The sequence below is a fragment of the Cricetulus griseus genome (assembly GCF_003668045.3).
Source record: "Cricetulus griseus strain 17A/GY chromosome 1 unlocalized genomic scaffold, alternate assembly CriGri-PICRH-1.0 chr1_1, whole genome shotgun sequence".
Taxonomy (NCBI): Eukaryota; Metazoa; Chordata; class Mammalia; order Rodentia; family Cricetidae; genus Cricetulus; species Cricetulus griseus.
The window spans coordinates 268042112-268186290 of NW_023276807.1; the positions used below are offsets into that span (position 1 = coordinate 268042112).

Sequence of the window (144179 nt, forward strand, 5' to 3'; positions counted from 1 at the left end):
GAACTCGGTTCAAAAGCCAAGCGCCGAGCTGCCTTTATTCTCTCGGGCTTGCCAAGCCACGGGGCCTGGTGGGGTTCGGGGGGAAGGCTGGGAGAAGCCATCATTAGGGGGATTATAACTAGAGAAATCCTCTTTGTTAGCACATGACCCTAAGTGCACAATGAAGCTGATAGTGTCTGGCTTTGTGTCAGGAGGGCAAAACCAGTCTCTTTATTGGACTCATGTGTCCCAGCCAAGCTTGTGACCTCAGCCTTCCCAGTGCGTCAATAGCTGCAGTGAGCGTTCTGTCAAAGGACCTTTACAGACGACAGTGCATCGCTAAGCACCTCTCCCTCATGACTGCGTACTGACATGGGAGAAAGCCCGCCACAGGAGATCATGCAGCCCCTGAAATAAAGGAGCGTTTATTTAAGGCAGTGTACAAGGAAATGCTTTGTTGCACGATTAGGAATCCTCTGGCCTCCAGATAATAGCCTCCTCTTCTCCTGCTTAGCACACCCATACAACAGACTTGTTTTCACTCACGTGGAAGGATGTGCTGCCAATGGCTCACAACTGTCATCGCCTTCCTGTGTGGAAGGCAATGGGACAGGCTGGAGTGAGGTTTGCAAGGAAAGCTTTGATGGCATTAAAGTTTGCCATGACAGAGCCTTAACGCAGGAAGCAATGACCCTGTGTGCCTCTTCTGGGTGCAACACAGGAGTGTGCAGATGGGCAATGGTGGCCATTTGTCAGAGCTTGTGTTCCCTCATGGTGGAAACGGGACTGTCTTGGTGCTGTGAGGACTACACAAATTGCTTCCGCTGGAGTCTAAGAATGCCTTATACATGGACATAAAGTACCTAGTATTAAATTTCAAAGGAATTGTTAAGGTTGAGAAAAGTGTTCGGGGCCAGAGTGTAGTGACCCATGAGTTTAATTCCAGCATTCAGGAGGCAGAGACAGGTGGATCTGTGTGAGTTTAAGGCCAGCCTGGTCTACACAGTGAGTTTCAGGACAGCCAGGGCTTTGCAGATAGACACTGGCTGAAGAAGAAGGAGAAGGAGGAGGAGGGAGGGAGGGAGGGGAAGAAGAAGAGGAGGAGGGGGAGGGGGAAGAAGAAGAAGAAGAAGACAGAGACGAGAGGAAGGAACAGTACACAGGTTTCCCTATGCATGTGTTCTGCTCTACCCTGTGATGTCAAACTGTGACTAACTCAACGGCAGTTTGTACCTCTGTGTCCTGGACATTGAGTCAGACTCTTGAGGATATCAGAGGGCATCAGCAGTTTCAGGATGTGTGTGCATGCAGGCATGCGCCCTTACAGTAGACATGCTTTGGAAGCCATGCATGTGTACATGATTGTATGAACAAGTGAGGCCAAAGATTAACATAAAATGTTTCTCCCAACCACTGTCCTCTTAGTTTTTTGAGAAACAGTCCTCACATAAGAGTAGCTGACCAGAAAGCCTCGGGGATCCGCCTCTTTGTGCCTCCCCGGCACTGGTGTGTGTGTGTGTGTGTGTGTGTGTGTGTGTGTGTGTGGTGTATGTGTGTGTGTGAGTGTGTGTGTGTGTGTGTGTGTGGTGTGTGTGTGTGTGTGTGTGTGTGTGTGTGTGTGTGTATTGCAGGGGTGTGCCACCATTCCTGGGATCTAAACTCGGGCCAGCATGCTTACACAGCAGGCAGGTTACTGACTAAGCCGTCTTCCCAGACTCACATCAGCACTGTTTAAACTTTTTTCCTGATTCTACTACACGGTCAGAGCTGCAAGCCACGGTGTGAGAATGAAATGCAGCTCCGGATGAAGCTCGCGGTAGTGTTGGCTAAGAGACCAGGCTTATTCCTTTCCGATGCCATTGTAGGCAGTTTCCACAAGCTGGGAAGCTTGCACAAGAGATGTTTGTTCTCTCACAGTTCTGGGGACCCAAGGTCTGAAATCCAGGCGTTGACAAGGATAGCATGTGTCAGCAATCCACAATCCTATGATAATCCTGTCCCTTCCGGGTTCTGGTAGCTGCGGACAGGGCTTGGCATCTGTCCCTGACCTGAGTGCACCACACTGCCACTCCTGCCCTATACCAAGCATGTCCCTTCTTCATTTCTCTTTCTGTCCTGAGGACACCAGTCATGGGATTATGAGCCAACTGGGATAGTCCAGGGCTCCCAGCTTCAGATAATTACATCCACAAAAGGGGTTTCTTTTTCCAACTGAGCCATATTTGCAGAAATACGTATCTTTTGGAGGGTGATAAGTCAACCCCCGGACACCATTGTCAGAAACAAAACAAAACAAAACAAAACAAACAAACAAAAAACTTAGCTATACTAGAATCATAAACTTAAGCGTCGGAAAGGCTTACAGGCTTTTTGAACCCCATCTGTCTGTCTACTGACTTCCACGTCACGCCACCATTGTGAAGCCCGGGATTTTAGTTTATGTGCTGTGCGGTGGTGATGCTCTGTGGATGTCAGAGGCAAATTTCTAGGAATCTGAAAGTGATGGACTTTCAACATTTCTCCTACCCGAATTGCCTGTTTCATCTGAAGCCTTACATGACGGTTGTCATGACAACCCAGAATCACTTCCCTGGCCCTGCTCTGAATTGTGAACCTCAGACCCATATCCAGTTTCCTCCCAGACCAGTCCTCTCAAAGATCTAGACCCCTTCAAAGCAAAACTTTTCTGTCTCATCACATGTGTCCTCTCTCCTCTAGTCCTGGGACCAGACCCTGCCACAGACCTTGAATCTTTGATTCCTCTTTCTTTCTTCCCCATCAATGCTTCCTGAAGGACTCAGCCTGAAATCAAACATCTCTCCGGGTGCTACTCACATAGAGTCAGCGGGTCACAACCCATGTGTACCTGGCCTGCATTAGGATGAATACAATAAGGACAGAAAGCGGGACCCAGTGTTTAGAGGCTTGGCATTGCTACACACTCAAGCTTGTGATCAGTCAGGTGGAACAGTGGAGGGTTGTTTGCACAGTCCATGTGCGTTTTGATCTCATGTTGACCTTAAAAGTGTTTTTCAGAACTTCCAAACCATAGACAGCTTGGGAAGAACTGGACTAGAAGATGCTGCTGGGCCTGTCCCTGCTGCCTCTCTCCCTCCGCTGAGGTAGAACAGTGCAGCATTCTTTCTCATTTTGGCCATTGTACTGCTGGTTTTTCTGCCCGAATTGCTCCCTGCTGGCTTCCTGTCACTGTAGTGCCAATGCCCGAGAGGAGCCGTCCTCTGTCACTTTAGCCCTTGTCAACCTGGACATCTTACTCTCACGGTGCATGGGTGCATGGTTTCATTTTCTTCCTAGAACTCATCTGCGCACCCATTATTATTCAAGGTTACAGAAGAGGACATGGGAGGCTGTGAGGCCGCAATTAACAAGGCAGCAGGAAAACCGTGTTTCCTGGATTCAAGATCCGGGTCCTCTTGATATGCCGAGTTACTGCATTTATACCTTCCCTGAGGAGTTTGTGGCATTATCTCAGAACAAGGAAAAGAAGGAAACATATTTGTTTTTAATATTCATATATATATATATATATTTGTGTGTGTGTGTGTGTGTGTGTGTGTGTGTGTGTGTGTGTGTGTGTGAGCCTCTGTGAATGTTATGCAGGAGCCCATGGAGGCAGGGGAGGACATCAGACCCCCTAGGACTGGAGTTGCAGGTGGTTGGCAGTTACCCCGTTGATACTGGGACATGAATCCATGTAGCACACGATCTTAACCGTCTTCCCAACCTCATGAAGAACTTAGATTTCTTAATCTCCTACTCTCTGCCAGGTAGGGAACTAAGCTTGCTTCTTTACCTTCCCCTATTTCATTTAAACCACATAGCGGGACTTGGGGTGTAGTTCTGTTAGCAGAGAGCTTGCCTGGCATGTGAGAAGCCCTGGGTACAATGCCCAGCACCTCCTAACCCAGGTGTGGCGGTGCACACCACCCAGCACGTGGGGTGTGGAGGTAGCAGAACTCACAGTATCCTCAGCTGCAGAGGAAGTAAAATGCAAAGGAACTCGCCTTTGAAATGTGTTCCTAGTAGAAGTTAATGGTTTTGACATTGCTACCCCCATGGAGGCGGCTGATTGCAATTGAGAAGAAGAGGTCGTGCCAGTTATGGCGGCACACACCGTGGGTTTTGCTGAAGGAGGCAGCAGCAGGAGGAGCACGAGGTTGACAATAAGGAATCGGTCGCTCCGGCTTGGCATAAACTCAGTTACCCTAGTCATCACAATGTCAGCCTGCACTAAGTGTGTTACAATGCAGGAGCACGGATACACGTCTCATTGGAGGAGCTTCTCTGCCAGCCGAGTAAACAGAAAAGTTGTGCTTCCTCCTAGGTACCAGCTTGTCCTGAAGTTTCCAGCCTTGTGAATCTCTGTAGCTTTCTTTGCCTTGGCCTGGGACGATAGTTCCAAACCTTTAGACCTCACAATGCACAGCCGAGTCAGGCAGAATCTAGCCCATTACTCTGAGATTCTTCTTGTGGATGGGGGAGCAGTTTGAGACTCTTTGAGAAATGAGACAGAAAGATAAGCTGTACACACACACACACACACACACACACACACACTCACACACAGAGACACACACACATACATACACATGTAGATGTCTGTGTAATAAACACACTGATAAACACACTAATGCATACAGGGTTGCATACAGTGTTCTACCTGCATGTATACCTGCATGCCAAAAGAGGGCACCAGATCTCATTCTAGATGGTTGTGAGCTACCATGTAGTTGCTGGGAATTGAACTCAGGACCTCTGGAAGAGCAGCCAGTGTGAGACAAAATCTAGGCAGGAAAGAATTCAGAAAGGTCACTGAGGTGAACGGAGGTGATCTCACATTACAGATGTAAGACAAAAGAATCTTCTTTTATATAATTTTGTATTTAAATTAGAAACAATCTTATTTTACACATAGTTCTCTCTCCTTCCCATCCTCCCCTGTCCCCCACCAACCCCCCATCCTACCCCCAACCACTCCCCAGGGAGGGTGAGGCCTTCCAAGAGGGATCGTCAGAGTCTGCCACATCATTTGGGCAGGGCCTAAGCCTCCCCTCCCTCTCCCCCCCGTGTGTCTAGACTGAGAGATAATCCCTCCATGGGGAATGGGCTCCCAAAGTCCATTCATGCACTAGGGATAAATACAAGACAAAAGCATCTAAGAGCACAGGTGCGATTGCACTTAACAACTCCACAACATTACAAAAGGGAAGGTCTGCAGGGCATCGAATGGCAGAATCCAGGAGAACATAGCACGGGCTATATGGAAACTATTTGCTGCCAATAAGAACTACAAAGATTCCTGTAAAGAGTGCTCTAAAACCCAGTGAAACTTGCCACTGTTTGAACACGGGTTTCTCTTGTGCTTTTGGTTATATTTTCATCTGGAAGCTTTTGGGCAAATTCTGTCATCTCCAGATTTAAAAAAATGTTTAAGAAAGAAAATAAAGAAACCCTGTGAAGAGAGGCCACTGTGTATCACAGAGCCAAGTAATCTTAGAGTAGGATTCTTTTCTAGAAAGGCATTCTGTTGGCTGTATCTTCTTTTCACAGTAGAGGCAGGAGTGCATTTAAAAGACATTCCGTGGACATTCCTTTTGCTGCCAGCACTTAACACCACAATGCCGTCAAAGGAGGAGAGCTAAAATGATGAGAATATTTGAACACAGATGGTTCAGGGTCGGGTGCAAACCTTTGGCAACTAGGATGACAGTGTATGCCTTCACATTTAAAACAGGGAAAGATAGCTTGAAGCTGGGTGCGCCATTGAACAGGACAGCAGTAAATGTCGTAGAGTTTTGCTAAGATGAATACAGAGAAAACATATGCGTCTTTCTTCTGGCTGTCAGCAAGCTGCCTGACCTTTCTCAAAGGCCTCTCTCTGAACGTGCAAATCCTTCCCATTTTTAGCCCCCTGCTGGACTTCTCTGTCTGGTGTCTTTTCATCTGTTCTTTACCCCACACCATGGGGATGTGAGATTAGATTATTTTGCCTGCTGTACCCAATTGTCTTCTAAATACTGAGCATTTGTCCTCACGGGGTTTTGCTTTCTCTGTCTAAGCTCTTCTCTTTTCCTGGTGGTGTGAGGTGGTTTTGTTTCCAGAAGAATTAAGGGTTAGGAATGGGCTGTGTGGTTTATGTTAAGTAAATTTTTCCCATGTAATTTTGATAGTCTATCCTGAGGCTATGCTAAAGATCAAAAACCTTCTAGTTTCAAATTTTGCACTACCTCAGAACCTCAAGCATTGGTCCACCCTCCTGAGACCCCCAGTATTCATTTTGTCATGTGCTTTGATCCTTCCCCTGGCCCGTGAGTATTTGGTTGGGGGTCTCTTACAAGCACCTCCACAATTTAGTGGGTGATTTGGATGAGCAATTGAATGACTTCTGCTTCGAAACACTGACCTGTGGGAGGGAGCGATAACACCCCTTTTGGTCCACTCCACAATAAACCTGGTGTGCATGCCCAATGCACTTGCAGGAGGCTCTACACTGTTCAGGACAGCGTTAGTCCTGGCTTATTACTTAAGAACATGTCACTGAGACTCCATGGGAAAGGCTCAGGAGATGACTGAGTGAGTGAGTGGTGTGAAAGCAAGTAGACCTGAGAGTGTGAATCCCCAGCAGCCATGTGAAAAGCCAGACGTGTAAACCAGGTGGCCAACACAGATGGCTCAGGGCTGGCCAGTTTAGATAAAACAGTAAGCATCTTCTACCCCAGTGAGAACTCCCCCCCCCAAGGAAACGAGGTGAATATATATAGAGGAAGATGTCTGAATACCTACTCCAGCCTCCACGTGTGCGCGTGCACACACACACACATACACACACACACAGATACACACACACACACACACACACAAACACACATACACACAAACGCATGCACACATGCACACACACAGACACATACACATACACACACGCACACATGCACACATGCACACACACACACACACACACAGACACAGACACACAGATACACACACATGCACACATGTGTGTGTGTGTGTGTGTGTGTGTGTGCATGTGTGTGTGTACACACACAGATGTGACACACACACACCAATGTGTGTGTCTGTATGTGTGTATGTCCTGTGTGTGTGTGTGTGTGTGTGTGTGTGTGTGTGTGTGTGTGTGTGTGTGTGTGTATGTGTGTGTGTGTGTGTGTGTGTGTGTGTGTGTGTGTGTATGTGTGTTGTCAGGAAAAATAGCAACAGGGACACTGTGCTTATTCTAATATCTACTTGTAAAAGGACGTGGCCTGGAAGTGCACCTCTCTCTGTCCTCTCTTTGTCCATCTGCTTCTGCCTTTCCAGAATTTTAATGCATAGCAAGAAGCAGGTGATGTGGCTGTCACTGGGAAGAGAGCTTGTGTGGGCTGTGAAACAAGAAAGGAGAAGCCACACGCTTCACTCCATGCTCCGGTGCATGCTGATTTTGAACTGTGGGTGTGAAAACTTGATTGAAAATTCATGTTCATTAATAAAGTTGGAAATTTTGTAATGATGAATATTTATGAGGGTGCATGATATAGCTGGGGGCGTTCTGTAAGTAGTGAGTGTCAAATCCCCACGTTATTTTGTGCATAAGGACAAACGGGTTCTAAAGTTTGTGGGAGCCAGGTGTGCTTGCAAACACCTTTAATTCCAGCATTCAGGAGGCAGAGGTAGGCAGATCTCTGTGTTTGAGGTCAGTCTGCTCTGGTCTACAGAGCGAGTTTCAGGACAGTCAGGACTACACAAAGAAACCCTGTTTCAAAAAGAAAAATGAGCTGTAGATAGCAGTCTGGTTATCCTTTGCCTTATATCTAGTACCCACTTACGAGTGAGTACATACGGTATTTGTCTTTCTGGGTCTGGGTTACCTCACTCAGGATGGTTTTTTATTTATTTTTTTCTTTTTTTTGTTCCATGCATTTGCAAATTTCATGATGCCATTGTTTTTTACAGCTGAGCAATACTCCCTTGTGTTAATGTACCACGTTTTCCTTATTCGTTCTTTGGTTGAGGAGGATCTAGTTTGTTTCCAGGTACTGGCTGTTATGAATAATGCTGTTATGAACATCGTTGAGCAAATGTCCTTGTGTTATGAATGTGCATCCTTTGGGTGGTATTGCTGGGTCCTGAGATAGATTGATTCCCAATTTTCTGAGAAACTGCCATACTGATTTCCAAAGTGACTGTACAAGTTTGCACTCCCACCAGCAGTGGAGGAGTGATCCCCTTACTCTGCATTCTCTCCAGCATAAGTTGTGCTGTCATCGGTGTTTTTGATCTTAGCCATTCTGACAGGAGTAAGATGGTATCTCAGAGTTGTTTTGATCTGCATTTCCCTGATGACTAACAATGCAGAGCTACACAGAAACTAGGTAACAAGGAGGACCCTAAGAGGGATGCATGCATCACCCTGGGAGGGAGAAATAGATGAGATGTCTTGGGTAAAACAGGGGGAGGGGGACAGTAAAGGAGAAAGGAGGAGGTGAGAACATGGGGGAATGGGATGGTTCAGTTGGGGAAGGGACAGGATGGGAGAACAAGGAAAGAGATATCTCAGTAGAGGGAGCCATTGCGGGGCTAGGGAGAAACCTGGTGCTAAGGAAATTCCTAGGAATCCACAAGGAAGACCCCCGGCTAAGACTCTAAGCCACAGTAGAGAGGGTGCCTGTATTGGCTTTCCTCTGTAATCAGATTGGTGAATACCCCAACTGCCATCATAGAGCCTTCATCCAGTAACTAATGGAACCAAATACAGAGATTCACCCAAACACCAGGCTGAGCTATGGGAGTCCAGTCAAAGAGGGGGGAGGGATTATATGAATGGGGGAAGGTTAAGATCATGATGGGGAAACCCACAGAGACAGTTGACCTGAACTTGCAGGAGCTCACAGACTCTAGACTGACATCTGGGGAGAGTGCATGGGACCAAGCCAGGCCCTTTGCATGTGGGAGACACTTTTGTAGTCTGGGATCTGTTTGTGGGACCCCTGGCAATGAGACCAAGATCTATCCCTAGTGCATGAGCTGACTTTTTGAAGACCATTCCATATGGTGGGGTGCCTTGCTCAGCCTTGATGCAAGGGAGGGTTGGGCTTGGTCTTGTCTCAGCTGAATGCGCCAAGCTTTGTTGACTCTCCATGGAGGCCTTACCCTTTCTGAGGAGTGGATGGGGGTGAGTTGGGGGGAGAGAGAACTGTGGTTTGTATGTAAAATGAATTTTTAAAAAGGAAATAAAGAAACAATGAAATAGTTTATGGGGAAAGACAAAGAATTTACTATTTTGATGACCATGGACAAATGTTTTTTTTAATATTTATTATAATTTTATGTGCATGAGTATTGCCTTCATGTGTTTGTGTGTGTGTGTGTGTGTGTGTGTGTGTGTGTGTGTGCCACATGCTCCTGGTGCCCATGGAGTCCAGAAGAGGGTGTTGGGTCCCCTGAAACTGGAGTGACAGGTTACTGTGAGGTGACACACAAGTGCTGGAGACTAAACCTTGCTCCTCTGACAGAGCAGCAAGCACTCTTTACCTCTGAGCCATCTCTCCATTGGTCTTAGCTTTCGGTTATGTAAACCCTGGAGCATAGTATGGGTTTCATACAGTCTTATGCTAGGGATTAAATACCAACTATATACATAGAGCCTGGCACAGAAGAACAAATGTCAGCCTCCAACAAACAGTGGCTACAATTACTGTGTCTGGAAAATGCTCAGCTGGAACCATATCCCCCTTGATCCTATAACTTGAAAAACCACTGATCATTATGCCATTGCTATTTTTAGGAAGAAATAGCCAAATAATCAAACACTGTTTTTATTATATTTAAATTGACTACTATGAATGGTCGGAAATCCCACTAGAATACTAAACATTCCCACTGAGAAAAATCTTGAGTCCAGAAACTATCAACTTCTTCTTTTCTCTTCTCTTCTCTCTCTCTCTCTCTCTCTCTCTCTCTCTCTCTCTCTCTCTCTCTCTCTCTGCTCTCTCTGACAATCACACACATACATATACATCTAACCCTAAATTCTAATTATAAATACTTTTTCTAACATTTTCCTCCCGGCAACCAAATCAGCATTTTTAACTGTAACATATGAAAAATATTTTTGTCCACAGTGCATTATTTCTAACCAGAAAAAGAAGCAACTATTGTTTCTTAGATTCCACTGAATTAAATGCTATTTTCAAATACACTATGATCAGCCTGGAACTTCAGACGCCCCCCCCCCCATCATTCATTGTAACAACTACATATGAGGGCAAACTTTAATAAACACAGAGGCATGGGGATAAGCTAGCTGTGAGAAATAACTTCTAGAACTGAAACAAATGAACGCAGTAATTAAAAACAAGAAAAAATAGTGTTCAAAAAATCTTAACCCAAATCTGATCTCCATACAGACTCATAAGTTGTAACTGCTTTTGGAAAGTCTCAAACCATAGTGTGTGTCTAACACTCCCTCTTCAAATGGCTCCTGTTCATCTCATTGCATCTGTACTAGCACAGCTAATCTTACTGGATCAAGCACACACATGCATGTGCGCACACACACACACACACACACACACACACACACAGAGAGAGAGAGAGAGAGAGAGAGAGAGAGAGTGTGTAATTCTTAAGCATTAAATTCATTTGATAAGCTATAAAAAAAAAGAACTGTTTCTTTTTTTAATTTATTTATTCTGCAAAAGGAGTTCTGCCAGAAGGGGGAACCAGATCTCATTACAGATGGTTGTGAGCCACCATGTGGTTGCTGGGAATTGAACTCGGGACCTCTGGAAGAGCAGCCAGTGCTCTTAACCTTTGAGCCATCTCTTCCAGCCCATGAACTGTGTTCTTATGAATCATGACAGATAACTGCACAGAATGCACCAATTTTACTGCCTTTCATCTCTACTCCTTCACTCTCTGCCTCCCCACCCCTCTCCCCTCCCCACCCCTCTCCCTTCCCCTCCCCTCCCCTCTCTCTCTTCTCCTCTCCTCTCCTCTCCTCTCCTCTCCTCTCCTCTCCTCTCCTCTCCTCTCCTCTCACTCTGCTGCCTCTCCTTCTCTGCCTCACTTTCTGTCTTCTGCCTCTGCTTCTTCTCACAGCCAAATTCTGGACATTTATAAGTTACATTTTCAGACCTGACCCATACTCAGAACCCGTGATAAGTCACATAGTTTCTCTCAGACTGGGAATGTCATGGTCAGTGAGCAAGTGGCCTTGCATGTCGCTCTAAGTTGGTGAGGTTCCCAGGCAGTAAGTAAACAGCTGAACCTTGAGGTTGGGGAGAATGTGCAGACTGAAGTCGCTTCAAACTCTGGCGTGGAATTAACAAAACAGTGCCTTTGAAAATGACCTCATGTATTTGTCTCTAGGGGCAACCAGCCTGCTTTGGATTCGCTCTGAAGTCTAAAGTTAGCTGTCTAAAGTTAGCTGGGAAATGTAAAACATCCTGGTACTTCTATTAATCAGAATTATACAGATAGTAGAAATCATCCTTCTGATCTTCCATAGGTATATTTGTGCCCGGTTAGTTTAAAACACGACACCATAGGGCCATGGAAAGAGTCCCACAGCCGTTCTTATTAGGGAGGCATGGCAGTGGTACCTGAGAAAGTTATGGGAACAGCTAGTCATTCAGTCAATAACCCCTCAGCTTTACCAAGTGGGGGTCTCCAATAACATTTACCTTTAATTTATAAGATATGTTCATTCTGGTTGGATGTCAGGACATAGCTATAAAACCCAATCTGGTCAGTGTGCCCCGAATCCGGATGTGGCCTTCTGCCTTGCTTTCAGGCTTCCCCAGATATAATCTATATAGTATGTGCCAGGCATTTATGTTTGAATTGGTCTATCCTGAGAAAGTTCTGGGAAACAGCTACTCCATCGATGTTTACTATGTGCTTACTGGTTGTTTATTTACACCAGTAAATAAACATTTTTTTCTGATCATGATTTTCTGAACTCAAACAACCTTCCTGAGATCAGCGTTTTCTTTGCTACATTCATGTAAACTGAAACAGAAGTAAGTTTGTCTGCAGCACTGAACTGTAGTGTGCCCCATTCTTTCAGGTCCTTAGATACCAGGTCCAGCAGACAAGATCTGCACAGGTCATCGAAAGTCAATACCAGATAGATCTTAGCACAATTTACGCCATGATGGAAGTACCACTTGGACCTTGAAACCCAGAGCACAGGCAGCACCACCTGAAAAAAGGAGAACAAAGATCTAATCCATCAAAGTCCGCAGTTCTGGGAAAGCCCCTAAATATACTAACCTTGCTTTTGGTTTCTGTAGCTCTGATTCAAATTAACTGTTCTTGCTAACATGTGAGAAAACAATACAGATTTAAGGTGATTGCACTCAACCCTTTAAGACAACACTTAAATAAGTTTGCACTCTAAAGAAAAGCATATTTGGAGACAGGCCTTTATTAAAGTGTGAGAGAAAGAAAGAGGCAGTGTGACAGAAACCTTCCAGAAAAGAACAGCTGCCTGTGACATGTGAAGGACAGTTCAGAGCTCAGACAATCACCTCTTTGTCTTTCTCCATATTCAATTCCATAGAATACGTGGGGTGATCTTGTTTTTTGTAGCCAATATCTAAAACTAACAACAGAACAATGAGTGTATGATGTCAGAGCAGTGAATAAGAGAACAAGCAATGAGCAGAGCTGCATCCGGTTCAGGTTAGTTGGAGATGGGAACTTAAACCCCAGGAATTGCTTATTTCTTCCCATCCAAACCTAAGTTTTATTGTTTAAAATTTGTATTTACATGTGTGTTCGTGTGTCTGTGTTTATATGGCAAGTGTGTGAGTGCCCACTGGGGCCAGAAGAGAGCATTAGATCCGCTGGAGCTGGAGTTGCAGGCGGCTCAGGATGCTGGGAACTGAACTCAGGTACTCTAGAAGACCAGCAACTGTGGAGCCATCTCTCCAGACAGCTGAAATGTATGACCTAAATTAATTCCTTTTGTATTGGTTCTAATAGTGATACATAACCATCTCAGAAAGTCTGAAAATCTAGGCTAAAGAGATAGCTCAGTGAGTAAAGGCTTCGAATGCATGAGGACTTGAGTTAGATTCTAAGGACTCATGTAGAGCTGGGTGTTGGTGAACAATTCCAACTCCATGACATTCTGGAAAGGTCAGAACTATGCGAACAGTAAAGAAATTAGTGGTTGCCAAGAGATCTGAGTAAGAAGTGAAGGATAAAGGGGTGGCCCCCGGGACATTTTTACAGCAGCGAAGCTATTCTACACCAGACTGTAACAGCAGATAAATATTACATCATTGTCAAAACCTACAGACTCTACAACATGAAGGATATACACAAATGTAAGACTTGTGGCTAGTGTGTGCATGTGTGTGCAAGCATGTGTGTGCATGTGTGTGTAAACATGTGTGTGTAAACATGTGTGTGTATGCATGTGTGTGTGTGTGTGTGTGTGTGTGTGTGTGTGTATGCATGTGGTGTGTGTGTGTGTGTTCTGGGCCTCAGTGTCCACCTAGTTCTTGAAATCTCATAGATTGGACACTGTCTCCACTTCAGGTGTAATAGGCAAATTCTAGCTTTAGGCCAGCCTGGGTTATGTGGCAAGGAACAAGATAAAGGAGAAAAGGAAAAATGAAGGAGGGAAAGAGGAAGGGGAGGAGGGAGGAGGAGGGGAGGAGGGAGGGAGGGAGGAAAGGGGAGGAGGGAGGGAGGGAGGAAAGGGGAGGAGGGAAGGAGGGAAGGGGAGGAGGGAGGGAGGGAGGCACTGTTCCTCAAATGCTGGAGGAAAAAAATCTCGCACAATTTCTTACATTTGTAAGAACTCAAAGGCTAAAAGGGAGTCAGAGGCCCTTAATGACATCTAAAGGAAAGAACCTCCCTCAGCTGCCTGGAGGACACTCTAACTGCAATCTATCAAGAAGAAAAACGGTGTCCTCTCCACCGCCCTAGCCCCATTCAATTTAAACAGTCTTCATCTTCCCCAGTGGTAAATTTTCTAGATACACCCCAAGTCCTGGAGAGGAAGCTCCCACTCAGAGGTACTCTATCTTAAGATACTGGAAATAATCTAACTCTTATCCCCGTCATCTTGTCAATGGTAAGCATGGTTTTCATAGCTGAAGTTCCGAGATGAAGAAGGCACATGTGAGTCCATTCTTGTCAGGAGTGGTCAGACATATGTGTGACTGACAGCAGACATGCCCCAGCATCACCTTGCTGCGCAGCACATAGCCAGAGTCCGCCTTCTCTCCACCCCTCCACTCCAGCTTGAGTGATTGAAGGATTCAGGCCTAGAGGACTGCTGAGAGGCACAGAAGTGAAGCATTAATTAATCTTTAATCAATAAAAAATCGGCAGTCAAATCTTGGGGTAAGGACGTGGAAGACCAGAGAACCAAGAGCCCTGGGTAGTTGCTTCCTCCCTCCCTCCTTCCTGCTTCCAAAATGGACCAAGGGCCTCTCTTGGCCCCGCCGTATCATTTCCTTTCTCTCTGTACCATCCTCCAGACATCTATGGCTAACTAGTGGCTAGCTCCACCCTCTGACTCCAAGTAAGCTTTATTTGTTAGAACACACACACAAACCAGGGATTGCCTGCATCCCTGGTTTCTTTCTTTGCTCTTAAATGATACCTGATCCCCACACCATCATCCTGTTCCTACCGTCTCCATTCCTTCCCCAGGCCAGAGCACAGATTTACACCCTAGCTCCTGAGACTGGCCTTTGTTGAGGAATTCAGCATTTTCCCATGTTTTCTCTTCTTCATCTTTATTGAGAAATGCTGCTTTATCCCTCTTTCCCCTCAGCTCTCTTGTTAGCCATCACTATCCAACACTTTGATGGCAGTTCATCGATGTGTCACCAGAAGTCATGTGGGTTGAACTTGCCTCTTGTCTGAGGGAAGAGTCTAACTTGCCTCTTGTCTGAGGGAAGAGTCTAACTTGCCTCTTGTCTGAGGGAAGAGTCTAACTTGCCTCTTGTCTAAGGGAAGAATCTAACTTGACTCTTGTCTGAGGGAAGAGTCTAACTTGCCTCTTGTCTGAGGGAAGAGTCTAACTGACTCTCAGCTGTAGAACCACATTCATTTCCCCTTTACCAGTGTGGACAATGACCATAAGGCCATGGCCCCTGCCTTTCTGACGTCCCCTTCACTTACTATGTTTTCAGTTCAGGTCTAGCTAGATAAGACCAAGTGGCCATGTTGACTCGTGGGCTCTTGTGACTGTCTCCCTCACCATGCTCCCATAGGACCATTTGACAGCCCTCCCCACTCTCCCACTGCTCCACGGATTCTGCCTCTTCCTCTCTTGCCCATGAAGTTCTCTGCTCGCTCTAGTGTGGGTGCAGAAGGAGCAGGAGTTGACTCTCTCTCTGCTTCAGTCGTATTCCCAGCACACTGCCCCGTCAGGCCTTGAAAACCTCCGTATGCTTTCCCATTCACTCCATCACCTACCTCCTCCAGCTTCAAGCTTCCTGGCCAACACTTAGCCACGAGAGCTGACAGATGCAAAGGACTCAGGGCAGTAGTTTGACACCTTGTGCTTTTCGGCTCCACCCCCTTCACTTTCTAAACTCACCCTCCTCTCTGCTGTAAAGCTCCCGGTCGTCTTCATCATTCATATTCCTCCTCCAGCCTTCAGCTGTGTATCTGGCCTCTCCTCTCCTTGGCTTGTTCTCCTAAAGTCTCTGTCACCAGCCCTTTTCTGTCTTGTGAACAAATTCTCCAATTTCCAGCTCATGTGAACAGTCCCAAACAGTGCCAAACAGTCTCCAATTTCCAGCTCATGTGAACAGTCCCAAACAGTGCCAACAGTCCCAAAGTGCAGGTTTCAAAAGTCCCTGCCGAATAGATCCACTAAAATCCTAAGACCCAATGTCTGTGAGTGTGACTGCAGAGTGGCTGTTTCCTTCATGTTGCTCATGAAGCAAAGCAGCTGTGGGGAACCCTGGGAGAGCCTTACAAGGAGAGAAAGCCTATTACCATTCTCTTGTGGAGGGAGAGAGAGGGTGCCCAGACTCTCCAGGCCTTCAAGGCTCTTTCTCTTCCTCAGATATCACTATAGCCATAATCAACAACTGACTGGATGATTAGTCCTCAGTGACAGAGCTGCCTGCGAATCACCCAAGCTCCTGTAACCCCAATGTACTCATCGTTTACAGAACTGGACTTTGAAGGGCTGGAGAGATGGCTCAGAGGTTAAGAGCACTGAGTGCTCTTCCAGAGGTTCTGAGTTCAATTCTCAGCAACCACATGGTGGCTCACAACCATCTGTAATAAGATCTGGTGCCTTCTGGTGTGCAGTGATACATGCAGACAGAACACTGTATGCATAATAAATAAATCTTTAAAAAAAAAAAAAAAGACAGAGTGAGTGCCAGAATAGGCTCCAAAACAATACAGAGAAACCCTGTCTCAAAAAACCAGAAGAAGAAGAAGAAGAAGAAGAAGAAGAAGAAGAAGAAGAAGAAGAAGAAGAAGAAGAAGAAGAAGAAGAAGAAGAAGAAGAACTTGAATTGGGCCCCTCTCTATCATGGATGAATAAATATCGCTTTATGTCTCTCCAGAAAGCTATGCATGTCACCTTATTTGGAAACAGGGTCATTGCCCTTGCAGTTCAGGGTTTCATAACGATACAATCCTAGATGTGAGGTATGCCTGAGGCTGGTGGCTGGCATCTCTATAAAAGAAAAGGCACAAGTGAATACAGTGGTGCCTGCACACCTTTAACCCCAATCTGGAGGCAGAGGCAGATCGATGTCTATGAGTTCAAGGTCAGCCTGATCTACATATCGGCTTCCAAGGCTACAGTGAGATCCTGTCTAAAAGGAAAAAGGAAAGAGAAGAGGAGTTGAGAGGAGAGGAGAGGAGAGGAGAGGAGAGGAGAGGAGAGAAGAGAAAAAGAGAGCACACAAGAAAACAGAAAGGAAAGCGAGGGGAAAGGCGGTGTAAAGATGGTGGCAGAGACAGCAGCGATGCTGTCATGAGCTGAAGAAAATCTGGAGGCACCAGAAACCAGAGAGGAGAAGGGAGCCTCTCCTATAGCCTCAGAAGCAGCAGAACTGTGGGAGAATACATTTTTACTGTTTAAAGCCACCCAGTATATGGTACTTTGTTACCTAGGATACAGATCCTGCCCATATTCCCTTTAGAGAGGTATCAACTGATGACTGTGGCTTCCATAATATTAAAGTCTTATAAACATCGTGTTCATTGTTAACCTGTAAAGCGAATAGCATCAATTGGCATTAATGAGGTAACAATGTTTCTCTCGTTTATGCTATTACATGGTGACCTCATTCATCAAAATCAAGGAAAAGGATAAATATTGCATCCCCAATCCTAAGGTGTGGAATTAATGAGGTGCAGCTGTCGCATGGCACAGTACTGGCATTTTACAAAATGCAGTGGAGGCGCTGGGCATATTGAAAAATGCAATTAGTCGTCTGCTAAAATCATCTGCATCAGACGATTTTACCACTTCCTAATGCTTGGGAAGAAGGTTGCACTCCTCCTTGATTCTCATGCTGAGTGCAGCCCTCAGGCTGCAGGGAGAGTCTTGCTGTATGTGAACCTCAGTGTTGCTTCTCAACCCAGAGAGCACAGCCTCGGCCATGCTGGCCCCTCGCTTTTGATCCAGGGGGTACTTGCTCCTGGCATTCAGTGAGCATGAGCCAACAGTGTTCTGCTCCAAATGTCTATAAACACCATTGTGATCAATACTGCTAATGTCTTATCTTGAAATGTTCATGCCATTTGCCATTGAGTTAGAAAAAAATTTAAACTGATTTATTGGGCCAGGAAGATAGCTCAGTGGGCCAAGGCTCCTGCCACCAAGCCTGAAGACCTGAGGTCAATCCCTGGTGCCCATAGGTGGAGCGAGGACTCCCAAGGTGTCCTCTGACTTTTCCACTGTAGCTCCCATACACCCCAAACAAACACATACACACAACATGCACACAAAATAAGTTAAAATATAATCTCTTTCAAAGTGATTTGCACTTACATTCTTTATATACTCGAGGTGCCTGACGAGCAGCTCTCTTGGATCTTGATATCTGGGCTGCATTGCTTCTCATGTCTGTCATTCTGTAGTCTCTATGTTACATTGGGATAGTGGGACACATTACCCACCGGTGTATCTCAGCGTCAGAGTGCTTGCTCAGGCACATTTGATGAGAAAAAAAAAAAAAAAACAAAAAAAAAACAAAACAAAAAAAAACCCTACAGCCTGTTGTGCTTGTTGTATCAAAGAGTCTGGGAAACCTTGCTATAGGAATGCTGTTTACTGTCCTGTGGGTTCTGGTCTGGTCTCTAGGAAGAGCATAGGTTTGAGGGTTTTGACATGTGAATTTCACCATTATCTTTTACTATGTCCTGATTTTTTCACCTGACAAGGATGGGGCATTAAGGCTTTCTTTGCATTATTAAACTGTCTTGAAAGTCAATGCCTTCTGTTCCTTGTTGCATAAACTTCTGGCACTGGGTGGTGGTGGCACACGCCTTTAATCCCATCAGATATCTGTGAGTTTTAGGCCAGCCTGGTCTAGAGTCAGGTTCAGGACAGTCAGAGCTACACTGAGAAACCCTATCTCTAAAAAACAAAAACAAAACAAAACAAAAACAACAAACAAAACAATAAAACGTGTATCTGGCCACCTAATGTACAGATTTTTTTTCCTTTTTTAAAGTTTTATTTTATGTGTGTGTATATGTGCGGACATCTGCGTGTGTTTACGTGCACTGCATGCATGTGGCTAGTGCCCATGGAAGCAAAAAGAGTGCTGGGTCACCTGAAACTGAAGGAAGACAAATGTGTAGTGCTGGGAGCCAAATGTGGGTCCTCTGCAAAAGTAGCAAGTGCTCTTAATCACTGAGCCATCCTGCAGCCCTTGGGTCTTCAGTTCTAGATATTATTCACCATCAAAATAAACTACAGCAGTTGAAGAAATGGTTGATTTCCAGATCAGCTGATTGGAGGGGGAACAGGATGGAAATATCTTGTTTCAGAAGATAAGGACAGAAACTCATGGGGCAACTCAAATGAGCACAGGAGCAATGTGAAGAGGGCTCTGGGGCCAAATCCTAAACAATATGAGCAATAAAATAAGTAGTAATAGTAATGGATTAGAAACCAGACGACAAAACAAATACTCAAGAAATTGTAGATAAGCATGGAGGGAAGGCTGCAGAACTTAATTAATAGAGAAACTGCTGGACTAATTCTGCAGTAATCATAGTTGCACAATGACAAGTTACAGTTACTTAGGTTCAAAATATCTTCTTAGAAGACACTTGTCCATTAGAAGGGAAAAGACAATTTTTTAAGAGTGTGTGGGGGGGGACTATCAAACACTACTTGTTTAATCACTTAAACAAGTGATTAAATTTTGTTGTTGTTGTTTTTGAGACAGGGTTTCTCTATGTAGCTTTGGAGTCTATCCTGGGAATAGCTCTTGTAGACCAGGCTGGTCTCGAACTCACAGAGATCACCCTGCCTCTGCCTCCCAAGTGATGGGACTAAAGGTGTACACCACCACTGCCCAGTACAAGTAATTAAATTTAGCATAACCAATAATAGAATTTAATGTTGTAATATCATATATAACCTGATACCATGCACTAAGAGAGCACAATGCCACACTATGTCTTTAGTTAAAAATACTCAATATCCATTAATTTGTGAGAAAGTACTGGTCTGATACACTGAGAATTTTACTGCTATCATACTTCCAAGTGCTCTTGAAGCATCTTTTATCTGGTCGATAGAGGATTGGAATGGTCAGTATCCTTCAATGGTATCAGCGTCAAAGAAAACAATAAAAGACTACAGGCTACAAAAATGACAGGGAATTCAGAGCAATCTAACAACTCAGTGCTATCTGGAAGAGACACTAAAAGAAAAGCTGGTGGGTTCGAACAAGATCCCTGGGTAAGCTGTATCTTTGTGTCAATCTTAATTCTAAGTTTTGATAGTAATACCATGGTTATATAAAATATTGACATAATTGGGGAACTGGGGTTGAAAAGTAGACAAGAATTCTTTCTACATTTTATTTCTTCCTTTTGGGGAACAAGTCTAAAGTTATTTCAAACTTTAAAGTTTAGAAATGAAAACCAGTATTCCAAGAATGGAGCCCCAATGGCTTTTGAGCCTTACACCTGACCTTTGATGTAAGCTACAAAAGAGTATCTCCTTAGTAGATTTCTGTCAACCCATATCAAAGGGGGCAGTGCTTTTGAACAACAGTAGAGTTTGCATCTCTGCTGTATTGACTTTTTTAATGTGAAACTCCTAGAAGCCATCAGCTCAGCTTTAATTCATCCCTTCCTCATCGGAAGAGTCGAGAGTCTACAAGTTTTAGTCTCTGTCCTTCACACCATGATGGACAGAACAAAGTGCTCGCCTGAATCGTCAGCAGAGGGGGAAAGGCCATGTTAAGGGCTCTTCCCTTTCGTGCTACTTAGTCATGTTTTCACATAGCACACATGTCTGCAAATATGCCTGGAACACACATAGCATGCTGTACTCTGGAACATTAAGAAGACGTAAATACTACAGACCACTGTGTATTCTGGTGCTAGAAGCTGCTGTTGCCCTAACATCTGTCATAGTGACGAATAGCCTGTTCCAACATATCAGACACAGAACAGACCATTGTATGAATTTTTATTCCTTCACTGCTCCTATAAGCTCAGGGCAGTGAAGTCAACACACGTTCACTGGCTTCAGAGGAAGAGCAGGTGATAAGCTGAACCCTAGGAAGTTCTGTGCTGGACAAGTGACCAAACGTCCCCTTTGACAAAGCATTCATTGCTTCAATCCCTTCTATTTACATATTTTAATTTAGCTTATTTGGTTTGTTTGGTTTAATTCAGTTGGCATTCTTGCTACTTATATACAAGATAGAGGACAGCATAGTGAAGGGGGAAATGGAGGAACATGGCAGCAGAGAAGGCTTGGCAGTTAGGAGACTTTAAGTACATACTGTTCTTGTAGAGGACCCAAGCTGGATCCACCATCACATCAGGTGGCTCACAACTGACTGTAACTCTGACTCTTGGAAGACCCAACAACTCTGGCTTCTACAGGCACCTGCACTGCACAAACACAAAACACACACACACACACACACACACACACACACATGCATACACACACACACATGCACACACACACACATGCACACACACACACACACACTTGAAAGTGGAAATAAATTTTAAAAAGAAAGGGGCTAGAGAGATGGCTCAGTGGTTAAAAGCACTGGCTCCTCTTTCAGAGGTCCTGAGTTCAATTCCCAGCACCCACATGGCAGCTCACACCTACCTGTAACTCCAGTTCCAGGGGATCTGAAACCCTCACACTAATGTCCATAAAATAAAATTAAAAAGAAATGCCTCAATTTTTATGGGATCATCAGTTTGGCATGCTTTAAATTAAGGGCATTCCAACATGGAGGAGAAATTATCACAAGGAATGTGGAAACCTGTTTGAAAACACAAAGGGCTATTTGAAACATGTGTTGTTCTGTAAGGGGAGAACAGAGCCACTGAGTAAAAGTTCACAGTCTAGCCAGGTAGGCCCATTAAGGTGGCTGCCTAAGGACATGGGGAACTTGTGGTCCAACCAGTGCTAAAGAGAATAGACCATCAACTCTTTAGGAATGATAAAGGCTGAGGATAAGAACAGTAGTCTGAAGGACCTTTTCGGCTTCTGCTTTGCCCTCGCTCAGACCTGTACACAGATCACATACAGACCTTCCTCCCTGGTGCCACAGTCACAGGCTGCTTAGAATGTAGATAAGCAAATCTGATGGCTATTTGGGATGAGAGGGTGACTCACACACCGGCTGTTAGATTGTTGTCAATATCCTTCAAAGCCAGTAGAGATCCACGTGAGATATGAAATATAGAAGGTACGGTACCCACAGAGGCCTGTGCCTTCCCCGGAATCTCAGTGTTGTAGAAGCAGACACAGGTAGACACGGAGCTCGCTGGCCAGTCCGCCTTACTTAGTCAATAAAACCCAGGTTCAGCAATAAACCTTGTCTCAAAACCTAAAGTGGAGGGGCTGGAGAGATGGCCCATTGGTTACAAGCTCTTGCTGCTCTTGGAGAGGACATATAATTATTCACAATTGTCTATAACTCCAGTTCCAGTGGATCCCATGCCCTCTTCTGACCCCCACTGTCATTGTACTCACATGGTAAAACACTGAGACATGTAACATACAAATAGATTTACAACAAAATTTGCTAGTTTTTGCAAAGGTGTGGAAGGGTCTAATGGTCATCTTGTTTTATATACCCAAGGAAATGCAATTGTCTGAAAGCCAACCACATTGCATAAGAACCTAGTAAAGGTCCCCTGACAATAGAGAGGGCTGTTGAGATGGTTTGGTGAGTAGAGGTAATTGCATCTGTGTCTGATAACCTGAATATTTCCCAGAACACGAATGTTGGAAGGAGAGAACTGATGACCATGAGGTGATCTCAGACGGCCACATGCATGCCATGGCATGTGCATGCCCACACTCACACACACAGTATAATGAGATGAGTATCTAAGCAATCTCAAATGGAAATTGTTCTTTGAGTCATAGCCACTGCTGTGTGAAGTTTGCATCACCTGGAGGTAGCTAGGAGCTGAAACCCAACTCTGCTCAGCTTTTATAGCTTCAAATCTACGAGGACTGCATGGGCTGAAAGATGTCCCTTTGCTAGTTTTTGCAAAGGTGTGGAAGGGTCTAATGGTCACCTTGTTTTATATACCCAAGGAAATGCAATTGTCTGAAAGCCAACCACATTGCATAAGAACCTAGTAAAGGCCCCCTGACAAACTCCATTATCGACTAGACAAAAAGTGAACAGTTAGCGGTGAAAGAAAGGGGTCTAGATACATAGAGAGCTGCGAGACACAATGAAGGACATCTGGTAGAATCTTTAAGTGGTTCCTCTCTGACTTTATGATGTCTCACGGAGGTCAGAAAGGGTCCAAAGGAGACTTAACACACAAATCTTTCTTTTTAACTTTCCCAATCATCTCCTTGTTAACCCCTCAACAGCTTTCAGATATTGTGCCATTTGCTGCAAAATTATAATTAGAATCAATACAATGAATACTCACTGTGCAAAGCAATTCAGGCCTCTTTCAGCATGAAGTTCCATTTAAATTGGGGGAATGAAAAGAACAGACAACCCTTTGTTCTGTTCATTTCACAACCCTGCAAATGGCCTCTTAGCCAAAATAGCTCTTCTAATCTTTAAGTTTTAATTAGCTGCCCACAATTCATAAACTATCAAGAATTAAAATGCTGATACCTCATTCTCCTGAGAAATGGCACACAATTAACCTCTTTTTTCTGGTCAAAGGCAGAAATTGAGAAAGGGTAATGATAAAATTAATCTATTCTGGCGGCAAGGCCTGCCATAGGGTGGGCCACAGCATCAGCTCCTGCATCAAAGGGGTCAGCAATGGCTAGTGTGTCGGAAAGCACACATTTCTTCTCCCTTTTATACCCCTGACAAGTAATATCACAAACATTGGGCCCCTGCTATCTAATAAAAGTGTTTAATGAGACCCTACACTAAATCACCTAACAGGGCTTTCTTTTCTCTCTGAGAGCAGGCACATTGGGCTCTGGGCTGCATTAAAGAGCTCACTTTCTGGAAATGTGTGTGGTAGAGAAAGGAAAGGATGAGAAACCCACACCTTCTCGGTACAAGCTCCAGAGCAAAAGTGGTGCTGGCTGTGAAGCCAGACGGAGTTGATGGTGCCAACTTTGTGCCTGTCTCTGATAATCATTCTCCAAGAAAGACAGACCCTGACTTTTTAATTCTTCAGGACAAATTAAAGGATAAATATTTAAAAAGAATTAGCCATGTCCATTTAAACTTAGTTGAAAACTCACAGGGCAGAATCAAGCCCATCTTTTCGAAGGCGAAGCCATTTCAAGACAGGTTGTCAGGGCAGTCATTCTGAGATAATGTTAGATAATGAAGTCGTCTATCTGGTTTCAAACCTCCCCGACAAGGAGGGGCAATTCCCTGGCTGTGTGCTACAGGGAAAGGTCCTGAGCCTCTCTGGGCTTCTATGTGACTCTAAAATGGGCAAGAGCCTGTGCTGTGAGGACAAAGCAGAAACTGGTTCAGCACCTGGTTCTTCGAGAGCACCTGATAAGATCAGCTAATTCTATCACTTAAATTTCCACCCCCTAAGCATGTGCTGGAGCAGCCCCCAGTACAACAATATTGGGAGGTGACACCTAAGGGGAGGTGTTAGGTCATGAGGCTCCCCTCTCATCTATGGATTCGTGTAGACTAAAGGGGGCTCAAGGGCACATGATCAGGCTCTTGCTGTCTCTCACCGTTCTTCTCTCAATCATGAGCTGCCCTTCTACCATGGGATGATGCCGCCAGAGGACCCTCGCTAGTCACTGTGAGACAACCCCCAGAAATTTGACAGGTCCCATGAGATCAAGCAGATGAGGAACCCTGACAGACCAGAAGTTCTCAGTAAATGCTGGCCCCAAAGCCAGAGATCTCTTCAATTATTTCCAGCAAGTTGAACCATCTACTCCCTCAGTCCCCTAAAGTGTGTAAGCACTACTGATATGTTAGTATTTTAAAAGGCACAGCATGGCCTACATTGCTGTGGGCCATGCAGTTGGGAAGGCAGTGTAGAAACAGTGCACTCCTGGACGCTATGAAGGTGATCCTAATGAAGACTTCTAGTAATAGGTAACATAGAGAATCAACTGGCCATCTCTTGTAGCCCAGAAAGGCTTCCAGTGGCAGGACTGGGTTTCATGCAACTTAGTTGTTGGGGAGGGGGGCCACAGCTCCTGTCACTGCCACAGAGGCTATGTGGACAAGCTAAAGTCAATCCAACTTTTCATTGCAATGTCAAGGAGCCGTTAGTTGGAAATATCTCACAGTTTGTCTGTGCTTCGAAAATAGTCCTAAGAACCAGCTCTGAGGGCTGCCACTAGGCCATGGTGACATCCAAGCCCAAGCTGCAGTCTGAGGGCCATGTCTGTGTTGGTGACCTTACCAAAACAGCCAGGATCTGTGTTGATGTTACCATCAAAAGCCATGAGGAAGCCAGGGATCTGGACAGCCATCTGGGGTCATGGTGGCATATGGGCCCAGGCTACTGCTGAGAGCCGTATCTGGGTCCATGGTTCTCCCTCAACTTGGATCTATGTTGATATCTGTGGCCCATGGTGTCACCAAAGGCCAGACAGATGCCTCATGTCTGGGCCTTTACCTGAGGCCATGTTGGTATCCAAGGGCCATGCCACTCCCGAGGCCATGTCAAACTAAGTGGCCTGTACTGACACCCCGGCTGTGGTGTAATTGGGGCCCAAGTTCCTGCCAAGGGCCATGTCTAGGTCTGTGTCCCTACATCAGCTAGGTCTGAGTTGATATCCATGGCTCTGGTTACCACCAAAGGCTGTACATATACCTGAGGTCTTGGCTGCCACCTGAGACTGTCATGTTGGTATCAGAGGACCATTCTGCTGCCATGGCAATACTGATCTGGGTAACCTGTGCTGTCATCAGGTCCATGGTGATGTCTGGGCCCAAGCTGCTGCTAAGGGCCATGTCTGGGTCCATGGTCCAGCTGCTGTTGGGGTCTGTGTTTATCTCTGTGGCCCATGTTACTGCAGGGGGTCATAGGAGCAATGCTTGCTGAAATCCTAGAGCCATGCTGTTGGCCCTGCCCCTTGGTGGCCTCTGCAGCAAAAGAGCCGATCCTGCACCTCACAGGAGAGCTGCCACCATGTCTCCATGTTCAATGGCTTGAGTGGGTGTTGTCCTCATCAACAGGGCCCCAACATCAGTTTGCAGAGAGTAACCCATTGTTTTAGCAACACCCAGGGTTTTGGGGGGATTTTCGTGGGACTCCTTGGCCAACAACTAAGTTGCATGAAACCCAGTCCTGCCACTGGAAGCCTTTCTGGGCTACAAGAGATGGCCAGTTGATACTCTATGTTACCTATTACTAGAAGTCTTCATTAGGATCACCTTCATAGCGTCCAGGAATTTTTTACTGCACTGTTTCTACACCACCTTCCCAACTGCAACCCCCCCATTCCAGACATCTCTCTCTGCAATCTCCTCCATCTCATCTCCTCCCCACCTGATCCCTCCTACTTCTATCCCCACCTACCCCCATCCCACCCACAAAATCTATTCTATTTCCCCTCTCTGGGAAGATCCATGCATCTCCCTAGACCCCTTCTCTTTACCTAACCTCTTGGGATCTATCAATTGTAGCTTGGTTATCATTTAATTAATGGCTAATATATACTTATATAGATAGAAGTTTCTGTCTAGCCTGGTCCCACTGCCCCTAAGCCCAAATAAACATACAGAGGCTTATATTAATTATAAACTGTTAGACCGATGGCTCCGGCTTCTTATTGTCTCTCTCTCTCTCTCTCTCTCTCTCTCTCTCTCTCTCTCTCTTATTTATTAACCCATTTCTATTCATCTGTGTATCTCCTTGTGGTCTTGGCTTACCAGAGAATGTCTAGGCATGCTACCTCCCTGGTGGCTACATGGCTTCTCTCCCCAGCGACTGCTCTTTGCCTTCCCTCTTCCCAGAATTCTCCTCGTCTGGTAGCCCTGCCTATACTTCCTGCCTGGCTACATCCTGCCTGTCCATTGGCCAAAACAGCTTTACCATCATCTCCTCTTTTCTGCCTAAATAAAAAGGAATAAATAACTTTAACATAGTAAAATTATATATATCATGACAGTTGTTAAGTAAGAATTATAGTTATAATATTTTCTCTTAAACCTATGGATAATTGGAGAATTAGGTACAATGTTGCCATATAGCCATGTTTCTCTTTGTGTTGGACTGTCAGATTTTTGATTCCTTGAACCCAAAACTTTTATTTAGTCCTTGATCTCTCAGATACATCTGAAAGCTTTTCTTAAATTTATCTAGAAAGTTCTATGAACTTTACATTTTAAAACAATGATCCAAAACATGGTAAGTATCTTGGAAGATGGAGATAATTCTCCTGTTCCTGGATATGTCTTGATTAGTCACCCTGCCATGTGTTGCTATAATCCTGGTTCACAGGTTTATGACCTATATTAGCCAGAGTCAGTATCCAGGCAGCTAGATCCCCAAAAGGCCTCAACTTCCATTAGATCAGGACAAGCCCATGTGCTATTTTTTTTCTGGCACTAACAAGGAGTTTAGCACTACTGTTTGCCACCTGCAACATTGAAGAAAGTACAGAGCTTTTTTTTTTTTACTCCTCCTTGTTATTGGGCAAATGGACAAAGGTGATGCAGATATACACAAAGAGAGAAAATACTGAAACTCTTTCACAACATTAAATGTCCATGCAGCGTTGTAGTTCTGAAAAGAGATGCTTGTCAGCAGACAGCAGCTCTGACGGTGTGTGATACAAGTTAGTTGACACAAGACACAGGAAAGACTGGGACCCTCAACTCTGATTCTGGGGAAGTTTTGTTCTCTTGTTGGGAATACAATAACACAACTCCGGCAAAGGAATGCCACCCTGAGCAGATACATCTTTACTGACAATCACACACTCAGGATTGCATCTACGTTTTCTGGTCTGCACACAGCTCTTGATCTTCAGGGGATAACAGTGACCAGTCAAAAGAACAACCAGTAAAATACCTAGACCTGTAAGCACAAGCATGACTATATCCAACAGCTCTCCTGTACTACAGAAAATACATGACAACTAACTTTTACAGAAAAGGTTTGTCCTGCCGTACGCTTTGAAGGTTCCAGATATGATCTGGTGGATCTCTTCCTTTGAGGGTCCTGGTGCTGGGTGTCAGCCTCAGGGATGTGTGGCAGAGAGAGCAGTTTAAATCATAGCCAGGAAGGTGAAGAAGAGGAAGAAACATCCAGATACTCATAAGCCCCACCAGGAGAATGGCTTCTTTCAGCTAAGGTGGTTATGCCCCATCTCGAAGGTTCTACCATCTCCCAATAGAACTCTCCTGGGTACCAAGATCTTAACACATGGGCCTTTGGGGGATGGTCAACATCCAAACCATAGCAGAGGCACAATGGGAGATGAAAAGTGGGGACGTGCTAATGATGGAAGAAGTGTTGAGGAAAGTTCTTCCTGAGCAGGTAATGCTTGCCCGGGGCTACCTGCTAAGTGCCTTTATGGGAGTTTCTCATTTATTTTTCCCTACTTCACAAATGAAAAATGCAGGGACAAGGAGTTCTAGCTCTTAAGGAAACTGTGCAGGCAATAAGTGAAGGCTGAGCTCGGGTCTAGGTTACCTGCCTGTAGAGTCTCTTGCTCTTGACCACTCCTCATGCCACACGTGTGTACACAGCTGTGGCATGTTGTCTTTAGCCTGTCTTCTGCCTCTTCAGGACTACATCTCCCTGACATCAGCTTCAGGGAAAAAAGTAAATGGTGTTGGTTCATCAGCATCTTTACTGCAACATGCGAGTCCAGGGAATATTAGATAACTAGATGATAGATAATTGATGATAGATAGATAGATAGATGATACATAGATGATAGATACATAGATAGATGATACATAGACAGACAGACAAACAGATAGATAGGTAGATGACAGGTATATTATGGGTAGATGAATGACAGACAGCTCGGAAGAGAGACAGATGATGATAGGTAGATGGGTGATAGATGCTTAGATATACATAGACAACTGCTGCAAGCTAAGAACAAATATGTCATCCACAAAACAGGTGAAAGGAAATACTTAGGTCACTGCAACTGTAATTCAGGGCCATTTTTCTGGGGAGACAGAGACAGACCTGGCCAGAGCCCATCCTCCTGGTGAGTATTTAATTAAAGTTTACTGCAAATTTGGTTTTAACTTGAGGTAGTGGTCTTAGTCTCAACCAGCAGGATTAACAATGTCTCTGGGGACAAAGCAGCCAGTGATTTTTGTCTCACATGACAAAGAACCCCTTAAAACATGAGGGAAGCAACTTCTTTCAAAATGCTGTTCTCACGACTAGTGGAAAATTACTGGACCCTGCTCAAGGCTATCTAGCTTGTAAGAGGGTCACTCCTATCTTTGCTGTGGGGCAGGCTAATCCCTCTCTGTCAGTGCTGTCTCCTTTGTTCACACTCTCCCTCTCTTCTTGAAAAACAGCCTTCCATTAAAGCTAAATCGCTGGCATGGGTGTCCTTTTCTCTGTCTCAGTTTTTAATTCTCTCATTACCGGAAGTTGCAGTGTGTCCCCTCTACTGCCAACCTTTGGAAGACGAGCTTAAACACAAAACAAAAACAGAAAAAAATCCCTGAAATAAAAGCAACACACAGACGAGGAAGGGTTGTCAAGTTCATGGTTGGCTTTTGGAGGGGAAAAGGGCAATTTTTGTGTTGGCATCTTTATCTCCAGTATTATCTGTTGGAGACCTGTTTCCTTGGGGTTCAGGTCCCAAAGATGTGTGGAGTGAGTCCAGGATGGGGTGGGGTGGGTTGTGGGGGGTGTAGAAAGAGACTTGCAATGGTTACCCTCGAATTTACTGAAAAAAGAATACACATTTTATACTCTATAATTGCACATAGGGTTAAATGGGAGAAAGCGGCACGTGAGCTGGGGTGTGGTTAGAGGTCAGGGGCGAGGAAGCAGGCATTGACCTTGACAAGTTAACGGGCACCGGTCCCATGTTAATGAAAGGGCTACAGGTTCCTTTCACCAGAGATAAGAATTTCTCCTTTTCCAGCAAGCAGGAACTTTCTACAAGCCCCTGAGGGAATGGGGACTTTTGTCTAAATGCCTGACCTTGGGAAAAGGACTTTCGTGGGGGATCAGACATTGCATTATAGAATATTGCAGTCTTTTGTATGGTTTAGTTTATCCAGATAGCTAAAACTTAAAGTGTACAAAGATGAAGCTAGACAAATATTACTGTGAGCCTGAGTAGTCTGTGGGAATTTGTTAATCCTGATTCTCAAATATACCTTAATTATCATGCATATATTACTCACCTAAACTTCCTAGCAGATTGGTGTTAACTTGTATGGGAATATGCAGAATTACCACGCTATATGGTTCCACGGTGGCAGGGAGTTTTTTTTTTTAACAGAATTATTTTGTTTAAAGAGGCTGCCTGGGCTGGAGAGATGGCTCAGAGGTTAAGAGCACTGGCTGCTCTTCCAGAAGGTCCTGAGTTCAATTCCCAGCAACCACATGGTGGCTCACAACTATCTGTAATGAGATCTGGTGCCCTCTTCTGGCCTGCAGGTAGACCACTTTTCTTTTGCTTAAATTAGAAATTCGAGAGATGGACATGGACTATAGGGAGCACATTAGCCAGTTTATTGTAGGGCAGAAGAGCGAGAGCGAGAAGGGGGAGAGAGAGAAATGGAAGAACAGAGCAGGGCAGAGAGAGAGAGAGAGAGAGAGAGAGAGAGAGAGAGAGAGAGAGAGAGAGAGAGAGAGAGAGAGAGAGAGAGAGAGAGAGAGAGAGGAGAATAATGCTGCGGGTTTAAAAGGGGAGCTCGTGCATGCGCACTGAGTCCCTACGCAGCCCTGTAATGAGAGACGATGTAGCCATGACGTGACCACACAACACAGGGCCCTTTGAGCTGCCTAGGTGTCTGCCTGAACGTTTCACACTGTATGCATAATCAATAAACAAATCTTTAAAAAATAAAACGGAGGCTACTATTGTGCGCATTTCCGTGCTTCAGCAAAGCCCACACAAAATACCCCCAAAGGAAAGGCACAATAGTGAGAACCATTAAAAATGAGAATGAAAACATGCTGGAGAAGCGTGATTGCAAAGTTGAACTTTGTCAAGCAGCAATGGTCACCGTGTGGTCCATACCAGGTATTATCTATCTTCAGACGTCAAACATGGACATAGATAAAAATTGTCTGGTTTCCCCTACTATAGAGACTAACCACACACAGTGGCCCTGTGGAGAGTCCTTTTGATTTACATCAGGAGGTGTGTGTGTGTGTGTGTGTGTGTGTGTGTGTGTACTACTGGAATATAATTGTGATGCCCATGCTAACGCATCATAATGGCAACAGGCAGCAAAAGATGTTGGCTTTGCTTCTAGATGTTCTGATATGGGTGACTTAATGTCCCTAAGTAACAAGACCACTCAGTTCCTACCTCTAGGTTCCTGCCTTAAGTTGCTGCATTGATTTCCCTTGGTGATGGACTATAACTTGTGATCCAAATAAACACATTCCTCTCCACATTGTTTGGTCAGTGTCTTATGAAATTAGCAGAGCAGCACATGGTGGTACTTAGCATTAAGACCCAATGCAATCAGAAGCATCATTCCAGTGAGCTGATACCACTCCCACTCAGTCTTCACACAACCTGCTACTCCAGCCCTTCCTTCCAGAAACATCAGTACCAAAGACCATAAAGAGATCAAACTTAAATATTTAAAAAGTGCTAGAAGATAGTTAGCAGTCCTGTTAAATATAATCACATTTATTCAATCATAATTTTCTACTCAACTTTAGACAAATCTTCTATGAAAAAAACCAGGTCATCTACTTCATACCCATTCACTGTGACACTTTAAAATGAATCTCCTCAGGGTGAGGAGGACAGGAGGGAGCAGGAAGGTTGAGTCAGGGGAAGAATAGATGAAAGCAAGATAAGAGATACTGTAATAAAGGGAGACATAGATTTAAAGAGAAATCAGGCACTAGGGAAATGTCTGGAGATCTACAAAGATGGCACGAACTAACAATCTAAGCAACAGAGGAGGAGCTTCCTTCAATGCCCTCCCCTAATAATGAGATTGATGACTGACTTATATGCCATCCTATAGCCTTCATCCAGCAGCTGGTGGAAGTAGAAACAGACACCCACAACTAATCACTGAACTGAACTGGAATCCAGATGCAGAGAAGGAGGAGTGATGAGCAAAGGGGTCAAGACCAGGCTGGTGAAACCCACAGAAACAGCTGACCTGAACAAGGGGGAACTCTTGGTCCCCAGACTGATAGCTGGAATACCAGCATAGGACTGATCCAGACCTTATGAACATGGGTGTCAGTGAGGAGACCTCAGAAATCTATGGGGCCTCTTGTAGTAGATCAGTACTTATTCCTAGCATAGGTGTGGAATTTGGGAGTCCATCCAACATGGAGGAATACTCCCTGAGCCTAGACACATGGGGGAGGACCTAGGCCCTATCCCAAAGACTATGACAGACTCTGAAGACCTCCCCCCAATGGAAGGCCTCACCCTCCCTGGGGAGCAGAAAGGGTATGGGATAGGTAGGGTGTTAGTTGGGAGGGGGAGAGAGCAGGGAGAGAGGGACCTGGGACTGACATGTAAAACAATCTTGTTTCTAATTCAAATAAAAAATGGAGAAAAACTAAAATAAATAAAATGAATCTCCTCCTCTTTAGCCTGTATGTCCTCTTTAGGCTGATGAGGTGGTTGGACCCCATAGCCTTATGCATTTAAATGCTTGACCCATAAGAAGTGGCAGGACTAGGAGGTGTGGCCTTGTTAGAGTGGGTGTGGCCTTGTTGGAGGAAGTATGTCACTGTAGGGGTGACTTTGATGTCTCCTGTGCTCAAGCTATGCCCAGTGTGTCCCACAGTCTCCTGCGGCTGCCTGCAGGCCAAGATGTAGAACTCCCAGCTCCTTCTCCAGCACCGTGTCCACCTGTGCTCCTCCGAGTTTCTCATCATGATGATAATGGACTGAACCTTTGAAACTGTAAGCCAGCCCCAATTAAATGTTTCCTTTTCTAAGAGTTGATGTAGTCCTGGTGTCTCTTCTCAGCAATAACATCCTACTAAGACAGCTAAGTTGGTCAAACCTGCATAAAATCCCCTATGTGATAAAAATGCCCATTTATGGGTGAACAGACCACACAGACACTTATTCTCTGCCCTGGGACCAATTATGTGTTTCTGCATTAACCACCATCCAGTACCCAAAGAAGCTTCTCTGGTGGGGACTGAGAGCTGCACTAATCTGTGGTTACAGAGATGCGAATTTAGAAGGCAGCTGGACACTATGTTCATTTAGCAAAATAATAGCAGTGTCATGCCAAGTTTGTGAGACCCCAAAAAGTCCACGAAAGTTTAGTGTTAAGTTACAAGCCTCGGCAGGGACCCTGTCCAGCAAACTGGCACAGCAGCTGCAGGAGAAGGGTGCCTGGCCTCAATTGTAAGGAGTTTTTAAAGGGGCAAAAAAAAAAAAAAAAAAAAAAAAAAAAAAACTGCAAGCATAGTGATAACGTGCTTGGCTGTTCAGGATTGTGGTAAGAGTAGATGACCTTTGGATTCATTGACGTGGGGGCTAGGGGAATTTCAAAATTGTTACTAACAGTTGCCCACAAGGACAGTTGTAATGAGAAGGTGTTATTTACCAAAATTAGTCATTGCCTGACCACTTGGATGGGGTCATTTTGACAGGGGTGGGCACAGTTTGGGTGTTCCTTGGAACTGTTTATGGTTCCCTGGCTGGAGCTGAATCAGTCTTGTGTCATGCAGGGAATTTCTCAGGGTGGCTTTTTCTGAGGATGGAGTTAACTCCATCCTCTCCAGTTTACCTTGCTCTTACATTACTAGGTCCAGGCCAGGGCTGCCAGGCTCCGTGGTCCTGGGTGTTTGATCAAACTTCTCTACCACTGGGCATGTGTTTCCCCCCTGTGAGGCAGGCATTCGATCTAATCAGAAAACAGTTGGTTCCCCACCACATGTGCCCATGTATGTCTTGCCAGATTGGTCCTTCCTGTAGCTCCAAGGCTTCATCACAGGGAAGCCAAACACCCCATTCTCACAAGACTCAGGAAACGCTGTGGGAGAAGGTGTAGAAAGATTGCAAGAACCAGCAGTTGGGGTGGTGTTCCAAAGGTGATAGGACCAACGAACTCGTACGGTTACAGCACCTGCAGTTACCTGCTCATGATCAAGCCGGCCAGCATTCCTGAGTGGTGCGGGGATGGGTTTATGAGCTGCCATCCCTAGCTGAGGGCTATTAACAGTTGATGGCTGCCAGGAAAGGGAGAGTCCACTGTGTTTGTGGCTGTGGTCCCTGGTTGATCAACCATGCTTCAGTCATACATGTAGGGACAACACAGACCGGATTTAGGGGGTTATTAAGAAAAACAGGATGGTCTTGCTTCCAGTTTCAGTGAGTCAGTCCATTATCATCATGGCACAGGGCAGAAAGCATGGCACCAAGTGTGGCACTGAAACAGTAGCAGAGAGCGCTACATCCTGATCCACAAGCAGAGAGAGATAGACAGACAGACAGATAGATACAGAGAGAGAGAGAGAGAGAGAGAGAGAGAGAGAGAGAGAGAGAACCCACTCCAGCAGCACAGGCCACACCTATTTCAACGAGACCGTACCTGCCAGTCAATCTCATCTTCTCAATCCACTCCCTTATAATGCGACTCCCTAAGCATTCAAGTCTATGAGCCTATGGGCTCCATTTTCATTCAAACCACCTATATGAAATGTCTGAATAATAAAACAATATATTGTTTAATTCTCTAGGGAAGTGAGGGGGGAGCAAAACTATGTAAACGCGGCATTTATGTGTGACATTCTCAAAAAGAAATGTAATTTACTAACGTTCTCATTGCAGATCCCTGGTGTATGCAATAGAAGCATTCCTTTATGTGCACGACTCAGGCTGGTGTCTCATGCTGGCTCTTCCCAAGAGCAAGCATAACATATGTAACATGAGTTTGTTTACCTATGTTATCAACTTGGAAGGACTATCGACCAGCAAGATAGTGTTTGAATGTGTGGAAATAAGAGAGGACCCTAAAACTGGAGACTATGGTTATCCTTGGCGCTCTCAGCTTGGGACATGTTGGGATGGGATCGCTCACTGTGCTGTGTACAGTATATCTGGGCCTACGAACCATGCTTTAGACTGGTCACTGCAACATTGGAATGTGTGGTACGAATTTGGTCGGATCCCAGCCCGGCCCTTTCTTAGCAATCTGATGTCACTCCCTGGGCCACCTGCTGGCCTTTTTCCAAATGACAGTCTCCAAGAGCTCTCTGCAGTTGCTGGTTAGAGACCCTCCAGTGAGGGACGCATAAGTAGGGCAGTCTGAGGTCACACTGTCACAACATGTATTAAGGGTAATTGTGAGAGATCCATATCAACTTAGAAATCGAGACAAATTCAAGTAACTGTACTTCTGGTCAAGTCTAAACCATCAAACAAATTGAGATATGATATTATAGCATAAACTTTTGAAAAGGTGAAAGTGTGGCCCAGGGCTAATAAAAGGGTCATGATACATGTCCATACTCATTCATGGAAGACCCTAATTAAATATTCAGTGCTCATCTACTTTTACTACGTGTAACGGTTGTAATAACTTCTTTTTTTTTTTTCTTAATCATAGTTCTGGCCTCAAATGTCTAGAGTATACAGAACAATTACGAAAGAAATATTTACTCCGGGGTATATTTATCTGTGGCCTTGGACATCTATAGCTGATTCAGCTTTCTCTCCCAAGTTTTCTGAGGAGCTCTGAGGAGGCTCCCCCTTGCTCTCATCAACGGCAGAAGGACGGGACCAGCACCTACTCCAACGAATATTTGATGATGGTGTACATCCCTGTGAAACCGTGTCTTCTCTAAAGTAAGGGCCTATAGTCTTCCAGTCTCCTTAGTCACTGAGCGCCGTGGCAAGCCGTCTGCGGGCTTCCAGGAAAACATTCCACTTCTGGATGTTTGACACCTCACAGTTTGACATCCACGAGAGGACGCAGCCCCTCGGGGAAAAACAGCAAAAGTTATCAGGCTGCAGCTTTATGGAAAAATGCGTACGGCGAGATTGAAGTTGGGAGCGGGCGATGGTCAGACCGTATATAGCATGAGACTCCAAAGCGCGCGCGTGTCCAGCCCAGGGGAGCCCAAAAGTGAGCCACCGGGGACCCCCCTGGGAGGGCGGGTGATGGATCGTTCGCCTCGTGCTGGGCCCCACTGAGCAGCCTGGTGTAGTGATGCTGAGAGGCTGGGCTCCTGGTCCCCAGAGCACACTTTGAGACCGCCCTTAGTTAAACGTTAGGCGCTCTAAGGCCACCACGCCTTTAGCGTGAAGCCAGGAGACCTGCCTGCGCCACCCCCGCGCCCGCTCTCTTGCAGCTCCAGCAAACCTTGGTGACAGTGCGGGGGCCGGGTGACATGTGGACGTGCTTTCTTTCTCTCGCCAGGGATCCCCGACGTCCTGCGCGCCCCGACTCCCCACTTCCCAGTCTGGTGCGCCAGGCACTGAGTCCCGCGTCGCTCGCTCGGCAGCGCCTCCGACGACACCCGGGAGCAGCTCGCTGTGCCCGCCGCCGCTGGTGGCCGAGAACAGCTGCACGTGTTTCCCTAGGACCCCAGGTCTGCGAGCTTGAGACGAACCCGCGGGAAGCCCTTGGATGGGAGGATATTAGTAAATTCGACTCTCATCTCAGATTAAAACTAAAAACCAACTGCCGAAACCCGGGATCGAACCAGGGACCTTTAGATCTTCAGTCTAACGCTCTCCCAACTGAGCTATTTCGGCGCTGTGTCCGCTTCCTCTCGGGTGTCCTATCCCTGAGCACTTCACGTCCAATCGTCCCGCCTCTCTGAGGTCAATAACTAACCTCAGTTCTGCATTCTTTTCTTTGCCCTGTTTAAGTAACGATTCTTCCGTCTGACTTTCCCCGGTCCTGGTCCCTTCCAGAGTCCAGCTCGGCGCGCAGCCCGCGCACAGGGACAAGCGGGGGTGCGGGTTCCCGCCATCCAGGATTGGGGTCCCCTAGGTAAACGCGTTACACATTTGCACTGTGGTCAGATGTTTGCCCCCGAGCTGTGGGTGACCCAGTGGCTGGGCCCGGAACGGCCCCAAGTGCGGCGTTTGCAGAGTCCCTGCGACCCACGTCCCGGAAAGGCCACACCTGGGTTACAAAGCCTGCGTCCCGGAAAGGCCACACCTGGGTTACAAAGCCTGCGTGGAACCTGTTTGGCAAACGCTTGAGCGGTTCATGAAAGATGATTCAAGGTTCCTAAGCGAGTCACGCTGGTTTCTGAAGCACCCACTACGTGCGTTCTGCAACGCCAGCCATCTTACTGAAATTCTGTTTTCTTTTTCTCTCCAATTAGTACTAATCTCAAGGCAATTGGCTTTCTCTTGCCTCCCACTTACGAGACCGTTTTACTGGGAGCATCGCAATTAGTCTGGATGATGGAAGGATTAAAATGCGAAAGAAAAAAGAAAAGAAAAGAAAAATAAGGAGTGTTTGCAACCTTCATTGGGTCCCCGAAGACTGCATTCTACAAATAAATGTCTGAGCTCGCTGGTTGTATAAACCAATAAACAGAGATCAACCAAATCCAGGCAACTAAAAAGATGGAGAATTAAGAGGTCGGAGGATAAGGAGGAGAGAGGAATCGGGAGATGAGCTTGGTCAGCTTAGAATGGAGGGGGAGAGGAAAAGACATTTCCAGCCACCTTTCACCTTCTTCCCTAATCACTCCCGCAAAGACTTGTTTTCTGTGACTCCTTGGCAACCAGTCACTGTTGTTTTCGGTGACTGCCTGCCTCCCTTCCTGCCTCGCCTCAATCTCTGGCGCTTCCTGTCTTTCAAGGCCTTCTTCCTTGATGGTCCCCAAGACTTGGGGACAGTTTGAATGAGAAATGTCCCCTATAGTCTCGAACATTTGAACATGTAGACCCCAGTGGTACCGTTTAGGGAGGTTTAGAAGGGCAGCCGTTTTGGAGTAAGCATGCGACTCGGGATTCTTAGCGCTTCCCCCGTGTTTGGGTGGCCAGCCTCCCCTGCTAGACGTTTTACATCCCAGAGCTCTGCTGTCTTCACCTTAGCAAGTCACTGAAGGTGCTGTGAGCACAGGAAGCTGAGCATAGGGATAAGCTGTTGCTGTGTTTGAGAGAAAATTGTGGTTCATTGGCAAGGCTGCAGAGGCCGGACGACCCTTCATAGCAAACAGGGAGAGTCAGGAGACAGAGAAGTTGCGATTCTAGCCTAAAAAGAAACTTTTTGTAGGCCACGCTCCTGCCTCCCCAGTCAGCCAGAAGATTTTGACTAACTCCAATCTAATTGCTTATGATAACTATGAAATCTGAGAACCAGCCAGCCAAGCTAAGAATAATGCAACTAAAGAAAATGTTTTGTATATATATCTGATAAACTTTGGAACTGCTGTCAGTTGGCTATCTGTTCATAACTTTGTTTCTGGGACCCTATAGCATATACAAACAATACTCCAGCAACACTTTATTTCCCTCTTATTTTAGTATTTATCCTAGGAAAGATTTGTTTTGGTTTGGTTCTTTTTTTTTTCTTTAAATGATGGCAGTATGTAAAAAGGATATAGGAACAGTTTGAAAGGGCTTATATTGGCCCTATCAGGACAACATGAGCATCACGGATAAGTAAAACACACACAAAGTCCTGAGTGCAATAGTTAGGCGTTATGGTAAGGGCAGGGTGAAGACGCCTTCATCAAGCTGAATGAATTGTGCCATGGGTTAACTGTGGTGGACCTGGAAATTACCAATCACCAAGCATCATAGTAAAGCCTCATTCAGTGAGTGAGTGGCTGGTGATGTAGCTCAGTGATTAACAGTGCTTGCCTAAGGTAGATCTCTGTGAGTTCGAGACCAGCCTGGTCTACAAGAGCTAGTTCCAGCCTCCAAAGCCACAGAGGAACCCTATCTCAGAAATAAAGAACAAAAAGAAAAAGAGTACTTGCTTAACCACGCATACCACCCTGGGTTTGAGTCCCAGCATTGCATGAAGCTGTGTGTGCTGGTACATCCTTGCATCTACACTCAGGAGGCAGAGGCAGGAGGATCAGGAGGCCAAGGTCATCCTCAGTGAAATGTGAAGTTCAAGGCCAGCCTGGGGGACATGAGTCTCTGTTTCAGAAAAAAAGAAGGAAGGAACAAAAAGATGATGACAAAAGGGGAAAAAAGGAGTTTTCTGTGGATGTCAAGCCTATGTGTGGGTAATGAGACCACAAATACACAGCTTCAGAGGTCCCCTCAATAGTCATGCAATGGTTGCAAGGCTCAAAAAAAAAAAAAAAAAAAAAAGCTATACCGTTGAAGAAATCTGCCATAATGAAGAGCATTTGGGGGTCGTGTAGCCCAGGACCCACACACTTGCATAAAATCAAGCCAGTCATGAGTATGTTGGGTTGTACCATGAGCAGCAACGAACAATTCCCAAGCAAAGCCATTCTAGAAGATACCAGAAAAAAAAGAAAAGAAAAGAAAAGAAAAGAAAAAAGCCAAGGACCTCACACACACATACCATCACCACTATGTAAGGACATTAAAGAATCATGACATCTCAGTGCAACTTGGCACTGAGAACCAGCTCTCACACAGGTGGAGAAGATAGTGGTTGGGGCATCTGATGAAACAGGCTGTTGACTTTCCCAAGATTGGCAGTCACAGTTAAGTGACCATTGATCCTTGTTATTAGGAAATGCACAGGACCATATTTAGGACAATTAACTGTCGAATGGTTCAAAAAAATAAACAAAAGAATGTATTTCCTATGTATGAATGTATATATATATATATATATATATATATATATATATATGTGTGTGTGTGTGTGTGTGTGTGTGTGTGTGTGTGTGTATTATATATATACACATGTAGACATGAAAAGTTGAAAAAATACTAAAAATTGGTGTATCTGGGTAAAGTGTATACAACTTCTTTGGCTAATTTATAATTTTCCCAAGAACTTGAAACTAAGATTAAGTTTTTCTTTTGGTTATTTTCTAGAGGGAGACAGATTCAGCTAGAGTCATTAATGCTGGAACTGAAGGATGACCTGCTTTATCTAACCCAATCCACGAGCTTTGTGTGTCAAAAAGCTGAGGCCCAGAAACACACATAACATGCTTAACCTTGCTGTATTACTCTGCTTGAGCAGCCTCAACAAAACATAGATTGTGTGGCTTACAAAAGAGAAATTACTTTTCTCCCAGGTTGGGACTGGAAATCTTAAGACCAGGACACCAGTTCACTGGTTCCTGTTAACAGATGTCTTTCTTCTCCAGGAGCTGCCTGGTCCCCTGCCCCATGCATATGTGTGTACACAGAGAGAGCTACAGAGAGAAATACTTCCTATGGGTTATGACTACATTCTTAGGGCCTCCTTAGCCTTAATTACCTCCTAAAAGCTTTCTTTCCAAGTAGAACCACACTCAGGGGTAGGACATTGGTATATGAACTGACAAACATCCGTAATTCAGCCCACACCAGTCAGATGGTTTGGTACAAATGGACAGCTGATCCCCCAAGGGTGTTCTGCACCTCGAATCAAACACTTTTAGTTTGTAAACTTCATTTATTTATATTTATGGTGTTTGGGGTTTGAATCCATGGCTTACAGCACTAGGCAAGTGTTTGCCATCAAGATATAACTCTACTCCTTAGTTTTTTGAGACAGTTTCTTCCACGTTAGCTCAAACGGGCCTTGAAGTTGGATGCAGCCCAGGCTGTCGTTACTCCATCCTTCGCCTCAGCTTCTCCTGTGTTGAGATTATAAACACATTCCACCACACCCAGTCACTTTTCATTCTTTTAAAAGACCTTATTTTAATTAAAAACTGTGAAAAAGTCTCATTTTAAAACCAGAATCCGGGACTATGCCCCAAGCTTGCAGTTAGATGCTTTCTTTATGTGTATGACTATGCATTTTGAAGTTTTCTGTGTGTAGAAAGTAATACCTTCACTTGATGAATGCAAAATGATTTCTCCAAAGTTATATGTTAAAGTTGTAACTGAGGGGAGAAACGCTAAGAAGTTAATAGATTGCAAATATCATCAGCGTGCTGAATCGATCCAGAAGAAGTTAATTTATTTAAAGCCATTAAACCACGGGTCGATGAAGACCTTATTGTTTTTTTGTTTTTGTTCAGTCACACACATCAATATAAACCCTTTGGGTATACTTACCAGGCTAGAAGTGATGAAGTAAATTACACTCAAGAACAACCTACCAAGCTGGTTGTATGTTCTAATCCAACCCCCACCCCCACATCCATCTGACAAGATATAACTCACCTTAGAAGGTTTTGCAGAATGCCCCAAAGGCCAGAAAACTTGGATTCCAGAACGTGAGTGCTATGGGCTTGGGTACTCTTAAGTACTTCTTATCTTAATTGCCTGTGGGTCTGTTTTGATGAAGTGGCCAGTCTTCCAACTGTTTCCATGTCCCCATCTCCCCATCTGCCCACCTCTACAATCCAGAGGAAAGGATAAAGCCCGACTTTTCACCCAAAGACATAAAATAGTATAAACTTAACACAGGAAATTTCTAAATTTCATGTTAAAAAAAAAAAAAAAAAAAGACTGGGAGAAGCAAGGCTGAAGGAAGTCTCAGTGGTTAAGAGCTTGAAGAGGTCAGGGGTTTGGTTCCCAGAACTGAAATCTGTTTACTTTTCACCTTTTTAGGTGCTCCACGTCACTGGGATTCCGGGCTATAACATGAGGCTAAGATGAGAACAGCAGTTCTTGAGTGTCCCTATCTGCACGAGCCCCTTGCCAGGGAGCATTAAGGACACTTGGCACTTGGACAAAGACACTGCACAGACACGCTCACAGGTCCTCTCACCTTCCTCTTGCTCTTTTTAAAGCCATTCCTCTCCCTTTCTGACCCTCTATTAAATTAGCACGTCACTCTTTATCCCTAGCCACCCAGCCAGCCGGGTCAGAGTAAGGGCAGGCAGGTTTTATCAGTTCAAGCACCAAAGAGTCCCCGCTCAGGGAGTGGTGCAGGGAGGGAGCCGGACACCCACATCAGCAGACTGACAGACTTATTTGACCCTGGAATACCGCATTTTTGTTTTGCTTGTCACCTTGACAGAAGCTAGGGTCACCCGAACGAGGGAACCTCGGTTGATGAGTGCCTCCATCAGATAGGCTGTCGGCGAGTCTGCAGAGGTCTTTCTTGGTTAATGATTGACGTGGGAGGACTGTGCCCATTATAGGTGGGGCCATCCCTGAGCACGTGGTCCTGGGGTGTTTAAGAAAGCAGGCTGAGCAAACCATGGAGAGGAATCCAGTGACCCGCACCCCTCAGGGGGATTCTGCTTCAGTTCTTGCCTCCGGTTCCCGCCATGGCTTCCTTTCCTCTCTACGTTTCTTTGGGCCGTGGTCTTTACCATAGAAATAGGAGGCGAACTGAGACATCTGTGTATGAAATTGTCAAAGCATAAAATGATAAATACGTATTGACATTCGCTCTCATCGGTGTGCAATATTAAAGAACTTCAAGGACGTGTAGGGCAGCTCGCGGAAGGCCTTCCTCTCAGTGTCAATCCGTGAGAGCCCAAAGAGGTCCTGAGCCCCAGGGTCGCACATTTTGCAACAAAAGTGGGCCTAGAACTTGGTTTCAGGTCCCCAGTCAGAACTGCCACACTGTACCTTTCTTATCCCTAATTTAGATGAACTCTGAGCACAAACAAGTGTGCTGTAATATATGATCCATAAACTGTTGGAGACAGGGACCACAGGGTTCTCCCATTGTGGATTGAAAATGTTTGTAAAACTCCAAACTCTCATCTCTACTGGTCATATAGAAAGCTTTTGTCATTATTCCCTAATGATACTGAACAGTAATAAATTTACATTTATTTATTTATTTATCAGATATTCTGAAGCAAGCTGAAGAGGTCTTAAAGTATAGCAGAGGATGGACAAAGGTTATAGGTAAACACTTTGTAACTTAGTAACATGGATTTGAGCATCTATCTGGCTTTGAGTCTCACTCAGTTTCCAGGAATATCCAGGAGCAGTCACGTAACCTTTTGAGACAAATGGCCTTCATCACCTTAGTCAATGACAAATCTTGCTACCTACACAAAACTAGAATACTTGGATCACACACACACAAAAGAAAAAATTTATAGAAGCTTAGCAGAGAGTCTTTAGGATTGTCACTAACTAAAAATCTGGACCCTAGGCAGAATAGTTGGCTCAGCATTTATGAGTTCTGACTCCCCTTACACTGCCCAGGTACCTTACCACCCTCTGTAACTCCAGGTCCAAGGGATCCAATGCCCAATTCTGGCTTCTGCAGGCACTAGATACATAAGTACATAAGTGGTATACAGACATGTATGCAGGCAAAACATCCACATACATAAATTTTAAAAATAAATCTAGATCCATCATGGACCCCACTGCTTCCTAAAGCTTTAGGTGTGGCTAATGGCTAAGGAGGGACTCTCTCTCTCTCTCTCTCTCTCTCCCTCTCTCTCTCTCTCTAAATAGAAGGGGCCTAGTTTGGAAGAAGAGAGGTATTAGCAGAAGTGAGAGAACAAGAGAGGGTGCAAGGTAACTGAATTTGTGAATGTATTTGAAATACTATAATGCCAGAATGAAATAATTAAGCATAATTAATATACCCCAAATTTAAAAAGACTTAAAAATATGGGCCTAGAAAACAGCCTACTAGGAATCATTTATACTTTAGTTTGAGTAGAAGTTAATTGATGGGTCTCCTGACAAGGTGATGTCACATGCACAGGACAACCTAGTGGCATGGCTTGACTCTCTAGTGTTGCCTAATTGTCCCTGCGTTAAAGCCTAGGCAGAGTTTTCCCGTGCCAGCAGATACTCCCAAATAACCAATCAGAAACTTAATATTAATCGTAAATGCTCGATCAATGGCTCAGACTTGCTACTAGCTAACTCTTACATTTTAAACTAACCCATATTTTTTTAAATCTGCCTCTGCCATGTGACTCATGGCTTGTAATCTGATTTTCCTAGGTGTTTCCTCTGTGTCAGCTGGCATCTCCTTCGACTCTGCTCTTCTTCATCCCAGCATCCTTTGGTTGTCTTGCCCATACTTCCTGCCTCGATACCAGTCAGTCGTCAGCTTTTTATTAACCCAATTCAAATGACAAATCTTTACAGTGTACAAAAAGATTATTCCACAACATTTCCCCCTTCTGTCTAATTAAAAAAGATGTTAATTTTAACAGAGTAAACAACCAAAACAGTTATTAAGTAAGAATCACAGTTACAGTATCCAGCGTATTCCTATTTGACAAAATTAGAGAAAACAGTCCATTATCTATCCTATCTTGGTGATTCCAAAGTATTGTACCTAATTCACTTTCTATCCTATCTTGTATCAGCAACCCAAAACTATCTTTTTATGTCTCTCAACCTTGTGCGCTTTACACCTCTTTTTGTGAGTTTCTTTTTCGAATTTGGTAACAAGGAAAACTATAACTAGTCTTCAACTCCATCAGAGACATGAGAAGGATATAATATTATCAGAGTAAACAGAAGTGCAGAGAAAATAATCCAATGTCCTTCAGCAACTATTGTTTGCTCATCAGCAATCAAAAAATTTAAAGGCAATACAAGACCATGCAGGATCCAGACCCCTGTGTCTCCCATCTCCACATGGCTTCTGTTATTATTCTTATTAATTCACTTCTCTCTTTAAAGACTTTATTTTATTGTTTTTAAACTATGCTTAGGACTGTCTATACTCTTTTTCTTTTTTTCTGTAAGCCCACATGCATTGCTAAACACCCATAACCTGTTTAGAGGGTTTTCTTGTTTTGTTTCGATCTGAACCTGCTTTATGATTTAACCTTTTCTGTCTGCATGAGCAAAACCTTAAACAGACACACAGCTGAGCCCGGACGCATCTGTGTGCCATGGGTCAGCATGAGAAACTGCAGGACTAAGAGGCCGTGTTTTCACAGGCCTTATGTGGATATTCAAGCCTCCATGTTGGATGCCATTTCTCTGTCCCTCCAGCCAGCTCCCAAATAAGCCACACAGAGACTGCTTATTAATTGTGAAAGTCCAGCCGGCAGCTTAGGCTTGTCCCTAACTAACTCTTATAACTTAAATTAACCCATGTCTATTAATCTATGTGCTGCCACGAGGCTCCCGGCTTCTTACCTCGTATCCCACAAGTCACACTGACCCTGAGTTTGGCAGGTGACTCCGCTTCTTCCCAGCATGCCCTCTGCCCTGAAAATCCTGTCTGACTATTGGGCATTTAGCTTTTAATTAAGCCCGTCACGGTGACAGATCTTCACATGGTGTGAAGGAATATTCGCAGCATCATCTCTATTGAAAAATAACACAACTAAATGAAACTGTGCTGCTTTAAAAATTAGAAACAAACACAGAATTTCCAGGTCTTGTAGTCAACTCCAATATAATATACAGCAAAACCTTTCTTTGTTAACTTTACAAGGTCAACTCAATAAAGTATGGTGACACATAGTAGGGGGTGAAATGTCTTCATTCCCTTTTATTCTTAACTTTTAATTTCCTCTCTGAATCAAGCTTTCGGTTTCGACCTTCACAATTACTAAGGAAAACCAGATTGTGGTGATTGGAATACTACAGCAGCTGAGGCCGTTTCATTAGTGCCGTGGCTTAAGCAACCACGGTCACAACTCCCGAGAATTCGAAACGGATTTAATTTTAGCTACATGGTGCATTATGCTTTTTTGATAGCTGGAATATTTGCAGAGCAGGTTGGAGGTTGCGTGTGTATTTGGAATGTGGCGCAGGCAATGGAAACACCTGAAACAGCAGATTAACGTAAGGGGATGTGCATTCCATAAGCATTGAAACTATCAGATCTACTTTCCTTTGGCAGGTAATATGAAAATAGTTAAAATGGGCATTTTTCTTTTGTTTGTTTTTGTTTTTTGCAAAGTAAATTTGCTTCATATTTTCAACTCTGTTCAGTTCTGTGTGTGTGTGTGTGTGTGTAAGGCAAAATTACTACCAGGGTCATTAATTAACATGTTACACTATTTTTGTGGAAACAGAAAGATGCTTCTCAAAGGTTTATTCAACCTAATTTTCTGGACAGGAAGACAGCAATGGTTTCCCTCCACATCACAGTCAGCAGATGGGCATCAGGAAAGTACACAATGTTATTAGTTGTTGAATAGGGAGGGGGCTTCGGGGGTCCAAGGGAACACATGAGATCTAGAATAGCTTCTTTGACTTCTGAACACCGACTTAACCAAAGGGAAATGATGACAGGGCCTTCCCAGGTTCTGAATTTAGAATAGAGATGTCACATTGATAAAACAGTATTTTACACCACTGTAAACAGTTATTTTAAGTGTGTCAATTAGAACATGGCACGTTATAATCTCAACTGTCAACCTGATAAGGAGTCAATATGTTGTTAGTCTGGTTTTGATTTTTGTTTTAAATATTCATTTGGGGGCCACTGAGGGGGGGTGGGGGGGAGGGATGGACTGGGAGGTGCTTGGAATTGGGGTGCATGATATGAAACTTCCAAAGATTCAAAGAAATTGTGTTAAACATAAAAAAATAATAAAATCAGTATGTCTTTGGATGTGTGTGAAGGTGTCTCAAGGAAAGTTTAATTAGTCCAGGAAGAGCTGCCAGCATTTGTCTCTATTTCTTGACTGCAGATGTGATGTGACCAGTACCACATGCTCTGTTCCCAAGCTCAGCAGGGGCTCCGGCCTGGATCTCGGATTAGGCTCAAACCACACCAAAAACCCTGTTTTCACAGAGAGAATTTTTATTAAGTGGGGAAGAAAAGCTAAAGTGGCTGCTTTCTGACCCTCATGTCCCTGTTGCCTGCCTGTAACAAAGGGCTTTGCTGTCTGTATTTGTTGTGTGGCAAACGTACTGTGGGGAAGGGATGAAGAGTTTTCTACAGAAATCTTTGAGTTTTACAAAGGAAGAAGTTGCTTTACTGAACCCAGAACAGCACTCAAAAACACACAGAGGTTACCAACCTACATCTAAATGCTGCTTCCGACATTACAGGATTTTTTTTAGGGGGGGGTATTTATTTGGCCATGGGCTGGACCCTCCCCACTGACCACTAATGGAGGAAATGTCTTATAACTACATGTTATGGAGGCATTTTCTCTACTATGCCTACTTCCTTTTTAATAACTTTTGTGATGAGTTCACAAAAACCAGTGAATAAAACCGACCCTTTGTCAACTAGACATGAAAACATCACTGTTAGGACACAACCCTTCTTTTCTTATTCATTCTGAAGATCTTGGGATATTTGTTTTCTAAGGTTGTTTTCAATCTGTTGGCTACTTTCAGCAAATGATTATCGAAATACACATACATACACTTTCCTGGGTCAGTGACATGGAAGAATACTTAATTTAAGATTAAAGCTATGTACTTAGCTTAGATTCTAACAGCCCATCACATGGGGAAAGTAAGGCACAGTAACATTGGTCCCATTGTTCTCTTAGAGTCAGCTTAACTTAAACAGGCTAAGTACATGGCAAATTGACAGTAGACTGAACACAGTTTTAGATGATCTCAAGGAAGATTATTAGCTTGGTTGCAAGGTCTGTTGAAAAGACTGTCTCTTTGAAGGCAGGAGTTATTTCTCAGAAAAAGACACTGTGACATACTGGTCCAGGAATTCAGAGATGATTCTGCTGCCAGGTGTTACAAATCCAGTAGGAAGAATAAACTATAAGCAAATGAATTTGTTGGTATGAAAAAGATAGAACCTCTATATATGCAGGTAAGGCCATACTAGTCTGTTTTCTATTGCTATGACATAGACTACCTACGGTTAGATAACTTACACAAAGGTCTAAATACCCAAGACTGGTGACCTCATCATTTGGGCTTTTGGTGAGGCCCTTGTAAGTGGTCTTTCTTTGGACCATCAGCTCCCAGATAAAATATGAAAGCTGGACCTTGTAGGGGGAAATGCTGATCATGCCTGTTTGGGGCTGGACACAGGTAACCGGCTGACCATGCCCTTTTGGGCGTGGTCAGAGTCATGTAGCAAGGGTTTGAATATCCGAGACATGGACCTCTTTTTCCCTCTCCCGCCTGGTTGAGTACACAAGCAGGCATCCAGTGTAAACCTGGTCACTGGCTCCATTGTGTGAGTACTTTCTTAATAAACTATCTGTGATCAATCTAGATCTGACTCCATGTTCAGCTTTACGACCTTAACTTAGGCTTATTCCTATCTAGCTCTTAAAACCCTAATCCTAAGGTACATTTTGCCATGTGGCTTGTTACCTTTTCTCCATATTGCATGTGCCATTGCCTCTGTGTCCCAGAGTTCCTATCTCTTTCCTGAAGTCCTGCCTATCCTCTCCGGACTAGCTATTGGTCATCCAGCTCTTTATAAACCAATTAGAAGGCTCCTTGGCAGAGACACATCCTCACAGTGTACAAAAAGATTATTCCATCACAGGCCTCATGAGAGATGTCATCAAAACACAAGTATGGAGTTGGTGAGATGGCTCAGTAGGTAATAGAACTTGTCACCAAGCCTGGTGACCCAAATTCAGTTCCTGGAACTTTCCGAGGAGAGAACCACACCTGTGGCACGCCTCAAGCGTGCATACACACACACACACACACACACACACACACACACACACACACTAAATAAATCTGAAAACCATGGGTAAGAGTGTGTGGAATAGATCTCATAGTGAAGACAGGAAGCCATAAAAGAGGTGGGGGCAGGGCTGTTCCCTTTATTGCTTCCTAACAATTCATTCTCCTGGGAAATCACCAGGCTTCTGAGAAAGTTACATTAGTCCTACCAAAGGTGGCATCCATTGATCTGATTACCTTCTACTGGGCCTTAGCTCTTAAAGGTCCCATCACCACCAGATCCCACTCTCAGGCGTTCACAGCCATTTAGCCCCCAAATATGTTTCTCCAGATCTTGAGCCCACCAACTTGATCTTCACGTTTGTATATGTGACTGTTTTTGAGTTAAAGACCTGACTCCTAAACTCAGCATTCCAGTCCAACATTCAACACCTTAAAATGCCACCCAAGTCAAGCAACAGCTTTTCCACGCATCATACATTTTTCAGTCTGAAAGTTCTCCAGTCTGTCATCGGCTCTACCCATTTGCAGGGTGTGCACACTTGAGGCCTTCATATCAGCAGCTGATTTACTGCAGCTGCTTTTTAAGCTGGGTGCCTTTGGGAACCCAATTTTGTCATCCTTAAACTCACATTCCATACTGTCTCCGGAATAAGCTATCAAACATAATTCTACAGTCAATAAAAATGGCAAAAGATCCCATATCATACAAAAGTGAAATGAAGATTCCATGAAATACTGTCGGTGGAAAAGAAGCAAGCTCCAAATACTGTGCACATGATAATCCCACATTGGGTTTTAAAAATTGTGTGTAGGAAACAAGGAGGATCCTAAGACAGACATACATGGTCCCTGGAGAAGGGGAAAGGAACAAGATCTCCTGAGCTAATGGGGAGCATGGGGGAGGGGAGAGGGAATTAGAAGAAAGAAAAGGGGAGAACAGGAGGGGAGAGGAGGACATGAGGGAGCAGGAAGATTAAGTGGGGGGGGGGAGAATAGAAGAGAGCAAGAAAAAGAGATACCATTGTTAGACCCCCGAAAACTCAAGTATCCGGGGTCCCAGGGCACGTTCGCGGTCACCCCAATCACCAGGCGGATTCGAGAGCTTGCTGCAAACTGCACGAGGCTTTATTGTAATTTAACGAGCTAACCCCATGTTAGCTCGGGTCTTTCACCCACCCGCCATGGTGGATGGCTAGCAAAGACGGCTCCTACGGGCTCCCAAAAGATCTTATAGGGCAGCGTAAGGGGAGTGTCTAGGGGTATGCAGAGGCTCAGGATTGGTGTGCCTCCAGGCTTGGAGGGCTTTCCCTGTGTTGGTCAACTGGTTGTTATGGCCCATAGGCCCTCCCAGGGTGGTTGCTATGCTTTGTGCGTCATTGCTGTGCGCTTGTCCGTAAAGCACACCCAGGGTCGTAAAGCATAGCGCCACCAGCTAACTTCCGATTGGTTCCTTGTCACGAGGCAGGCATCTGACTTTCTAGTGACTAACTTCTGATGGGTTCCTTGTCACGAGACAGGCATCTGACCTCTAAGTGACCAAGGCAGGTTTATGGCAAGCATGTGTTTGGCTGTTATGGCTGCCGAAAGGGAAGCTGGTTCCTTCACCATAATAGAGGGAGCCATTATAGGTTTAAAGAAAACCTATCTTGCACTATTGAAATGTCCAGAGATCTACAAGGATGGCACCAAATAACAATCTAAGCAATAGTGGAGAGGCCTATTCCTTAAATGCCCGTCTCTGATGATGAGATTGATGGCTACCTTATATGCCATACTAGAGCCTTCATCCAGCAGCTGATGGGAGCAGAGGCTCCACTAGGTTAAGGCACTTGCCTTCAATCTGCCCTGAGTTCAGCCCCAGGACCCACGTGACAGGAAATTTCCAGCTGTCCTCTGACCTCCACACATGCACCCCACAAAGTAAATCAATGTAATTAAAAATATACAAAGGGAATCAAAGGACAGTATTAGCACAGTGTCTTGCCTTGGGAATGGCGTACTCAAGTCACGGGCAGAAAGCTAGCTACCTGTGCCTCAATGACAGAGTACCGACCCCGGTATCTTCGTTAATGTTCACTAGGAGGCAAGCACTATGGGAGAGTTGTTGAATCTAGAAGGCAAAATGACTTGCTTTTAGCTTTGTGTAAGAGGCATAAATTAGAGAAGGAACCTACTCCTGGGACACACAACACAGATCCTCACTTCCCATGTAGTTAACATCCAGTCTTCAGGATCAGACACAAACACGGAGCTCCCAGTACAGTGCTATTCAAGCAGATCTGTTACTCGGTGGCAAGCTGGCCTGAGTGACACTGCTTTTCCTCCGAGGCTGCCTTCCTGCCTACAGAGCCCTAGCCAGCACCACTGTCTGTCTGTCCCCTCTCATCTGCACTGGCATCACTCTGGCTCCTCACCTGCTCTTTTAGGATTCCAGCTCCCTTTTCTCTACAGATAGGGAAAGGAGAGGAACTGAGGGAAAAGGCACACACAGGAACCTCCCGACATGGGGGAGGTTGTCTATAACAGTATTAAATACTTCCTAGCTGAGGGTCAAATAAGTCATTTTTTTGTTAGTTTTGTTACAAAGCACATCTCACAATGCAGTCAGGCTGCCCCAGCTCTTAAACAGAGGGACTGCAGCTGTGAGCGTCCAGACACAGCACTGTCTTCCATTTGTTTAGTTTTGAGGCTGTTGCATGTAGGTTATGGTGTGTGTGGAGGTCAGAAGACGCCAGCTCATGAGATCAGTTCTGGGGATCAGGCCCGGGTTGTTAGGTGAAGTGGCGACTGGTATGACCTGCTGGGCCATCTCTGATCCTGTCTCTCTGAGACAGGTTCTCACTGGTCAGTGCCTAGGAATCTGTATTCGCAACAGAGCAACCTCTACCTGTGTCTACCCAATATCAGCTCCGTTACTTTCTAAGTCACCTTGGAAACTTGAGGGCAAAGAGATTAACGAATGCATGATCTTTTTAAAAAATTTACCACAAAATAAAAATATATCATAAGAAAGCCACAATCTGTATTTAATATATTAAAATATATTGACACTTTTATAAATAAAACCATTGTAAACAGTAGAGACATGATGAAATTTCTGAAACAGGTTTTATATAAATTAACTGATTTAAAAAATGTGTGAGATTTACATCTTACCTTTAAAAATCATCTAACTTAATTTTGCAAAATTATCAAAATGAAAAAGTGTTCAATATGCTTCCATTTTGTTCCACTTTCACATCATCAGACCTTAAAATTAGTCAGGACATAAAACCTGAGACCGTCAGTGCTGCGGAGCCGACAGAGTGCACCAATGCCAGCTCTGCCTGGGTTCTCAGGACCAGGGCCTCATCCTGCCCACATCCCGCACTTCTGCTGCTGAGGGGCTCTCCACACGGAATCCTGGGCCAATGCTGGAACTCCTGGAGACTCTACATCCGAACCCAGTCCTGGAAGCATCCTCACACTGGGGTGAGAGCTGGCTCTTCACTTAGGCACTGGAGTTCGCACCACTCCTGAGGAAGGATAATGTCCTCTTCTCTACAACTGGCGACTATATAAACGGTGGCTGGACAGGAAAGGGCTCTAATGCCTTTTCTGCATTCTTCCAGTTGTGGAAATTCTCTCGGTACCACTCAACTGGTAGGAAAATCAAAAGACAGTGAAAAGGTAAAAAATACGCATCAATTAAACTCGCTTCCTGAGTCTCACCTTTAAGCTGACTAGTAGGGACTGGTCTCCTGAAAAGCCCTGGAAATGGCATGAGCTACTGTGTTCTGTCCACTGCAAGGGCAGTCCCTGAAGCACTGACCTGAGGGAATGCTGAGGACATTTGGATTTCAGAAATCTCAGGTGGGGAAAGCCATTTATGCTACCTTTAAAGCTATTTTACAGAAAAAAAGAATACCTATCCATCTAAACAGGGAGAATAGGGCTTTGCACTGGGAAGCACAAGTCTAAAGAGGAATGGAAGCTACATTTGCTTTTGGCTTTTAATATTTGCACAAAATATTTTGTATTTAAAGTTTTGAAACAAGTCCTTTTTTGTATTTTTGAGTAGATCCTTTCCTAAGAATACAATTCCAAATATAGTTTTTGTTGCTGTTTTGTTCTGTTTTTTGAGACAAGGTTTCATTATGCAGCCCTAGCAAGCCTGAAAGTTGTTATGTAAACCCGCTAGCCTCAAACTCAAAGATCCTCCTTCCTCCAGATCCTGAATGCTGAGACTAAAGGTGTGTGCCACCACAAAGGGTTGCGACAGCTTTAACACACACACACACACACACACACACACACACACACACACACACACAGACACCACACCACACACACCACATCACACACACACATCACACACACACACACACACACACACACACACACACACACACACCACACACACACACACATCACACACACACACACACACACACACACACACACACACACACCACACACACACAGACACACACACACACACACACACACCACACACACACACACACACACACACACACACACACACACACCACACACACACACAGACACACACACACCACACACACACAGACACACACACACACACACACACACACACACCACACACACACACACACACACACACACACACACACACACACACACACACACACACACACACACACACACACACCACACACACACACACACACACACACACACACACACACACAGACACACACACACACCACACACACACAGTTTCTTATTTTACTAGCTTTTCTGTACATTTTGAATTTACAGAAATTTTCTTCAAAGCTAAGACCCCACTGATGGTAACATGGACACCACTTTACAGACCATTAAGAAGGAAGAAAGGTGTACGAGAAGGCATGAGTGATCACAAAACCAGCCTTTCAAGAACACAAGGAAATGAAGAATTGGGCACTGAGAGTCAGAACGAAGCAAGCAACTGCTGAACTGAGCAGATTCAGGAGGGACAGTGAGAAGTTAGGTCCATTAAACTCAAGATGCTCAGCAAACAGCTTCTAGAAACAAACCAGAGCAGCCGGGGTGCAGTGGGTCCGCACACAGCCTGCAAATCCCTGGAGTGCTGAAATGAACTGCCTCCCTTCCCTTCAGACGATCTATTTATTACGTACCTGTTTTCTTTATTCCTTCTTCCCAAGGCACTTTGGGCTTCCACCCTAAACTGTGGATCTTTTCAGACTTCATTGGATATCTCATGTCATTGTGAGGTCTTGGAAAGCAAAGATTTAAGATATTGTAAACAGAAATCATGCTCGGGACACGCTTATTGTGGACAAATGTTACAAAAATATATAAAACCCATAATTACCAATGCCTCACATTCTTCACAGTCTATACTTTCAATAACTTAATTATTTCAGCCATAATTTAGGTACAAATGAAGTGCCAGGCATACGGAAGAAAATTAACAAATGTCTGATGAATGAATAAATAAATCACCCAGGTACAAGTGAGTGAGGACTCCTGAGTGCCAAGCCTGGGACAAGATGCATTGTCTACATTACAAGGAACGCTTAGGAAACTTTTGTGAGAAGACAACGTCCCAATTTCACACTGGAGAAAAAGAGTCAACAACTTCCTTTAAGCCCGTGGCTAATAACAGTGCCATCTTTAATCTCTGTAGCACTGTCAGAAAACGCGTGAGCTCAACCACCTTTCCAGTGAAGTTTGTATGTACAGCTCTGGTTTCATTAGCACCTAAAACTTTACATCCTCCCCAGAAGTTCCAACCTGTTACTCACCTGTCATTAACGTAGTCCACCCACCTTTCCGTTTCAGACTCTGAACTGGTCTCTTTGATCTGTCAAAAATCAGCAAACGTCTGAGCCACATTTACACAAGACCACAGAGCAAGAACTGTATTTTTGTTTTGTTTTGTTTTGTTTTTGTTTTTTCAAGACAGGGTTTCTCTGTGGCTTTGGAGGCTGTCCTGGAACTCGCTCTTGTAGACCAGGCTGGTCTTGAACTCACAGAGATCCGCCTGCCTCTGCCTCCCGAGTGCTGGGATTAAAGGCGTGCACCACCAACGCCCGGCTAAGAACTGTATTTAAAGCTGATAGAAGCAGACGAGAAAGACAACTGCCTCCCAGTGGGAAGGAGAGGGAGGAGGAGCAGCAACAGCATGGGCACTTACCACCCTGCACAGCTCGGCTGCATCCAGAGCTCATGAAGAGTATGTTCCACATAAACCCCAGGGTCCACGCTAACGCCTAAGACGCAGTGCACGCCGGATCCTCACAGCTCTGCTGTGCCTCCCTGTTCTTTGGCTCTGACAACAGAGCTCCTATTTCTGAAGTGGGAATACTTCACGGTGTGTCTTCAAAATGACTTTTTGGTATAAAGTTAACAGATGTGTCTTAGGGAGGCATGTACACTAACATTCCTCCCTGAAGAACTAATGCCATTTCACACAAAGACACACCGTATACATAATTATGATTTGATTTTCCCACCTGTTCATTTTTAAGTTGAGTAAATGGGAAACTATTAATCAGTGGGAGTCTGCACGAGAAATTTCCGCTACAGGCTGGTGTTTTGGGTTCTTGGTTCTCCGTGGGTGGTAATGCTTGCGGATGCTTCAAACTTCAGGAAGTGGGGGCCTTGCTAAAGACAGCACACCACTGGGGCCGGGCTTTGAGGTGTGCCAGCCTCACCCCACTGCCTGCTCTAGCCTCCAAGCCCCGTCACTGGCCCCCCTCTTGCACCATTATGGGCACTGGCCCTCAAGAACTCTAAGCCGAAATTAACTCTTTTTCCTTAGCACGCTTTGTGGTCATGGTGTTACATCACAGCAGCAGGAGAGTAGCTAATACACATGGTGACTAAATTCTTCATTATTGACACTGACTTGGTGACGACTTCATAAAGACCCTTAGAGCAGACACGTACGTACCAGCTGTATTAGCTCCTTCGCAAGCTGGACAACCGACATTTCAAAGCTGGTCCCAATGTTATAAATCTCCCCTGGCTCTCCCTTTTGGAGGACAGTGAGGAATGCTTCCACCACATCAGCAGCGTAAAGGAAGTTTCTTCTTTGAAGCCCTGATCCATGAATACAGCTGAACGGATAAAATAAAGCAGAATTATAAAGTACAGAAAACACGCTCACAAGCCAGATATAAGCAGGGGCCAGTGTGACTCCTGAGAAGCCAATTTCCAGAGGCCCTAGAAATCTGTGATGGAAAAAAAAACAGTTCCCTTAAAATTTCTTCCTCATTTCTTAAAAGATGCCCAAACTTCTTGAGAATCCTTAATTTAAAAAGTGGAAAACATGCCTCCCTAAAACACATCTGTTAATTTTATACCAAAAAGTCATTTTGAAGAAACACCTAAGTTGCTGGGGTTATACAGAACTGTAACTGTGGCCACTTGGGGAACTGAATCAAGAGGATTCCATGTTCAAGATTGGCCCAAGCAATTTCAAAAAGGAAAAAAAAAAAATCAACAATAATGAAATCACAGGGCTGGGGATGCAACTGGGGCTACAGCTTAGAACCAGCAAGGCCCGTTTCCAAGCCCTAGAACCTAAAAGTCATGGGAAAATTAAAATGAAAATCCACATCTCTACATTAAATTAACCGTTTGGAAATATAAAATTATATATAGATGTCAAAATTTTGTTTTGCAACTCTAAGTTCCATGGTAGATAATTTCAGAATTTACCTTAGCAAATTATGAAGATGAAGTTTAGTTATTGAAAAACGATCACATTAAATGAAGAAAGCATTCCTACATGGCAGGATGCTCAACTCCATGGTCTCTTTAACACTTTATGGCTTTCAAAGATTGCTACTGAATACTACTGACATAGCCGAGAGCATATGAGTGCAAAAATAAAAAGCAACGTACCATTTCCTGTCGTGTTGGAGCAAAGATATAAATTTTGGAATAACCTAGAAGAATATTTAAATGTCATTTCAGACTTGGAAAATGACATTGATATGAATGTAAACTCCTAAGATTAAAAATGGTTACTAAAATATATATGTGTAGAAACAGTCTGATTCTTTTAAACTAAATTCATGACATTTGGTAAATAAGAGAACGCTAAGGTAGTCTGTGATTTCATAAAAACCCGATGATGAAAAGATAGGTACAGTGGAAGTCAGAGGAACCGCCATGGACAGTTTGCAGCCAACACACGCACGCCGCCTCTCTGGAGAGTTCTTACATGAAGGCAGGCACCACATACAACTTATCACTTACATATAAGCACCCAAAGCACCCACTCAGTCAGTCCAAGCTCTCCACATCTCCCTGACTAGCTTTTAACTTCTGTACACCCCGACACAACTGCAGACCAGTCTTCCGCGCTGCAGCGGGCAATGCTGGGAGTGCTTTAGCGTGCAAGGAAGACAATGCATGCCCGTGCACATCCTAAATGCCGTCATTTCATTATACCCCCCAACTCAAAGACAACGGTCAGAGGACCCAAAGGCACGGCAGCTGGAATGCGTCAAGCGGAAACTCGGAGTGAAATCTTCAAACTGAGTCTGATGAACTCTTGGGCAATCCCCACAGAGAACTTAGTTACTTCAGACAAATAACTGCTGGGGTTATTTTAGAGGAAGCCACTCACTAAGAATTTAGAAATGAAGTTTACCTTTTCGGGATACTGGTGTGGTCCATAAACATTACTGCTTCTGGTGATGACAACTGGAAACTTAGAGCGGACACTCAACATTAGTGGGAGGGAAGGACCCAACAATCAGTCCTAACCGACACACTGTCAGCACACAGTGAGGAGCCTGTCTGAGAAGTTTTATAAAGACAGGCTCACATCTGTAATCCTGACGCTCGTGAGGCTAACACAGGAGGATTTCTAGTCTAAGACCAGTCTGAGCTATGCAGTGGGACTCAAGTTTTTGTTTTTTTTTTTTTTTTTTTTAAGTCAGTCCTGGTGGTGTATGCTTTAATATGAGAAGTCAGGAGGCAGAGGCAGGGGGATCTCTGAATTTGAGGCCAGCCTGGTTTACATGGTAAACTCTAGGCCATCCAGGGCCACAAAATAAGATCATATTCAAAAAAAAAAAAAAGACAGGAGAGGACAGGGCTCAGATAAAAGCCACAGTCCAATAGGAAGAACAGGATCCTTCTCATGTGGAGACAATGGGAAGATGGATATAGAGAGAGGCACAGAGTCAGGTTAAACACTGAGGCCTTCCACACCATCATTTCCCAGATGGCTCCAGCAGTCCACAGCCAATGAGACGGTAACAGGGTAGACATCAACTCGACTCTCCCCACTGGATCAACCCTACGAGTAAAAAGATCACCACAAAAAGCAAGGGGACACCAAGGAACTTCTGAGCTTGCGTTTCTGACTCAGCCCCTAATAACCAATAAGGCCACTGGGAAGCCAAATATGTGGCATTGGAGCTGCTAATACTTGTTCTGATTAAACTCTGTCACTGTCAGAGCCACCGACGTAAGCCTTCAAGTCTACCTCACATGGAGGAGTCAAGGCAGCTGAATCACACAGAGACAAGCAACTTTGGGAAAGGAACCTGTCATCCCTCCACCTGCAGGATTTCCATGGAGCTTCTCTCTAGACCTGTAATGTTCTAATAGTGCAATAGGAACGAACTTGTTTCAGGTTTGTGCTTTGAAGAGGAACTGAACACGAGGTTCATGTAATGTAAGGTTTCAATACTTATAAGCCCTACTGCCTAAGTCTTTAAACCAAGTCTTCTATACCAGAGCTGACTTAGAATGCTAAAACTTAAGTCCACAGTAAATGGCTCGAGTTTCAGGCCTGGTGAGATGGTAAGAGAGTACTTGCTACCAAGCCTGATGACCTAGCTCAACGCCTGAACGCACATGGTGGAAGGAAGACAGTGGCTTCCATAAGTTGTCCTCTGACCACCACACTCATTATAGAACACAATACATACATTCACTCACATGCACAATAAATAAATAAATAAATAAATAAATAAATAAATAAATAAAAAACATTAACAAAGAGTCACAAAAATCAGCTTTTACCTTGTATCGCTCCCAATAAGACTGTACAAAACACTCAGCAGCGGCTTTAGATGAAGCATATGGGTTTGTAGGTTGTTTGGGTGATGATTCATCAAACTCCTAGTTTTAAAAGGAATTATACATACTCTCTAAGTAGAAAACATATTACAAGGTCTATGTGCATGATTTAACAGTAGTCTGTGTCAAATTCAAGAGGACCTGGGTTCAATCCCAGCACACACATACATGAGTGCACATTCACACACACACACACACACACACACACACACACACACACACACACACACACTCAAACAAAATTGAAAACCAACCATACTACTAGTTTGAAATGTCAATCACTACATCTAAGAAACCATTTCTTGCTCTGGTGGTACACACCTGTGATCCCAGCACTTGGGAGGTGGAGGAATGGAATTGGAACCCTGTCTCAAAAAAGACAAACAAGAACCAAACCAACACAAGAACCTCTTGAATTCCAGCCAAGGAAAGAGGGTTTTTTTCTTCTTTTTTCTTCTTTTTTTTTTCTTTTTTTTTTATTTTTGTAGACAGGGTCTCTCTGTGTAGCTTTGGAGCCTATCCTGGCACTCACTCTGGATACCAGGTTGGCCTCGAACTCACAGAGATCCGCCTGCCTCTGCCTCCTGAGTGCTGGGATTAAAGACGTGCGCCACCAACACCAGGTGGAAAGAGGGTCTTAAAAAGTGTGTGTGTGTGTGTGTGTGTGTCGGGGAGAGGAGACAGAAAATGAAGTTACTGAGTGGGTGGGAGGGCATATTATATCACATCTATGTTGGCAACTATTTAAAATACTCTTAAAGATTTTGTATTATTTTTGTATGTATATGTGTGTGTGTGTGAGAGAGATTATGTGCAGCACATATACGCAGGAACCCATGGAAATCACAGCTCTCTGGGAACTGGAGTTACACATGATTATAAGTAACCCCATGGATGCTAGGAGCCACGGTAGGGTCCTCTGTACCAGCAATAAAGACATCTTTTCAGCCTTGTATTTATTAATTTGAGGCAAAGTATCACTAGGTTACCCAGGGTAGCTTTTAACTTGGGCTCCTTCTGAGCTCAGATGATGGACCCATGCCACCAGGCCTGATTAAAATTTCTTTACAACCACCTTGGGTGAATAAGCACCGTCTTAGGAAATCTTGGTATAGCTGTTGGCAGTTACTGTTGTAACATTCCAGAGCTCACCACTGAAACAAATTCATGTAGTTATTTAGTTATAAAGATGACTGTCAGAATAACCTACATGATAGAGCTAAAAAGAACTGGTACCAGGCAAAATGATAGGTGGGAATGAAGTTTGTGTATCATCCCTTGTTTTGTGCAGTCAATAAATCACTAATGCTCGTGGTGGAGCGACAGTTGCATGGACTTGGGATTGGGAGGTCAGGGTCTTTTCTATGCACCACGCAGACACTGTTGAGTGCTTTCTCTCAGAACACAGTTCTGAAGATCCTCCAGAGAGCAGAAACCGATGGCGATGGTGGCACACGCCTTTAATCCCAGCACTCGGGAGGCAGAGGCAGGCGGATCTCTGTGAGTTCGAGACCAGCCTGGACTACAAGAGCGAGTTCCAGGACAGCCTCCAAAGCCACAGAGAAACCCAGTCTTCAAAAACAAAACAAACAAACAGAGAGCAGAAACCAGCTGCTGGCTAATACCACACCAAATGTCCACACATGGGAAGTGCTGGGAACCCTTTCCAAAAACAACACACACCAACACACATTTTAATTCTCACAAACATATACTTATATAAGGAAATCTACAGTTTTACCGGGTAAGAGTTGGGTGCTTATATGCCAACCACGGTAGTGATCTGAAGACTAAAACTTCAGAAATATGAGAAAGCATACCCTTCTCTACCTCATTTAACTTTTGACTGGTATTATTCTTTCAGTCTGTACAAGATCCCACAACTGCAATAAAGGGTTAACTGTGTAGAGATTATCTTAACCATTAATAACTTTTAGAAGTAAGCATCCAGTACCTGTTATATGCACACAGATTTATTCTGAGGCTTCTCTCTGGTACCCTCTTAATTTCAGGCCCATTGTACCTAGCAGTACAGATACTTTTTAAAATTTATCTTTATTTTGTATGCATTGGTATTTTGCCTACATATATGTCTGTGTAAAGGTGTCAGGTTCCCTAGACCTGAAGTTATAGACAGTTGTAAGCTGCCATGTGGGTGCTGGGAACTGAACCCATGTCCTGTGGAAGAGCAGTGATGCTCTTAATCACCGAGCCATCTCAGCCCTGCAGTATAGGTATTTGTTTATTCTGAGGTTTTTGTTTTCATATCCTGGCTAGGATCAAGCACAGGACACACTGAGAAAGTACTCAACATGGAGCCAGACCCTAGTTTGTTACTGATTTCCCATCTACACTGATCTAGACCCTAGCCTGTTACTGACTCCCAAAAGAGCATGTCTTTAAAAGAAAGGACCACGGAAAGGAAACTGTGGACTGAAGAATGGTTCAACTCTATACGGGCACACTGTAAGCAGAATAGAAAAGCCAGGTGAACTTCAGTGAAACAGACTCTATCCAGGCACACTGTAGGTGGAATCCATTTTCTAAGCTTACCTGATCGAGACTGCCTCCATACACTTCATCTGTGCTGACGTAGATAAATTTCTCCACTCTGGCTTCATAAGCAGTATTTACCAAAACATGAGTGCCATAAACATTGACATATGTGAACTCAAAGGCACGGACAAACGAGAGATCTAAAAAGGACGAGAGAAGCTACAATGATTCTGTTCATGGAACAAAACAAATACCAAAAGCCTGACGCAGGGCTAAGAATGCTTACTTTCCATTCTTCACACAACTGCAACAGGGTTAAGAAATAACTCAATGCAGTTGACTCATGTTTGGCTTCATGTGCTCCAAGCCGGCCTCGAACTTACTGTGTAGCTAGGCATGACACTGAACTTCTATTTTTAATTAATTACTATGTGTGAGTGCATGTGTGCACGAGCCCGTGCGTGTGCGTGTGCGTGTGCGTGTGTGGGTGTGTGTGCGTGTGTGTGTGTGTGTGTGTGTGTTACAATTTAAGGGTGGAGCCATCCCCTCCACCACGTGGACTCCGGGGATCAGATTCAGGTTATCAGGCTTGCACAGGAAGAGCCTTTACCCACTGAGCCATCTCACTGACCTAATCTTGAACTTGTGATCTTCCCGTCTCTCACTCCCAAGTGCTGAAAAGAGAGGTAAAGATAAAGAGCAGATAAGCAGCCTGGGGCCTTCTTTAATTTTGGTCACATGGCCCCCTCCTCTTTTAATCCTGCACTTGACACCTGGCAACCTCAACCCCCCTCCGACTCCTACCGCACTGGGCTGCACAGCTTCTGACTACATGTGCACCCTCCCTAAACTGTAGTACAAGTTTCTCTACCCCTAAAATTAACCAAATACAGACATTCCTGTATCTGAGTATAAGACAGAAAGGCCATTCCGGCCTGAACTGGTTTGTGGTGCATGTATAGTAAGGCAAAGCGCACCCTCCTAGTGAACCTTTAGGGTCAACTGTCTATTTACTATCTATGTCTGCTGTGGTAGTTTGAATGTATTTGGCCACCATAATCTCCTAAGGAGTGGCACTGTTGGAGGTGTAGCTTTGCTGACGTGGGGATGGACTTGTTAGACAAAAGTGTGTCACCGTGGGGACAGGCTTTGGGGTTTCCTATGCTCATGGTTCCGCCTAGTGTCTCAGTTGACTTCCTGTCGCCAACAAGATGTAGGTCTTTGAGCTCCAGCACCTAGTCTGCCTGCACTTGGCTCCAATGCTGCTGCCTTCATCATGACAATGGACTGAACATCTGAAACTGTCAGCGAGCCACCCCAATTAAATGTTTTCATTTACATGAGTTGTCATGGTGTCTCATCACAACACTAAAAACCCTACCTATGCATAATTGGGTTCCCTTGATTAAAATCAGATGCAGCTTGGGAAGAGACATGCCTATGAGGAGAGATGACTATCTGACCTCATCTATCCGTCAGGACAGACAACCGGCAGAGCAACGCCCCTCAGTCACCAGCTCCTCTCTTCACCCTCTATCAAAACAGTCTAAGTACCTTTCTTCACAGGCCCCACTGGCAAACACAACAGGACATGTGGGCAGGCCGGGCTAATAAATAGGTACAAGAGTGCTTGCCTAGTGTGTGTGATGCTAGTCCCCAGTGAAACCAGTACAGTGGTGGGGAGAAGCTGAAAACAAAACAAAAAACCTAAACCAGAAACAACAACAACAAAAAAAATGCACAAGGTAGGAAAAACTACCTGAACTTAATGGAGATAAACAGTCCATATCAACAATTTATAAAATAATTTATAAAGCCGGGCGTTGGTGGCGCACGCCTTTAATCCCAGTACTCGGGAGGCAGAGGCAGGTGGATCTCTGTGAGTTCAAGACCAGCCTGGTCTCCAGAGCGACTGCCAGGATAGGCTCCAAAGCCACAGGGAAACCCTGTCTCGAGGGGGGAAAAGTGTATATATATATATATGGTCTCTAAGGGGGAAAAGTGTATATATATATATATATATGGTCTCTAAGGGGGGAAAAGTGTATATATATATATATGGTCTCTAAGGGGGAAAAGTTTATATATATATATATATGGTCTCTAAGGGGGAAAAGTGTATATATATATATATGGTCTCTAAGGGGGAAAAGTGTATATATATATATATGGTCTCTAAGGGGGAAAAGTGTATATATATATATATGGTCTCTAAGGGGGAAAAGTGTATATATATATATATGGTCTCTAAGGGGGAAAGTGTATATATATATATATGGTCTCTAAGGGGGAAAAGCGTATATATATATATATATGGTCTCTAAGGGGGAAAAGTGTATATATATATATATATGGTCTCTAAGGGGGAAAAGTGTATATATATATATATGGTCTCTAAGGGGGAAAAGTGTATATATATATATATGGTCTCTAAGGGGGAAAAGTGTATATATATATATATGGTCTCTAAGGGGGAAAAGTGTATATATATATATATGGTCTCTAAGGGGGAAAAGTGTATATATATATATATATGGTCTCTAAGGGGGAAAAGTGTATATATATATATATATGGTCTCTAAGGGGGAAAAGTGTATATATATATATATGGTCTCTAAGGGGGAAAAGTGTATATATATATATATGGTCTCTAAGGGGGAAAAGTGTATATATATATATATGGTCTCTAAGGGGGGAAAAGTGTATATATATATATATATGGTCTCTAAGGGGGAAAAGTGTATATATATATATATGGTCTCTAAGGGGGAAAAGTGTATATATATATATATGGTCTCTAAGGGGGAAAAGTGTATATATATATATATGGTCTCTAAGGGGGAAAAGTGTATATATATATATATGGTCTCTAAGGGGGGAAAAGTGTATATATATATATGAACAGCAGTTTAAATAAATAATGGACTTTATGGTGTTCAACTTCACTTATATGAAGAAAATTCAAATTTAAATCTTTTATTTATTAGACAAGCAAAAAATAAAAAAAAAATTGACAAGAGTGGCTATAGATGGCTGGGTGGCTAAGAACGCTTGTGTTGGATTCCCAGCACCCACATGGCAGCTAAAAACCATGTGACCTCCAGTTCTAGGGGCTCTGGTGCCTGTTGTGACTTCCACAGGCTCCTGCACACATGTGGTACGCGGCTGGAAGACCAGCTGCCTAAGGCGCAGTTAACCGCGTCCCGACAGCGCTGAGCTCCGGTGAGATGGAGGCTCCTCTGCAGCAGGGCTCCCTCTCTACCCCATCTGGACACTGTCTCTAGACCCGGATGTGTGATCTTATCTAAAGCTGCCCCGGAGCTTGGGTGCCTGACCTTATCTAAAATGTGACTCTGACACGGTTCCTTGCAAACGCTCTCCCCCTGCCTCCCATATGGTAACTTGGTGTTGTGTTCTAGCTGTATGGTAGGACCATGCTGCCAAACTCAAATTAGGAGATGCCCCAGCTGCTGTCCCCATCCTGTGTTCCCCGATCCTGAAATAAAGTTGAGCTGTCTCACTGGGGCTGACTTAGGAAAGGCATTTCCATTGTACTCACAGGCTGTACAAAGCCCTGCATGCCACCTCTACTCCCTTTGTCCTCAAGGCCACCAGTCCATGAGGACAAGGGAGGCCCCAGTACACATGCATACACACGGGAGCATACACTTACAACATAACAAAGGGCATTTTGTAGGTGAGGCTAAGCGGACGGAGAAACACCCTTCTGCACACTAGGGGTGAGTGAGTCTACAGCAGTGTTCTCCACCCTCCCAACGCTGTGACCCTTTAGTCTAAGTCCTCACGGTGTCGGTGTGGTGACCCCCCAATCACAAAATTATTTTCCCTGCTACTTCATAACTGTAATTTTGCTACTGTTATGAATCATTATGTAAATATCTGCTATGCGGGGGGTGGGGGGGTATCTGATCTGTGACCCCTGTGAAAGGGTCACCTGACACATGAAGGGTTCACAACCCGCAGGCTAAGAACCGCTGGTCTAAACGATGTACTCAAACCCAGAGGGAGGAAATCTGGAGATGTGTAGCCAAACTGATTTGCACTTATCGCTTAGTCCCGACCTATGAGCTGACTTCCCCCCTAAAATCTATGCTGATGCCTACTCCCACCGTACAATGGAGCGTGATTACGCCTGGAGATAGGTTTTCCAGAGGCGATTCAGTCAAAATGAACCCCTGAAGGTAAACACTAATCCAGATGTGTGGCCTTACAAGAATAAAATCTGGACCCAAAACAGATTCGAGGGCAGGAACACAGAGAAGTCGTGTGAGGCCGTGGAAAAGCAGAGCATGCTGGGAAACCCCGAAGCTAAGCACGGACCATCTGTTTCACCAGGTGAGGACAGTGCCAAGGGCTACGAGGTTATGCCAAAGAGGACTCAAGAAGCAACCAGAAGTGGCTTCCAGTGGCTACTGGAAGGCTGAGTGCTGACAACACACCACAACTGACTAAAGCAAGCAAGAAATGAAAGTCACGTTAAAATCCATGAATCCGTAATGATACTATACAGAAAAAGAAGTAACCAAGTCATTACCACAGAACTCTGCACAGGTAAAAAGAATAAGGCAGCTAAGGGGGCTGCCACCATCAGCTGAATCTCAAGAACTGATACAAAGAGCCTGCCCTTAAATTCCGATTTAACATATGAATGGGGAAAAAAGGACAATGAGAAAATCATCATTGCCAAAGCTCAAACGCACCCAAATCTTAACTGCGCAAAACAGTGATGTGTGCCTGAAAAAAAAAAAAATTAAACACAACAGACTTGAAAGCCTATCTGAAAACAAGGCTGGGCATAAACAAAGCTAGAGGGCGTGATCTGGGCAGAGGGCAGAGGTTTCCGGACTTTACACTCTGAAAGCTGATTACATTATGTAAGGTGACTACACAGACTGTTCTTTCCAAATGAGCAGTGGGAAAGGAAAAGAAAACAATTCCACAGCTGAGTCTTTAAGAGATAGCAAACAGGGAAATATGGATGGCCACACAGATTTTTCAGAAGAAGTGAGATGTAGGCTGAGGAGCCTGCCTAGCATGCACAAGCTAAATCACGAAGGCAGACAAGTGCCGGAGATAAATTATAGGAAGACATCCTGAGACGACACGGCCACACCCATGCCAACTAACAGGCTTTCAAGGCAATCCATACCACCAAGCAAGACCACTTCAGAACTGGGGCGATGGCTCAGTGGGTACGAGTGCTTCCTGTTCAAGTGAAGGGACCCGAGTTCAGACCCCACACCACACACTGGGCATGTCTGCAGTCCCGAGCTGGGGAGTGGAGACGCAGATCCCAGGAGCTGGCTGGCTGCCCAGTGAGTCCAGATAGTGGGTTCCAGGCTCAGAAAGAGGCTCTGCCTCAGGAGTAAGGCAGAGTCCACCATGGGAAGACACTTGATGTCCTCCTCTGGCTTCTGCATGTGCCCTCATGCAGAACACCTACCTGCACACACACACACACACACACACACACACACACACTCACACACACACATGAAACATGATAACATAATGGTTCAGCTAGCCAGGAACATACAAGAGATCACTACTTCTCATCCTTATTCCTGGACTTTGGATTTCTTCACGAGGGAAAGAAGAGGCCAGTCATAGCTATAGCGTAAAACAGTGCTTACCTACATGTGTCTGGGCAGCAAAATGGAGTACTATGTCTATTTTCTCCATTTCAAACAGCAGCTTCACAAAGTGGGAGTCACAAATGTCGCCCTGCATGGAACGGCAAACGGACGGGTGGGGTTTCTTGAGTGCTTGCATTCGTAATAACCGGTTTTACTTTACCACCCCTCCATTTCTACCCCCCCCCCCCCCCGCCCGAGTTCAACAGAAAATGTCTTGAAGTCAGTCAAGCAGCCAGCCAAGTAAAATGCAATGTGGCTCTTCAACATCTTAGAACATGTGCATTTAATTCAGAATATTTTTGCAAATGTTTCAAGCAATATTTTTGCTGAGCACCAACTTCTTCTAAATTTTGTACTGCTGTCTATCACATATTTGCAAAGTTAAGATATCAGGAATTTTTTTTAGCATTAAGAAAAATAAATCTTTGCTGGGTATTGGTGGCGCACGCCTTTAATCCCAGCACTCAGGAGGCAGAGGCAGGAGGAACTCTGTGAGTTTGAGCGCCAGCCTGGTCACAGACGGTGCAATGCCCAGGATTAGGCTCACCAAAGCTACACAGAGAAGGCCTGTCTTGAAAAATCAAAAAAAAAAAAAAAAAAAAAAAAAAAACAAAAAAAAAAAAAAAAAAAAAAAAAGAAAAAAAAGAAATCTTTTAGAGAGTTATACTAAAATACATTTAAAACAAGTGTAGCATGTATGTTTAATTCACATATTATGTCAACTATCATACATTTGCCAAGTTAACAAAACGCCTAGTCTATGCAGCTTTTATGTGATAATCTAAAAGCAGAACTCTCTACAGCATGTACTATTCTGGGAAATATCTGGTCCTTAACATGTTTGCAACATAAAAAAGTTTATGATTTCTGATGACTAAAGAGGCACTGTCAGCCAAGCTTCCATACCTGTATAAATTTGTAGTTCTGCTTGTTAGAAACGGGTTCAAGATTCTTCAAGCTTGCACAGTAATCCAGCTTGATGAAGAGAATGTTTTGGGGAGGAAACAACACACAAAGATCAGCTCCTCCGATGACAAGTCAATTTAGTTTGAGGGTCACATATGCTAAACCCTGATACAAGAACACATCTTCTAAAAATGCTTCCTGCATTTTACACTTTTAAAGCCTCCGGCATCCTCAGAGTAAAAGCAGGTCATTGTTAATTTTCAAAGGAATAAACCAAGAGAAATGCTGTTACAAATCTCTCTTTAAAACTGTTCCTGCTCAAGCTCCCTCATCACTGGTGGCTAAAACTAAAATTGTTTAGTTCTTGACAGAAAAGGAACTGGCGACTGAAGATTTAAAAACACCTGCTTCATACGTATATAACTCATCACACCTCCTCTAACATGGACGTCAGTGCATATCTAGTTAGGGCTGGAGAGATAGCTCCGAGGTTAAGAGCACCAGTGGTTATTACAGAGGACCTGGGTTTGGTTCCTACCACCTACACCTGGCGGCTCACAACTGTCTGTAACTCCTGTTCTGATCCAACACCTCTGGGCGTTGAGGGCCACTGAACTCATGTGCACATACCCATATGTAGACACACACACACACACCTACTCATAATTTATTATTATTATTTTGTATTTTCATTTATGTATTTTGAGACAGTGCTTAACTGTGTACCCCTGGCTGTCCTGGAACTCCCTACATAGACCAGGCTGGCCTTGAACCCACAGGGATCCGCTCTGCTGGTTGTGGTATCACACACTAGGAGGATGTGCTGCAGGAGCAGTGTGGGAGAGTCAGAAGTTTGAGGGCAGCCTGAGCCCTTCCTTTAGAGCAGGCCGGACGGCTTTGTGGGTGAAGACACTTGCCACCAAGCCTGGTCCTGGGAGCCACACAGTGAAGGAAAGAACTCACACCCACAAGGGGTCTTATGGCCTCTCTACATGCAGGCTGTAGTTCATGTATGCCCCTGCCTCCAAATAAATAAAATGGTATGAAAAAGAATTCTTTCCACCACCTGTTTATAACATTAGGACAGAAAAAAATATGCCAACAGTTAATGGTTGTTATCTCCCTGTACATCTTACCATTGGGTTTTATGAAAAAAAGACATTTGCATGTTTTGCTTAAACTAAAAAAAAAAAAAATCATATTCTTCAGGGAGACTTCAACCATGAGTATAAAGCTGTCAAAACTAAATTAATTTCACCGCCTTTTGTTTGTTTATTTGTTGCTTGTAGATGGGATCTCATGTGTTCCTAGGCTGGCCTGGAACTTGCTATGTAATTCAAGGATGACCCTGAAGTTTTAATTCTTCAGCCCCTACCTCCCTACTGCTCAGAGAATAGGCAAGTGCCACTGCAACTGGTTTTAATTATATCCTAGTGTTAAAATATATATACTTTATAAAATATATCATGTTATGTACGTGTACACACACACATATGAATAGACAGACACACACAGATGTTTCTGGGAGGTGGCAACTATAAAACCAAACAGCCAATTTTAAAAAGCCAAAATAGTAATCACAAAATTACAGTATATATTGAATTTTAAGAAGGGTAAAGCATTTCTTTTGCTAAAAATGCTGAACTGAGAACCTTGGGTTTATAGGCTAGCAAAATAATTTTAAAAGTTTGACCTACGATTAAACACAGCATGAACACATGACAGCCCCCGAGGAGCTGAATAAATTAAAAACTAAATAAAAACCAGGAGAGGAGGAGACCACCTTACCACTTAGCACTCCTCAGTTCTCTGGCACTACTCCTTAACAGTTCCCTGGGACTTTTCAATGATGCGGCCAAAGGAGGTCTAATTCCAGTACATGAAGCTCATTGTTTTATAATACTTACCTTGTCTAGATTTATGACCATGTAGTTGGGATAATCTTCCACTAAGGAGGCAATCACATGGGATGCACTACGAGGAGAAAAGGAACTTTGTGAGTGACAGACATTGACCTCCTAGATTATTAAAGAGTTTCCCTAAGCTTCAGAGTAGTAGGAAAATATTAAGAGGTAACATCACACTTTTCCAAGACAAAGGAAAGATGTAACACACCACACATACACACACACTTTTAACCCACCTTCTCAACAGAACCTATAAACAAACTCATATCCTCCGTGTGCCATGCATAACTTTCTGGCCTGGAGAATAAAGAAAAAGCCAGTTTAACCAAACGATGCTGCCCATGCTTGCTCTGAGTGTGACCATGAAAAATATAAGATCTAGTCCTAGCAAGTACGCTGAGAGACGAATACGCCTTTTCAGGAGCTGCAATGTAATTCCACAGATATCACTGACTTCTGCAACTGAGCTCTCTTGGTACTAAAGTTGGCTGTGTATGCCTGAAATCTCAGGGGGGTCCTGGACTGAACAGGTTTCCTCGGCTAATAATAGCACCTCGAGTTTGGGACTGACAGTGCTTCCTGGGTATCAATGGACCCTGAAAAGGCACTACCTCAGTAAAATGAGGTGCCAGATATTTTCAAACACACACACTTTGGGTTCTTGGGAGTAATGGCAAGCACCGACCAACTGTGAAGATGACGTTTATACTTGGCAGCCCTTTTGCGCACTTTCTAGGGCGTTCTTGTCCTAGAAAGGAGTGCAAGCACTTTCCCACATCCACAAGCCTGTCCATTAAGAGAAACAAGGTGTTCTGGTACCCTCAGCAAAGCGACTTTAAAAGGTCCACTGCATGTCAATGCAGTAGACAAGAATCTCTGCATCGTTATGCCGGAGACACTTTTCCACGAGGGTAGAAGAGGTTCCTGTTCATTATCCACACACTCGGCCACTCCACGATTACTGAAGACCTCCAGAATAACGGACCAGAGCTTGCTTTCTGCAGGTGCCTCATGTACACCAGCCTTCACAGAGTTTATACTCCAGAAGGGGGATAAGGCCATAAACAAGTAAACACAAATAATGCAATTTCAGGTCGTTATCAGTCATAATTTCAGTTATCTAGGGTGGTCCGGTAAGGACTCGGAAGTTGGTATGTGGTTAAATTAACACCTGTGCTGAACAATGCCAATGTCTCAAGTCAGGAAGGGGCATTAGCGTCCCGGGCTCCAAGAACCCTGAGAGGGTTGTGGCGAGTACAGAAAAGAGAGAATGGGTTGGAAAGCAGGGCTTGGCACTAGAGTCTTCTAGATCAGACAAAGATGCTAAACTTTATTAGAAGTCTCACAGAAACCACAAGTATAAAATTTCAAGTGGCTGCCGCATCTCACTTCCTTAAAAACCATGACTTCTGTATGAGGAACATGCTTTACGGAGTCTAAAGAAGACGCAGGGAGCTCCACCAGGGGAGGTGCAGCAGCCGTGTTCCAAGCAAAAGAAGGCAGTGCCAGGCCTAAGGCGGTCGGGACAGAGGTGAGAGGTCAGATTAAGGACAACCTCTCACTCCAGGAAGTAGGGCGGGCTCACTTGGGATGCGCGCACGAGCCCTAGAGGGTCTGCAAACGTGTTCTTAAAGAAAACAGAGAGAGTCCCAGCACGAAGCCCGCCCGCATCGTGTCGAGATGTGCTGGACGTGCGGGCGGGAGGCTAGGCAGAGAGAGCCACAGGGAGAGTTCAACGTGTGCGCCCCACCAAGGGACGGGTGGCAGGCAAACGCCCCGGGCGGGGAGGGGACCTGCGGGCCAGGTGCCGCAGGCGCACGGGATCCTCGCGGTTGGAGGCCCCGGAGCGCGGGAGGAGGGCGCACGGCCCGACCCTGCACCCTCAGCACCCTCCCTCCCGCCGGGACCCTCCGCGCGCGCACCCCGCGCCGAGAGCGGGCGAGCCGCGGGCAAAGGCCAGGGCTGTGCGGAGCGACTCGGCCACCAGCAGCGCTACCTACATGAAGCCGGCGCCCCCGGTCACCAGGACCCGCTTCGCGTAGCTGCCGGGAGGCCCGCAGGGCTGCCCCCGGCCCGCCGCCGACATCTCTGCGCTCAGCCGCGACAGCGACAGCGCCGCAGAGCGCCGCAGCTGAACCACAGGGAAGTGCCGGCCACCGCGACGTTTTGCGACGTTTCCCCCCCCCCCCCCCCCCCCGGCCCGGCCCGACACGTGAAAAGGAAGTCTGCAGCGGCTTCCGGCTTCTCCGAGGGGCGGGGCCGGCCGTGGCACTGCGCAGGCTCGATACCTGTGCCAACCTGCTGGGAGAAGTTGGGGGTCACTGGGGAGCTAAGGTCTGCAACGTTTTCTAGACGAAGTGCAACCCGCCTGTTCGGAGTTAATGAATGGATGTCTTCATTCTTCATTTAAATGTATTTATTTATGTGCATTAGTGTTTTGGCATGTATCCAGTCCCCTGGAACTGGGATTACAGACAGTTGTGAGCTGCCACGTGGGTGCTGGGTATTGAACCCAGGTCCTCTGGAACGGCAGTCAGTGCTCTTAACCACTGAGCCACCTCTCCAGCCCTGGATGTCTTCATTCTTGCACTTCAGTTATGTCGGTAGAAACCTCAGAAATGTACGCAGTGTGGAAATGGGAAGTTGTATTGCAAAATTATGTTTTACTGTTGATATTATCAAGACCGAAGGCTACTTGAAATCATGATGATGACGTTTCGTGGATTGCCCTAGGAGAGCTTATTCGCCTCTTTTGCTCTCTCTGCCCCATCCTGGTCCACCTCTGCATCAACGGGCTGGTCCTACCCTGCCCTCCATGTCCTTTCATGGAATGTCAGCTAGTGTTTACCCATGCTCCTTCACTTTCCCAGTTTGAGTGCCAGCCTACTGGAGTCTTTCCGTGATCCAATTAAAACAACAACCGATACCCTAACAGTACAGACCACTTATTTTTCTCTTTCTTAGTGTTCATTCATCAACTTGAAGGCCAATGATATAATTTGCTCACTGTCTCTGCCCCATGGAGGTAAGGTCTTTCATTTCTCTGGGAACAGATCTATCAGAACAAACATTTGTCCACAAGTGGGTTCATGACTAATTGCTCATTGTCCCTGCTGTGTTAGAACTGTTCCAATGTAGTCTGCTTGATCTTCATGAATTCTGAGGCTCTCCCAATTGGAATGGCTGGCAGCCATGTTATTTCAAATGGACAGAGGCATCAAAAGTCTATCCCTTGGTGTAAGAACAGCATTACTGATCAAGAAAAAAAACAAAACAAAACAAAAAAGACGACAGGCAAGTGCTGACAGTGGTCAAACCCGGTGCTCTGCTTTTCTTTTAGGAACACCCCCACCCCTGTTCTTGGCATATCAACCATTAAAAGTTTAGACAAGCTAAACTTACTAGAGTTGGGTTTTTTAGCAAACAATGAAAACCAAAGCAACGCTCAAGAAGAAATAAACGGTCAGAGAGCCACCAAGCAACATAGGCAGTCGGTATATACAGAAAAAGGGGGTGGGGGGTATGGCCTAGGGGTTCACAGCCTTCTCTGCTCTCCCAGCAGAGCCAGGTTGGATTCCCAGCACCAACATGATGGCTAACAACCACCTGTAAAGTCCAGCTCCAGGGTATTGGAAGCCTGTTCTGGCCTCCATGGGTACTGTATCCTCATGGTACATAAACATCATGTAAACACAATTCCTGTACACAGGTGAATACATCTTTTTCTTTAAAGGTAATGTTTTGGAAAGCCTTAACAGGTTATTGATCTAATTGTGCCTTCTCAAAGGGCACCCTGAATCATACAATGCATCTTCTGCATATAGGCATAATTTATTAGTTGGGAGTCTGTTGACTAGCCGGAACTCACTAAGTGAGGTTGCATTTCGTATGCAGGCATTCAAAATACTGGGGGCAGTCTCTGGGTAAATTTAGTCTAATACCACATATAGTTGCGGGGGCTTATCTGAAAAGATCCACCTGAAAATACTAACAAAGGCTACCTTTCAGTGTTGGGTATGGCAAGGAAATTAGGAAGTCAGACCTTAGAATGTTGCTCTAATCACTTGAGAATGAACTTTTGCTAAGCTGCACGAAAATTACTTTTATATTTAAAATGAACTAGGGTAAACGTCTCAAAATATTAATACCCTTATTCTCCTGGGAAGCCAGGAGTCTGATCTTCTGCAACTTTCAACAGAGTGAGAAAGTCAGAAGAACCGGAAGTAATTCACAGAGCCGTGTAGCACGCGATCTGACAGGGGAAGTGAGGTATTCTGGTTCCACTGAAATCCAACTCAGAATCAGGAAAGCTTCTTTAAGTATGGTAGGAAAAAGGAAACAAAGTGAAGCCAAGGAGTTGGTTGAGTAAGAAGTACTGCAGCCAGAGGAATTTGCAAATCTCATCCCCAAAGAGCCTTGGAGTGTTTTTATGGAACTGATGGTGGTGGGAAGGGCATTAGTTGAGAGATGGGCGTTTGAAGTATTTGCACCCATATTCTAAAGAGCGAGGGTTGTGTACTAAACGCGGTGAAGGAAAGTGATGCTGGGAAAAGGTGTATTTTTTTTTTAAGCATTCTGTAACTTTACAGTCAGAGGTGGACTGTGGCTAAGTAGAATTATCACTGGAGGGAGGTCAGTTGCCACAAGCCAGTTAAGTACAGTGGCTGCTCCTTCTTATCGCCACCAGAAGAAAGGCGATCAGACGCGTAATGAAGGTGACCTTTGTAATTCTCAGCCGTGTGGCCCGATGGAGGATGATATAATTCAGCCAGACCGGGAACCCTATTCATGGAAGGAAAAATCGGTTTGGTGCCAAGAGAAGTTAGGCTTTTCAGTTTGGGCACGTGAAGTGTCCTTTCAGCATGAAAGTGGGCATAGACGCGGGAGAGAGAAAAAACAAACAGCATTTTCCAACTTAGAGGGAGTTTTCCTGGCCGCAGTAGCAGGGCCACGTATTTCTCAGTTCTTTTCCTGGAAAGCCTCAGACGTCAGTGACAGCGAGCGCGCGAGCGCGCGAGTGCGCAGTGGAGTAGCGCGCAAGGGCTCCTAGGGACGATTGTTTCCAGCATCCCAAAGCAGCATCCCCGGAGGGCTCGGTTTGAAACAGGCGCCAACTAGCCGCCCGGCTGGGGAGCATCGGGACCGCAGGGCTGCACGTCCCGCCCACCACGACCGATGATTGGCTACCGTCTTCGGTTCGCGGCGGCGATCCCGCGCCTCGTTGGCCGTCACGCCCGGGCTCCACGCCCCCTCGGCCCCGCCCCCGCCCCGCCTCCGCTGCCGACGTGGGCTGCAGGCCCCAGGCGGTTGCCAGGCGCGCGTGCGAGCGGGCTGCGGGCATGGGCGGCCTGCGGCTGCTGGCTGTCGCCCTCACGTGCAGCTGCTGGTGGCCGCAGGGCGGCCAGGGCAAGACCCTGCGGGGCAGCTTCAGCAGCGCCGCGGCCCGGGACGCCCAGGGCCAGAGCATCGGCCACTTCGAGTTCCACGGTAGGTCCGGGGCGGGCCGAGGGATGGAGGCGCGCGGCCTCCCACAGGCCCCGGGTCGGTAGGCGGCGGCCGCGGCGCCTCCCTCCCGCCACGTCTTCCCGGCCTCACCTGGAGCCCCGCGTCCCCCGCCGCGGCCCTTGCGCCTTCACCAGGCCGCAGCCTGATGCACCTGACAGCGGTTTCCGTTTCCCCGACGCTCCCGGTGCAAGCAGGACCGCCCTGCTGCATCCTCCTGGAGCTGTCCCCCGACTCCGCACTTGGCCTCCTTGTGTGCACTTGGGCCCTGCGGTTGTGAGTGAATGTCAGCGCAGGAACCTAGCCTTCCTGTCGTCTGTAACACCCGTTGCAGGAAACCTACTTGGGGCGCATTTGGAATGTGTCATTGCCTCGGCAGTTTGGTTACCGCGCTACCGTGCAACAGATTTCCTATGTGCCTAAAGTTCAGTTGGTGGAAATGCGTTTTAAGTGTTTAGAAAGTTTTCCTGATTGATAACTCCGGCCTGTCTGGAAGGGCTGCATTTCATTCTTTCTTCCTGGTATCCCCCAGGAAAATCAGTAACTCTGCTGGTTGGTAAATTTGCGATTCATTCTATTAGTTTCGCCCCAATTTATTTGCCCTCTTAGTTTCAGTGTTTTCTTGGCACTTTGACATTACTGCATTCCCAGTGAGTAATTCCCCTAGTGAAGCTCAGCTTTTATATGATGGAGTTGCATTAGAGATACGGCTGTGGACATCAGTGTGCCTGCCCACTTAGGCCTCTTAGGAGAAAATAACAGAAATGAGAAGAAGCTACGTTGCTGTGGGAAAGAATGTCAAGTCCTGGAAACTTGCAGAATTGATGGTGTAAAAGGATGCTTTAAAAGCACAGGAATCGAAGGTTTTACAATATCAGAAAAACATGCCAATTTTCCAAAATCTGAATACACGTGGATGAAGGAAGAAGAGACCCCCCCCCCCAGTAAACCATTTTGTTGTGTTTTTGGTCATATTTTCAGTCTCTCAACCTCCTTGTAGCAGTCCTTTGAGAACTGACAGTGCTGTCTCATCTGTGATCTGGATAGTGCTGGTAAATCAATCTATGGACGCTGTGATTTGTGCTGTTCACGCCCCACAGAGATACACATAACCCTGATCATGACTACCTTGTGAACACAGAGGAGAACCGTGAAGTGAATCTAGTTTCTCTCTTTTATACGAACACACAATTCTCTTATACATAGTTCTTGCCAGGCTTTGGTCAGTTGCAATTTAATGCAATAAAGCTGTGCTGAGCTACTGTAGCTTAACGACCATTTAAAGTGTTAGCAATACTTTAGAGTCACTTTGTAAAACTTGATATAGCATACCAACTTATGTCACAAAGACTTATTCTTTATGTACACTGTACATTTTAACTTATAGAACTTAGGAACCAAAAGAAGAGAAAATTGTAAAATTTTAAGAAGTCTACTGCTTCTCTCTTTCCTGTACTCTACAGGAAACTACTTTTTTATATTTATAGACTAATTTTTAAATTGTTTTTGTTTACATGTGCATTCCTTCATAGGTTTATGCATGTCACTTTCATGCAGGTGCCCTTGGAGGCAACAGCGAATTAGATCCCCTATAATTGGAATTTCAGATGCCACGTGGGTGCTGGGAATCAGACCTATGTCTTCTGCAAGAGCAGCAAATGCTCTTAACCACTGAGCCATCTCTTCAGCCCCTAAAATGGGTCTTAATTAGTTCCTTGTATACCCAGGCTCCTTTTCTATTATTTATCCAATACATTGTTCTTAAAATGCTTTTGTAAATATCATAAATATAAAAAAATGTGTTTTGGGTGTAAAATTGGTACCCCACACATGTATATTTAAACTTATTACCTGTCTTTTATTTTCACATTACCATATAATTAGGGGCTGGGTGTGGTGGCACACACCTTTAATCCCAGCACTTGGGAGGCAGAGGCAGGCAGACCTTTGTGAGTTTGAGGCCAGCCTGGTCTACAGAGTGAGTTCTAGGACAGTCAGGGCTACACAGAGAAACCCTGTCTCTCAACAACCCCCCCCAATATATATACATAAACACACGTGTGTGTATTATGTATTTATGTTAAAAAGATACTTCAGCAAGAAGTCTATAGATTATGAACAAATGTATAAGATGAATGAAGTGGATAGTAAAGGGAAACAGAAATTCTAAAATGAATGTCCTTGTGTCCCAGATCAGGTTCTTCATTCAGTGAAAGGTTACCACCTACAATTGCGGTTACAGTTACTCTCCTGTTGGATAAACTCTTACAATGTTACCACTTACCATTCCTGTTACACAGATACTTTCCTATTGGGTATACTCTTACAATGTAACCACTTGACACTTCCATGTTGGGTAAACTCTTACACCTGAATGAGATGTTCATTATGTTGTGATTAATTTACATAAATGAGATTTAATAAGGTAAAATTCCCATAGTGATACTGTCTTAGTTCTCTATAAGACCAAACTAGTTGACAATTTTTGTTTTAATGTCAAGGTGACCATGCTCTTCTGTGTGTCAGAATCAACAACATAGCAATGGCTGTTGGCAAAGAAGCTAAACTCTACCTGTTCCAAGCCCAGGAATGGCTGAAGCTTCAGGAGAGCAGTCCTGGGTATAGCTGTAGTGAGAGGTTATCCAGAGCTCAGTTGACAAGTGAGTATATGGTATTTTTGTTTGACTATTAGATGTGGGTTCCCCTCCCCATAATGTTGAAGCATAGTATAACATGGTACAAATATGTATATACCAAGATGTATATTTGCGACTACATACATTTAACTGATGATATTTTGGTTATGTTTTCAGCGGCATTTTTCAAAAGCTAACCATTTCTTTGTTCAAAAGATAGAATGCTTATTTCTCCTTTTATCATTCAAGAAGTTTTTCAATGTCCAATAATTGATAAAGGTGTCTTGGCTTATACTCTACAGTTTATGTAGTTCATGCTAGTATGCCAGATATCTGGTTGTCGTATGCAGTATCATTGACTAGGTATTACCTGCCACCTGCACACTAAACATTAAACATGTTAACTTCATATGACTCAGCCCAAGTGATGCTGTTTGATAGCGTGCCATTGAGACTTAGTTGTATGATGGTGGAACAGCAGGGTCTCATGATTAGGATGCGAGAGAGACAGAGGGCGGGGAAACTTTTAGAATTTAGGAATGAATCACATATGTCATTCTACCCCCAAGATTAATTGGTTCTAGGGGACATGATTAAAGAATCTGTTTTAGTTTCTTTTCTATTGCTGTGATAAGAGTTCAATTGAGTTTATGGTTTCAGAGGGTTAGAAACGCTGGTGGCAGGCGGGAGTGGCATCAGGAAGCTGGGGCAGTAGCCAGGCGCTCACATCTTGATCCACAAGCTGCAGGCAGAGATCATACTGGGATGGTGCGAGCCTTCTAAAGCCTTGAGAACGTAATCCTTCCCAAACTGTTCCATCAGCCGGACACCAAGCGTTCTCATTGCAGCCACTGCAGTGCTCATGAGAAAGAGAGCAGCCATCCCCTCCCCCTTTCCTCTTTGTTCCTGAGCATCACCCTCAACTGAACTGAGCCAGGTGGACGTCCCGTTCTAAATATCCACTCAGCTGTCTGGATGCCTGAGCGGCGAGAGCCAGGTGGACGTCCCGTTCTAAATATCCACTCAGCTGTCTGGATGCCTGAGCAGTGAGAGCAGGGGAGAAAGCAGTTCCCAGGCCACCATTGTCCACCGTGGATGTTTACTTCCTAGATTGTTAGCTGACATCTGTAGTATTCAAAGAGCTGAATGCTCACATTCAAATATGGAGGGTACTACAGTTATTTATGCCAACCCTGGATTTCTGAACTTAAGTGGAAATTAGTACAGTCACTATCAGCTTTCCTTTCGGGCGCGTTTGCTCATCTCTGCATTTCCCGTGTGTGTGGAAGTCCTCCTCCTTTGCTCTTCAGTTCCCCGAATGTTCAACCTGAGCTTCCCATCCAAAGCCCCCATCCTACTCCCAAGTGCACCTTGTTTCCAGAAGCGGCCTCCTCACCTCCTCACTTCACTCGTGGGGGTTTGCTTCTAACTCCCTTCTGAACATCTGCTCTCTGGCTTGGAACTCACTCTGTAGATCAGGCTGTCCTTGAACTCACAGTGGTCCGCCTGCCTCTGCCTCCAGAATGCTAAGGTTGAAGGGGAGTGCCACCTACCTGCCTGGTCACCAGTGATCTTTCTACACAACACCTTTGATCGCATTGTCTTTGTTTTGCCACCACACCATTAAACTATTTGAGTGTTGCCCTGCTCTTCTGATGCCCACAGGCTCCCAGCTTGATGAGCAGAACCCGAGGGTCTCCGCCACACAGCTTCACACCCCCTCATTTTATTGTCTGTGCTCAGGTAATACTCTCCAGGGCCTTTGCACAGGCTTCTCCCTTTTCTGATGCTCTCTCTCCACAGCACGCACGATTCCCACTTCTCTTAGTTTTTCAAAATTCTGTCAATGACAGCAGTGTCATAAACCACGCGTCTGTCCATTTGTCCCTTCACTGAGCAATTGTGTGGTTGCATGCACAATGCCAGGCATTGCTGATGCGTCAGTAACCACACCACAAATGTCTTCTCAGTCCTCGGGGGCAATGGTGACAGGAATGTGTCAGGTCAATGTAAATACATAGTCAGTCAGGTCTAGAGAGATGGCTCAGGTGTTGAGTGCTTTCTGCTCTTGCCTAGGACCGTGTTCTGTTCTCAGCACACTGGTCAGGTGACTCACAACCTCCTGTAAATCTATCTCCAGCGCCTCTGACACCGTCTTCTGGTCTCTTTAGACAACTCCCTCATTTACAGAAACCCACACTTTCTCTTCTCTTCTCTTCTCCTCTCTCTCTCTCTCTCTCTCTTTAGACAACTCCCTCATTTACAGAAACCCACACTTTCTCTCTCTCTCTCTCACACACACACACCTCTCTCTCTCTCTCTCTCTCTCTCTCTCTCTCTCTCTCTCTCTCTCACACACACACACACACACACACACACACACACACACACACACACACACACGTAATTAAAATTAATGGTTCTCAAACAAGGTTCCATGAAATTTCAGTTGCAGTAGTGCAGTGAATTTTGTTTATGTGGTACACTGTGGAACGACAGACAGTCTTTGAGACCTGGTGCTTAGTGAAATGTGTGTGTGGTAAGTGCCTGGAGGATGCGCAGCCCCCAGCCTCATGCTTGGCTAGCAAGAGTGGTAGCTGGCCAGTTGATTTTTCTTTTGTTTTAATCTGGCTTTTTCTTGTCAGTTATTTAAAGCCTTGGGCTTTAGGATTGTCACTTGGTTTTCTTACACCACATGGTTGTAATGTAAGTCTTTACTCCATCCCGCCCTAGCCCTGCCGCCATGCAGGCACTTTCCACCACGCCGCCTGAGTTCCGCCCACCAAGTTAGGGCCCCAAATAACACAGATTTATATTAGTTTACAAATACTGCTGGCCAATTGACTAGGATTTCTTATATGCTAGCTCAGTCTTAATTATCAACCATAACTATTAATCTAAAGACTTATCTCACGGAGATGCCAGCAGCAGGTGTCTTCTCTTGCTGGGATCACATGGCAGCTCCAGAGCAGAGAGAGCAGGTGGAAGAGGAAGAGCAAGAGAGTGATTTCCTGCTTATATTCTGAGTCTGCCTGCTGTATCACTTCCTGCCTGGATTACAGACTTTACTACATTTCCCAGAATCTCCTTTGAATCCTAGTCCCACTTGCTTTCCTATTGACCAACAGTACTTTATCAACCAATAAGATAAACATATACACAGAAGGACATTCCCCATCACATGGTCTATACTGTACCCTATCCGATAGCCATTTACAGAAACGCCATTTCCTACACAGTCAGAGTGCAAACCCACTAACCTGGAAGTCACTGCAAGCAACTTGTGAAAACCTGTCCATATAACAAGCACATTGGACCTCGTTTAGGTTCCTACCCACTCTGAAATGTTACAGCTGGAATCACTACGTTTTTGGGTTTTCTCTGTGCAGCCCTGGCTGTCTTGGAACTCACTGTGTAGACCAGGCTGGCCTGGAACTCAGAAGTCTGCTGCTTCTGCCTCCTGAGTTCTTTGCCACCTCTGTCTGGCTTGAAATGACTACTTTTTAGCAGGGAGATAGATACAGTACTGTAACCTGATGGAATCCTTTGCCTTTTTTGTTGTTGTGCGTCTTTTTCCCTTTACCTGTTCTTCCAAAGACAGGAGTATTTTTCGGAATTATGAAATGAAAGGTAACAGAGGGTCTGGAGAGACGGTTCAGTGGTTAAAAGCACTTGCTGCTCTTGCAGAGAGCCTGAGTTCAATTTCAACACCCACATCTGGCAGCACCATACATAACTCCCTGTAACTCTCACTCCAGGGAATCTGATGCCGCCTTCTGGCATCTGGGCTCACCTAACATACGTACACATCAATTTGAACAAAAGAAAGAAAACAGAAAATAACAATTTTAGAGGAATGAATACCATTTTGTTAAATTTGGGAGCCTAAGATAAAGTACTTAAAAAGGTATATGCTTGTATGTTACATAGTTTTTATATTTTTTTAACCTATGTATTTTGTATATACCATCATGTCCTAATTTGTGTGTCAGTTGTAACTAACTCCATGACCAGAAGTTACTTGGGGAGGAAAGGGTTTATTTCAGCATACAGATAATAGTCAGTCATCAAGAGAAGCCAAGGCAGAATTCAAGCCGGGCCGGAACTGAAGCAGAGACCATGGAGGGAGGAACACTGCTGATGGACTTGTTCCCCATGGTTTGCTCAGTCTGCTTTCTTTTGCAGCCCAGTATCACATGCTCATGGGATGGTGACACTATCCACAGTGGGATGGTGACACTATCCACAGTGGGCTGGGTCTTTTCTCCTCAACCTTCAATTAAGAAACTGCCCCACAGACTTGCCCCCCCCCCCAGCCCTGACTGATGGAGGTGATTTCTTAACCTACGCTCCCTCTTTCAAGATGATCCTGGCTTGTGTGAGTCAACAAACCAGCTGGTGTATATATATTTCATATATGTATGTTTTATTGATTTCACCAGTTTTTTTTTCAACAAAATCTTAGCCTTAAAATCTGTTTTAATCTTTTGGATTATTTTTTTTAATTTTTTTATTTGAATTACAAACAAGATTGAATTACATGACAATCCCAGTTCCCTTCTCCCTCCACTTTTCAATCTTTTGGATTATTAATGGTCATATTTATAATGTATTGCTACTCAGGAGGCTTCAGTGAAAAAAAGCATATTCATTCTTTCATGCCCCTGTAGTAGTGGCACATACTTAATAATAATCCCTTGGAATGAGTACATTTTCAGAATAGAAATCTGATTTCTACAAAATTGCCACTGTAGTAAGCTCGCTGTTTGTGCCCTGCCCTTATGTAAAGCCTTGCTGCTGGCACACACGGAAAGTGAGGATCAATCTGAAATATCTGTTCTGAGAGTTGCTAACAGATACACTGGAACTGGGCTAAGGGTGGTTGTGAGCACTGTGTGGGTGCTGGAAACAGCCCAGGCCCTCTACAGGAGCAACAGTGTTCTTAGCCACTGAGCCGTCTCTCCATCCCCAACATTAAAGATTTTTCTCATGTGTGTGTTGGGGGAGGGGTATAGGGATTGGGTCTTATTGGTGAAAGGTAAGTGAACTGCCCAGATTAAGTAGTTAAGTACAGTATTACACAGAGAATAATTTGCATCTTATATATCTCACACACATGATCCCTTTTGTGTGTTTGGTGTACTTTAAAAAGCATGTTAGGCATTAGTATTTTACTATGCATTCTGGTTAACAGTATTCCTTTCTTTTTATAATGATTGGATAATTAGCCATTCAACACTACTTCAGTGATTCACATTTTGTTAATATTTGAGATACTAATTACACCCTCATAGAACATGCATGCTGTGTTGTAGTCTTTTGTCTCAAAAACAATAACAGTATTGTCAAGAGGCTTGCTGCAAAAAGACAGCGAGACAGAAACCAAATCCAGCTTCACTTTTGGAAGCAGTGCTGTGCTTCTGTTTATGTAAGTCTGTATAATTTAAAGAGAAGCATCAAAAGCTGTCCCACAGTGGAAATACAATGTCACAGTTTTGTGTCATGTCATCGTGAGACAAAGTCTAAATTCTAAGACACACAGCAGCACAGTAGAGCCTTGTTTTGTAAGGAAAAGCCCACATTTGAGCAGCCTCATTTGAGCCATATATGGATGTCATATTAAATTCTTAGTAGGAGCCTTTGAGTATTGACACAAACTAACATGTTAGCCACAGTTTTTCAGAAACTGTATATGGGGTGGGGGGAGTAGAGACAAAGTTTCTCTGTGTAGCTGCCGTGGAACTCACTCTGTAAACCAGGCTGACCTCAAGTTAGAGATCCACCTGTCTTTGCCTCCCAAGCACTGGAATTAATTGTGAGCACGTGTGAGACTCTGTGTGTGTGTGTGTGTGTGTGTGTGTGTGTGTGTGTGTGTGATGTGTGCGTGCACTCAGGCTAGAGAAGGATGTCTGGTTCCCTGCTGTCAGTTTCCCTCTTAACTGACTTGAGAAAGGTCTCACTGAAGCTGGAGTGAGGCTGGCAGAGTTAACATTTATTCCTACACTGCGAACACATACCATACTAGAAGATTCACAGAACTTATTCTTTGCATCAGTTATTTACTGTGTACACACAGAAATTCAGGTATCATACTTGTCTTAGTTTATGTTTTCATATCACAGTGTATCATTGAGGAAAGTCAGGACAGGAACTCAAACAGGGCAGGAGCCTGGAGTTAGAAGTTGATGCAGAGACTCTGAAGAGTGCAGGTTACTGGATTAGTGCTCATGACTTGCTCAGCCTGCTTTCTTACAGAACTCAGGACCACCAACTCAAGGATAGCACCACACACCATGGGCTAGGTCCTCCTCCATCAATCATTAATTATGAAAATGTCTTGCAGCCAGATCTTATGGAGGTATTTTCTCAGCTGAGTTTCCTTCCTTTGAGATAATTAATTTGTGTGAAGTTGGCATAGAACTAACTGTCCAGCTCAATACTGAAGCCAGGTTCCAGTACAAACCCCTGTCCCAGCATTGGTGGGTTTGTCCCATCTTACTAACACATGCAGATCTGACCCAGTATTGCTGTCATTTTTTTACTACTAATAGTATGTTTTGGAAAGAAAAACCAATTAGAAGAAACATTTTTTTAAACAAGTATAATTTTTGGATATAAGCATTTTCCTAGTGAAAAATTCCATTTTAAATTTAAATTAAGGAAGTTACTTCCAAAACTGTGGTTGCAGCTGCTGCATGGTGTGGTATGGTTAACATGATTATTTGGTATATATTATATAATTTTTAAATATTACTAACCCACTGAAAACTTTGTAAACATTTATTGAAAATCCAGTTTCAAGGTAAGAGAGATAGCTCAGAGGTTAAGAGCACTGGCTGATCTTCCAGAGGTTCTGAGTTCAATTCCCAGCACCCACATGTTGGCTCACAACCATCTATAATAGGATCTGATGCTCTCTTCTGGCATGCAGACATACATGCAGGCAGAACACTTGTACCATATATTTTTTTTTTCAGTGAAACTGTTTCTTTTGTGATATGTATTGATACTTTTATAGTGATTTCATTGCTTAAATTGATAAATTTAGTCTGCTTTAGTCTCTATCCTTTATTCTAATACTATACCATGGCTTGAATTTTTGAGGCAAAAAAAAAAAAAAAGATTTTGAACTCAAATTAATTCTATTACTAAAGCATTTAGACCACTGCTTTGAAAGGTGCTGTTTTCTCTCTCTAAGTGACAATGAACCAGACCGAACACAACCTGACAGTGTCCCAGATTCCGGCTCCCCAAACATGGCATGTGTTCTATGCAGACAAATACACCTGCAGAGAGGACGTGGAGAGTCCCCAGGGGGAAGATATCCCATTTGAAATGGTGTTACTAAACCCAGATGCTGAAGGAAACCCATTTGATCATTTTAGCGCTGGGGAATCAGGTAAGGTGTGGGTTTAAGTACATCCTAAATGCAAAAAGAGATTTGTACAGGGGGGATCTTCATTTTACCTTCCTAGAATATTTAAAATGAAAAGCAGCTGAACTTTAAAAGGCAGAAGGCTAAATGTTATATAACTTGACTTCAAGTGTGTTAAAGTCAGAAAATAAAGTATAAAATATTAACAGGTAGGTTGTATATACAGGTAATAGAATTGTATAATTTTTTGTTTCCTTTATACATTTTAAATCTCAGTTTTAGAATATCTTGGGATTGTTTTTATAAATAAAAATGATGATGAACTGAGCAATCTACACTGAGATATAAAGTAAGCTACTTTGTAGAAATTTCCCTCCCATTAGTTTTGAACATACTGGGACCTTGCTTTTCTGGGCTCATACATACATGGTAATGGTTAAGTGTTCTGTGTTTTCTTGATTTAGAGTTATTCCCACAAGTCTTCATTAGAATTTTAGGTCACTGTGCCTTGCCTTACTGAAGTGAGATCCTAGCCACATAGAGATGATAAAAGTGCTCTAAGTATGACAGGTTATTAGTTAATGTGCTGGAGTAAGCATCAATCGGGCCTTCTGTCAAGGGACAGGGTTTAGGGTTCACTCCTCCACGAGTTACTTACTGGCCATTTGGAGAAGTCAATAAAGAAAATGCCGTTGGAGCCTGTCCATAAAGCAATTGAGTTGAACAAGAGTAAGGCCATGTTAGATTTAATTAAGTCTAGTGAATAAATTTGCCAACATTAGAGAAACAAATCAAAGCATGTGTAGGAGAGTACCCTTTGACTGTGAAAACATTTAGAATGATAGTGGCGGCACCAAATGTCTTAGAATAGTTTCAAAACATAATCAAGATGTTTGTGAGTACAGAGTACTGGCTTAGGCTGTGTTCGGCTAATGACACCTTAGGCTGTAGACCATTACTGGAAGTCAGTCTGCAGTGTTTTATCCTTGCAAGTGATGCCAGTGGCTGTTTTCAATACTGTAAGATGCCATCAATAAAACCCAGGCCAATGGGTAGCATTGGGCAGAGCTTTGGACTAATGGCCCTCATGGTGTGACAAAAGAAGATTCCATTACAAGAAAGTAGCGCTCTGCCAGGCCACGGGTCTTCCCCTTGCTGCCTGCAGATCTGAGACCTGCAGCTCTCTGCATCTTGATAAATGTTGCCTTCCTTGTCCTGGCTCCTATTTTAGTTCTTTTGTTTTGTTTTGTTTTGTCTTTTGTTCTCCTCCCTAAGTTGTCATCTGAACTTCAACCCCACAGCATAAAGTAACCCATTTGCTGTGCTGGGGCCTCGAAATGTGAGTCATCCTTGTCCTGACTTTCCCTGAACTTGCTCACACCTCTAGAGGTTTCCTGGTATCCAGGGTTTCTGCTAGCTTTCTTTAGAATTCACACAAATAACTCCAATCCATCTGTCAGTACTCGGCTTCCTGGCTTTTGTTACTGATTTAGTATTGAAAAGCTTATTCTAAAATGGGAAATAGGTCATGCCCTGACAATATTTGATTAGTTAGGAGATTCTGTGCAGAACCACCTGCAAGGACTGATTATTTAACAGTCAAAAGAGCTCAGAAATGCCTTGGGTTCTTTTGACAACTTTAAACCCAGATGTACCTTGGATTATTGAAAACCAGTCTGTGGTTGGCTTACTTTCTGAAAGTTTACATCATTTTGTTGATTAAAATGTATAAGAGCCCTTGTGAGTAAGTCTGTATTGAAGTTTAAATTGATGGTTTTAAACCCATCACTATAGAGAAAAGATTTATAAATCTAGAGAAGCTATATTATTATTGTTATTTTTCAAAAAATAAAATATTGTGAGGCAAAGGCAGGCAGATCTCTGAGAGTTCAAGACAGGCCTGGTCTACTTAATGAGTTCCTGGACAGCCAGAGTTATACAGTAAGACCATGTCTGGGAGGCAGGGGGATAAAATAAAAAATAAATTCACTTCTCCCAAGACTCAGACTTGTTTTGGGTTATAAGCCAGGCATTGAATCAGATTGAATCAGAGGTCTGAAGTTATCTAAAGTGTAAAATCACTGCTGTAGAAAACTGTACTCCACATCTTGTGGGTGATATGTTGGTTTTATGTTACAGGGTCCTTCCTACTGTGGAAACCTGGTATAGAATTCTTTTCTAGGCCATAGGCTCCAGTTCATTTAGAAATCTGTTAGTTTGTCTAATTATATACTCTGGGTAAGAAAATCTGATTTTCTGCTTTTTATATTGAGAATTGACCCCACAGTTGAAAGATTTAAATTAAGTAACCTACTACAAACAACATACAATTAATGTTGCATGGTATTCTCTTTTACTTTTACAACCTGTTTCCTTTCCTTTGGTCCAGTGAATGCATTCTAAGTCTAGACTTTGGTTAATCCCTGATTTGCAGTTAAATCTAATTTTACAAAACCAACTAAGGCAAATTTGATGCCACTAAACAAACTACTAAGTAAGAATATAAGGCTTTTCAGGTAGAAAAAAGTGAAATAGCTTCTTTAAACAATTAATCATGAATTTGAGAGGGGGGCAAGTGGGAAGAATTAGAAGGGAGGGGTATAAATGATATAAATATATGAAATATGATATAACTCATGAAATTATCAAAACAAATAAAAAATCAAAAGATTAGAATTATTAACTATGTCTTCTGCTCTCGTTTGAAGTACCTAGACATTTGAGAGCGTTCTGCCTAAAGCAAACAGCTGGTCTTTACTGAGATAACATTATAGGCTTTGCTGTAGTCTCTAGATTTCAGCAGACACATTTATGCTTTTCTGTTTCCCCCTTTCCCCTCCATGTTCTAAAAGTAAGTGGACACCCACTTAGCTCTAATAGTGTTCCAACTGTTGGGCTCAATGCAGGTGATATAGGTAGTACAGATACTAAATATCTCGAGAAAAGGTTAGGCGTGGTGGCACACACCTTTAATCCAGCACTTGGGAGCAGAGGAGGATCTTTTTGAGTTCCAGGCCACCCTGGGCTACAGACTGAGTTCCAGTATAGCCAGGGCTACACAGTGAAATCCTGTCTCAAAAAACCCTAAAAGGTATTAAAAAAAAAAAAAAAGGAACAGAAATAAAGAAAAAGGTTCACACATCTATGTTTTATCAGCAACATCAGTTTCAATGTTGGAAGCCCTGGGTGGTTTTGGAATCTTGATTGTTGTTGGGACACTTGAGGGTGGGAATTGCTGGGCCCCAGGGCAGGAAGCAGGCTGGACAGGAACTGTCCACTGCTCCCCCCTCTACCCTTTCTTGATGTGGAGTTGCTCAGATGGGGCTATGGCTACTGGTGCTGTCCTCTAAGTCTTCCCCCACTCAGTCTCACCAAGGCTTCTCTAGGGCTTGCTTTATGATACACACATTTCCTTGTATGCAGTCATCATCTGCTATGTGTTCATCTGAGAGTTGTCTTCAGTGTGCACTGACTTTTAAGACTTAGTTACCCACCTGTTTTAAAATTAGATTTTAATTCCAATGTGAACAACCCAAATTGCTTTCTTCTGACTTGCGACTGCTAGAGGCAAAACAAAAGTGAAATTGGTAGCTAAAGAGAAAACAGAGCACGTCTTAGAGCTGATCTACTTAAAAGGAAAAACAATAATGAAACCCAGAGTGGAGAGCCTTCATTATCTTTAAAGTGTGTTAATGGGCAGGATCAAGGTAAAACTCACTTACCAAAGACTTCGTTAACAAAATTTGAGTCAATATCTGTGTTTAGTTTATTTAATATATTCATCCAATCAAATATCTTTGTTCTCCCTATATAATCCTAGCATTTTCTGGGAGATATATTTACCACTGAATAAAGTCCATTGTCTTTAAGTTATTTTGATTTCTCAGTAAATAGTCATGATTTTCTTGTCATGTTGGATCTGTTACAGAGTGAGGCCTGAAACCTGGTCCTGTGACGGGTGCTTTACAAAACATTACAAATAGGTAAAACTTTAAACAGACGCTTCATGTGCTTTGTCTAACTTCTTTAGTACGAGGAAGGAAAAATTAAAAACTTAGATCCAAACCTGGGCTAGTGTAGGAATGGTTTTGGCCCATAGCTTTTAATGTATTAGTAGCACCTGTGTTTTCTGCCTTGATTCAGCCCTATAATAATCTAAGGATTGCCATTGTCTACAGTTAAGTCTCTTTCTATGAGGGGAGCATAGGAACTAGGAGGTTTCTCCCTCCTAGCAGCCCATAGTTCTCTTAGCCCAGCTTCTCTGCCCCGGAACCATGAGCTCATCGCTGTGTAGTAGAACAGGAGAGACACCCAGTGGTAGAAGAACTTCTTGCTCCTTTTGCTTCTCTTGCTGATGCCTTCAAAATGATGGGGTTTGAGTTATTTGTGTGCTGTTTTTACTGGGGTGTACACGTCTCCTGGTTTGCTTTTCCAAAGTGTGTTTCTAATAATGAAAGTAGTTTCTTTTTTCTTCTTTAATTGGCATTTAACTCAAATGGGAAGCTAGAGCCATAGAGCCAGCTCAGGTTTCTCAGTGGATGGGTCAGACGCAGGTCCATCCGCAGACTCAGGAGAGCAGACGCAGGTCCATCCGCAGACTCAGGAGAGCAGACGCAGGTCCATCCACAGACTCAGGAGAGCAGACGCAAGTCCATCCGCAGACTCAGGAGAGCAGACGCAAGTCCATCCGCAGACTCAGGAGAGCAGATGAAAGTCTATCCGCAGACTCAGGAGAGCAGATGAAAGTCCATCCGCAGACTCAGGAGAGCAGACGCAGGTCCATCCACAGACTCAGGAGAGCAGACGCAGGTCCATCCACAGACTCAGGAGAGCAAACGCAGGTCTATCCACAGACTCAGGAGAGCAGATGAAAGTCCAGCCGCAGACTCAGGAGAGCAGATGAAAGTCCAGCCGCAGACTCAGGAGAGCAGATGAAAGTCCAGCCGCAGACTCAGGAGAGCAGACGCAGGTCCATCCGCAGACTCAGGAGAGCAGACGCAGGTCTATCCACAGGAGCGCTCTCTGTGTGCAGCCAGTGTTGTACCTTGGTGTCAGGTAGAATGTCAACGCCTGCTCCTAGGAACCACTGTGAGTTTAACTGAGTATAGCTGACCCTCCATGTCAGCAGAGTCCTCATCCATGTTTGCAGACAGCCACAGATGAACAGTATTACGTGAGAAGTTGTCTATGCTGAAAGCATGCCCTCTTGGTCCTTTTCAATATTCCCTAAACAATACAGTATAATAATTAGGTTTTGAGGGTAACCTATAGGTGATTTAAAGTGTATAGCAGGATGTGCATTGGTTTTTATACATAACTACCATCCATTTCATTTAAGAGATGAGCATCTATGTGTTTTGATGTCTGAGGAATTCCTGGGACCAGTCCCTCTTGGATGGAAAAGAAAGACTGTAAATGAATCCTTTAAATTCAAAAGATGAAACTACCAGTCTTATAACTTGAAATTTATTAGATTTTTTTGTGTGTGAAATTTCTCAAGTAAAAACTCCAATAATTCCAAGTATAGGGAAAACATGCTGTTTATTGTGAGTTCACATGAACACTACAGCAGACCAGTGGCAGGAGTTACATCATGAGTGGCACAATTACTTGGTTCTTAACTTTGCTAGTCTCCTTGGCTCATAGTTTCTGCTTACTCAGAACTTTGACATTGTAGTTGCTGGTTTGACTGTGGCCTCATACAGCAATTAGCTCCTTTCAACTTCAGCTTTGATGGCCAACTTTCCATGTTTTGTAATTTGAATTCTGAGGAGACAATATGATTCATCACCGCTTGGAATGGTGGTCACTTGTTTGTCATAGTTCTCCTTCATATTGACATGGAGTCCCCTGATTGCCAGAGGATTTCCTCTTTGGCAGTAGCTACAGAAAGTACCAGAGAAGAGGGCTCTGGATGTAGATCTTAAAGCTTTGCCCAAATGAAAACTCAAGGTAATAGAACATCCCCAAACTGTGATTCATATGTGTTGTTATCAGAATCACCACAGGGCTTCCCAAACCAGACTGCTTGGCTTCAGCCTCCACTTTCTGGTTCGGTGGATCAGAATTGGTACCCAAGAATTTGCATCACAAGTCTCTGGTGATGTTGCCAGATTGGGAACCATACTTGAAAAAGCACAGTCAAGGTCTGTTCAGCTCCTGGTGACAGTAAGTGTTCTAAAGTTCTCAGAAAAGATGTGCACTTTGAGCTTACAAAGTAACTGAACTCTGAAGTCACCACTGGCCTGGCTGCTTTCAGACAAAGCAGAGTTCTGATTTTCAGGGAGTGACTCTGTGGTTCCACAGATTGACTTTAACTAGTTTAAGTTGCCATCTTATAGTTAAACCTGGTCCATGGGGAAAAGCTAATAATACCCACCTTTCTTCCTTGCAAGACTGAATGCAAAAGGCACGCCCTCGAGGCAACTTGAGAAGGTGTGCAAGGCACCCCAACACTGTCCTGTGTTACTGAAGCAAACCCCTCTCTTCTCTTCACAGGGTTGCATGAGTTCTTCTTCCTCCTAGTCCTGGTGTACTTTGTGGTGGCCTGCGTTTATGCTCAGGCGCTGTGGCAGGCTCTCAGGAAGGGAGGTCCCATGCACATGGTCTTGAAGGTCCTGACAACTGCACTGCTGCTACAAGCTGCCTCAGCCCTAGCTAATTACATTCATTTCTCCAGGTAATCAACCATGTGTTCATCATTAACTCATCCTAATTAACTCGTCCACAGAAATGATGCTTGCTTTGCTTATGAGCCCTTTTCCACACTTGTGATTTATAATCGTGCTCTGCTCTTCACTTCCTCAGGTACTCCAAGGATGGAATAGGGGTACCTCTTATGGGAAGTCTGGCCGAAGGTGAGGGTCTGTCCGAGTACTTTCTCAAAGATAAATTTGCCATATTCTGAGAGGGGGAGGGAGAGAGACACAGAGAGAGATGGAGAGACAGTGACAGAGAGACAGAGACCGAGACCCTAAAAACTTTGTTTTCAGCTAGTACTTGCCTAGCATTGAAGGAGGCCCTGGGTTTGATCTCCAGCCCTGTAAAGTGATGATGGTGATGCTGGCAATGGTGTTCAATAATTATTTTTGCTGTGGTGTAGTTTTCCTATTCACAATGTAGTCAGAACTCAGCTTAACTAGAGCAAGCCTGTAGATTTAGTACCTGGATCTTGTTTGATCTTGCTAATAAGCAGTGTGTCCAGCTTAGTTCTTCACTGTTTGTTGCCCACATGGACTTCCTCAGTTCATCCTCCATAAAAAGCAGACGTGCTTTGCTTGTCCCCATTCTGCAGAATGTGCTCAGATACAGGCTGCACTGCTGCACATTCCAGATGTCATCAGGCAGGGAGCTGCAGAGCCCAGATTCAGACTCAGGACTTCATTTTCCTGTCGTCATTCCGTGTTCGCCTATACTGACTCTGTTTCTGATCCAGGACCACATACACACCTATAATTGAGCTGACCTCATATCTTTGTTCTTTTGTTTATAAGAGGAACTCTTAGTAATTTAAAAAATGGAAAGGTCTGGTAATCATGACATTTTAAAGAGGACTTCTGAGAGAAATGAGGTCATGCCATGCTTTATACTCAGAAGTGAACGCTCTGGCCGGCAAAGGATTTTGAATATGGAACCACGCTCGATGTTTTCCTTTTCTTCCCATAGCTCCCTTTAGTCTCACCTTTCTTTAGCAAGGTGTCTTTGGACAATTGCCGCCTGTCTTCTCAGAACTCACTCATCTGATTGCATCACCTATTTTGATTCAGAAACTTGGGGAACTTTTGTTACCTTGTGAAACCAAGGGTACAATTCACCTTGGACATGAACACGAGGGTCTGTCCCTTCTGAATGCTGTCTAGACCTTGCTTTTCTTTTGAACATATTTGCTAGGGCAGGTCAGAACTGTAGAGATAACTTAGGCAGTTGAGGGAGTTGACAGCTGAAGAGACGGAGCACAGCTCACAGACCTTAGCAGAAACCTTGTCCTGAAATTGAGGGTCATTGGCTGTTTGTCTGCTGTGTGAAATTGTGGGCGCCTGACTTGACTTTTCCCCTTCCGTCCTGGGAATTCTAAGACTTTCTGCCTGTGACACAAGCATTCTACCACTGATTTATATCCCTTGGTATTTGAGAGTGGGGTTCACTTTTTGTCTTTGAGCTTACTGTGTAGCCTGAGCCTCCTCCAAACCCCAAATCCTGGCACTATCTCCCAAGTCCTCCAGTTAAGTATTGCACCCCATGTCATGTATTCCTCCATGCTCTGTGCAGTAGCTGTTCTAACTGGAACAAATTGATGTTGCTAAGTGTTGGTAATTCTTCCAACAAAAGAATTATTAGTTAAGTGATTAAATTCAAGAAAGCAAAGTTCTTACATGATCTAAGTATTTCATCTATAAATAAATAAAATTCACATGTATCTACATTTTTACAAATATGAATATATCTATTTATATATAAAATAAAAGGCAACAGGTTATTATTTTTGGCAACAGTGAGCATAGGTTTTCCTATTTAGTTATTGTATTTTATCGATCTTTGTAACCTGGTGTATAAAGAAATGAGCTGGAAAATGAAGGGGATTTCCCCAGGTATTTGTTTTTGCTACTTAGGAGCTTACATAGGAACCCCTTCAGCCATCTTTTTTATCTAGTTAGCTGACTGCATTTATGAAATGTTTAATGAAATTAATTGACATCACACTTAAACATGTGATGAAAGAGAAATGTGCTTGATCTGTCAGGCTGTGTCATTCACGTGTAGTAACAGCTCTTTATCAGCAGTCACTGAAACCATCCACATACATACATAAGTCTCCTGGGGAGACAGACATCTGTTTTCCCCAGAAAGCACACCAAGAACAGAATTGTCTGTGCTTCATCAGGAAAGGGTGGGGCACTGCGGGCCTCTCCTCACCCTCCTCCAGGACGGGAAGCCAGTGGTCCTCCATCTTGTGGAGCTCTCCTGTAGGTAAACAGAGCTGCCAAGAGCTCAGGAAGTCAAGGCAGTGCCACGCCGTGTCCAGAAGTCAGGGTGTCACAACAGTGTGTGTAAAGTGGCCTGTTTCAGCGCAGACGACAGAGCCGGAGGAAGTCTGTCAAAACACATCTAGCATGTATTGTTATGTAGGGGGTAGCGTGCTATGTTGTGATCACGAGCCATTCACAAACTCCGTGATAAAAAAAAGTAATGGCTTTCACTGTAAGCAAGCAACTGTTACTTAGGAAGATGAGTATGCGTGGACCCCGAAGCATTTGTCGACTTTTGTGTATTCGTTTGCTGCTGTGCGGTGTGCATCTGCATCCCGTGGCTTTCCTGACCGCCTGGAAAGTGCCGTTCTCCTGCAGTGCAAGCGCTGGCCGCCTGGTGGCACATGGCACTAGTTCATGGCACTAGTTCATCTGCCTCCCGGACTCTGTCTCCTACTCTTTCTTAACACTTTTAGAGAATACTCCATATTACAGTTCATCCATCAAACATCAATAGCACCCTAAAAAGGATACTAATATTTTCCACATTCCAGAAATTATATTTAAGATTTGTTTCTTTTGTCAGAATTGTACATAGCAATAAGAGCTTTAAGGAGAAGAAAGAAAAAAATAGCTTTAAGGTTGGACAAATACAGATATAATATAGCCATGTATGTACATTTTTAAATGGTAGTATTTCACTGTTCTTAAAACCAGGTACAAATTTTATAACAAATATTTAATGTTTAGAACTATTAGACATTAATATCTCTTCCTGAATTTCCTGGGTTGCTTTTGTGGTTTGAAAAGGGGCATTCGCACGCCAATGTGAAATGTGCCAGGTGCTGTGGGCTGTGCAACTTTGTTGACTTTGGTTTTCGTTCCCCTCCAGTTTTTGACATTGCCTCCCAGATTCAGATGTTGTACCTGCTCCTGAGCCTGTGCATGGGGTGGACAATTGTCAGAATGAAGAAGTCTCCAAGCAGACCTCTCCAGTGGGACTCAACCCCTGCGTCCACAGGCATCGCAGTGGTCATTGTCGTGACCCAGGTGAGAGCTGACCCTGCACACCAAGTGTGCCTCACTGCACAACGGACACTGGGATTCTAAGAAATTCAGATGAGATGATCTCACTAACCTCCTGGTGCCCATGTGTTAGAGAGCAGGGTTTGACTTACTAAAAATTGCATTTCCTACTTTTTCTGTTTCCTTAAATATTTAAAAAAAAAAAAAAAAACATTTCTTGGTGCTAGAGAGGTGTCTCAGCAGTTAAGAGCACTGGCTACTCTTCCAGAGAACCCAGGTTCAGTTCCCGGCCCCCACACGGTGGCTCCCAGCCCTCTGCAACTCCAGTTCCAGGGGACCAGATGCTGCCTTCTGATCTCTTCAGGCAAAAAAACCCATACACATAAAATAAATTAAAAATAAATGAATTTTTAGAGAAGCCACGTACACTCATTTCTCAAATCACAGCTCTCTTAAAAATCCAGGTTTTTAAAAATCGCTTCATTATAATTGCAGTCCATTGTCACTGACAAATAGCCAACTGATAAGATTGACACTGCTCTAGACCTGGACACTGAGAGTTAGACATAACCGTCATCTTCAACAACAGCCAAACAACGATAATGACACCAACAGTCTATCAGCTGATAAACACACACGTGTGGTTTTAATATACTGACCACACGTTAGCACAGGTGTGTGTAAACACAGAATTCAGATGTGGAAAACCAACTTATAGGAAATGGCAGTTCTATCATCATACCTCTTTGTTGTAAAAGTCAGGTTTAGAAGTGTAGTTTAAGAAACCAGATAGGTATAATTTAGTGTAAGGGAAGAATGGTGATTTTAGTAATAAAACTGTGTGTGTGAGTGTGTGTGTGTGTGTGTGTGTGTGTGTGTGTGCGCGCGCGCGCGCGCGCTTGTGTGAGTGTGAGTGAGAGATTGTGAGTGTTTATGCACATGTGTGTGTGTGTATGTGTGTGCTAGTGTTTGTGTGTGTTGCTAGTGTGAGTGTGACTGTTCACATGTTTATGTAACAGTGTGAGTGTGTGAGTGTGTGTCTGTTCACATGTTTATGATGAGGACAGTGTGGGGGGTGTATGAGCATGCAGGTGGGGGCGGGTCTGTGACTATGTTTCTATGTTCTTGTCTCTGTGTATAGCAGCTCAGGCACATGCTTCCACACCCAGTTTTTTCTTCCACTGTGAGTTTTAGGGGTAGACTCGGTCCTCACTGGGATTGGGTAATGGTTGCTGGAGGAGGGGTTGTCCCTTGATTCAGTGGTGTGCAGGCTTCAGTAAATAGCCTCCCAGCCGTGCAAACAGCCCTAGTTAATGGTGACCACCTCCGACAAAAGAGAAACACAAGCATGGGGTGGGGCTTGTAGGGAAGAAGGGTTTCAGTGGAGGGGGAGGGGAAGGGGGGGGAAGACTAGATTTCATTATATACATGTATAAAACTGCCCAAGAAGAAAAAAGAAAACTTATTTAACACACAAAGTGAGTGTGTTAGATTTTCAGTGTGTTTACATTCTTAAAGTCCATGCTTTTCCTGTCACTCTAGGTAACTTCACATGCTTAACTAAACATAGAGACATTCATATGTCTTTCTATATGAACGAGGTACTAGCACCTCTAAGACACTCTGCCTAAGAGTGAGTTGTTTCCCTAACTTCCCCAATGGCAAGTTTCAGATCCCAAAGGACGTCTCCTTTGTGTGACCACAGCAGCTCTTCCACTACAGTGCTGTGGTGGTGAGAACTGGAGTAGATAGTGTTGCTGCTGGCAGCCCCATAGGCCAACGGAATTGGATTTTGTTGTTTTGAGATGGGTCTCATTATGTCGAGCAAGCTGGTCTAAAATTCAGAGAGCTCGGCCGGCACCTCCTTAGTGCTGGGATTAAATGCAGGAGCCACCAGGCCCTGCCAAAGAATTGGATTTAATATTGAATTTTATCTATCAGTGGTGTTTGGAAGTGACTAAAGACTCAGTTTTGAAAGCTGAGCTTACATAAGGAAATGCAAAAGCATATTTGATGGTAAAAAGATTATAATAATTTAAGTACTTGGAGTTTAGTAAGGACAGAGCAATAAATAGAACAGCAGAAAGCTGTGTTTTGTTTTGTTTTGTTTTGTTTGTTTTATTGTCACAGCTTTGAGAGGTAAGGTCACAAAAAAGTAAGGGTGGGTGACAGTGCCCAGGAGTTTTTACCAGATATCACAGATGTGCTTTCAGACTGAGACCCAACAACCTGTGTCCAGTCCTGAGTCCCCACATAACAATGGGCAAACCCACAAAGTTGTCATCTGACCTCTACAAACATGGTGTGGTACAGACATGCACCTTCACACACACAGTAATAGCAAAATAAAATCCAAACAATAAACAAACATGTCTTCCCTTACTTTAGGAACTTGCCAGAAAGAGTGACATTTGACAACAGTTGGGACTTGGCACACTCTGTTCGAAAAGATGGAGCTATTTGAAAGTGGTCTTAAATTCGGCATGCCCATACGGCCAGATCTCAGTGGGCAGAGACATGACATTGATGAAACTTTTGAGGCCAAGCCTCTCATAAAACCAAGCAAGTTAGCCTCGAGACAGCGAGGAGGGTTGTGATGGGAGGAGGTGGGCTTAGAAGAGACTGCACTCTTCGCCTTTTTCATCTGTTTATTCTTAGTGATGATGGTTTTGGCTCGTGGTAGCAATAGTCACTGCTTGTTTATTGTTTCCCTGGGCATCACTGGGTAGAAATCCCTCTCAAGAGTAGGAGAGCAGGAAAAGAACCACACTATTGATTGACAGCCTTTACAGTCCCATAAATCTTTGCTTTCCTCCGGAATGTTTTTCTAGCATTCAAAAGATGCTTACAGAAGGGCTGAAGACAAATTTTATTGAAAATAGGTGTATTTTTCTCTAATTGTTTTTCTATTTACAGAGCATTTTGCTCCTTTGGGAGCAGTTTGAAGACACGCGTCACCATAGCTCGCATTCTCACCGCAGCTTAGCAGGGGTCCTTCTGATCGTCTTAAGAATTTGCCTGGCCCTGTCACTGGGCTGTGGCCTCTCCCAGATCATCACCATGGAGAGGAGCACGCTCAAGAGGGACTTCTACATCACATTCGCCAAAGTATGCACCGGGCAGGAAGTGCTTCCTCCTTCCTCTTCCTGTGGGGAGTTAGTGAGCTATTAGCCTGGGCTGCTTTCTGTGTGCCTCAGCAGTGCTCGGAGCCTTTGTTCCTTCAGCTAGTCTTCAAGCCATGCGTGATGTGGTCACAAAACCATTTTGCAGAACCCATGCAACCATATTTTCCACGTAACCTCTGAAAGGGCCATTGGCCCACATGTTGTTTTTTCTTTACCAATAGTGATTTTTCTTCTCTTCTGTGGGAATTTTTTTTTTAAATGTATTTGTCAGCATCTGTTGCCCGTCTGTACTGTTACTCTTCGGGTCGGGTTCTGTGACAAGCCGTGAGGAGCTGTCCTTTAGGATGAGAGGATGCCGCCCAGAGGCCGGCGCACATACTGGGTGGGCTGCTTCATCCGCCTGTGTCCACGCTGCTCTGCGTCCTTGTGCCTGAGAAATCTGAGAGCAGCTTGGATTCTTTCTGTATCCATCCAATCCAATGCTTTAGAGTTGCTCCAATGCTCGGAGCAAAGAGCTTCCGAGCTTGTCTGTCTTAGTTCTCGCCACTGCCTCGTGGAATCGGTGCCACCGGCCCCTACATTCCTCTGCTGGAGAATTTGAATATATGCATTCCTGAAAGCATTTCCCTCTTTTTCTGCCAGTGGTAACATGCTGAACACTGTCTTTCTTGCTCCTCAATCTTCAAAGTGCCCCAAGCATTATAAACTTGTTTCAAATTTAATTTTGGAAAAGAGATACATTTTGACAGTTCCTGGGAAAATAGAGAAAGGTATTTGAAAAGCATACTGTAAAATTTCCTGTTCCCACTCACCCTGTTGCTTCTCATCTGCAATGCCACTCTGCCACAGTAACCACTGTGAACCTTCTTGGGTATTTTTACTGAGTTCATTTCAGTAGGGACATGTGACTGTGACCCCGATACATCTGTAGCTGGCTTTTCTCAGCTACCACTTACTACTTCCGATATCGCAGCATTGGTAGTGTAGAAGATATATGTTATGTAACATTTATAAGCGTAATGCTAGGAGTGCTCTAAAATTTAGCAATTTGGTTAGAGAAAAGTATTAATGTCGTAGCAAAAACAAATATATTTCTACATTTTATTTCAAGTTTATTCTGAAGTCAGTTGAGGCCTGTCAGGATCTACAAGAGAGAGAGTGTTAAGATTTTATTTTTATTTATGAGTATGCGTATTGTGCCCTTGTGTGTGTGTGTGTATAAAATGTCAGATCCCCTGGCACTACACTTACACTTGTGAGCGGCCTTGTGGGTGCTGGGGACTAAACCTAGGTCATCTGCAAAAAGACCAAATGCTCAGTAAGAATATTTGCTGAGCCATGTCTCCACCCTGGCCCCTAAGTATTTAATCATTGTTTGATTTTGATTCAGGACCTCAGTCGATAGCCCAGGCTACCCTCAGGCTGTAGTGTTCCTGCTCTAAGGGCCCTAATGCTGAGAGGACTCCAGTGTATGTTGCCAGGACCTGCAGTGTTCTGTTTTTGCTTTAATCTGGTGCATTCAGAAGCAAAGACGACAGATCTTACTGGCTTGTCGCTTTCTTCTAGGGCTGTATCTTGTGGTTCCTGTGCCAGCCAGTGCTTGCCTGTGTCGCTGTAATATTTAATGAGTACCAAAGAGATAAGGTGAGCAGTATGCATGTTTTCAAATCTTCATTCGGAACACGTGAAAGCAGGAGATGTTAAAATAGTGGCCACTCAGAAGTTTCTTGAGTTCTTTGAAACTCAAAAGAAAATATTAAAACTGGTGAGTCCATAAATTAGAAGTTTATAAACATTAAAAAGAACTTAAAAATTAGTTCATGAATAGATTGATAGAAATGGCATTTTTTTGTTGGTCTATTTGCTTTTGAAACAGGATCAGAACACATGGCCCTGAGCCTCAAAACGAACTTGGCTCTCCTGTCTCTGCCTGCCAGGTGCTGATCACAGCACATGCACCCAGCCCTTGAAGTTGCCTCTCTGGGTTTTAGCCTATTTCAGGGTCACGTTTTATAAATTCAATTAGAGGACATATAATGCATCTTTTTAAAAATGAGTAAAATTGTTCATTGTGTACTGGTAACAGCCAAAATAGAAAAATCACATTGCTTTAATAGACCGCAGAGTAGCATACCTGACTTTAGATTGTGTCAGTGCCTGCTTCCTTCATCAGCAAATGGCTCCAGCATTTCAGAGCAGAGCTCTGCCATTAGTGTTTACAGTAAGCAGGATTGTAGCCCACAGAAACAGCTGTGACTTGAGGCAGAGTATGCTTACTGCTATTATGAAATAACCAGATTCCTGATTTTTCTTGTTACCAAAACTCATGTCTGTGACATGCATACCCTTGGGAGACAAGGAACTTTTCTGTTCTGCTGTAGTATCTGTAAACTAAGTGCCAAAAGAAGTTTGCCCTTGGAACAGTCACAGTCCTGAAGATATGCCTACCTTCTGTGGAAGGGGTTTGATGAGATACACCATGGTACAGGCGAAGGATGGTAGACTGTGTGTGTCTGATGAGATACGCCGTGGTACAGGCGAAGGATGGTGGATTGTGTGTGTGTCTGATGAGATACACCATGGTACAGGCGAAGGATGGTGGATTGTGTGTGTGTCTGATGAGATACGCCGTGGTACAGGCGAAGGATGGTCGACTGTGTGTGTGTCTGATGAGATACACCGTGGTACAGGCGAAGGATGGTGGATTGTGTGTGTGTCTGATGAGATACACCGTGGTACAGGCGAAGGACGGTAGACTGTGTGTGTGTCTGATGAGATACACCGTGGTACAGGTGAAGGACGGTAGACTGTACAGAACAAAGAGTGGATGTGTGGTAAATTCAATGTAACTTTTCTGTTTTGGTGTGCATTGAAACATTCTCTTTTTCTTTTTACCTTGCTCCAGGTTATCACAATCGGTGTTATCCTTTGCCAGTCTGTTTCCATGGTAATTTTGTATAGACTCTTCCTGTCCCACAGTCTATACTGGGAAGTTTCCTCACTTTCCTCAGTGACACTACCACTGACCATTCCATCTGGACATAAAAGTCGCCCTCATTTCTGAAGCCCGGCTTATGCCGGAAGCACAGTGAATTGGGTACGTGCAGTAAGGGTCCAGATGCAGTGACTTCTCTCATGCTCCTGCTGTGAAAAACTGAACAGTGAGCGAAGGCACAGCATGGTATCTATATCACTGCATTTCAGCAGTGCTGAAACTCTAAGGTAATAAATGTGCTGGAGTGCACTCAAACAATAAACCTGTGAAAGAGAATGCTGTTTCAAGGTGACTGAAGCACTTTTGATGTGGAAATGTGAAAGAGACGACTCGAATGACATGTGGGTCAGGTGCTCACACCTCCGATGCCTCATCAGTATTGAGCTCAGGTCTGATAGTCTTAAACAGTGCTCCCTCAAATGATCACGCTTACACATATCCAGCTAGCCCAGGTGTGACGTCAGTGGGAGGTGCTGATTTTAAAATACTTTTCATGCTTTACAGAACGTGCATTTCACATTACAGTTTAAAGGAATTGGAAATGAAATTACTTCAGGAAATAAATAGAAAGTATGTTAACATTAAGTGAGTTAGCTTTTGTTCATTCACGGGTGGGTTTATTCTGCAATTTCTCTCGTATTATTGGCCTAGATTAGGCTTTACTTTGATTAGGAAAGGATTTTGGACAATGTGTGGGAAATTCTAGATATCTTACATTGTTTTAAGGGCAGAGAGGGTTTTTAATCTGAACACTTGGGTGAAGGGACGAGCAGGCTTTTGTGTTTAGAAAGAAAGAAGGAAATAGTATATGATATGGCACTAAAATTCTAATCCTGAGATAATTCATTTCTTACATTGAATCCCCAATCATAATTAAGCTGTATACACAGATTAAATTAACAGAAGCATTTCACATAAATGTTGGTTTCAGTCGTCAACTACCCATGAATTCCTGGCCAAGGATACTTAATCAGGATTAAATTTTCTATGAATAATTGAAAAACAAAATACTCACTGGATTTGTTATAATCCATGTTGGCACTGGATTGTAAGTAGTTGCCATCTTGAATCCTTTGTAATAAAGCTGTGTGTGTGTGTGTGTGTGTGTGTGTGTGTGTGTGTTCCCCAGATTGAGTGTGTAGTTTTCTAAAAAGTGCCTGATTAAAGAACTGCTATGTGGTTATCAGTACTCACTGTATACAATGAGAATCCTGAGTAGTAGTTATTGATTGGCAATTACTCTGGTGGTATTTGTCAAGTTGTTTGGACCTTTTGTTTGCCTTTGGCTAATTTTAAATATTTGTATCTGCTTACCATGTTTTAAAGCATGGAATGGTGCAATAGCCTGGTAATTGAGTTTTTTAATGAAAGATTCAGGTAACATAGCACAATTACAAAGTACCTGTGGCTTTATCTTTATTTTTCCCTTGCATGTAGTTTTATTGGAAATGAAAATATTCTGCTTCATTTTAAAGGCAAAACATGTTTGCAGCTAGCAAATTGGCAAAGTAACACAGTCCAGCCACGATGAGAGCATTTCTCTAGCAGTGTTGATACCCTTCAGTAAAGGAGAGCTTACAGACTGACGCAAAGATGTGTAAGGTGTGACTCAGGTTTGTAGACCTACTGAGTGCTTATAACCATCTTCTTCTCTCTCTCTCGGCATCTCACTAGTTCTACAAGTTATATCTGTTGTGTTCAAGTATAGTTCAGTTAAGCCAAAATGAAAGTTCTGGAAACAACAGTGTTCTCTTTCACAGAGAGCTGGGTTCGTGTGATGACAGAAAGCACAGGACGAAGACCAATGTGCTTGCATCTCCAAAACTTTTAGCAGGGCTTTTGTTTGTTTTTTTAATATATTCAGTTGCTGGTAATTTATATTTTACTGTTAAGAGCAGTTACTAAGTCAGAAAAATAGTTGTTAACAAATGTATGGAACTATCCTCACCTAACAGATCCAAAGACAGAAGTATCTCCTGTCATAATAGTGTCTGTTTTCTGTCCCTCCCCTGCCTGACTTTCTCCTGTCAGACATTGCCTTTTAAATTAAGGGTTTTTCCTTTAAAAACATTAGTCTGTGGACACCCCCATCCTGTTAAGCACTGTTTTCTTTCTTGAAGGAAATATGAAGATGCTTGATTTTGTTGGCATGTATAGTAATGTAAATGCCTACTGTACATCAGACACCTTAACCTCACTATAACTAAATCAAGCACCCATCTAACTGAGTAGGAATAAATAAACGTTCCTTTGAAGCTCACCAGACCTTTTTATTATTCTTATTTTGCTTTCATGAGCTTTTGGACATATTTACTAGGTTATATGTTTTTAATTTTAATGTGTGTGTGTGTGGTACCTGTGGAGCCAGAAGAGGGAGTCACATCCCCTGAGTTAGTTATGGGCAGTAGAGACCCTCTGGCTGGGGGTGCCAGCATCCTAGTCCCCCGAGAGCAGCAAGCACTTGTAGCAGCTGAGCCGTCTTTCCAGCCCCTACTGTGTAGTTTCTCACTGGGATAAATGAGTATTTGTAGTCAGGCTTAGCTGATGATGGCAGAATTGGACCCGCAATTGTGCTGAAATCTGAAATGAACTTCAGCAGCTATGAAAATGTAGTCCCTTTCATACTGGAACCTAGCCAACAGCCAGACATGGAGAGTAAGTCCAGGTTGAAGGGCTTGCTGTCAGAAACTTCACGATAAACAAAGGAAGCCACATCTGATGAAAATAGAATATACACAAGTCTACGATAATGCTAGTGAGACTATACCGTGTATGTGAGCGGAATACTGGCCCCTTTGACGTGTTTCCTTCAGTAGAGAGTATGCTCTGGAGATTCTCTGGGGACTTCAATTATTTGTGACATTCTTATACCTAGTTTCTGTGGTGTCAAATCTTAGAGGATTTTGGTTTTGATTCAAGATGATAGGATTGTTACACGAAGCCAGACATTTGGAGGCTTTATGAAAAGAGGTTTACTGCCTTTAAACCCATGGTGGGTCCAGGAACTGAGACCAAACTGATCAAATGACTTCCCTGTGAAGTTGGGGTGTGTGTGGGTGGAGGGGGTGTCCTGTAGTTTACATCCGGCAGTCCTCTAAGTATCCTTCCTGCTTCTACACCTGGGTAATTGTCTTCACAGCTCCACGGACATGGTGCATGGCATGTCCTAGGAATGCCTCTGCAGCCATTCACGGCATAGCCCATACAGTCTCAAAAGGGAGATCAGCAGGATGGGTGGGATTTAGGATCCCTTTGTGGTGATCATTTATCAGGTTTGGTTTTGGTTTTGCTTCTTGTAAGTTTAGAATTATTTCAATACAAGGTGTGTGTGTGTGTGTGTGTGTGTGTGTGTATGTGTGTGTGTGTGTGTGTGTGTGTGTGTAATAGGTTCAGGCTTGTATAAAGGTCAACTATAGAACACTTGCCTGGCATGTATGAAGCTCTAGGTTCAACCCCAGTACCATACATGGAGGAGGCTTTCCTGTTGTGGTCAGACCTTCGCTACTGACAAAGCATTTTGTCTGACACAACCCTATCATGGCTGCCTTTTCTTCCTTGGTGCCATGGCTCTATCTTCTCCTGTTTCACCAATTGGAGTATAAATGATAAGAGAGTTTGCCCATTGTCTTTATTGTACATGGAGCATTCCCTAGTGCTCAGATACATACATATTTTTGTTTGTTTTATTTTTTTGCTTTATGACTCAGGCTGGGCTCATTGTGTGGCCCAAGCTGGCTTGGAAATCATGGCAGTCTTCCTGCCTCAGCCTCTCAAGTGCTGGTATTACAGGCATGAGCCACCACACCTGGCCCTCAAATGTATTTTTGAGGCGAGTGAAATGACTTAGCAGGTAAACGAGCTTTGCCATACAAGATTGGCAGTCTGAGTTTGACCCCGAGAACCCAGTATAGGTGGATCTGATACATATATACCATGGCACATATGTTTATACATACAAACACACAACAGTAATAAAATCATATGTAAGTGAACAAGTGAAAGAAATTGTGAAGGAAATAAAAACCCAGAAATGTATTTATCAGCATAGCATTACTAAACCACACTGTCTGCTTGGCTTCAATAGTGCCTGTCTTGTCCATTGTTCACTTACAGGGAGCTCCCAGATGTGTGAAATCTTTAGTCAGGTGTTATGAGGCGTTCGCCTTTACTGCCATGGAATACTTGGTGAGCTAAATGACAGGAGTTGGAACTAGCTGATAGAAAACAGGAAACTAAAAATAACGACACATGTCATAGCAGCTCAGGGTCATTTAAGGCAGTGAAAACATTTCCCTGTCTCAGTACACTCAGCTTTATTCAGTGTAACCCGTAACAAGTGCCTGTTACGATAAATCTTTCTGCCAAAAGCTGCTGAGCCCCACTGCCACGTGTAAGCTTTGCGCCAGCTGCCCGCCTGAGTTAGGCCCAAATGAATACACAGAAACTTGTATTACGTACAATGCTGCTTGGCCAATGACTAGGATTCTCATCTGTTAGCGCAGTCTCAATTATCATACATCTTTATATTTTATAAGACTTATCGTATCGGACGTCTTATTGGCATCCTTCCTTGCCGGTGGCTCACATCCTGCCGCTGGAGGAGGCGAACAGGAAAAAGGGGTCCTTCCTGTTTCTCCTTTGCTTAAATATGAGTCTCCTTGCTATGTCACTTCCTGCCTGGATCAGCACTTCTCTACTACATTTCCCAGAATCCTCTTTGATTCCTAGTCCCGTCTACTTGCTGTCTCATTGGCCAAAATTTTGAAGTCAAAGCATTTTTAAAATGTATAAGTTGGATTAATTTAGTAGCATTTATTTTAGCAGCAATAAGTCTTTTTTCGGCAATCAAACAATTTAAAGACAACAATATGGCATATAGTATCCAGATTCTCTGTGTATTTTCCAATTTTATGTGGCTTTTTTTATTACTTTATTTTTACTTTCTTTTGTTTTGTTTTGTTTTTTTTCGAGACAGGGTTTCTCTGTAGAAATCTGTCTGCCTCTGCTTCCTTCAGCAAATCCTACCAGTGTGCGCCATCACAACCGGCTAATCTATTTCTTCCTGTTATTTTTTTCTCTCACAAGCCTACATAGATTTTTTTTAATATAGTGTAAACCTTTAGAGGTTTTTCTTTATCTGGATCTGTCTTATCATCTTGGGAGTGTCGAGTCTAAACCCCAGAAGCACCAGGACGTCTCGAGCATATGGAAGCTGATCTGATGCCTCTCAGCGGCCCGACAGGGCAGGCTGTGGCGGCGGATTTTTCTCTTTCTCTGGAAACCTTGGAGCATGGAGTCATCTCGCTCACTGACACCATTCTGTTACGATAAATCTTTCCGCCAAAAGCCGCCTGAGCCCACCACCACGTGTGAGCTTTATGCCAGCCACCCGCCGGAGTTAGGCCCAAATGAATACACAGAAACTTGTATTAGGTTCAAAGCTGCTTGGCCAACGACTAGGATTCTCATCTGTTAGCTCAATCTTAATTATCATAAACCTATATATTTTATAAGACTTACCTTATCGGACGCCCTATTGGCGTCCCTCCTTGCCGGTTGATCACATCCTGCCACTGGAGCAAGAGCGGAGGGGAAAAAAAAGACGCTTCCGGTTTCTCCTTTAAATCTGAGTCTCCTTGCTATGTCACTTCCTGCCTGGATCATCACTTATCTACTACATTTCCCAGAATCCTCTTTGACTCATAGCCCTGCCTAACTTGCCGTTTCATTGGCCAAACAGTATTTTATTTAACAATCAATAAGATAAACATACTTCCCCCATCAGTAGTGTATGCACTTAATAGGAAGTGTGTGCATTTAATAGGAAGTGTGTGCATTTAATAGGAAGTGTGTGCATTTAATAGGCAGTGTGTGCATTTAATAGGCAGTGAGTGCATTTAATAGGCAGTGAGTGCATTTAATAGGCAGTGAGTGCATTTAATAGGCAGTGTGTGCATTTAATAGGAAGTGTGTGCATTTAATAGGAAGTGTGTGCATTTAATAGGAAGTGTGTGCATTTAATAGGAAGTGTGTGCATTTAATAGGAAGTGTGTGCATTTAATAGGAAGTGTGTGCATTTAATAGGAAGTGTGTGCATTTTGAACAAAAATCAGAGACATCTTAAAGGGATTGAGGTTTACAAAGTGGGAACCCTCCAGCTACTCCTCGTGTTGTAAATACTACCTCATTACCTGGAACTTTCTTGTTTATATTTCTAGAAATAGCTCCTTGCATAGATAAACATACATATGTATTAAAAACAAGTTGTAACATGTCACACACCTGCCAGTATACCTAGTAATGTATTCTGTAGCCATGCATATAATGTGTTTCAGTGTATGGATTCACTTTATTTGTTTAACCTGTTTTTATTGATTTGGACATTGTTGGTTTCCAGTCTTTTGCTAATATAGGTGGGGCTGAAATTAAGGCTGTGAAGTCAAGAATTTGCTTACTCTTCCTCCTTCCAGGATAACCGCCTCTACCCCACAACTTCCTGCATCTAAGTCCTTTGTAAGTGATTGACTAGTGTCTGGTTTTGAGTAAGATGACGTACAGTGGGGGTTGTCTACACAGATCAGCCATCTGATTAGAGTCAGTCATAATTGAAAGATGGGGGAAAGTGTTTTATCAGGTTTGTTTTTAGTTTTGTTCTTTCATAATTTCATACACACACGGTGGATTTTGGTCCCTCTGTCCACTCCATTTTCTCTCTGCAGTAACCACCCTCTCCCTGTTCCTCCCTATAAATCCATTTCCCCTGTTACTAGTTTTGTTTACTTACTCACTCACTCACTCAGCACTTGTAGACTCTATGATCCTGAGTTTGGAAGTAACCATCGTGCCTGGTGGACTTACAGCTGGATACAGTGTGGGTTCACAGCTGGATGATGGCAGCAAGTTTGTGGTTCCAGTGAGTGCCGTGTTTAGAAAGTGGTACTTCCCAGCCCCCTTCTCCATCCTTCCGGTCACTTCTGCGGTGTCTGTCTCCTGAGCCTAAGGGGGTGGTATCAGTGTCTGTGGCCAGTCTTATCTAGGCTCTGCTGCCGTTTATTCTCAGTACCGTGTGCAGCCATGTGTCTTTGTGTGTATCTCTGTTGACCGCAAAGGGAAGGATCTCCTTAAGGCTTTGCATAGCCCTTGAGGTCTGTGGATACAGATATTCAGGGGTGTGGCTTGATTCTGTTCGGTTCCGCTAAGTAGCCATCTTGGATGTCCACGTTCTCGTCCCCCAAACCTTTCATGAAGCCAATATTATCCTAGTACCAAAACTAGATAAAAACAAAGGAAATTGGATCCAGGTGTTGGTGGCGCACGCCTTTTATCACAGCACTCGGGAGGCAGAGGCAGGCAGATCTCTGTGAGTTCAAGGCCAGCCTGTTCTTCAGAGCGAGGGCCAGGATATGCTCCAAAGCTACACAGAGAAACACTGTCTTAAAAAAAAAAAAAAACCCAAAACACAAAGGAAGTTGTAGACCAATCTTCTTTAATAACACCAATGCAAAAATTCCTAATAAAATACCTGCAAACAAAGATCACATCAAGATTATTTACCATGATCAAGTTGTTTTTTTGTTTTTTGTTTTTTGTTTTTTTTTTTTCTGAAGATATGGGGAGAGCTCAACATAAATAAGTTAATAAATGTAATATTAATGGACTCAAGGGTGGAAATTGCATGATTATCTCAATAGATAAAGAAAAGTCCTATAAGAGCAATATCCCTTCATGATCAAAATCATAGAGAGGCTAAAGATGAAAAGGATATGTACACCTTAACATAATAAAAGCCATATATAACAATCTGTAGTTGGTATATCAAATATGGGGAAACTTGATGCATTTCCACTAAAATCAACCAAAACAGAGTGTGTGTGTGTGTGTGTGTGTGTGTGTGTGTGTGTGTGTGTTTAACTTTTATTCAATATACTGACATTTTAGCTAGTGCAATAAGACATGAGAAGGAACTAGAAAGGGATACAAATACCAAAGGAAAAAAATCAAATTATTCTTTTGGCAGATGCTATTCAAAACCCAAGAGATCCTAAGGACTGCACACACACATACACACACACACACACACACACACACACACAGAGAGAGAGAGAGAGAGAGAGAGAGAGAGAGAGAGAGAGAGAGAGAGAATCAGAGTGCGTCCTGGCTCTAATACTTTCAGCAACAAAGCAGGATAAAGATGCCTTGAAATAAACTTAACCAAAGAATTCAAAGACCTCTATAAAGAAACTTGAAAAAGGAAATAAAAAGCAGAGATAGAAAAACCTCCCATGGCCATGGAATAGGAGATTTGATACTGTGAAAACAAATGTATTATCAAAAACAACGTCATGGTAAATGCATAAAAAATTGGCATATTCAGTGCAACTTAACAAAGCCTTTCTTTGTGCAATCTTTTAAAATCTAAAATTCTCATGGACCCCAGATAGTCACAGAAATCCTGAGCAAAGAGGTTAATACTGGAAGGATCACCAAACCCAATTTTAATTTGTACTGCAGATTCACAGTAACAAGATCAGCATGGTAGAACAGAAACAGCCATATTAGCCTAAATGTAAACTTATACAGCCACTTATTTTTTATGAGACAAAAATATCCATATTAAAGCAAAGATAGAATCTTCAACAAGTGGTGGTGGGAAACTAGATATCCACACATGAAGTGATGAGACTGAATTCTTATATCACCCTGTACAAAAAATTCAACACCAAATGGGTTAAAGACCATACCGGTAGCCTAAGCTGAGGCTCCTGGAGACGAGGAACACCTCATGGTAGAGGCATAAGCAAGGACTTTCTTGGTAGGATTCCAGTCAGTCAGGAGACAATGCCAATAGCCGACAAAAGGTACTGTGGTAAATGTATTGTGTATTGTGTATTGTGTAAATGTATTTGGCTCTCATAAACCCAAAGGGAATAGCACTATTAGGAGGTGTGGCTTTGTTGGAATTGATACGGCCTTGTTGGAGGAAGTGTGTCGATGTGGAAGCAGGCTTTGGGATTGTATATATGCTCAAGCCATGCCCAGTGCTTCAGTCATTTCCTGTTGCCTACCTTTCAAGGTGTAGGACTCTCAGCTCCAGCACCATGTCTGCCTGTCTGCCACCATGCTTCCCACCATGATGATAATGGACTAAACTTCTGAAACTGTAAGCCAGCCCCAATTAAATGTTTTCTTTTATAACAGTTGCCATGGTCATGGCATCTCTTCACAACAATGGAAACTCTAAGATGAATACTTAATGAAACTATAAGCTTTTGCACAGCAAAAGGAAAGAGTAAAGAGATACCCTACAGAGTGGGAAAAAAAACTTTGCTATAAAATCCAGAGTATATGAAGAACTCATACAAAAAAAAAAAAAATCAAAAGGCAGAGTAAGGAACTTCAGAGTTCTCAAAAGAAGGAATGTAAATGGCCAATAAATATCTTTTAATGTGTTCACTACTCCTAGTCACCAGAAATAAAAACGTCAGTATATTTTGAAATTCCATCTTATACTTGTCAGAGAGGCAGTCATTGAAACATTAGGCTGCAATGGTGCCTCATGGCTGCTGTAACTCCAGCCCTCCAGCTGTACACCTCCTTGGGCACCTGCAGTCATACACACACACACACACACACACACACACACACACACACACACACACCATTTTACATCTTAAAAAAGGAGAAGTACTGGTGAGGACATAGATAACTCATATGCACCAATAGTGGGATGTAAACTATTCCACCACAATGCGAATCTGCATGTAGGTACCTCAAAAACAAAACAAAATAAAACTACAAATACGTGGCTGGAGCTTTTCTGTCTCACCTGGCCGGTCCAGAAGTCACTTATAAAATAATCATTCAGAGGCTCAGAGGCTTAACATTAATTATAGTTGTTTTGCCGGTAGCTCAGACTTATTACTGGCTAGCTCTCACATGTAAATTGACTCATTTCTATTCATCTATGTATTGCCACGTGGCTGTGGTGTTACCTCATTTTCTACATGCATCCTCGGCAGCTGCTGGCATCTTCTCCCAACCCCACCTCCTTTCTCCCTGTGTATCTGCTTCGATTTCCAGCCAACCTATATTCTGCCCTGCCATAGGCCAAAGCAGCTCTGTCCATCAACCAATAAAGACAACACATATTAGCTGCGTAGAGAAGGACACCCACATCATAAGTAGATGTACCATGTGACTCATGCACCCAAATGATTTCAAATAACCACACCACAGACAAATAGAACATCCACTTTACCCAGGTAGCCCTGTTCCCAACAGCCAAATTACACAGCTAAACTACATGCTCAATAAAAGGAATGGATAAACATAGGTTATGAGAATCTTCATCCATAAATAGAATAGTTATGTCACTTGCTAGAAAATTGGTAATGGAGGTAGTTGTATTTCGTGTTTTGTCTCATTTGTGGGCCCTAGACTTTCTAGATACTTTAAGTCACATAAGTCCCGATGACATGAGAAAAGTAAAAACCACTTCAGAGGACTAATGGGGGTGGGGGTGGGGGTAGAAATGAGAAAAGGGTTAGGGTTAGGGTAGGTGGGAGGGAGTATGCTCAACGCACTTGTATGAAAGCGTACATGAAATGATATAGTACTATTTATAACGAAAAATCTTTAAAAACCTTACTTCTTTAATTAAAAAATATATTTGAGAATTAGCCAAGGAAGAAAAAAAGAGAGAAACAAAGAAACAGTAAAGGTAATATATGTGACCTTGGTCATAGAAAAACTACTGAGTCCAAGAGCTGGTTTTAAAAAGAACGATAAAATTTACACGCCTATATCAAAACTGTAAAAGGGGGGAAATAAAAGGAAAAACACAAGATACTGATAGTAAGAATAAAAGCAGCAGAAAAAATGTAGGCGGTGGATACAGGGAGAAAGATTGACCAAGCAAAGGAAGCATGAATCACTAAGGTAAATAGTGGCAATTTAGAAGCATCTGGCACTCTGTAAAGTGTATGTGAGGGGACGTTGGCCCGAGGGGTAAAAGTGCTTGCCGTACAGGGCTGACTGCTTGAGTTGGGTCTCCAGAGTTCACACACAGCGATGTAGCTGGTGGCTCACGTCTGTAGTCCCAGCACTCCCAAAGCAAATGGGGGGCAGAGACAGAATTGCCTGGGAGTTCACTCCCAGCCGACCTGGAATACACCGTCCATCAGCAGAAGCAAGGAGACCCTGTCTCAACAATGTGGAAGGAGAGAACAGCTCTCTGTTGACCTCCACATGTATGCTGTCGTGCACATGTGTGCACACTGACACATCAGTAATTCCTTCAAAGGGGGAATAGGAAGGGCTTGAGGGCTTACCCCGTTTTATAAATGGAAAGGTAGCTGTGGCTTCCTTGTGTCCCACAAATTTTGTTACAAGTTTGACCCCCAGTGCAGTACGGTTGAGTGAGGCCTGATGAGATGATTAGCAGAACCTAGCTAATGGACATCATGCATGTCTGTTATCTCTGTAGAGTGGTTGGTGGTAAAGTTAATCCATCCTGCTGGTTTGGTTTTCATGTGCTCATGTATCCTGTCAAGCCCTGCCATGCTTTTATGCAACACAAAGACCCTGGCCAGGCCGTGCCCCCAGACTGACTGCTCCTCAGACTGCACCCTCAGACTGACCTGCTCCTCAGACTGCATCCTCAGACTGACTGCTCCTCAGACTGACTGCACCCTCAGACTGACTGCTCCTCAGACTGCACCCTCAGACTGACTGCTCCTCAGACTAACTGCTCCTCAGACTGACTGCACCCTCAGACTGACTGCTCCTCAGACTGCACCCTCAGACTGCATCCTCAGACTGACTGCTCCTCAGACTGACTGCTTCTCAGACTGACCTGCTCCTCAGACTGCATCCTCAGACTGACTGCTCCTCAGACTGACTGCTCCTCAGACTGACCTGCTCCTCAGACTGACTGCTCCTCAGACTGACTGCTCCTCAGACTGACCTGCTCCTCAGACTGACTGCTCCTCAGACTGACTGCTCCTCAGACTGACTGCTCCTCAGACTGCATCCTCAGACTGACTGCATCCTCAGACTGACTGCTCTTCAGACTGACTGCTCCTCAGACTGATTGCTCCTCAGACTGACCTGCTCCTCAGACTGTATCCTCAGACTGACTGCACCCTTAGACTGACTGCTCCTCAGACTGACTGCTCCTCAGACTGACTGCTCCTCAGACTGACTGCTCCTCAGACTGACTGCTCCTCAGACTGACTGCTCCTCAGACTGCATCCTCAGACTGACTGCTGCTCAATCTGCCCCTGAGCTCCTGTCTCCTCCAGCCTTATATGCCTCTCCCCACCCAGCCATATCACTCCTGCCTCCACCTCCCTAGTGTTGGGATTAAAGGCCTGTGATCACCTTTGTGTGAGCTGTTTCTCTTTTAGACTGGATCAATTTCCTGTAGCCCAGGGTGGCCTTGAACTAACAGAGATCTGTTCGCCTGTCTCCTGATTGTTGAAATTAAAGGTGTGTGCCACCACTGCCTGGTCTCTATTGCTAACTCTGCATTCTGATCTTCAGGCAGGCTTTATTTGTTACAGCATAAACAAAATATCACCACATCTTTTTGGGTTTTTTTGTTTGTTTTTGTTTTTGTTTTTCCATGTGAAGCTGAGTATTTTTCTTTTAAGGTCTGTGTCTTGGGGTTTCTATTGCTGTATGAGACACCCTGACCAAAAACAAGTTGGGGAGGAAAGGGTTTATTAGCCTTACACTTCAGCATTGCTGTTCATCACTGAAGAAAGTCAGGACAGGAACTCAAACAGGACAGGCACCTGGAGGCAGGAGCTGATGCAGAGGCCATGGAGGCTGCTGCTTACTGGCTTGCTGACCATGGCTTGCTCACCCTGCTTTCTTATAGAACCCAGGACCAGCAGCCCAGGGATGGCACCACCCACCATAGGCTGGACCCTCCTCCCCCATTGATCACTGAATGAGAAAATGCCTTACAGCTGGATCTCATGGAGACATTTCCTCAACTGAGGCGCCTTCCTCTCTGATGACTCTAGCTTGTGTCAGGTTGACACACAAGACTAGCCAGTACAGTCTGTAATGAATTGAGTTGGAATTTTGTTGAATCTGTAGATTGCTTTTGTTAAAATGGCCATTTTTACTATGTTAATCCTACCAATCGATGGGCGTGGAAGTTCTTTCCATCTTCTGGTGTCTTATTCAATTTCTTCTTCAAAGACTTGAAGTTCTTGTCATACAGAACTTGCTTGGTTAGAGTTACCACAAGATGTTTTATATTATTTGTGGCTATTGTGAAGGGTGCTGTTTCCCTAATTTCTTTCGCAGCCATTTATCATTTGTATATAGAAGGGCTACTTCTTTCTTTCCTTCCTTCTTTCTTTCATCCTCTCTTCCTTCCTTCCTTCCTTCCCTCTTTCCTTCCTTCCTTCCTTCCTTCCTTCCTTCCTTCCTTCCTTCCTTTCCTTTTTTTGTTTGTTTTGTATCCAGCTGCTTTGCTGAAGGACAGTTTATCAGCTGTAGGAGTTCCCTGGTAGAAATTTTTGGGTTGCTTATGTATGATTTCATATAATCTGCAAATAAGGATACTTTGACTTCTTCACTTCCAGTTTGCATTCCCTTGATCTTCTTTAGTTGTCTCATTGCTCTAGCTAAAACATAAAGTATCATATTGAATAGATATGGAGAGAGTAGATAGCCTTGTCTTGTCCCTAATTTTGTGTTTCTCTCCATTTAATTTGATATTTGGTATTGGCTTACTATAAATTACCTTTATTATGTTTAGGTATGCTCCTTGTATCTCTGATCTCTCCAGGACTCTTATCATGAAGGGGTGTTGGATTTGTTTGAAGGCTTTTTCAGCATCTAGTGAGATGTTCATGTGGGCCTTTTTCTTTCAGTTTGTTTATATGCTGGATTACAATGACAGATTTTCATATGTTGAACCATCCCTGCATCCCTGGGATGAAGCCTATTTGATCATGGTGGATGATCTTTTCACTGTGTTTTAGCATCTGTGCTCATAAGGGAAATAGGTCTGTAATTCTCTATTTTTGTTGAGTCTTTGTGTGGTTTGAGTATTAGGGGAACTGTGGCCTCATCAATGAATTTGACAGTGTTCCTTCTGTTTCTATTGTGTGGAATAATTTGAGGAGTATTGTTATTAACTCTTCTTTGAAGGTCTGATAGAATGCCATGCTGAAACCAGATGGCCCTGAGCTGGTTTTTAGTTGGGAGACTTTTGATGACTGCTTCTGTTGCCTTAAGGGCTATAGGTCTATTTAAATTGTCTATCTGATCTTGATTTAATTCTCATAAAAAGTATCTATCAAGAAAAGTGTTCATTTGTTTTAGATTTTCCAATTCTGTGGAGTAGAGGTTTTTGAAGTATGGCCTAATAATTCTTTGGATTTCTTTGGTGTCTGTTGTATCCTCCTTTTCGTTTCTGATTTTGTTGATTTGGATATTATCTCTCTGCCTTTTTGTTAGCTTGGATAAGGGTTTGTGTATCTTGTTGATTTTCTCAAAGAACCAACTCTTTGTTTCATTGGTTCTTTGTATTGTTCTCTTTGTTTCTATTCTATTGGTTGCAGCCCTCAGTTTGATTAGTTTCTGCCATCTACTCCTTTCAGGGTATGTCTGCTTCTTCTTTTTGTTCTAGAGCTTCCAGGTGTGCTGTTACATCACTAGTGTGAGCTCTCTCTACTTTCTTCATGAAGACAGTGCTATGTACGTTCCTTTCAGCACTGCTTTCACTGTCTTCCAGAAGTTTGTGTATGTTGTGCATTCATTTTCATTGCATTCTAGGAAGTCTTTGAGATCGTTCTTTATTTTTTCCTTGACTGCTGGGAGCTAGCCCTAGCAGTTGACCGATTCCAGAGAGGAGGTAAGGAGCTGTCCTGGCAAGAAGTGAGTCAAGCCTCTAGCAGTGAGAGTGTCCTCTGTCCATACAGACTTCAGTACACAGCGATGGACTCATGGTGTTCCAAAACGTAGGCCATATTGATTGTCTTTCCACACACGCATTTAACTTTTTCTCTTCCACACCTGGGTCATAAGTTTTTTTTTGTTTGTTTTTGTTTTGTTTTGTTTTGTTTTTCGAGACAGGGTTTCTCTGTGGCTTTGGAGACTGTCCTGGAACTAGCTCTTGTAGACCAGGCTGGTCTCGAACTCTGAGAGATCCGCCTGTCTCTGTCTCCTGAGTGCTGGGATTAAAGGCGTGGGCCACTACCGCCCAGCCTCTGAGTCATAAGTTTAGTCAAAGTTGATAAAACATGACAGAACTGAGTCATCTTTTACAATCATTTTCTCTCAGGGGTAGTCATCATCGATACACAGAATTATCTTTTATAATTATTTTTACTCATCAACCCCATAACCCAATTTTTAAGAATCAACAGGCATATGACAGCCTGTTCTCAGGCTGGTAGCTCTTGTGGCTTCAAGGATGCTAAACAGAAAGAAAATCTCCAAGCCATCCTGGGCAGAATGCTATGTCCTGAGTAGTGTATTATTAATTCCTAATGGTCAGAGTGCCCAAGAAATGTCCTCAGGCCAAAGCTAACACAATGTTTTACATTTTATATCTTCAGAGAGTTTATTTATGGGTCTAGTCCTGTTTTGTTGTTGTTACTCAGTCATATGACACCACATTGCTCTGCATGAGCTAACCTTACTAAGAAAGGGGGACTTTTTACCATCTTTTTTACAACATTCTTTGCTCATTAATAAAAGTCCCTGTGTAGGAGAGAGGTAACTTCAGCGAATCTGACTTTGTTGCTGTATATGCCACATAATTGCCTGAGTGACTTGTAATGTGATCTGTGACCAACTCCTCTAGTCCACTGAATCTTGTTGTCCTTTCTAAGTTTTCTTTGTTTTGATTATCTTGTTCCCGAGGAAGTACCAGGACAGATGTTTCCAGAGTGTCTCATAGCCTCACAGAGACCTTTGGCTTCTGTATTTGTGCCACAGCCTCCAAGGCATAAAGACGCCCTTCAAGTAGATAAGGTTATCTCCCTAAAGCGGGAGGGGTCATGTGTTCAGGACTTTCCTGGGAAGCTTAGAAGCACTACTCCTGGGAGAAGGCATAAATGATTGATGAGAAATTTCCCATCAATTGAGCATCTCTAAGTTGTACAAATGTCAAAAGCCCACAAGCATGCAGCAGGAAGTCAAAACCGGAAGTGGCATGATGGCCATCATGTCGCTCCGCTTGTCGGATCTTTGTCACGCGGCTGTGCCAGCTCTATGACTTTTGCATCCCATCAGATACGGCTGTGCCCAGTGTTGGTTCCTCAGAGAGTTGTTCAGTTTGCAGCAGTTTGTTGACTTTCCGTTATTTCTGTTGTTGAAAACCAGCTTCTGTCTGGTGGTCTAACAAGGGACGGGGATTGCCTCGCTTCTCTCATATCTGTTGAGACTCGCTTTATAACCAAGTATATGGTCACTTTTGGATAATGTTCTGTGAGGTGCTGAGGAGAAAGGCACACCAGTTGCTTCTTAGGTCCATTTGCTTGGAAACTCTTTTTCCCAAACATTTACTCTGAGATAATATCTGCATTTGGTGTTGAGGTGTTGTTTCTTGTGTGCAGTAAAAGAATGAATCATGTTTTCATATCCATTCTGTTAGTCTTGTCTTTTTATTGAGGAATTGAGTCTACTGACATTGAGAGATATTAATGACGAGTGATTGTTAATCCCTGTTATTTTGTTAGTGGTGCTGTGCGTGTGTGTGTGTGTGTGTGTGTGTGTGTGTGTGTGTGTGTGTGTGTGTGTGTGCATGTGCATGCACGTGTGCATGCATGTGTGTTTCCTTTCTTTGGGTTATGCTGGTGTGAAGTTATTTACTGCCTGTGTTTTAGTGGGTGTAGTTAACCTCCTTAGGTTGGAGTTTTCCTTCTAGTACTTTTTGTAGGGCTGGATTTGTGGGTAGATATTGTGAAATTTGAATTTGTCATGGAATATCTTGTTTTCTCCATCTATGGAGATGGGAACTTCTGCTGGGTACAGGAGTCTGGGCTGGGTTTTGTGGTCTTTTAGAGTCTGCAGCACATTAGTCCGGGCTCCTCTGGTTTTTAGAGTCTCCCTTGAGAAGTGGGGTGTAATTCTAACTGATCTTCCGTGATATATTAGTTACTTGGCCTTTTTCCTTTGCAGCTTTTAATATTCTTTGTTCTGTATGTTTAGTGTTTTGATTATTGTGTGACATGAGGACTTTTTATTCTGGCCCAATCTATTTGGTGTTCTGTAAACTTCTTGTGCCTTTATAGGCATGTCTTTCTTTAGGTTAGGAAAAGTTTTCTTCTATGATTTTGTTGAGTATATTTTCTGGGCCTTTGAGTTGGGATACTTTTCATAGTATCCCCAATTTCCTGGATGTTTTATGTTAGGAATTTTTTTAGGTTTAACATTTTCTTTGATGGATGAGTCTATTTTCTCTATCGTATCTTCAACACTGAGATTCTCTCTTCCCTCTCTTGTTTTCTGTTGGTGAGGCTTGTGTCTACAGTTCCTGTTCACTTACCCAGATTTTCCATTTCCAGAATTCCCTCAGTCTGTGTTTTCTTTATTGCTCCTATTTCCATTGTCAGGTCTTGAACAGTTTCCTTCACCTGTTTGTTTTTTTCTTGGTTTCTTAGCATTCTTTAAGGCATTTATTGATTTCCTCCAATTTTTGGTTTGTTTTTTCCTACATTTCTTTAAGGGAGTTCTCCATTTCCTCTTTAAGGACCTTTAGCATCTCCATAAAGTTGTCTTTAAGATCATTTTCTTTTTCTTCAGCTGCATTGGAATGTTTGGGTCTCGCTGTCATGGGATAGCTGGTGTCTGGTAGTGCCATACATATGTCCCTTTCTGTTATTGTGTTCTCACACTGGGGTTTAGGCATCTGGGATCATTTGGAATGATTATAGGTCTAGGTATTGATTGATTGTTTGTCTTTGTTGGGTAGGTGTTTTGTTCCTTGATTACTGTTTTCTCTTTGGTCATCTGGCCTAAAATGGCAAGCAGTTCTGGTGATTAGAGAGTCTTCAGGTGCAGTAGAGTGTCTCCACTGGGGATTTTTGTGTCCTATAAGACCTCTGGGGTTTTGGATGCCAACTTTGCCTCTCTAGTTCCAAGTACCTGTGTGGCCTCTGGGGGTCTGGGTACCTGCTTTGTCTCTGGGATTTCTAGTAAGGCAGGGCCTCAAGTACAGTAGAAGTCTGTGCCAAAGTTGTGGACTGGACAGGAAGCTGATGGGAGGGAGTGCAGTTGGAGGCTGTTGCCACCTTTAGGGAGTGTTGGCTGGCAGTGGGCAGGGTTTTACCTTGGGTCCTGAGAGCCAGCCTGGCCTCAGGTAAAGCAGAAGTTTTCTGTCAAGGTTGTGGGCTGGGATATGGAATGGGAGTTGGGGTGGGGGTGGAGTGCAGTCTGGGGCAGGTGGGTGGGCTTTCAGAAGTGTTAGCAGGTGGTGTGTGGAGTGTTACCTTGGGTACCTAGCACCAGCCTGGCCTCTGGTAACATAGTTGTAGTTGTGGGCTGGAAGATGGATCCCAGGAGAAGTTGTGCCTTAGGGTGATGTTGGGTGGAGTTTAAGGAATGTTAGCAAGCAGGACCATGACAACTCTTTTATTATTATTATTATTATTATTATTATTATTATTATTATTATTATTATATTTTTTGTTTTTCAAGACAGGGTTTCTTTGTGTAGCTTTGGAGCTTGTCTTGGTACTCATTATGTAGACCAGGCTGGCCTGGAACTCTTAGAGATCCTCCTGCCTCTGCCTCTCGAATGTTAGGATTAAAGGTGTGCACCACCAACACCCGGCTCATGGCAACTCTTACAAAGGAAAGTATTTAATGGAGGTTGGGTTACAGTTTGAGAGGTTTAATCCATTATTGTTATAGTGGGAAGCATGGCAGTGTGCAGGCAGACATGCTGCAGGAGAAGGAACTGACACTTCTACATCTACAGCAGGACAAGAGACGGTGGTGCCACACGGGGCACAGCCTGAGCATCTGAGACCATAGAGCCTCCCCCACAGTGACACACCTCCTAACAGTGCCACTCCCTATGCGTCAATCATTCAAACACATGAGTCTATGGGGCCATCCCTATTCAAACCACCACAATATTCCAGAGAAAAAAGAGAAAGAAAGGAAATGTTTTCTCTATGTACCTCATCATCGTCATTGAACATGCAAGCCACATGGAAGTGAGCTTCTGTCCTGTCCAACCTTATACCAAAAGACAAAGAGTTGGATACCTGAATGCAAAGCACAAGACTCTCAGAACACAGAAATGAGATGTTTCTAACTTACCATTACACACCAAGTGCCCAATCTACAAAAGAAAAACAAATTGAATTTTAACTTTGTAAAAATTAAAAACTTGGGCAAAAGACACCATCAATAAAATGACTAGACAAGCCATGGTCTGGAAGTAAGCATTTGTAAGCCCTCCAGACAAAGACTCTGTTTCAGAGAAGACCCTGAGAACCCCCTAGTGAGAAGTCAGCCCAATTTAACAATGAGCCAAAAGCTTGAGCAAGCATTTCACCAAGGAGAATGGAAAGTGGCAGATCAGCACACGCAAAGACGTTTGGTGTAATCAGCTGTTAGGGAAATGCAAATTAAAACCATTAAGAGGTGAAGTGCCATTGCACACCTTAGAACGACCTAGATGAAAACAAAGATTACCAGGTCCTGGAAAGAGTGTGGAGCAACCAGCGTCCTCCCAAGCCATGGACAGCAATGAAAAATGGTGCGGTGCAATCCTTTCGGAGAACAGTCTTGGAGTTTCTTGCAAAGTCAAATTACCATGTGTTAGGATAAATCTTTCCAACAAAAGCCACCGAGCCCCACTGCCACATGTGCGCTTTATGACAGCCACCCACCCAAGTTAAGGCCCAAATTAATACACAGAAACTTGTATTAGGTTCAAATGCTGCTTGGCCAATGACTAGAATTTTCATCTGTTAGCTCAGTCTTAATTATCATAAATCTATATATTTTGTAAGACTTATCTTATCGGACGCCTTCCATTGGCATCCCTCCTTGCCGGTGGATCACATCCCGCTGCTGGAAGAAGAGCAGAGGGGAAAAGGGACACTTCCTGTTTCTCCTTGATTAAATATGAGTCTCCTTGCTAAATCACTTCCTGCCTGGATCAGCACTTCTCTACTACATTTCCCAGAATCCTTTTTTACTCCTAGTTCCGTCTAATTTGCTGCCTCATTGGCCAAACAGAACTTTATTCAACAATCAATAAGATAAACATACACAGAAGTACATTCCCCATTAACTTATCTTTTATAATAACTAAGAGAACTATAACCATAACTATCTGTCTTCAACTCTATCAAAGACCACAGAAGGATAATATATAAACTCTAGAATTGACAGGGACATCTCACTACCTGGACAGTCACCCAAAGTTCCTCTGTAATGTTGGGGCATCCATCTTCAGCCCATAGGCCACAGAGTGTCTGGCACACTTCTCCATTTTAACAGGAACCCTTCAGTACTGTCTTGTTTTGTAAGTTCAGCAGTCACTTTCTTGTGGGTCCTGTATATCCAGTTTATACAGCAACAAACAGTCCAGGCAAGAGCAGTTTCTTGCCCAAATGGCTAATCTTGCCATGTTGAAAGCAAACTCCAGGACAAGTTTCTTCGATGCCCATCTTCCTTTCTGACGTAATTGGTGTGCCAGGAGCAGTTGTGTCTCACTGCCAAGAAAAATCCTAAACCGTTTAAATGCCATATTTCTGTAGATCTTTGAAAGGTTTGAAGAATACCTATCCCGTCTAAGTTTCTGCCAAAGAGAACTTTATTCAACAATCAATAAGATCAACATACACAAAAACCATGTGACCAAGAAGTTTGATTACTGAGCATCAACTTAGACGAAGGGAAGCTTCCATTCACAGTAGAAGCAGCGCATAGCACTTAAAGCAGTCTACCCATGTTCATAACATTCTACAACAATACACCCAGGCGAAAGAATATAACTCATAAAAAAAATAAATGGATGAATCTCAAAGGCCTCTGCTGATTGGAAGGTGATTTCCAGGCTCTGTGCTGTGGGATTCCGTGTGAGTGGTGTTCTCACAGACGAAGCCGTAGGACAGAGGGATGGTGGGTGGCTGCAAGCAGATAGACGTGGGTGAACGTGTCTATAAAGGGGGCAACACTGATGTGCTTTTGGGAGCCGATGGATGGGATCTGTATTCCAGTTGTCATCAGTAGGTACATATGTTTCGGTTAAAAGAATGAGATGCCATGTAGTTTTCATGCTACAAATTTATTTTAAAGTTTGATTGTAAGAAAAATTGATTGTTGACTGCTGTCACATCTTCCAACACCCAAGAATATAACAGTAAGCTTTTATCCTCTGTTCTGTTTATATGCCTGTTTTAGTTTCTTTCCGTTGCTGTGATAAAACACCTTTTCAAGGCAACTGAGAGAATTTTATTTAGGTTTATAGTTGCAGAGGCATAGGTCTGTCATGTCGAGGAGGCACAGCAAGGAGCAGCAGGCATGGGGGCAGGGGCGGGAAGCTGAGGGCTCACACCAGGCCTGTAACAGAGAGAGCACACTGGAAGTAGACAAGGCTTGCCCCCAGTGATGTAATCCCCCCTCCCCCTCCTGGGGACTTCCACTCCTCCCCAGACAGTGTCACCAGCCAGGGCCAGTTATTCACAGGGACACACGGGAATAAAACATTTCCAAAGTTGTACTCTTGAGTTTTTGCCTCCTGTGTTGCCTGATATTTGGGATTTGTTGCCACTCAGTGTTTCAGCACGTGGCTGTTTAGGACTAAAGAAGCTGAGATCCTTGATAACTAAGACGTTAATGTAGACTAGAGCAAGTGTGGACTTCGTTGCAGGCAAAACTGATTTCAAAGCCTGCTTCTGCTAGCTGTTCTCGGCTTGTCCATCTGTCATCTCTCCAGCACTGCAGACGGGTCTCACCGAATAGAGAGAAGCATGACCGACCTGAGAGGCGGCCTCACATGTCTCTGACTCCTGGGATTGTTGTGTCAAGAGTGGATGGTATCGTGACTACCTGGCTAAGTGCTCATACTTACAGGCCTAATGGCTGCGCAGAGTTTTCAGTGAACCCAAGGTTATTACTAGTCTTCTGTTCGTGGAGATAATATTTAAATGGCCCGAGATGAAATGTTTGTTTTAAATGATCATACATATGTGATTAAGACAGAAGGTAGGTGTGACTGGAAGGTATTCAAGATTCTGTCTAACTCACACACGACTGAATTCCAACTTACTCCCACATAAAACAAACTTTTACATCTCGAGCCTAGCCTGAGAGCTTTATAGATCTTTTAAAAGATTAGCTTTTAAGACTTACTCAGAAGCCAGTGTTTGTAAAAAAAGTCCCCCTCAGGGGCAGGGCAGGGCAGGGCAGGGGGAATAAAGTTTTATTTTATTTTATTTTATTTTGTTTTTTAACTTGGAAAACATCTTCTTCCTGGGCACAACACACATTGCTATAATTCGCATTTGCCACCAAATTTGTACACTGTGGTCATCTTTATTTTTGAAAGGTTTCAGGTTTGTGTGAATAAATGCCATTCAATGGTAGTGAAAATTTACTCTTTTCAAGCTTACAGTCCCTTTATACAGATGCAAATTCTGCTTTTGAAAATTTCTGGAAAGTGTGTATTATAGAATGGATCATGAAATAAGCTTGAAAATGGGGACGGACAACATTCCTGCCAGAAAGAATTTGAGTTTGAAGTGTGGAGCAACTAGTGCAGAGTACGACTTCCATCTAGGTTTTGTTACTTTCTGAATAGGAATTGCTTTCCTCCGTCCCCCTCCTGAAACCATCTCTCAGATCCCTCCATTTCCCTGGTACCCAGTGAGCAAGCGGCAAAAGAAGCAAGGCTTGCTCGCAGCCCCATGTCCCCCCCTACCGGACCCTGGGGGTTCTGTTGATTCAAACCAGTCACGCATTGCTTCCTACCCTTTGTCTTCTCAATGCCCATCCTTGACTCTTGATCTCAACGCTGTTTGGGTGTTTCTGGTTGGGGATTGTGCTCCGCTACAGGCCCAAGCTTTCACTGACTTTCAACAGCTGCGGCATGTCTAAACTGCATTATCTTGAAAGTGTTGGCTCTAGGAAGAGTTGACAAAGGAGCCAGATGACTAAAACAAAACATTTCAAAGGGTTCCTATGGATACGCCCCGCCACCAGGAAGCACACCCTGGACGTGGCTGACTCACTAAGCTGCCGACTGCTGCAGCCTCTTCTGCAAGCCGGCTCACTTGAGCACACTGCAATGCGGGCCTCACTCAGAAGAGTCAGAGGCCTGCAATCACATCACTAAAGGTGTGCCTTTCTTGCCTATAAAATCCATAGTTAAATAGGTTATTGTGTTTCAAGTGATTTATTACAGTCTTTAGAGATAAAATATGAATATTGAGCAAGGGTTGTGCAAACCAAAGTGGGAAATAGTTTGCTTTATGCAGAAGAGTAATCAAGAAAGAATGAGTGTGCATTCCGTCAGGGTGAAGCCTCAGAGTAGATTGAAAAGACTTCCTTTACTGCAGGTTAAACCTGCACAGAGCCAGATTGGGGCGGTAGATAGCAAGGTGGTACCTCGTTCCTTTGCATCTGATTTTATGAACCTCCGTGCGTCCCTGTGACTTTCCTCTCTATGTATTCCAGTTTTACTTTTAATATACTCGCTTTGAGTCAGGACGAAAGTGTAAACAGTGCTGGATTCCCCTGACTTACTTACTGGTGACTGTGAGCCTGTAAGGGAGTCAGACATCCTGGACGCAAGTCCAGCTTTTTGTCATTAAAGATTTAAAAGGAAATGCTTTAAATCTCCATACACATCATGGCTTTTCTTTCTAGGCGATTTGCCTGTAGCTGGCCTTTTTTTTTTTTTTTTTTTTTTTTTTTTTTTTTTGAGACAGGGTTTCTCTGTGTAGCTTTGGAGGCTGTCCTGGAACTTGGTCTGTAGACCAGGCTGGCTTGGAACTCACAGAGATCCGCCTGCCTCTGCCTCCCTAGTGCTGGGATTAAAGGTTTGTGCCACCAATTCCCAGCAGAGTTGGTCCTTTCTATTAGCTCTTTCTGTGTAATTTTTTAATGAATTTTTGCCTATAACACACATGGGAAACATGTGTCTTACTATGTCATTAGCTGTTCAGTTTTGTGTACAGAGCAGAGACACAAAGTTTTTGTGTTGTCGTATATGAATACATGTATGTCTTCCGTGTTCTTTAATACCCCAAGAACAAAAAGATTAACTTCTAGTCAGAAAGCTACATGGACAAGCCAGTATGGAACGGTTTGCCCTGTACTAACATGTCAAGACTGAGTGTGCTCCCCGCCAGAAGGCTGGACTAAATGAGATCATGCATACATACCTTCGTACCTGTATTTCAGTGCTTTCAGCTTCTGTTTATAAATAAGCACTTTTTTGTAATGTGGAGAAAATGGCAGCAGAGTAGTGAGGTATATATTAAATTACAGCTGATTTTAAGTTCACTAGAGTTTTCATTTTACCATAACTTACCTCTGAGAGTAAAGCAGTTTGGAGAAGTTTGGTCGGAAAATTCACCCATATATTACAGCATGGTATTTCTTTGTCTGATGAGGAAATCCAACAACCAGTAATGTTTCATCTTAGCCTCTTGCTCACACTCCCGATCTCATAGAGGCCATCAGGTGACTCATCTTGAAGGCAGATGGACTTGTGAAGAAGATACAAGCTTAAGCTATGTCTGCATCGTCAACAGGACTTGGTGACCATTTGTTTCATCTGTGCCTGTACTGTTCAAGAAGGCAGGGGTTTCCCCTCATCAAACTAAATCTAAGATTCCATTGTTTTCAAGACTCACTGTCAACTTTACTACAATAGAAAAAGTACTGCCAATCAAATTATAACAAAAGGCTTCCCAAACACACTGGGCAATAAAGACAACCAATTACAGAGATTTGTTTTGTTTTGTTTTGTGTTTGTTTTTCAAGACAGGGTTTCTCTGTGTAGCTTTGGAACCTATCCTGGCACTCACTCTGGAGACCAGGCTGGCCTCGAACTCACAGAGATCAGCCTGCCTCTGCCTCCCAAGTGCCGGGATTAATGGTGTGCGCCATCAACACCCGGCTCAATTACAGAGATTTCAAATTTTGAAAGATATATGCATCTTGGAATCTGTGAAGCCTGGATTCTTTTCTTATGAACTGTGAACACAGAATGACAGTATTGTTGTCCAGTGTGTCCAGGGATGAAAACTGACATCTAGATCGCTCTACACTATGCTGAGAGTTGTCACGGATGTCATAACTAACTAGAGGGACAGACTGTGTGTGCTATTTTGCTTAGAGACTTATTTGGTCCAGGGACTGAGGCTCTTCTTCTGGATCCAGCTTGAGAAGTACCAGCGGCCACATGGCTCTGAAAAGATAAGGGAGCCTGGGACTGTCTGTGTGGCGTGGTGTGCTCCTCCTGCCAAAGGCAGTGCAACTTCTTACAGCACTTCACAGTTTCTCTGCCAAAGATTTTGACTACATGGGTGCTTAGGCCTGTTACCTTCCCAAAGTACTAGCATGCAGTGATGGGGGAGGGGAAATTTTGTCTTACACATTTGCCTCTGTATTAGAGCATACCAACAATGCTACTTAGTCAGATCTCAGGTCGGGAACAGAGTCTTAAAGATTATCTGAAACAGTTCCCACCTTCTGCTGATAATGTCTTGAAAAGAGTCAGAGGTAGATAATTGGCTGGCGGTCCCAGTCAGTCTAAAATCTCTCTCTACTTATTCATATTCCTGTCATTCAGGGTCAAAGGTGCTGATGATGAAGTCATTGCATTAAGTGTACTAAATTTAATTATGTGCCTATTTGTACATATTTATTTTACATTTATTGCTGGGAAATTAAAAAAGAATCATCGCTGACAACTTCCTCAATTACCAAATTCAAGGAAGTGGCTGAACACATATTATCTGACCAATTCTCTCAGCGTCCTCAGAAGGAAATGAATTTAAATAGCTGAAGCAAAGTACCCGACACCACACATTAAGTGGTGGACTGGGGAGTGCATCTTACGTGTCATCCCGAAACTTATCCATTGCTTCATTCGTCCCCTTATCTCGAATGAAACGAATTTCAGGGGAAACATTTCAGCTGCTTATCAGACTGCTGCTCCCAGACACCAACAGTTTCCCTGGAACACTCCTGGGCCTTTGGAGCAAGAGGGCAGCGGCTGCTTGGTGGGATCCTGCCTGGTACAACGGGGCTGCATTTGTGTAGAGAAGGAAGGTTAGGCGGGTGTATGTCTTGGTCTCTGTATGGCTGATGTTGGCAGCACATCCTCTGTCTCAGCCACTGAGCTGCCATTTGTATTAAATACACTCTCCTCAAAGAGTGATTTTTAAGAAGAAAACTCTCACTTGACATGTTAGTTTAAGTTGCACGTCTATCCATTTTATTCTTGTTTTTTGTTTTTGTGTCCTAGACTTCACTTTTCAGACCAGGCTGGCCTTGAACACACAGAGATCTACCTGCCTTTGCTTCCCAAGTGCTGGGATTTAAGGCGTGAACTACCACTACCACCCTACTGGATGGATACACTAGAGGCATCAGAGAGGAAGGAGCCTCAACTGAGGAAATGTCTCCATGAGATCCAGCTGTAAAGTATTTTCTCAATTAGTGATCAGTTCGGGAGGGCCCAGCCCATGGTGGGTGGTGCATTACCTGGGCTGGTGATACTGGGTTCTATATTTTGGTTGTGAGCCTAGCCTTTAACGGATGAGCCATCTCTCCAGCCCAGGTCCTGTGTTCTGTAAGAAAGCAAGTCAGTAAGCACCTCCCCTCCATGGCCTCTGCCTCAGCTCCTGCCTCCAGTTCCTGCCCTGTTTGAGCTCCTTTCCTGACTGTCTTCAGTGATGAACAGCAATGCTGAAGTGTAGCCAAATAAACCCTTTCCCAACTTGCTTTTTGTCATGGTTTGTCACAGCAACAGAAACCCTAAGACACTTAGCAAGTTTGATTATCCTGCACTGTTAATATATATTTGTGAATATATAACCCGTTTCCCTCAGAAGTTGTTGACCTTGGCTTCAACAAGGTGAATTATTAATAAGAGCTAGAAAATGCCCCCCCCAGAAACTGTTGACAGCATTAGTGTGGAGCTCTGTTGCTATAGTGTTTTCTCACCCCTCCCTCCAAAAGTTTTAAATACAATTCTAAAACTCAAAAGTTTTCTTCTCATCTTCAAAACCACAAGACTGTAAATTATAGTTATACTTAAAATATAGTCATGAAGATTACATAATTTTAGTGCAAAGACAGATAAACAGGGCATAATACAGATCGAAGATGTTACTGTACAGAAAACTACTGAGACAATTAAATGGAGAAAGTTTTTGAAACCAGTGACATCCAATAATGGGACAAATGTGTGGGAAAATAATAGACTTTGACACCCATCTCATTCAAAAAATTAATAAGAGAAGAATAATAGGCATAAGATAGAAAAGCTAAGACATCAAAGATTCCCAGAGAAAATGTCATGACGTTTAGGTAAGGGAAAACATTCCAGATGTGGAAAACATGAGGTATCAGAAAAAAATTTTAAAATGTTTTATTGTAATGAAAACTCTTCTCAAAGGTAAGTGACAAAGATGCACAGTAAGCCACAAACTGGCAGAAGATGCTCATAAAACATAGATCCATAGGAGAATTTTAACTGGACTAAATAAATAAGCTGTACAAATAAATTAGGAAAAAACCTCACAACCCAATTTACAAAAGGGGGCGACAATCTTGAACTGACAGTTCATGAAAAGCAAGAAAACGAGACCCTGAAAAGGACTTGAAGCTGGGAAAGGGAGGAGTTGGAGAGGGGAAGTGGGAGGCACAAGGATGAAAACAGTGGTGTCCATTATGAAACTTTCAAACAAAAATCACTTTAGACTTTTTATTAGAGAATCTGGAAAGCGGTAGCTTTCAAATGGCAAAACTAGAAATCAACTGAGAGTCCCAAAGGTTGCAATGTAGAATGACACAGACAATGGGAAAGCTATTGACTCTTCCTTCCTTTCTTTCTTTCTTTCTTTCTTTCTTTCTTTCTTTCTTTCTTTCTTTCTTTCTTTCTTTCTTTCTTATTTTTGTTTTTTTGAGACTGGGTTTCTCTGTGCAACAGCCTTGGCTGTCCTGGCACTGGCTCTGTAGACCAGGCTGGTCTCGAACTCACAGAGATCCACCTGCCTCTGCCTCCCGAGTGCTGGGATTAAAGGCGTGCGCCACCAAGACTTTGGCACTTTCTTATAGAGTTGAATATGCACTAACGCTAAGACTTAGCAATTCTACGCCTACATAGTGGGATGGGAAGAAAACATACAACCATAAAGACATTTGCTGGAGCAAAATGTTCATGGCTGCTTCATTCCCAATAGTCAAAACCTGGGAACAAACCAAGTTTCCACACAGAGGAGGAGGAGGAATAAGCAAATCGTAGTAACATAAAAATAATACCAGCACTAGCGAGGAATGGGCGAAGCAGCAAGGAAGATGAATCACAAGATCCTGTAAGAGAAAGGCAGTCTTTTCGTGTGGGCGAAAACTCTGTGGTCATGTGACTCTTTAGAGCCAGCAAGGCTAAGCTAGAACAAAAGGAATGTGGGCAGTGAGAACTGACTAGGAAGGACACACGGAAACTCTCTGGGGTGCTAGAAACTGTCTTGACTGGGTATTGGTTATGTGGATTTATACACTTACCCAAATGCATGCAATTGTGTATCTACAATCTATGCATTCTACTAAAACTATACTGTAAAGATACTTAAACGCTGTTGTAATTGCAGTTGTGAAAACGGCTAGCAAATGACATCTGATGTCAGCAAGGCAGATGCAGAACAGAATTCAAATCAGAGTGCAGCAAAATGCAACTGTGTAGACTTCACAAGGCAGAGAGGAGCTGGAGCGAGTGTTCTTCCTTTCTGTTGGTAAACCTGGGCTCAACTGCTGTAGAAATCTGAGGACCAGTTGACTTAATGGTGTTTTGCAAGGACTAAGGCTATAGAGAAGCAGGTAGAAGAAAGAAAACTGAAACAACCTGAAGTTGATGCGTAACTCAATTTGAAAGGGAGGGCATAGGGATTAAAAAAAAAGAAAAATGTCCCAAGAGTATTTCTTTAAAATGGAATTGTGAAGGGGACAGGGATGGGGGAGACATCCCATGTGGTGCCAGTGGCAGAATTATACAGGACAACTCAAAGCAAGGGGAAGAATGATAGGCTAGACTTTTAGAATTCAGTGATTGGAAGTGCTCTTGCCTGCTGAAGGTCAGTCACAACAGCCTTGTGCCCACTGAAGCACCAGAAGGGGCTCTGGCCAGTGATGTCTGAGCTCTTGGCTTATAGTAAACAGTTGACACAGCACGTGGAGCAATGCTAAACCCAGGAGCTGCACGATGACACTCGGCTGTCCTGGTGAGTTCCCGCTGATATTTGCCTCCTGCCTCCAATGTCCTGAGCAGCATCAGAGGCGGAGAGCACAAGGGAAGAGAAAGAAAGGGAGGATCTGACAGTTCTGAAAGAGACAGGAGAAACACGGAGTGAAATAATGTGTCAAAAGAGCTCTGGCCAGAAGGCCTCGGAGGGTGACCACAGGCTTCAGGTGCGCAGGTAGGACTTATCGGGGAAGCAGAGCTACAAGAATTATGAAGAGTAGGTGAAGAGGTTTACAAGGTCAACCCTGGAAGGAAGGACATTCTGGGAAAAGCAAATGGCCTGTGCATAGCATAGAGGTGGGGAGAGGGGGGTGGGGCGGGGCGGGCAAGTCATCTTGGAGGCCAGAGAAGGGTTGGACAGCACAGGAGGACGCAGCTGGGAAGCTGAGCAGCAGCAGAGCATGAAGGGCTGAACCACAAATGTGCTGGGAGGAAGGAAGGGAGAGCTCTGCGCTGAGATGGCCAGCCCCAGATTTAGCTTTTAGTTGCTGAGGTTAAGTCCAGAGTCAAAGACCCTGGACTGGGCCCCGTGCCAGGAGCAGCCCAGAAGGCATCGCAATGGAACCTGGCCGTGTAACCGACTGTGCATGTTGGTGGACCAGGAATGGGCAAAGATGACTCCCAAGATTTCTACCTGGTTTTGAGAGACAAGCCAGATGCTTGTTTCTTTTCTGTGGTTGTTGCTGTTGTTTCAAATGTGGTGGCTTACAACACCTCGAATCTCCCTGTCACAGTGTATGTGGGTTGAGAGTGGTCCCAATGGCGAAGTCCTCTAGTGTGTTCAGTTGCTAGTGGCATTGAGTTCCTTGCAATCCTAGGACTAAGGACCCTGCCCTCTTGTCACTGAGAACCAGCCACAGACTGCTCTGATCTCAGACCTCACCACGGGACCCTCTCAAAGGCCCTCTCTGAACACAGTAAAGTATTTCAGAGCCATCTCTGGGGCCTCTTTAAATGCCTCAGCTGATTGTAGTAGGCCCACTCAGGTTCATCTCCCTTTTGATTAACTGAAGGTCAACCAGCTGGGGACTTCATGTATGCAAAACCCCTTCATCTTTGACAGACAGCATAACATCATAAATCCAAGTGCCATCTCAAATTCTCAAGTCATTAGGGGACATCTCAGAATTCTACCAGTCTCAGATATAGAACACAAGATACAAGGAGAGATGGTGGGAGATGTCCTTCTGTATATATGTTTTTCTTATTGATTGATGACTAAAACACTGATAGACTGATCGGCTGATTGGTCAGGCAGGAAGTACAGGCAAGGCTATACTTCCTTGAGATGAGGAGATGAGGAGAATTCTGGGAAACGTAGGCAGATGGAGTTGTCATGTAGAGCCCCAACGCAGCAGTCATTCTCCCGTAAGCCAAGACCACAAGGAAATACATAGATTAGTTATGGGTTAAAAATTAAGACAGAGCTAACCAATAAGAAGCCCTAACCACTGGCCAACAATTTTATAATTAACATAGCCTCTGTGTGTTTATTTGGGGCTGAAGTGGCTGAGGGACCACCCGGGACAAAGAACCTCGTGTGTTACAGAGAGAGACAGTCTCTCTGTGGCTAAATACTGGATTTGATATTCGAGGTCCTGAGTTTCAAGTGCCACTGTGTCACTTGAGTGGAACACTGTGTTTGATGACTTTCTCCAGAGCACACGTGAGCTTTGGCACACATTCCATGTCATTATAGATACTGAAGAATCATTTTCCTGGGCTAAGGATGTAGCTCAGAGTTCTTGCCCAGCATGTGTGAGGCCTGGGGCTCAGTCCCAAGTGCTGCAAGAAACAAAGGTAAACCTGCCTGTTTTAACCAAGTCTGAATGCAAGCTGGAGCGGCAAGCAGGAATTCCTCCCAGCTCTCTGCATAGCTGCACGCTTAGGACACAAATTTCCACTTTGTGTTTACTCTTATGTGCATTCTAGTGTTTATGTGTAAACAAAAATGCTTTGAAATAATATTAACTAGTTCCCATTATATATTTGCTTTTCTTTGGTAAGAGACGCTCCTGGGAAAAACTTAAGTATTACTTTTAATTTTTTTCTTGTTGTGTCAACATTATGCACCTATTTTCCAATGCTTTCTGGGCTCCCTGGCTTCAGGAAACTAAAACACATCCTTTCTTGTGATCTAAACTCTGCGAAGCATGTACATAATGGTATATTATTATTAGCTCTCCCGAGTGTGACCTCATGAGTAAATGGCGGTCGGAGTGACGCCCGCCACTACGCAGTTGATGTCCGTGGACAGTATCACGCTTTGCTTTGACGGCATGCAGGTTGGCGTTTTCACGGGGCAGTCAGTCTGTGTTACAGCTACACAGTTGCCCCACAAAGGTTAAGAGTTGTTAGCTGAGTGCAGGCACTGTCTGCAGCCTGTTGTAGCTTTCTTCAGCTGTGAGAATAACAACATACAAATGGTGGATGCCTTCATTAACAGGCTGTTTGAACAGCGTTTTCACACTTGGAGGAGATAAAAATACTCTCAAGAGTTTGTTTAGGTCTACTGAGGAATCCTTCATCCCAGCTGGAGCAACTCACGGGAGGGTTGGGCATGACAACACCAACAGTCCTTCCCTGAAGTGTCTGGACCTTGTGCTCAGGTTCGATGTGTGTCTGAAAAGGCCCGGGCTCTGCACCCCAGCACCGTTTTGCTGCTGGCAGTTAGTTCCCCCCCACTTTGCTATGGGAAAACAACTGAGTTCTCTCTCTCAATCTCAGATTATAACACACGCCGGTTATTAAATTAAATCAGTATTTACTTATTAAGCATCAACTTTTATGACTTAAAAAAAAAAACGCTTCCTTCCTAAAGGCCCAAACTTTACATGGGATGTAAAATTAAAAGGTTTACAAATAAATGTGTTTTGCCATGTTGCATGGTGCGCTTAAGTTATGAGTTAAAACAATCTTTGAAGTGTATCAGCCCTTACATGTTCTCAAGATCTAGAGGACCAGGCCCTTCATTTGCATTTTTGTATTTTCTTTGGCTCAAAATAGATTTGATTAAAAAACAAAATTTGGCAGCAGATTAATCCATACTAGGGATTTTATTGCTTCTGTTATTTAAAAAACAACAATGTTAGGCTTTGAGGTGTGATTAACTCATAAGCACAGCGGCCACTTTTTAGATATGTCTCATTTCACTTTCTTTTGTATCCGCCCACTGGCTTCCACGTTTGTGCTGTGTGTGTTAAAGTGCAGCTTTAATCTACTCTCTTCACATCTACCAGGAAGCACAACTTAGCACCATTTTCCTCTGCCAGCGTGTGACAAGCCAGTCTTTGTAGTTACTGTGTGTGTGGTACAATGTCTTGCAAAAGCCAGTCTGCTTGCCTAAAGGTGCTCACAATAGACATGAGAACTTTGAGAAGTGTACAGTTAGGGTTGAGTTGCCCACCCTATCTCAGGAACGTCTGCTATGGGGGCTGGATTTTTCTGTGTCTGTGACTTGGATTGCTCACTTTATTTCCTGTGACATTTTGACTAATATTTTCTGAATACAAGTTGAGAGTTGAACAAGGCTCTTGACTGGATGCTAAGTTTGGCACTTACATACATGGTCTAAGATGGATAGGTACTTCAAACACAATTATAGGAAACATATAGAGTGGGTCTGAAGAAGCTGTTTCATTCTTATCCGTGTCTGTGAGTGCTGTGTAATGTAGGTCTCCACATGGCCAGTCCTCTGTCTTGATTATATGTGTGTCTACGTTTCTGCAATTCACTGGGTAGATGTGTGTATACAAATATAAACACGATAAAGGACAGCTACAGAATATCTAAGCTTGTGTCTACTTCGTGCCTCTTTAAGTCAAGTGGCCTTTCCCCATTGGCCTGCCTTTTACATTTCAAGAATTACTCCTACCCCACAGCTTCTGGTGTGACACAGGACAAGCCATATATCTATGTGATTCACTTTTTGCCACTGTGTGAGTAAAGCAGAAGTGATTTAATCAGTTTTTGTCAGTGAATACTGGACGTTCCCACGTACATCCAAAAGCAATCTTCAGAGATATACATTGGAATGGGGGGAGGGGTGATTGCAGACCGTGTCCATATTCCACTTGACAAAGCAATCCCAATTCTTTTCTACCAAATCACATGGCAACCGGTAGTTCATAAAGATCTTTGTTGCCTTGAAATTATGCTTCGTATTTTTCCTTGGAGAATGGGCACATCTGGAAGGACAAAGGCCCTTTCCACAGAGACATCCATGTCTTCGCCAGGGCCATCAGTTCTGCTCATACACACCAGTGGATAATGTTTGTCCTGTAATGCTGTCCACCTCACTGGCTGGTACAGTGCGTGCGTGTGTGCATGCGTGCGTGCGTGCGTGCGTGCGTGCGTGTGTGTGTGTGTGTGTGTGTGCGTGTGCGTGTGTGTGTGTGTGTGTGTGTGTGTGTGTGTGTGTGTGTGTGTGTGTGTGTTCCTTCCCCGAGGACAGGGAGGTAAGTGTGGTTGTTGTTAGGTCTACATGGTGTTGGCGTCCTATTCACTTCCGGCAGCATTACCTTGGTCTCTCTGTAACATGTTCCCTGACACCTCTTCCATCCACACAGTTGCCCTCTCCCTTCCCCAGAAGCATCATGCATCCCAGCCCTGGCTCTATCTGGGTGTGGGTTGGTCAGAAGGGATGAAGGTGGTACCCAGAGCATCACATTGAGACAGTTCTTCAGCTTCTGCAGGAAGGTCATCAGAATTGCATGGACCTGAGCTGACTGACGTTAGATACAACACAAAAGAGAGGGCCACCAAGTGGAGGAAGAGACCTAGTTCTGGATCCAGCTGTGTCAGGTGCAGCTAAAACCCCATGGCTTTTCACCCCCTAAGCTAATGAAACTCTCTGTCCCAACTTCCAGTTGTGACTAACTTTTGCCTGTTGTTCACCCGTGCCAAGATTAACCAAAGAGCAGTAGGTATGTTCCATGAATGCTCCCTTCGATTTGTGTATGAATTACCCCATCAAAGAAAATGTCAGTGTTAGCCTCTAATTATCTTTAATATACGACAGATAAATAAGCAAGAAAGTTTAAAACTTCCTCAGAAGAAGTCAGTAAACATTCATTAGGTGTGTTAAGGATATGAAGCTCATGCTCTCAACTCTGGTACTTGTCATCGTTAAAGAATATACCTAAGAAATGGTCCCTACTTTGGGTGGTGTGTTATATCATCTAATAGAAAAGGTGACGATCACATCTGGGGAAACCCTCAAGGTCCTAAAATAAAATAGCACACTCTAGTGCTATGTATAGTTCATACAGTGCTTGTGTGTGTGTGTGTGTGTGTGTGTGTGTGTGTGTGTGTGTGTGTGTGTGAGTGTGTACACTCATGTGTGTTCACATTTGTAAATATATGTGCATGCATGTGTGTCTGCATATGTGTGTGGTGTGTACGCTCATGTGTGTGCACATTTGTGTGTATGCATGTGTGTCTGCATATGTGTGTGTGTGTCCTAGGAAGATTCTGGATTAAGGATGTCCACATGTCAGTGAAATAACAAAAAAAAAGAAGGCTGAAATATGTCCCAGTTTTTAGGACCAAAATCTTATATTTTGGAATACCCCCCCCATCCCTTGAAAAATACCAGGTTAGGAGTGGGGAGCTGGGAGTGGGCATTGGCCCGCAGGTCTGGAGGTGTAAGACTGTGAACAGCATGGCGCCCTGCTGCTTCAGGAGGCAATTGTGCAGGTCACACATAAGCCCCCTTCTTTCAAAAGGAGCAGGTGGGCTCATTTGCTGTGGTGAGAAACAGAAGCTAACCCAGAGGAGGGAACAGCCGCCTCACTAAGTGGTTCCTGCGGAAACCAGTCCTTGCCTGGGACCTGCATGCTGTTAGCTTTCAGCATAAATACAGCCTTTAGGGAACAGAGAAGACTGCTGAGAGGGGCCTTCTTATGATTAGGTAACTATTCCCATCACTCTGCTAAAGACAAGTTAACAAATCAATAGATGGAGGCACGGGGCTCCAAAAGATATTTCTAGCAAAAAAAAAAAAAAAAAAAAAAAAGAAAGAAAGAAAGAAAGAAAGAAAGAAAGAAAGAAAAAGAAAAAGAAAAAGACTTTTGTAGACCTGGATGGAATCTGCAAAATATGAAAGGAAGAAAATGCTGCCAAGGTCAACTGACATTGAGTATAAATACTGGGGAGGAAAAACAGACTGAAAAAAATCTGCATGATTTCTAGGCTGAAGTGCTAAAATGTGTTCTGACATAACTTCCCTGTGGGTCACCATTTAGGGCTTTAGTGCTATTTTGCATTGTCTCTCTCTCTCTCTCTCTCTCTCTCTCTCTCTCTCTCTCTCTCTCCTCCCTCCCTCCCTCCCTCTCTCTCTCTCTCTCTCTCTCTCTCTCTCTCTCTCTCTCTCTCTCTCTTTGTATATTCACATTTGGTGCCTATTCTATTTATCACATACCCTACTAACAAGGATGTGATAGTGTCTCCACCTGGGCTATCAAAACACAACACTGAGAAAGAAGTCTCTTCCACAGCAGCACAAAACACCATTTCTAACTATTCCAGAAGAGGACTCTGGGAGGCCAAGGAAATGCTCAGGTCTCTCCATGTTCTGAGCTTGCAGCAGGCCAATGGCTTCCACTCATCAGTCAGCATCCACCTGGAGTGCAGGCCTGAGCCTGCATGGATGCTGGCTAGCTTTACTCACCTGTAAGTCCCAAGCAAAATAGCATTTCTCCCTCTTTGTGTGTCAAAGAAAGGGTTACACACGGCAACAGCAATGATGGGCAGACATTTTCTTAGTGGTCACACTTGAGAAACACATAGAGTCTTTCAGTCATTTAAAGGCAATTCTATCTGAAAGGACTGAGGTAATCCAGTTTGGGCCAAACCTTCCTGAAAGGCAGAGACCATTACAACAATTGACTTTAGAAACCAAAATCCACTGCCAGAAATATTGAAAAGATGGGGCACGTCATCCTGCACCTCTGTTTGTGACTTCCAAGATGAAGATGGACTTGGGAAACCCAAGTTTATTATTCAGTCTGGAGAAACACCCACAGATGCAAAGCTGGGTGTCTGGAGGGCTCTAGGCTGCTCACTCCCCAGCAGTGACTACTGCCCGGAAGAGAGGAAGAGGGATTCCCTGAAAACTCAGCTCACTTCTGAATGGTTGGGCTTTGATTTTATCTGCTGCAAAGAACCTGTCAGCTAACCAAGCAGTCAGTTTTAGAAAGGAATACTCACAAACCACTGCCACAGGGAGTCAAACCACTAGGGGGGATTGTTAAGCCGTTTTGTGCTGAAAGAATGACTGTTAACTTTTAAAAATGACTGTAGTTATACAATTTTAAATAGTCATTAGTCAACTTTTAGGAGGCTCTCAAAGCAAACTCCTATCTCACCCGAAGCCACCCAATGCCTGTAAACATCCCTTTCTTGTTTTAATTGCAGAAGGATTAACGTGGGCTTTGAAGTCGAGGCAGCTCCCACTGTCTGCTTCTTCTTGCAGCTTCCAGGCAGGTGTAGCCCAGAAGCCAGGCCCTGCCCTGGCCATGTAGCTCATGGTGTCTTTACAGAACCCACTGGTTATTCAGGCTTGAGTTTGCCAATGTGGTTATCTAAATTCTCCTCGACTCAAACACCCAGCAAGAAAACAGCAAAGAGTGATTCTCTCGTGATCATTACGAAGGAAGGGATGGGGATCACAGGGGATTTAGGAAGCTACACAGAAAGAACCCTTTTTTTTTTCCTAGACAAAGAAGCAAATTAGATTTAAAAGGGAGGAGGCTATGAAGTGTGTGTGTCTGTGAAGGCTGTTTAGACAAATGCCAGTAGTTTTTAGTGAGGCTTCTCCCACAGATAAGCGATCTCGCTTGTGCAGTGTTTATAATCAGTTTCAAATCCTGGGCCTGGTAGCTTCAAAGAGGCTCCTTGGAGAATGCAGGAGGGAAATTTATTTGGGAAGGAGAAGAGAAGGCGCTCGGTGGACATCCAAGAGGCTCACAATTGTTTCAGCCATCAAACATCTATATTTAATTTAAGCTTCATAATCCAGGACGCTCTCATTTGGGTCCAGACAGAAAAATAAATACATAAAAAGGATGGGGAATGGAAGAAAAAAGAAAATTAAATAAGTATAATAGAAAAATAAGGTGGGGCCAGCTGCTCTGGGCAAAGAAGGGCAATAAAGAGAATCTGTATAGCTTCGGATGGTAGAACAGGCTCCCCCCTCCCCGCCAAGCAGAATGTCAAATTCTGTCCCCCCTTTCCCCCTCTTAAAGCATGCTAAAAGGAAAATTCTTCACAGAATCTTAAAGAACTTTTTCTTAAACACAACAGCTGCAAAAATCTATTTTCTAAACAAAGATTTATACATATTTATATGAGCTTAATCCCGATTTTTTTTAATAAATCACCCTCAGAACTGCAGAGGTAAACTATATGTAAATACCTCAAGTAATAGGCTTGTAGTGCAAATCACATCATTTTATCTTCAATTTTGCATTCGTTTTTCTGGCTTAAAGGTGCATCAGAGATATGCATTTTAGCATATTCAGAACACGGGGCGTGAAATTAAATGTTTGACAGAGTGAGAAAAATATACAGACTTTGGAGATGCCTTAAAAATAGTAATTTATGTAGATCTAGAGGAGTGAAATCATTTGCAATGGAGTGACCCTCTCTCCAGGAATTTTGTGCTCAGTGTTCTTCCCTAATCTCCCGCTGTATCTTCATTTTTCATTGAACTAGCCAGTTTTCTGCGGAGCCGTCTTGTAGATAAGGAGAGTGCTAAAGAAGAAGAAAGGACGCTCGGTGGGTCCGTTTCCATTGCACTTTTACCCAAGGCAATGGGCAGAATTTAACGGATTCCTTCCAACATATGTTTTTGCCAGATAAGTAAACAGTGTGTGTCGGAAATGAAAAAGCATTTGCAATTTAATGACATTACAGCTCTCAGCTTAGGCTGGCGTGCTGCGAGGCGAAAAGCAGAAAAAGAGAGGAGAGCAGAAAGAGAAAAAGAACAAAGTTCATCTTCGCTTTTGTGCATTTTTATCAAGGAGACTATTACTTCTTCTCCCTCTTGTTCTCTCTTTCTCTTCTCGTCTTTTGCCTTTTTTTTTGTCTCACTCATTTGCATTTTTTCCTTTTTCTGCCTCTCTGTCCTCCGTTCACTCTCCCTTTTTCTTACACTGCCTCTGACTCATTTCTTTCTTCTCCCCATTGTGTCCCTTATTCATCTATCTGGGCCATTCATTTCTGCCTTATGAGAAGCTGTTTATCCCACAATGTATCTTTTCTCCTGTGTTGTGCTGTCTCTGCTATAGCTCACAGTCAACAGGATTGTCGGAGGGATTAGAACGCTTCATTTCAAAGCACTACAAATCAGCTCTCGGCTTCTGTCCCGGCTCCCCAGCTCTGCTGATACTAGTCATTTTACCCCACAGCTATCGTCGTCTTTAGTTTCACCCCCAGGCGTTGCAGCACCCTGATGTCTAACCACTGATCCTCACTGTCTTTGCCGTGTACACTGATGCCTCAGAGATCTAAGTTCAGAGAGCCTTTCTCTAACTCCTAGTCAGGTTCAGACCGGTACAGGGAACCAACCCAAGGGTCAGGGTTGTGTTTTCCTTGACAGGCACATGGTGAACTGGAGTTAATGCTAACCAGCATGCAACTACCATGCTCCATGCTACTTTCCATATCAAACGGTGTGTCAGAGTGACTACTGGGATATGCGTGTGCTTGGGTGTGTGATGTATTTGAACGTATGGGCATTTGTTTGTGGGGCTATAGGGTCCAAACAACGTGGTCAGTGTGCACAGGTGTGGACATAGGGCCATGGAAGTCTAGAAAGATTATCTTCCAGCCTTGACTTGACCTTAAATTCCAGAAGCAAGAGTTGACTAGAAAACCAGTATTTTTTTCTTCATTAGCATTCATAGTGCTTTTATTTCTAGGGTTACCTTGCCTCCATATTTTTACAGGTAGAAATAAGATCCCTCTTTTGTGCCAGACCCGATAGACTGCCAGTCAGCCCCATCAGGAAAGAGGAACATCTCCAAGTCTCTTTTGCTGCCTGGAGTTGGTCTGCCAATCTGAGCAGCTCCTAAAGAGACAACTTTTCACATGAAGATCGGGACACGTCATCATCTCTTTATTTTCATGAAGCAAGTCAATGAATTTCCAGTATTGTTATCATGAACGCTTGACACCCAGCACTCCAGATTTTTAACATAAATTTCATTCCAAGAATACACTTGAAAGTTGCTTGTACAGTCCTAAGGTTAACCTGCAGGTTATGTGTAATTGAAAGAACCATAATCATATTGCAAGCCCTGCCTCAGAAGGGCTTGTAAAAGGTGCTTGAACAACACACTCTTCTCTACAGACATGCATGTGTTTTTTTTTTCCATAAAATTACATCTTCCACATCTTCCAGATCCAGCACTTGGTAAGTAAAAAGAAAATCTATTTGGACGTAAGGATATAAAGTAGCTGGAGGTGCTACTTTAATCAAGCAAGGATATATTTCAATGTTTTCCTGGTCTCCTAGGCATTAGCACTTTAAATTCATTATGTCGGCTTGACAGATATTTGCAGCCTTAAGGATCGAAAAATGAAACCCTAGGAGTACAGCCTGCTAGAGGATATGTATTGAACTTAAGAGATTAAAATGGTATAACCATTGCAACAAAATGGAACATATCGCATTTCTCATTTCCCCCCACTAAGCACGAGTATTTTGCAGATGTAAAATACAGTCTTCTCTAATTATAAAACCTGGCTCAAGAGCCAAGGCTTTCTAACATTTATTACTGATGAAGTGGATATTAGGAAGGAAATGTTGGCTTCATATAGAGTCTGAAGATGAAGAAGTCTTCCATTTGGGATTTTCTGTATCAATCGTTTATTAAGGAAAATGGACCAGTAGTTACATGCAGCTTGCCATAAGAGGCAAGCTCCGTGCTCCTGCTTCCTGTGGAAGGCAAATAACCAAATGGCCAAATTACAAAGCAGGTCTTAACATAACTGGGACGTTAAATCTACTATATCATTATGCCAATTTAGCAATGTTAATGATCTGTAATATTAATTCATCATCCTGAAAAATAGGGAAGAGTCGCCATAATTAACTATATTAAGCCACAATTAAGAAGCCATCCAAGCCGTTGTAAAGATGCTAGAGTTGATAAGGGTGTTTGTTATATTACACACCTCTGACCATGTACATTTTGTATAGAATACTGTTACAAACAACTACTCACTCTGAATTCAGATATGTCAAAAGAGCAGCCACCCACGGAGGCAGTGGCACCAGCTAGACGCCTTATCATCCATTTCCATCGCTGACTGCGGTTTAGCACTTTCTTACAGCAAGAACCAGCTTTGAAAAAAGAACAACCTTTTAGCATATCTACTCTAATTCCTCACAGGAACGCAAAATCGGGCTGTCTAGTGAAATTCACATGCGTGGGACAGAGCATCTACTCCCCTGAGATCAGGGTCATCTTTGAAAGCCACATATCAAACTGCACGAAATGAACATTTGCTGTTGTAAAATGGAGATACTGCACCGTCTAAGCCTAAGCCCCAGTTGCCTATCACAGATGTCCCGTACGTTCCTCATTCTCCTCCATCCCTATGTGACGTCTCTATTGTGAAAGGGACTTTTTAGGTTACTAACACTGTCAGGAGAGATAAACGAAGCCACATAAGAGCTGAGATGCAGCCAAGGTGACAACCCCTTTAACTTCCCATGCTAAGTGCCCTCTTTGTCTTTGACAGGATAGACCTACAGGTTATGAAGGACAATTTCCAGACTGTGAGGAATGGCTCAATGCACAACATGCCTGCTGTGCAAATACACTGGCCAAGCACCCTAGCTAAAAGAGGGAGCTCTGGGTTCAGTGGGAGACCTTACATAAGTTACAAATGTCAACTTCTGGCCTCCACATGGGCTAGTATTCAGGAGCACACCTGTGCACAAATATGTGCCAGACACAAATGCACACAGAGGACAGTTTCCTCTTTGACTCAGGAGTCAGTAAGCCCTGACATTTTCCTTATATCCTTTGCCAGTAAGGATCCTGCGTTCTTTCTCCTGACACATTTTCTATGCTGCTATTCAGATGCCCAGACATCCCCGGCGTGTGTCTGTAATCAGTCACTTCAGTAACTGTCACCACTTTAGAGATCCAAGTGGTGGAAGAAGCCAAGGCGCAGCTATCAGGCCCACAGCTGACGTTAGTTTGTGACAGCTGAAAAGCCACATCCCTCCTTACTCTGAGGATGGTGTTAGAGACTGACATTTGCAGAGATTCGTAAGGAACTCTTCTATACTCATGTAGTTCCTTTGCTCTTCTTTTTGCTTTTTCCATTAAGCCCAACGGCCCATTGCAAACTGAAGCCACGCCCCATCACAGTGACGCTCCTCATTGGATCACAAACCCAAACAACGAAAAAGCAGCACTGAATCCCTTTCTCCCACTCCACATGCCTGTTGCTGGGGTTTCTCGTCCCAGCAGGTCCCGCTGCCCTTCTCAGTCCCAAATAAACACACGGACACTATATTAACTATTAAACTATTGGCCGATGGCTAGGGCTTCTTATTGGCTAGCTCTGTCTTAATTATTAACCAACTTCTATAATTCTATGTATTTCCATGTGGTCTTGGCTTACTGGAGAGTGCCTGGGCTACATGGTGTCTCTTCACGGGCTCTCTCTGCCTACCTTTCCCAGAATTCTCATCGTCTCCTAGTCCCGCCTCTCTTCCTGCCTCCATTGGCCAAACAGGGTTTTATTCATCAACTAATAAAAGAAACACATATTCAGAAGGGCATTCCCCCATTGCATGCCTTGCCATCATTATAGTGTATCTCTAGGTGAGAACACCATACACTCTACACCCCAGTTCCTTCAGTGTGCAGTGCACTAGAAAGGCCTGGACGGCAGCATGGGTGCATGCTCATTGCTGGGGAAACATCTCCCGGCCATCTTGAGTGGCAGGAGACTGTTCATCCCAACCTTCTAGCTCAACAGGGATCTAGTCACAGAGAATTATCCAAAGAACCAAATCAATCTTTTGACTAAGCGTAATGGAAGAAGTTCCTTCCACAGAAGGCAGGAAGCTTCGTGACTGTTACTGTTGTGTATCAGTTTCCTCAGAGACTGAAGCTTTCCATCTTGCAGAGAAGCTGCTTAAGGAAGGTAAACAAGACAGATTCTCTAGGCCCCTCCCTAGCCAGAGTAAGTAATAAAAGCAGAGAGTCCTTTCAGAAGAATAGAGTCAAGCTACAAAGAAGACTCTGAGAGTAGACCAGCTGCCTGGAAGATGCAGAAACCAGCAGAGCTGCCTGGAAGAGGTGTAGACCAGACTCGTGTGGAAAGGACTCTCTAACCTGCTGAGCTACCTGCAGGCTGTGCAGTGTGCTCAGGGTTCCCAGCTTGATTTATTTGTTTCTTTGGATAATTCTCTGTGACTAGATCCCTGTTGAGCTGGAAGGTTGGGATGAACAGTCTCCTGTCACTCAAGATGGCCAGGAGATGTTCCCCCAGCTGTCACCCATGCTGGGGTGTGCTTTGGTGATGCAACTGTTTCTTTGAGTCATTTCTGCTCTATAAGTAATTCCTCACCCACATTCCTGTAAATAACCCCCATAGAACTCTGTTTCACCAAGTCAGACTTCGGTGGTATTGATACTTTGTCTGCCATGGTCTACCTATCTG

At 43.8% G+C, this 144179-nt stretch overlaps 2 protein-coding genes, 4 long non-coding RNA genes and 1 other non-coding gene across 9 annotated transcripts; 3 read left to right on the forward strand and 4 right to left on the reverse strand.

The window, feature by feature from the left end:
* Positions 1-32540: 32540 nt before the first annotated feature.
* LOC118239659 lies at positions 32541-38151 on the forward strand. Its single transcript, XR_004772394.1, has 2 exons — positions 32541-32698; positions 34583-38151. It is a non-coding gene; the product is annotated as an uncharacterized LOC118239659 (long non-coding RNA).
* Trnaf-gaa lies at positions 36439-36511 on the reverse strand. Its single transcript has one exon. It is a non-coding gene; the product is annotated as a tRNA-Phe (tRNA).
* Positions 38152-51352: 13201 nt separating the features above from the next.
* Tgds (TDP-glucose 4,6-dehydratase) lies at positions 51353-71555 on the reverse strand. 2 transcript variants are annotated; one of them, XM_027393946.2, is made up of 12 exons: positions 71393-71554; positions 69393-69459; positions 67486-67554; positions 66577-66667; positions 60980-61122; positions 58370-58468; positions 56985-57044; positions 56231-56274; positions 55275-55440; positions 54124-54182; positions 53494-53591; positions 51353-51991 (listed from the first exon to the last, which is right to left on the reverse strand). In XM_027393946.2, exons 1-12 carry the CDS (start codon positions 71476-71478, stop codon positions 51906-51908), a joined length of 1068 nt encoding a protein of 355 aa, XP_027249747.1. In that variant the 5' UTR covers positions 71479-71554; the 3' UTR covers positions 51353-51905. The 2 variants fall into 2 exon arrangements, with proteins under 2 accessions (XP_027249747.1, XP_027249748.1); XM_027393947.2 differs by lacking the exon at positions 56985-57044 and having other exon boundaries at positions 71393-71555.
* A 3136-nt stretch (positions 71556-74691) lies between these two features.
* Gpr180 (G protein-coupled receptor 180) lies at positions 74692-101602 on the forward strand. Of its 2 annotated transcripts, XM_027393944.2 has the most exons (9): positions 74732-74879; positions 77396-77554; positions 84729-84929; positions 91404-91584; positions 91713-91762; positions 94764-94921; positions 97814-98005; positions 99589-99666; positions 100928-101602. In XM_027393944.2, the coding sequence occupies exons 1-9, from the start codon at positions 74732-74734 to the stop codon at positions 101084-101086; spliced, it is 1326 nt and encodes a 441-aa protein (XP_027249745.1). In that variant the 3' UTR covers positions 101087-101602. The 2 variants fall into 2 exon arrangements, with proteins under 2 accessions (XP_027249746.1, XP_027249745.1); XM_027393945.2 differs by lacking the exons at positions 91404-91584; positions 91713-91762 and having other exon boundaries at positions 74692-74879.
* Positions 96986-106599, reverse strand: LOC118239024. Its single transcript, XR_004772325.1, has 2 exons — positions 106538-106599; positions 96986-98774 (listed from the first exon to the last, which is right to left on the reverse strand). It is a non-coding gene; the product is annotated as an uncharacterized LOC118239024 (long non-coding RNA).
* Positions 106600-122278: 15679 nt separating this feature from the next.
* Positions 122279-124147, reverse strand: LOC118238992. Its single transcript, XR_004772547.1, has 2 exons — positions 123983-124147; positions 122279-122572 (listed from the first exon to the last, which is right to left on the reverse strand). It is a non-coding gene; the product is annotated as an uncharacterized LOC118238992 (long non-coding RNA).
* A 37-nt stretch (positions 124148-124184) lies between these two features.
* Positions 124185-125967, forward strand: LOC118239013. The gene is made up of 2 exons (XR_004772548.1): positions 124185-124348; positions 125689-125967. It is a non-coding gene; the product is annotated as an uncharacterized LOC118239013 (long non-coding RNA).
* The last annotated feature ends 18212 nt before the right edge of the window (positions 125968-144179 follow it).

Bases quoted from the DNA above. Each gene is read 5' to 3' on its own strand.
- Tgds (XM_027393946.2), bottom strand. From the start codon at position 71,478: ATGTCGGCGGCGGGCCGGGGGCAGCCCTGCGGGCCTCCCGGCAGCTAC. The intron at 69,460-71,392 runs GTAGGTAGCGCT...TTCTCCTCGTAG, and splicing joins ACCGGGGGCGCCGGCTTCAT to TGCATCCCATGTGATTGCCT. The intron at 58,469-60,979 runs GTAAGCTTAGAA...TTTTAAAACTAG, and splicing joins ATGGAGGCAGTCTCGATCAG to GAGTTTGATGAATCATCACC.
- Gpr180 (XM_027393944.2), top strand. From the start codon at position 74,732: ATGGGCGGCCTGCGGCTGCTGGCTGTCGCCCTCACGTGCAGCTGCTGG. The intron at 94,922-97,813 runs GTGAGAGCTGAC...TTCTATTTACAG, and splicing joins TGGTCATTGTCGTGACCCAG to AGCATTTTGCTCCTTTGGGA. The intron at 98,006-99,588 runs GTATGCACCGGG...GCTTTCTTCTAG, and splicing joins TCTACATCACATTCGCCAAA to GGCTGTATCTTGTGGTTCCT.